The sequence below is a fragment of the Callithrix jacchus genome, chromosome 1 (assembly GCF_049354715.1).
Source record: "Callithrix jacchus isolate 240 chromosome 1, calJac240_pri, whole genome shotgun sequence".
Lineage (NCBI taxonomy): Eukaryota > Metazoa > Chordata > Mammalia > Primates > Cebidae > Callithrix > Callithrix jacchus.
In genome coordinates this window covers 92,244,591-92,388,769 of record NC_133502.1, presented here as the reverse complement: position 1 = coordinate 92,388,769, position 144,179 = coordinate 92,244,591, and the positions used below count along the sequence as shown (strand labels likewise).

Below are 144,179 nucleotides of genomic sequence, written 5' to 3'. Positions count from 1 at the left end.
CCAAGCCTCCCAAAGCCCTGGGATTACAGGCATGAGTCACTGTGCCTGACCTTCTTAGAATTCTTTAAAAATAAGTCCTGGCCGGGAGGCTGAGGCAGGAGAATTGCCTGAACCCAGGAGGCGGAGGTTGCGGTGAGCCGAGATCGTGCCATTGCACTCCAGCCTGGGTAACAAGAGCGAAACTCCGACTCAAAAAAAAAAAAAAAAAAAAATAAGTCCTGGCTCATGCCTGTAATTCCAGCACTCTGAGAGGCCAACGCAAGTGGATCACCTGAAGTCAGGAGTTCAAGACCAAACTGGTTAACACAGTGAAACTCTATCTTTAATAAAAATACAAGAATTAGCCAAGTGTGGTGGCATACGCCTGTAATGCCAGCTACTCGGGAGGCTGAGACAGGAGAATTGCTTGAACCCAGGAGGCAGAGGTTGCGGTGAGCCTAGATGGTGGCACTGCACTCCAGCCGGGGCCAGAGCGAAAGTCTGTCTCAAAAGAAAAAAAAAAAGAATAAGAATAAGTACTGCACTTTCTCATCCTGTGACCTTGGTTGCTCCTTTTGCTGGGAAGTCTCTATTGCCACAGCTGCTTGCCTGGCTTCTGGTCCCTCATCCTTTCAGGTCCTTGCTGAAATCTCACTTTCCCACAAAGGGCTACCTTGACCATGACTTACACCCCCACATTCTCCTATACTCTTGCTACTTTTTCTTTTTATATTATATAGCTTATTCGTTGTGTTTATTTTTTCTTACCTGCCTTTCTTTGTAATTTCTATGAGGGCAGGGATCTTTATCTGTTTTGTTCACTTATGTATCCCAAGTCCTTAGAAGAATACTTGGTATGTCATTAAATACTGATTGAATGAATGAATGAACAAGTGAAGGCATTTCAGACCTGGCCTGAAAACAGTTCAAGACATTCTTTGCCAGGGGCTAAGCAAATGGCAAAACCATCAATCTCTGGGGATTTATTGAGAAGAGCATCGATCTTGTTGGACTGGATGGAATGGCTCTCTGACTTCAATCACAGTCTGAAAACCTCCCGTTTCCCTAAGTCCCATTACTTTTTCAATTTTATAGCCTCAGATTCAGGTTTACTCAGGCAAAGAGAATCAAAGAACTGTGGATAAAGCCCAGATGATTCAGATAATAAACGTATCTTTGCTTCAATTTTGTGACATATGGGCAAATAGCTATTAAGGAGTTTTCCCCTTTCTTTCATTACTTGTCTCTAGTTTGGTTTAATGATTACCTAGTGATTCCGCAGTTTATGACCTTTCTTTTTAACTCTTGTAGTTTCTGACCTTCTTATAGTGCATTCATTTTTGGTATTGAAGATTTACTAATTCTCTTCTTTCCCCTTTTTTACCTAATTGCAATGTAAATGCTTCCAGTTTTTATAGGATGCAATATATAGCTCTTTATGTATAACATAATAATTATACAATAATATTAATTATAAAATCATTTAAATCTAATGAGTATGTACTATCTGCCAAGTTCTGATTTAGGAGCTTCAGACATATTTTCATTAATCTTCAGTCCTGCCTTACAGCAGAGATTTTGAACTTAGAAAATTTACTTTGTTATTTTCAGCAAGTATGTCTTCTTTTTTGGCTGGCCCCATCAGAATCCCGAGACATGTTTGGTGACAGATCCCTGAATCCCGATTCCAGAAACCCTACAGACAGTCAGCATTTTAACTTACTTCCAAAGTAAAACCTATAGGCCCTCAAGTTTGAGAACCCCTGGATGAGTATTGAGGTAGACTGTATCTTAGAATACACTGAGAAGGGAATGATACAATGTGCCGGTAGCACATTGTAGGTAGCTTTTTACCTATTCCAGTTGAAGTTAACTCTCTTTCTGAAAGCTATATTTTGCTTCTCCTGCCCCTGTAGTATTTGACATATGTGTTATCACTTACAAAAACAATGTTTATCTTGAAGTTTCTAGCCAGAAGATATTGGTCAAGGAGACTTTTGTTCTTTCACAGGCCACATTATGTCTTTAACTTATTCCTTTGACTCTATGTCAAATTAATTTTGTAAGAAATAAGGGACTAGGCTGGGTGCAGTGACTCATGTCTGTAATCCCAGCACTTTGGGAGGCCTAGGCAGGCGGATAACCTGAGGTTGGGAGTTTGAGACCACCTTGACCAACATGGAGAAACCCAATCTCTACTAAAAATACAAAACTAGACAGGCACGGTGGCTCATGCCTGCAATCCCAGCCACTCGGGAGGCAGAGGCAGGAGAATTGCTTGAACCTGGTGAACTGAGGTCATGCCATTGCATTCCAGCCTAAGCAACAAGAGCGAAACACTGGCTCAAAAAAAAAAAAAAAAAGAAAAGAAATAAGAGACTAACTCATTTGGTCAGTGCATCTGGGGACAAAAGGTAAAGCAGGTGTCTGAAAAAGTAAAGTATAAAAATATGCATCAAGAAATGGACTAGCTTTTCCAAATATTTTTACTTATTTAAATAAAAAACCCAGTATAACTCAAAAGTCAGGCAAGTAAAATTTCATGGAGCCATATCACCATAGTCAAATCAGGAAGTGAAGCAATTGTCTAGATAAAGAATTAGCAAACTCTGACCCACAAGTCAAATCCTTCCGACTACCTATTTTCATAAATAAAGTTTTATTGAAACACAGCCATGTACATTATCTATGGATAGAATGAATGATGATATTTCTTGGTTGGACTCTCCACAAAAGAAATTAATTCAGAATCCAAAGTCATGGGAAATGTTAAGCAATTGTTAACCTGTAACCCCACCCCCAGAACTACTCCATGGGCCATAAAACATGTATTCACCTACTCTGCAGGGAGAGAGAAGACAGGCTTTTTATGGAGAGACAATCATTTCAAAGCAGAGGACATGCTCACCAGGGTGTGAAGAAGACCATTCACTGATATGTGGAGAAAGATGTTATAATTTATGATTTTACATTGATATGTAAAGAGAAGAAATTAAGCTTTACTAATATTTATCACACAGACTGGCAGTAGTCTCTGAACCCAACCCCAAAGAATTGGTTATAGAGTTCTTTCTTGCAGGATTTCACTGTGTTAACACATACTGAAGTTTGCACATACCTGGTTAAGTGGATTTAGAGATTTCATTACTGACTGCACAAAGTAGACAAATATAAAAGATCCCTGCAGAATTGTCTAAGATTGAAGATAACTAATGCACTGCTTGATAATGAAAAAAAGTGGCAAAGTTGACAGTTCCCTCAATCCTATGGAACTAGTTCTTGAGCAGCCAAAGAAGAGGCAAAAGATGAATTTAGACATTCTAATGAATTTTGAGATGATCAAGAGAATTATGAAATATGGATTTACTTCCTCTATCATTGTAGACTTTACCTTAGTTGAATACTGTGTCAACTTTAAATAAAAACTTTTGCATAATTGGAGGATTACATTAAAATATAAGCACCATGATTTAGTAGGCAAGATAATGAGGTCCTTTTATTGAGATGGAATCTTGCTCTGTCGCCCAGGCTAGAGTTTAGTGGTGTGATCTTGGCTCACTGCAACCTCCGCCTCCCGGGTTTAAGTGATTCTCCTGCCTCAGCCCCTCGAGTAGCTGGGATTACAGGTGCCTGCACCTGGCTAATTTTTGTATTTTCAGTAGAGTTGAGATTTCCATCTTGGCCAGGCTGATTTCCAACTCCTGACCTTGTGATCCACCTGCCTTGGTCTTCTCCCAAAGTGCTGGGTTTACAGGCCTTAGCCACTGCACCTGGCCAATGAGGTCCTTTTTTTTTTTTTTTTTTTTAAATCACATCCTTGTATCATTAGGAATTAACTGTTTTGTTATGACTATCATTAAAATTAAGTCCAGAAATAATAAACATAATGTCAAACTGAATCACAAACATTTAAAAACATAATTAAGTATATTAAATCACATTGTTTACACATTTTAGTAGTCTTAATGATTTTTAAAAGTGAAAACAGAAAGATGTCTTTGTAAATTAATAAGATAGAAGTAAAACAAACCACTAGGTTATCTTGATTTCATCTTTTAAAAATGTCTATTTTGGAACAGAAAACTTTATACCACATGTTCTCACTTATAAATGGGAGTTAAATGATAAAAACTCATGAACACAAAGAAGGAAATAACAGACACTGGGGTTTACTTGAGTGTGGAGGGTGGGAGGAGCAGAAAAGATAACTATTGGATAGTGAGTTTAATACCTGGGTGATGAAATAATATGTACAACAAACCCCCATGATTGGTGTTTATATATGTAACAAACCTTCACATGTACCCCGAAACCTGAAATAAAAATTTAAAAATTGTCTATTTTGTATATTTTTATCTGTATTATATGCTAGTATAATAGTACATGCAAATACTATCGTATAATAGTACATACATATATATAGTATGTATGGTACATGTGTGTATACATATATATATATATATATATATATATATATATATATATATATACAAATTGAAAGCATATACTTAAATTTTGTTTTACTCATAGGTGCATAGGTCAAACAATTTAGAAGCCACTGATTTAAAAGATGATGTATGGATTCAACCTTCCTGCTGGGATATCTTGGATTTATTGCTGTCTGACCTTTTCTTTGAATGAACTCCCATTGACCTGCTGAAGCCCTGGGCAGAGTGACACAAATCACCATAACTTCTCTACGTGTACCTCTGTACCAGTGCATATTTTATATTGCCACATGCTTGCTTGTATATTTACATTTTCAACATTCGTGTTGTTTATCCTTATTACTGGCTATTTAAATACTAAAGCTATTATTGATTAAACTTGTTTTGTTCAGTACCTTCCATAGCCAGCTACCTAACACACACACTTGCTACTCTCTGCTTTTGTTCTGGGGAAATCATTGTATGATTACAGAGCTCACTGATTTTTATTGATTCTTACATATATAATGGGTGCACTTTGCAGATGCTGGGTATGTTTGGAGATGGCACAGTTTTCCTGGTGTAAAGGGAGGATTGATTTTAATGATACTGACTTTGTTTACATTATGTCAGAGCAATAAGTGAATTCTTTTCAGAAAAAATTCTGCCCCAACAATGTAAATGTATTTGGTATTTGCCTAGTTTCATACCATGAGTTGTGCTAAATGAGATGCCTCCTCTATGTCTTTTCTGGCCAAAAGAGATAGATAATTTAACGTCTCAAAGGTCACATTCCTTCAAGATTTTTCCTGTCTGGGAACAAACATAGCCTCTAACAGTACCACTGGCATTGGACAAAGCTCTCTTTAATCCTTCTTCACTGCATCATAGGATTTTTTCATTAGATCAAGTTCACATCTAATTCTAGTAGTTCTCTTTTTTTCTGTCAATTTTAGCATACTGCAGAAGTTCTGCCTTTTGTATTTGTCCATTGAGAAAACCTCAGAAGTTGATGTCTGCTACTAGACTGACCAGAAAGTCTGGTCTCTCACTAGCTTCCTCCTGGATTCAGGAAGCCAATCTCAAGTGCAAACCTCACAGCTTATCCGGAGTTTGGCAGATGTCAAAATGCCTCCATTCCCTCCCAGTCCAACCCTTATCCCCAGCAGCAATCTGGTGACAGTTTTAATTAAAATTCATGAAAACAGACTGGCACTTCAGACATGGATGGAAACAATTTGTGGGGGAGGCAAAAAATAGCAGGGGTATACTTCTCATGTTTACTCTCTATCATCCTGTTAGGATTTCATTTTTGAGTGAAACCAGTTTGAATTGCACATATGCTCATTTTGAATATTTTAAGGAGGAATTCACAATAACTGCCTCTGATGTGGACTGAGCTATGTTATCACGACTAAAGAAGTTTATTTCTTTAAGATAAATTTTAATTATGGCAGCTTCATATTGAAAATGAATAGCTTGGGGGAATTTAGAATGAAAAAATAGAGAAAAATTAACTTTGAGATGTACAAGAGTTGGAACAGTTTTATAAATGAGAAATAATTAACTGGTATTGTAGTAAAGTGTTTTTGCATAAGGATGAAGAAGATGTGAGTCTTAAATGTGTATAACTAGTATAACATGTGTATGACACTCATACTAGCCAGTAAATTCCAGACAGGAAAAAGCAGTTACACACCTACATTTTCTATTTATATTTCCTTTACCTAAAACAGTCATTTATTTATGCTTACAATGTGCCAGGCATGTATTGGGCCCTTTATGCGAATCATCTTAGTGGTTCTTAATATATTTTTTCACTATCAGAAATATGCTACACTCTCATTAGAAGTAGGAGCTCCTAAACAGTGGTGTAGTGACCCATCCTTCTTGGTTTGGAGGGAGCAGGTTGGGAGGAAATGTGAGAATCTCTGGGTTGGATAATCTAGAATTTAAACCTAAACCTGGCTTCAGAGCCTATGTTCTAAGCCACTATACATTAATAGCTACCAGCCTTTTCATCTTTCACGGCCCAAAGTATCTACCAGGAATATTCAATGAATATGAGTTGAGTTAAATTGTGACTATTTAGCAGTCATAATAAAAAAAGGGTAGAATGAATGGGTTCCAGGAATGTGATAGACATGCAAGTATTCTCTATCTGATCCCTTTCTCTACCTACAAATGTTTGATCCTTCTGTTTTGCTCAAGAGGCCCAGCACTGTGGATCTGGCTGGTTAACTCTGTGGAAGGTGGGGACAGGTACATAAAATTGGGAAGAGATAGAGGAACTAAAAGCAATGAATGGGTTGCTGCCTTGAGTAAGAAATTCCAGTCCCAGCTGAAACTCTTACCTTAATGTGGAACTTGAAATAGATGTGATCAAAAGAGTTTTGAAGAGCGAGGAAACATGAGAACAAGATGGTGCCTGTCTGATTAAGGGGAAGGGGAGTTCACAGATATGCTTCTGGTAGAGACTTGCATTGTCTGGTGGTGTCTTCACTAAAAGACTGGATATGAAAGAAAGAGCAAACTCTTTCCCATGCAACAAGATTCAAGTCAAGTTTAGGAAATTCCTGCCTGGGTTAAGCCTTCACTATGCTGTGTTGACACAGCTCATTGTTAATATCTCAGATGCAAAATTTAACTGACTTCATTATGTTAAGTACCTACTCCAAGGTAGGTGGGCCTCAGTAGTTTGTCTATTTCTCCTTATTAAGACTGACTGAATAAATAATTGATGAAAAAATGCCAACGTACTTGTGAAACCCCAACTATAAACATTACGGTTTATATAACAAGTATGTGTGCTTAGTGTGTTAGAAGCCAAAAAAGAAAGAAAAAAGCCACAACTATAGAAAAAGTAGGAAGTGTTTTGCACTCTGTGATGAACAGCATACTATTTCTTACTTTCAGATTAAAATGGAAATGGCTCTAGGCTCTATCTGCAGAATTAAAGAATTCCATGATCACACTCCTGCTTTCCCAATCCCTTCTACTAGGTTATTTGGATTCCTAGGGGCTTGTGCACCAGAACACAGTGTACCAGGTTCCACTCTCAAGTGACTAGGACCCTGGTGAATCCCTATTCATTGCTGCTTTCACTGTCTGGGCTCTGCTGGGGTCAACAATTTCCTACTGTATCTCTGGCCCTGTGGCATCAGCGATTAGCAACACACAGTTGCTGTCAACTTACACAGTTTGCTGCTGAGTGGTATGGACTTTGAAGGAGAGTGGCATAAAAGGATAATACAACTTGCTCTCTGATAGTTTAGAACCCTCAGCACAGCCATGCTCCTCTATTGTTGTTCACCAAAACTAAAGCCCATCCAGGCCTCTCCCTGTCTCAGAAAGGACAATCATGATTCCTTTTTTGAATTCTAGAATTCCCTCAAGGTCTGGGATTCTTTCTTTCTTCATCCTTCTAAAATAGGAATGGTACCCTCTGTTCTTTCTTCCCAGAGTGAAACTTAAAGGACCATTAAAAAGGCTCTAGAAACACAAGACTGTCCACCGCCCTTTCCTGGGGCTGAGAGTAGAATGGCTTTTATTCCTTCTTAACAAGTGGTCCACTCCACAAATAGGAGACTTTTTAGTATGTAATAAAAATTCCAGTACAAGTTGAATTATCACCTGCAGGTCACTTTGGTATATCAAAGATGCATAGAGTAAGAATTTGTGCTATTGTTAATGTGCTCTTTTGCAAAGTGTCGAGTTTCCTTTCTAGTTATGACCTAAACATAAAGAAAACCTATGTCATAAGGTTTAACTTTTATACATTTTTTTTTAGCTAGTCTTAAAAAATGTTCTGGTAGAGAGTCCAGAGAGGAAACATTGCCAAGTTTGCTGCCAAAGACCTCACAGAGAGAAAACTGAAGAAGCCAAACTCACAGGGCTTTACAGCCTCCTGATATCCTGTCACTGCAATGGTTTGGCAGTAATTTCTCAGGACCAGTGTGGAGGGGCGGAAGGTAGAGAAATCTCTCCATAGGGTTATACTTGGCTATGATTGCTCCTAACATTTTATGTCTTGAACTCAATAAGATTGCTTGTCATATTAACAGGCATAACTGCTTATCAAAGCATATCCATAGTGCTGGAGAATCTAGGCCAGCTGATCTGTTATACACTGTGTCCAGAACTCTCCTGGGAATTATTTAGGTAATGATGGCAAGACTGTGCTACTGAGTCATTGACCCCCCTCTCATGATGGGTTGGTTCCTCCTTTGGAAGCACATCCTTGGGTCCTTTCCCTGTCCACTGATCTCAGTTGAGACCATTTAAAATGGTGAAACTCATTAGAGTTGGGGATTGAGAATTTTATTTTCCTGGAGACTCCTTGGTTTCTAGACAAATGTGTTCATTCTCTTGTTAGCATCCTTTGAGATGAATACACAAAGATGATAGGGGTGTGGGGTACACTGTCAAGCCACAAACATAACCTGCTCTGTAATAATACCTTCCTACATTGTTATCTTGCTATGACGTGGTATGATTCAAGTCTTAAACTTAACACTTTTTAAGTAGTTTCACTGTATTAAAGGCATCATCCTCAACTGAAACTCGCTAAAGCATATATACATCACGTGGACTAGCTGAACATAAAGCTCTTAATCTGAAGTTGATCTATTTAGTAAACTTATAGCTCAGAATTTGACCTCATCACCTCAGGAAATCAGGGATAAAATCTGTCTCTATATTGTTTTAGGTACTTTTTTAAACAATCAAGCTTTTCTAAATTTGATCTGGGTATCAGAGATGTTACTTGTTTATCAAGAAAAAACAAAATACTTTCCTATTTTTAAAAACTTCTCTGTGTGTATGTTTTCTTTCTTTCTTTCTTATTTTTATTTTTATTTTTTTTACCTTTCACATTGTTCTTTTTTAAACCTTGCTTTGGAAGGAACCAAGTGTGAAACCATGGGTGTGGGCCTCCACATGCCAAAGCCTTAAGTAATTCACTTACAGTGTGTTTACTGCTCAGTTGAGGCCTCTGAATTCCACTCAGTACAGGTGGTAGTGTGTGCTGAGTACATGTGATCGGCACTGAACAGCTAAGAGGTTCAATCTTGGGTTAGGGAGGGAGGGAGAGATAATATAAACAGCCTAGAAACCTGTTTAGATCATGACAGGTGGCTGTTGATTAGGACAGGCACATAACTCACCTGGGTGCCTTGGTGGAAATGTCATGCCTTATTTTAGAAGGAAATTAGATTCAGTGACAAAAGATACAACTCTAAGGAACAAATAACATTCTAATAACATATTTAAGTGTGTGTCACTTACCAAGAAGATCAGTTTTCGAATTTGCTTTTGACAAAGATTAAAATAAAAATAAAACATGATGCTGAAATGATGGATCTGTGAAGAGAAATTTGTTAAAAACATAGAAAAACTGATGGGAGATACTTTTTCCCCTACAATTCTATGAAGTGCTAGTTATTTAAAAAGATAATTTTATAATAACTTATAAAATTTGATCAAGTAAAGGCAAATCCATAGAGAGGTAAACAGATCAGTTATGACCTGGGGCTGGGATGGTAGAAAAGGTTGATTGTAAACTGGCACAGATATTTTTTGAGGTGATGAACATGTTATAAAACTGGATTGTGGAGCCAGATGCAATGGCTCACACCTGTAATCCCAGCACTTTGAGGCCGAGGTGGATGGATCACCTGAGGTCAGGAGTTTGAGACCAGCCTGGCCAACATGGTAAAACTCCATTTCTACTAAAAATACAAAAAATCAGCCAGGCATGGTGACACACAACTTTAATCCCAGCTATTTGGGAAGCTTAGACAGGAGAATCTCTTGAAACCAGGAGGTGGAGGTTGCAGTGAGCTGAGATTGCACCACTGCATTCCAGCCTGGGTGACAGAGGAAAACTCCTTCAAAAAAAAAAAAAAAAAAAGAAAGAAAGAGAGAGAAAGAAAGAAAGAAAGAATAGAATTGGGGTTGCTATGGATGGAAGGAAGTGAGGGAGAAATGGGGAGTTATTTAATTGGTATACAGTTTCAGGTTTGCAATATGAATAGCCTTCTGGAGATGGGTGTTGGTGATGTTTGTATGTACTTTACAGCACTGAACTGTACACTTAAAAATGGTGAAGATGGGAAATTTTATGATATATGCATTTTACCACAGTTAATAATTTTTAAAAAGTTAAAAAAAAATTAACCAGGTGTGCTTGTCTGTTCTAAAAATGGAAACATCAATTTTATCTACTCTGATCTCTGGAATATATAAATCATTAATAAATAATTGTGGCCTCTTTCCCTGCCACTGAGTCACATGGAGGTGGAGGCTCGCCCGTAATTCACTGCCGTGGCTGTGGATTGCTAGAGGTGTAATGGATGTTAATACTCCTTTGCAAGAGGTGTTGAAGACGGCTCTCATCCATGGTGGCCTAGCATGAGGAATTCATGAAGCTGCCAAAGCATTAGATACCTGCCAAGCCCATTTTTGTCTGCTTGTATCCAAGTGTGATGAGTCTAAGCATGTCAAGTTCATGGAGGCCCTTTGTGCTGAACACCAAATTAACCTAATTAAGGTTGATGACAACAAGAAACTAGTGGAATGGGTAGGCCTCTGTAAAATTGAGAGGGGGAAGCCCCTTAAGGTGTTTGGTTGCAGTTGTGCAGTAGTTAAGGACTATGACAAGGAGTCTCAGGCCAAGGATGTCATTGAAGAGTCCTTTAAATGCAGAAATGAACACATAAAACTTTGGCTCTCTGTCTTTTTTTTTCTCTCTCTCACACACACACTCACACACACACACACATACACAAATAGTTGTGTCTATAAATGCAACCATAGTTGTGTTGATAAATTCTGATTTTGTCTTTGCTATTCCTTTGGGTAGTTCATCTATTTTTATAGAATTAAAGCTTGCCTTTGTGTGGATAATCTCACCTAGACTAGTTTTACCAATTCTGGTCACGCAGTTCTAACTTCTTGCATGGTGGTTCCACTGGAACATTACCAAATCACCCCAGGCTCATCATGGCTAAATGAAAACGCATGTTCTTTGTCTGTAACCAGTGTCTGCCTCTTGAATTTCCTGTGTCTTTTAGTGGTTATTGTCATTCTCTTAGTTATTATAGCTTAGATTGGTAGAATCATTTTGGATCCTGTTTATTTCTCAGTGACAATCATTTTTTTTTTTGCCTTAATTCTTTTCTATTCCTAAACATACTATACAACATTGAAGGTAAATTTAACTTTTAAAACATTCAAGCCATCCACAGCTAACCCCTAAATTTTCCAAAGTAATCTCCTACTATAATCAAGATCAGTTTCCTTCTTTTCCCAGTGTGGACTACTTAATGTCTGCATTTTTATTTTCCAGTGTTCTTTAACCTCTTCTTTCCAAAAATAATGGTCTTTTTTTTCTCTTTCCACTTAATCCAATGATCTCTTCTTCTTCTTTTTTTTTTTTTTTTTTTTTTGAGATGGAGTTTCGCTCTTGTTACCCAGGCTGGAGTGCAATGGCGTGATCTCGGCTCACCGCAAGCTCTGCCTCCTGGGTTCAGGCAATTCTCCTGCCTCAGCCTCCTGAGTAGATGGGATTACAGGCACGCAGCACCATGCCCAGCTAATTTTTTGTATCTTTAGTAGAGACGGGATTTCACCATGTTGACCAGGATGGTCTCGATCTCTTGACCTCGTGATCCACCTGCCTCTCTTCTTATCAAGCTTCCTTCTTCAGAAACCTTCCCTGGTTACTGCAGCCTGTAGCCATCTTAATCTCTGAATGGCTGCCTTGAGACTTACTATCTCCTTTGAGTTACACAGTGGCCCTTTCAACTGTCAGTGTCAGACAGGCATAACAAAAGCAGACCCAGGATGGTCAGGGTAGGGGATGAGGATGGATTAGGATGAGGGGTGTAAAGATGGGGGTGTCAGATGATAGGAGAGTGTTGACAGAAGGCTAAGAGCTGAGAGGGGTTTGTGGCCAAGGTTAGATTGTGATTTTGCTCAATAGAAGACAAAAATGTGAATGAATGCTTCATGAAAGTCAGTCTGTGGGAAAGCCTGAAGAACGATGGAAATAAATATTGAGTTAAAACAAAGTATCCCAACTTTCAATAAGATTTCTAGTCACTGTGCCTTGAGTAGTGTAGTCTCAGGCCACAGGGCAGATTAGGAGACACAGTAGAGGTGTGGCATTTGGTACACGGTTCCTAATCCCAGCTCTGCCACTTACTATCTGTGCAATCTTAGGCAAATTACTTGAACTCTCTGAGCCCATTGTTTTCATCTCTAAAATAAGGATAACAAAACCAAGATTATAAAGTCATTGTGATGATGAGATAAAATAAAATAATGTAGATAAAGTCCCTAGCAGATGCTCAGTAATGATAGCTATCGAATCTTTACTTGGGCTGAGAATAATTACTCTGTAGCTATGAATGAAAACTATATTTCTTATGATACATAGAGAAAATATTATCACTACATCACTGTGTAAATAAAGCGTAGTGTTCATGAATGTCAGCCCACAGCTTAAGTATGTAAGAAATATTGCATTCCTTTCTTCCTTTTTTCCTTCCTATCTTCCCCTCTACATTTCTCTTTCTATTTAATTTTGACTCCAATACAGACTATTGGGAGTTTCAATCTCAATGATTCTTGGGATTCTCCACCTCCTTCAGTATCATGCCAAGGGTGCAGAACCTCTAAGGCACTAGGCAAATCCCACTACTCACTGGTCTCTGTCTACATCAAGTCCTGCTGAGATGCCCACCATGCCTAGCACTCCTTTAGATATTTTCCACAAATGGGCACCAGGGATCTTTGATCAATCTAGGAATACTGGGTCTCAGTCTAATGTCTTAGGAAACCACATAGAAATAGGGAAGGAAGGGCCGGGCGCGGTGGCTCAAGCCTGTAACCCCAGCACTTTGGGAGGCCGAGGCGGGTGGATCACGAGGTCAAGAGATCGAGACCATCCCAGTCAACATGGTGAAACCCCGTCTCTACTAAAAATACAAAAAATTAGCTGGGTGTGGTGGCGCGTGCCTGTAATCCCGGCTACTCGGGAGGCTGAGGCAGGAAAATTGCCTGAACCCAGGAGGTGGAGGTTGCAGTGAGCCAAGATAACGCCATTGCACTCCAGCCTGGGTAACAAGAGCGAAACTCCATCTCAAAAAAAAAAAAAAAAGAAAAGAAAAAAAAAAAAGAAATAGGGAAGGAAGAAGGACAGGAGAAAGAAATGAAGGAAAGAAAGAAGCCATTGTCTCAACTGGGTTTGTTGATTAGGCACTAGATTAACAGATGAAGAAAGCCATGCATTCTAGGTAGAAATGAAAATCTCTGGAGGAAAAACTAGAGTGGAAAAAGAACAGAAAGAAAAAGGCCCTGGAAAAGTATGAAGCCCAAACTATTGTAGAGATTTCTCATTTGCAATTTGAAAGATTTCTTCGGGTAGATGAGACATGCAATGTGTAAAGGGTATTTCCAGTTGACTCAAAGAAAGAGAACTTATGGGTCATGTGAAGCAGGAAGAACATAAGTGATTTCATGGTTTGTTCTTACTCTAACTTATTACCTGACTTCATCTTCGTGGGCCCAAGTTTCTTCATCTGTAAAATGTAGAAGTTCTAAACACAAACTCTTAAAAATATATGTATTTGTATAGAATCATGTAAATTGAGAAAGCTATGGTTTTCAGAGTCATGACTATGAAAGAAAAATGAAATCAGAGGCAAAATAATCTCTTCTTCCTCCAGGTGCCATTCCTCTGACTCTATCTCTTTTCTAGCAGGTATAACTTTCAGTTCTGATTTACGGCCTTTTACTGGCAAGTCTTATCTTTTTGTTTACTGCCAGACTTTAAATTCTTTAAGGAACGAATTCAGCTACCCAGACACATCTTCCTTCTCTCTTCCTTCTCTTTTCCCTCCCTGCTCGTACAGATTCTCCTTGAACCGAGTAAGCACAATTATTGTATAAGCAAATGGAAATGACCAGCTTTAAAAACTTAAGAATTTCCTCTGAAGGTTATTTATTGACTTCTCTTGGAAAGTTGTTTCTGTGGCTTACATCCTGACAAACTGAAAGCTGCTTTTGTCCTAAAATATTTACTGTTAAATGTTCACCACTGTGCTTAATGCTTTAGAGTAATTTTCTCTTTTAATCTCACAACAACCCTGAAGAGGTCTGAATGTCCTTCTCAAGTTAGGCAAACAAAGGCTGAGGGAGGTTATGGCATTTGCTAAAGATCATTCAGCTACTAAGGAGCAGAAGCAGGACATGATTCAAAGTCTTTCAGATTCCAAAGTCTACCTCCATATAATAGAGGTGTGGTCCCAATTCCTTAAATACAGCTATTATTAACTACTTCACAACTGGTAAGGCTAACTGACTTGCGGAAATGCATAGAATAATAACAATGGTAAATATGCAAACACAACAGCCTCTCCCCACATCACTCTGAACAGAATCTTTGATTTTTAGCAGTTATTTTGTGATATAACTTATACCATTGAAGTCTAACCTTCAGTTTGTAATCATGGTGCTTACACAGGGTCATCAGGAGTTTGCAATCACAATTACTCTGCTCTTAAGCAATAGAAGTTTTCAGTTAGAGAAAAAGAAATACATTTTAAAGATAAACATTTAGAAAAGAAACTGATGGCCCATCCCATTAGAACGATTCAAACTGGCAATAATAGCCCTTTCCTTTTAGCTTATTCTGAATAAGCAAGTATTTTAGTGTGCATTCCATAATGACTCCCAATTCTCATAACACTGAAAAAAAAAACCTTTCAACAAACTCCAGAGGAAAATTAAGTCTGCTGTTTGTGAGGCAGGGAACAACTTACCAACGTCACACACTGACTGTCCAACTCCGTAATAAACACTTCAGGGAATGGCTCTTATACGTATATGACACATTCTTAATCCACGATGAATGTGTATTTGAACAGTAGATGTATCTTTCTTTCTAAAGAACATTTTCTGTAGATATGTATGTCTAATTAAACATCAGAACAGAATCTACTTGCCTGTTTTCAGAAGTCCTTGTTTACCTTGAGTATTCTCTTTTCATAACCTGGTTTACTAATGGTTTTTTTGATTGAAAACTTCTTTTGGTTTGACAGTTTTTTAATGTATGACATAAAAGTTTTAATATAACATATAATATGGATGCCAACTCATCTACTCTTTTTCTCGTTTATACCTTTTTAAAAAAAATTTGAGACAGAGTCTCACTCTTATTGCCCAGGCTGGGGTGAAGTGGCATGACCTCAGCTCACTGCAACCTCCGTCTCCTGGATTCAAGCAATTCTCCTGGCTCAGTCTCCTGAATAGCTGGGATTACAGGTGCCTGTCACCATGCCAGGCTAATTTTTGTATTATTAGTAGAGATGGGGGGGTTTCACCACATTGGCCGGGCTGGTCTCGAACTCCTGAGCTCAGGTCATCTGCCTGCCTTGGCCTCCCAAAGTGCTAGGCTTGCAGGCATAAGCCACCACGCCTGGCCTATACCTTTAACATAAATAAATAAATAACTAGGTTGGCCAGGTGCTGTGGCTCATGCCTATAATCCTAACAGTTTGGGAGGCTGAGGTGAATGGGTCACCTGAGGTCAGGAGTTCGAGACCAGCCTGGCCAACATAGTGAAACCCCATTTCTACTAATAATACAAAAATTAGCCAGGGGTGGTAACAGGTTCCTGTAATCCCAGCTACATAGGAGGCTGAGGCAAAAGAATCACTTGAACCCAGGAGGCGGAGGTTGTAGTGAGCCGAGATCTTGCCACTGCCCCCCCAGCCTGGGTGACAGAACAAGACTCCATCTCAAAAAACAAAATAAAATAAAATAAATAACTGGATTGGCTGTGGTGGCTTATACCTGTAATCCCAGCACTTTGGGAGGCCAAGGCAGGAGGATTGCTTGAGCTCAGCCATTTGAGACCAGCCTGGGCAATATAGCAAGACACCGTCTCTACTAAAACTTAAAAAAAAAGTAGCTGTGTTTGGTGGTACCTGCCTATAGTTCCAGCTACTTATGAGGATGAGGCAGGAAAATCACTTGAGCCCGGGAGATTGTGGCTGCAGTGAGCTATGATTACACACCCTGCCAACTGTTTGCTGCTGAGTAACTGCTTACCTCATACAGGTGAGGAAAATGACCTCTCTGCGTGTCATTTCTGGCTTGATTACTCAACCTCTCTGACTCTAGCAATTATGAAGAATAAACAGAATTTTGGATGAAACAACATTAATTATTCACTTTTTGGTGAAATATGTAGGTGTTTGGGTATATGTATGATTTTTGGTCTTTAAATAGAATTTTCTCTATTGGATTTTATATTTTAGTAAATGAAAGAAAATCTCCTTAAAAACGTATGTCCTTTATCTTTATTACCATGAGTTTCTACAAATTGTAATAAAATCTTTTTACTGGAAAATATCTATAACATAGTAAATTGATAAAGAAATGAGAGAAGTATTTCAAGCCACTTCCCAGGATGATTAAAGTTTGACAAATTCAACTCCCAGAATCCATCATTTTTGAGGCTGATAATTGTTTGTGCATGGGTGGGTATGCACACATGTCTGTGTTCATGTGTGTCTATGTGTACAGAGATGATACTAAAAGCCGCGGATGACAAATTGGTGCTTCTCGCAGATGTGTTTTGACCTTGTAGCATAGTGTTCTGCAGAATCAAATTTGTTGCAAACATTTATAAGTCAGCAAACAACAACAAGAAAGCAGATTTCTGTAATCTCTTAGAAATGAGAATATGTGGCAAAATGAGACCTATAAACTCTCAATGCAAAGATTGGCTGGAGTGAAGGAGAGACTGCAGAAGTAACCAGTGCTCATAATTTCCAATTATCTTATTCCTCCTCATCACTATGCATTACCTACCTGGCCCCTGTAGATGTTTGAGTTTGAGGCCCTTGCTTAGAAGAAAACTCTGTGGGACTTCTTTCTAATGTGGTTGATGACTCACTGATTTTGTGGATAGTGACTCACAGTAGAGATGTGTTGGAGGTGTCTCAGGACAGATTACCAGCCAGGTGTAAAAGAAGTCTGCCTCTTAAGGAGCTCTAATAGCCGTACTCCTTCAGGCTCATGTGGATGAAGCATCATATTGGAAGAAGCCAAGAACAGCTTCACAAATTTTGCGGGGATGTGCCAAACTTCCATACTCCTTGGAAGTAGCTTGAAATTGTACAGCTGTCTTAACTTTCACTCACCAATATACTGTTTTGTTATTTGACTATAAAAGTGTTTTATTATAATTTCTAGAAACTCACTGTATGTAGGCACAAAAAGGACATAGATTTTAAAATAAGGTTTGCATTTATTTCTACAAAGTCCGTGGCCTCTATTGAGAATACAGCCTTTGCTTTCTTTCCTATCCTTTCTTCTGGGAGGGAAGTTTCTGACTGTGAATGTTGTCCTCAGAAGTCTCTCATTTATTAATACAAGGGCATATGTATCTGTAAAAGTGTAAACCAGCAGGCTTGGCTTGGCTTTCAAGGAGCAAAACTAAGAGTAGTTCTGGCAATTGTCCTGGTAATTACCTTGATAAAAACAGCAGACCTATTTCTGTTCCATGATGGATATTCTGGCTTTAAATTAGTTCAATTATTACAATGCCCGAATTAATTAACCAGGTAATTCTGCAACCTGGGAAAAGTCTCCTGCACGATGTAGTGGTTATCTTTTGCTTATGCCTCTATTGCTATGTAGCTTTTAGGTGGATTAATTTTAGAAAGTTCAGCTCACAAGGTTCCTTTTCCTTTACTGACAGTCCTGTAAACTTGACTTTTGATCTGTAATGGATGTCACCATTTCAAAGAACTGTAATCCTGTGTTTGGTACACTCCTCCTGCCCTCAGGACAGTATCTGTGTGAGAGAGGGGAAGCCAGGGACCCAGAAATGGGCTGCAGGGAGGTGAGCTAGAATGGCAATAAATGGTACAAGGAAGGGCATTGTCTCTAATGATGACCCTCAGCTTTCCTGCTGCTCTCTTCCCAGGTTTGGTTTCTAAGTATCTGGGCTTTGAAGGATGGGGGTGGAGGGACTGAAAGAAGACTTTTAGGAGGAACCAGTCCCACGAGCAGATACTGTTGCTCTAACTGTGCCTAAGGAGAAATTTCTGGCCTTGAGTCATGATCCCAAACAGGAAATGCTTCTGAGTTCCTCCAAACAAGGTATGTGGATGAGGGGGTGGAGTTTAGCACACAAATATCCAGCTGCCAGCCTTTCATGTTTACCAGGGATCAAGAATAGGTAATTTAAGGTCAAAGATATATCCTTTCTTCTCACTCTAAGGAACAAATAGTGTTGTCTTACACTCTAGGTAAAATGCTGACTTGAACTCCAGAGATATATTTGCTTCAGAGTTTTTCTTTAATGCCACTCAAGCACACTCTATACCTGTTATGGGCTTCAAAGAATTACATGAATGAAGTGGCTTAGACTTAACTTGTGTTCATGTTTCATCAGTTTGCTAGAGGAACGTTTAAAGCCAAAACACTGGGGAATTGTGTGGGCAGGAGAGGGGAAAACAACTTGTTCCCCCCACTACCACCCCCCTCACTACCCCCACCACCCCCGCAGCGAGGTGCAACTAATATTTGAGTATACATTAGTGTTTGAGTAGATTTGGAGAAAAACAAAAAACAGGGCTGAAAGGGGTTTAAGAGGTCATGTCCAACTGTCTTCCTGAGGATGCATGAATCACCAGCCCACTCCGATTCATTCTCTCTGAACTACTTCATCTCTTTTTTTTCAGGTTTTTGCTACTTCAGGAAACCATAGTTGTTGGCTGATAGAAAAATTACAGCAGCATTATACAATAAGAGCTGTTTCTGCTCTCTTGTCACTAAAGTATGAACAATATCTAGTATGTAATAGACTGCACTGTAAGAAAACTCTGTTCTTAGCCAACTAAGGAATTTCCAAAAACAAGACCTCTATCTGTGATTTTTGAACTGAGAACCATCAGGGCAGTTTCTTGCATATCTAGGAATAGCAATAATGTTGCCCTGGGTAATAGACTTGGAAACACAGTAAAACACTTTCTGTACATTATCATTTCCATTAATTTGAGCAAGTGTTGATCAGCCTAAATTATTTACGTGAGCACTGGGAGCTGCCTCCCTATGTACAAGGCAATCTGTTAAAGATTTGCTATCATGCTAGCGAATGGGGGAGAATAGAGTAATACATTTTATGAGTCATAAAGTTTTAGGAGCATTAGTCCTCATGTTTGCATTTGGAAATGAACTCTCTGAGAAATGTACTGTAAAAGAAAAACAAAACAGGACATGGAAAACCAGATTCACTAATGGCAAAATCAAAATAATGGAAAAAAAGGAACCCCTGGCAATATGCCAAATATGATGATCACACTGGAGATCAGCCATGATCCTTTAAGGTAGGGGGGAATCTGAACTCTGGAAGGATCAGCTGGCCCGTGTTATAATCTGATTTCTAACAGAATGTGTCTCTTTGCCATAGCTTTTCAGAGGGGGCATGTGAAAGTCAGTAGAGAAGAGGAAGAACAGAGTTAATGTGGTTTTCCTACACTTACCAGAGTCATTGCATTTTTCTATAGTGGCTACTTGTCTACAGGCAAGATCTAGCTTCCAGGGATAACCAGGGATAACCTGATAGCAAATAAGTGATGGTAGGAACAATTTTTAGTCTAACTGCTTCACAGACACTATTGTATTTAATGCTTGCAGTAAACTTGTGCACTATCATTAACCCCATTCTACAATTGGAGAAACTGAGGCACAGTAGAGGTAAGTGCCATGCCCAAGATCACACAGCTAGCATGTAGAAGAGTCAAGAATCAAACCCAGGCAATACAGTTCTAGGCATTTTACTCTAAATCATTGTGCTAAACAATTCTGAAAGATTTTGTTTTGCATTTTACAAAGTCATCTGAAATTCACCTGCATTGGATTTCTCCAGGGTGCTTCCTAAAATGAAATTTCCCAGCCCAGTGCATCAGATATCAGAACATCTGGAAGCTGGACATAGTCAGAAGATTAACAACTCTCTTTTGTACACTAAAGTTTGAGAATAAGTGTTCTAGGGAATGTGGGAGGGAGATAGAAATTCCTTTTGGTTTTCATGTCCAAAAAGGATGCCTTGCAAAACTGGATTTTATATGTAAGTTTATGTCATCTGCAAATAGAGATAGTTTTCCTTTCTTTCCAATCTAAATGCCTTTTATTTCTTTTTCTTGCATAAATGCCCTGGCTAGACCATCCAGTACATTGTAGAAATGATGAGAGTGAACATCCTTATCTTGTTCCTGGCTCTCCAGATTTTGAAGGGAAAAAATTAAATGGATTTTTCTTAATATACTGAGAATTCACTGTTGAAGATCATAGTTTGGTGTCTGCCATTTCTAACCTGGATTCCACCAGAAGCTGCCTATACACCAGAAATACCAAATATCCTTCTAATTCATTCACAGACTGGAAGTGTGGTCTTCCCATCAGGACACAGGGCAGAAAAGCCAGGCATACATAGATTCTTATAGACCACTAATGAATATGAATGAAAGTCATCAGGTCTTGCCCTCCAAACTCAGGGTAAGGACTAGGTATGCAAATGATCTCTCCCAGTGGAGATTTGATGAAGTTAAATGATGAACATTTTCAAATTACACATGTCTAAGTCCCATAGAACTGGTGTTAAGCCAGCACATCTGGGGGCTATGCATTTTTAAAAGTCCTGGGCATTATAATTCTCTCTCTAGTTGATACAGTTTGTATATCTATACCATCCAAATCTCAAATTGAAATGTAATCACCAGCATGGGAGGTGGGACCTGGTGGGAGGTGATCAGATCATGCAGCAGATTTCTCATGAATGGTTTAGCTAGCAATATCCCCTTGGTATTGTCCTCATGATAGTGAGTGAATTCTCACAAGATCTGGTTGTTTAAAAGTGTCTGGCACCTTGCTCTCTCCCTCTCTTGCTCCTGCTTTCGCCATGCAATGTGTCTGCTCCCTCTTCGTCTTCTGCCATGATTGGAAGCTTCCTGAGGCCTCCCCAGAAACAGATGTCACTATTCTTCCTGTACAGCCTGCCAAACCATGAGCCAATTAAACTTCTTTTCTTATAAATTGCCCAGTTTTAGGTATTTCTCTCTAGCAATACAAGAACAATGGCCTAGCACACCAGTTAAGAAACACTGCAGTGTAGAAGCCAAGCTTTAGAGAAAATCTAATGTTTCCTGAATCCTGTCAAGGTTCCCCACAAACTCTCATATAGATGAAGAAATAAAAGGCCATAGCTGCCTAAATTCCCCCCAAATTAAATGGTGTAAATCAACCATCAATAATGTTCATGGAATCTGTGAATCAGGAATTCAAAATTTGGAGTGGGTCAGCACCATGATGTCTGGAACTTCAGATGGAAAACTTGAAGCCTGGGCTGAGATTATCTGAAGGCTCACTCTTTAATAGCTAGTGGTTGATGCTGGTTGTTGGCTGAGACCTTAGCTAGGGATGTTGGTCAAAACACTTATATGTGGCCTCTCCATGGGTCTTGAGCTTCCTCACATTATGGCATCTGTGTTCCAAAAGCAAGAATCCCAACTAGGCAGAAGCAATATCATCTTGTCTGACTTATCCTTAAAAATTATGCAGCATCACTTCTGTTGTATTTTGCTCATTAGAAGCAAGTCACTAATGTGGGCCATACTCAAAGAAGGAGAATTAGACTGCATCATTTATGGGGAAAGTATCAAAGAATTTATAGACATATTTAAAAATCACCACCGGTGCTGTGCAAAGAAAACAATATGATAATAACATCTAACGTTTATGGAGTACTTATGTGTCAGATATCCTCCTAAACACTTTCTGTAAATTACCCTAGTCCTCCTACACTCTATAAGATAGGTGATATGATAATCGATGTTATAGATAAGGAATGTTTAATTGTGTAACTTGCTATCTCAGAGCATATTCTAAAGCACAACTTGCTAGAAAGTAATGGTCATGCAATTAAAACTCAGTCATTTGGGCTTTAGAAATATTTTCTTACTACTGTATGCTGTATTAGAACTGAAGAGATGTGGAAGTACTGATTTGGGGAGAAATCTGTTATGTATGACATAGTTTCCATGCTCAAAGCCCCATTCTAAGGAAAGATGACACTCAACTTTACGTCTCTCTGTCCTATTCTGTTTGACCGGGGATAGACACCTCCTTGAAAAAGTTATCATCTGTAATAACCCTGAGATCTGATTGGACAGCTCTGTAGCACTACTATAGAGTTGCTACATGAATCCATCAGATCCTCCCTCCGGGAACTTGAATGTAACCAAGTCAACCCTTGGAAGATGAACGTAAGGTAGAAGACACACAGAAAATAAGCCAGAAAACATCCACAGAAAGCAGACACTCTGGCAAGCAGGAATTAAGAAACAGAGAAAAGGAAAGTAGAGAGATTCGAATGCATATGAACAATAGCAATAAAACCAAGGCAGAGAGTAGCTAGTGCCCATAACAGCAAAGGACTGAAGCAGTCAGACAGGTAGCTATATTCAAGGAATATGGGCCAGAGCAAAAGAAGTAGATTGGGTATAAATTCACCTTATGTGACTGCAGTGTTTAGTGCTTGGTGAGGTTTGGTCAAGTTACCGCTGACATCTGCTACTGCTGTGTATCCTTAAAATCACTCCTTATTATCTGAGGTAATCATGAGCTTCTCTTTTATTCCTTATGACTTAAAATACCCTCACCCACCGACTGTGCTATTAATGAGTTGTGTGGTGCGGGATAGGTCACTTCCTTTGTCTACCTTGGTTTTCTTGGTGACATGATGAGGGTTGGACCAGGCAATGTCTAAGTTCACTTCCAGCTCCAGTGCATAATACTGTGAACTTAACATAAAAGCATTTGGTCACAGTTCTATTGCAAAATCATAAAAATGTCCCCGCCTTCTTTATCTCCAGCCCCTTCTCCAGCCACAGAGTGCTTTAAACTTGAGACTTGTCTCATAAGGAATCCAAACGCAGTGCCAATGTGCAAATTAGCTGTGCGGCGTCCCAGCAGCACCCCAGGCAGGCTTGCCCAGGCTCATGCAATGCTTTCCCTCAGGCTAGCAGGGGAGTGTGTGCTCTGGCCCCATCTTCTCTCCTTTCTCAAGAGACTTTTTTTTCTTCCCCCCAGGCTAGAGAGTGATGAAAATAAACTATGGGAAGTTACAAACATGTTGATGGGAATTGAGGTAGAATGCAGAAATGTTGCTGGGTTTGGTGTGGTCAGAGGTGACTACATCACTGTGCAGGAAGGATATCTGGAAGGGAAGATTTTTACAGGTTCTACTTAAAATTTCATTTCTGGCAGGGCACAGTGGCTCATGCCTGTAATCCTAGCATTTTGGCAGACCAAGGCAGGCAGATCACTTGAGGTCAGGAGTTTGAAACCAGCCTGGCCAACGTGGTGAAACCCTGTCTCTACTAAAAATACAAACATTATCCAGGACTGGTGGCATTCCTGTGGTCCTAGTTACTTGGGAGGCTGAGGCGGGAGACTTGCTTGAATCTGGGAGGCAGAGGTTGCAGTGAGCTGAGATTGTGCTACTGCACTCCAGCCTGGGCAACAGAGTGAGACCCTGTTTCAGTAATAATAAACTTCCTCCCAAGAAGGATTTATAAGAGAATAGTCCAGCATTTGCATTTGTAAGACAGGGATAAGAAGACAAGGGCCCACAGGACTCGTGTTATTCTGCCCTCTCACACACTTTCATCTGTTCCTTCCCTGCATGAGTTTGGGTTTAAAGGAAACCATAGGCAGAGCTCCAGGCAGAATATTTGGAGACCTGGAAATGGTCTTGGCTGTGAGACCAGCTTATTGTGTGACTGTAGGCAAAAACTTGTTGGGGTTTTCAGTTTTTCCACTTGTGTATTAAAGATGATATTGTCTGTTTCTTCTTATGTCAATAGGATTCTATGCCAGTTAATGAGACATTGGACTCTGGTGTCCTCTGTTTCTCAGTCAATCCCTTGCATTAAGCCAAATGTTCAGAGAAGGATGCAGATTAACTGTTTCAGGCCTTCAGGGAATTGCTTTAGGTATCAAGAGTGCATTGAACTAAATAGCATTCTGGCATGGTAGGCTCAGTGCAGTACCAGAATGCACTGAATGGTATGAATAGTACACGAGAGGCTTGAGAGTTAATGGGCCTGCCTCTGGTAGGGCTGATTGGATGCCAAGACATGACATAAGATACAAGAAGGAGAGGGCTAAAAAGTCTTTACATGGGGGAAAAATTTAGTGATCCATTAGTAACAACTGTACTGTACTTTCTTTCTTCTTACCCTGCCCCTTTCCCAATCTCTCTCTCTCTCTCTCTCTCTCTCTCACACACACACACACACACACACACACACACACACACACACACCCTGATATCATGCTTCTGACCAGACTGGGAAAACTAAACTGAGCTTAGTGGCTGAAAATGTGCCTTGAGTTCTTGGAAAAAAAAATGCACATTACCCTGGACTGCCCCTTTGTATTCATTGGATGGGGGATTTTTTCCCCCTCCTTTTTTTCTCCTTCTATTCATGGAAGCACCATTACTAACCTGAAAGTTATGGTTGATTTAATTCAAACCTGGGATCCAAGGAATAAATACCCCTCTGTGAGTCTACTAAGAAACTTCGAGTAACATGTAATAAAACTCTCCTGATTGCTCATTAACCAGAATATAATGTCAAAATTTCTAAGCTTGAAATTCAAGGAAATTCCCTGTCTGATTTGAACCTAAGTTTTCTACCACTAGAATGGAAGCTTCTTAGGAGCACTGACTGCTCATGTTGTTCATTATGGCATTTAGTGTCTGTCATTTTGACGCTGAGGAGGCTGTGAGCCCAAGGGCAGTCTGATGCCCTGGTGTATTTGAGAACTTTTCTGTTAATATGCCGGAATAGCTGCAGCCCCTTTCTCTATGTCCATTTGGGTTTTTTTTTTTTTTTTCTGTGTCCTCCTCCTTTGTGCTCACTCTACTATTATCCTCACCCCCTAAATTGGCTGAATAATGATTGTTTGTTTTTTTGGGGGTGCTCATGTTCATGGAATTCATTGATCTTACCATGTTCCCCCAACATCCTGAAGCAGCTGGATTGACAGAACAGTGGAATGGCCTTTTTAAGTCATAATTACAATGCCAACTAGGTGACAATACTTTGCAGGGCTGGGCAAAGTTCTCTAGAAGGCCATGTATGCTCTGAATTAGCATCCAATATATGGTACTGTTTCTCCCACAGCCAGGATTCACAGGTCCAGGAATCAAGGGGTGGAAATGGAAGTGGCACCACTCAACCTCACTGATATTGACCCACTAGCAAAATTTTTGCTACCTGTTCACACAACATTACGTTCTGCTGGCCTAGGGGTCTTAGTTCCAGAGGGAGGAATGCTACCACCAGGAGACACAACACTATTCCAATAAACTGGAAGTTAACTACAACAGCCCAATCCAGGCAGAACTACAAATGACCCAGACCCCCTCAGGAATGAAGGCTCAGGCCACTCCACCAGGAAAAAAGCCACTCTCTGCTGAGGTGCTTGCTGAAGACAAAGGGAATCCAGAATGGGTAGTAGAAGAAGGTAGTCATCAATACCAGCTACATCTACGTGACCAGCTGCAGAAATGAGGACTGCAACTGTCATTAGTATTTCCTCCTTCTTTTGTTAAAAACATGTTTGTGCATGTAAACACTTGTACTAAGAAAATGTCTTCATTTTATTTCCTTTTCCTTTATCATGTGACAAAAGACTTATTGACTTCATGTCAGGATTCAAGTATTGTCAACTTTCTGCAGGAGTACTTTGGGTTGGGGATTGGTACGTTTCTGGTTGTACGAAGGATAGTTTTATTATGTTAGGCGTAATTATGAGCTTGCTAATTATTGTCTTTATTTGAAGATTATATATGATCTCAGGATATGTGTATGGGTTCAAGTTGAAGAGGAGTGGACTTGGGATGGTTAATACTAAGTGTCAACTTGATTGGATTGAAAGATACAAAGTATTGATACTTGGTGTGTCTGTGAGGGTGTTGCCAAGAAAGATTAACATTTGAGTCAGTGGGCTGTGGAAGGCGGATCCACCCTTAATCTGGTGGGCACAATCTAATCAGTTGCTAGTGAATATACGGCAGGCCGAAAAATATGAAAAGGAGAGACTGGCCTAGCCTCCCACCCTACATCTTTCTCCCACGCTGGATGCTTCCTACCCTCGAACATTGGACTCCAAGTTCTTCAGTTTGGGGACTTGTAGTGGCTCTCCTTGCTCCTCAGCTTGCAGACAGCCTATTGTGGGACCTTGTGATCATGTAAATTAATACTTAATAAACTCCCCTTTATATATATATATCTATATTTGTATCCTGTTAGTTCTAAGAGAAACCTAATACAGTTAACCATTTTTATTATTTAGCAAAACAATAAAAAATTGATATTCTTTGTTTTGTCTTTCCTTCCCATTCTTCCTTTCCCGAAAAACTATTGGTCCATGAGATTCAAAATATTCAGATCTATTCAACTAAATTTTATGGTTTCTGAGAGCATGACCCATGCTTTAATGTTTCTTTTAAGCATATAATATTATTTAAACAGCTGCTCAAATGTTCTGATAAAGTACTTGTTTCATTTTACAGTCCCAGTTTCTTCTAAGCTTGTTGGTATATCTGCATGGCTAAATACAATATGCCTCTACGGTGACATGAACAACATATTTATGCATGTATATTACTTAATACCATTTGGCAAGTGTTAATTAAATCGCAACTCTCTCAATATTTAAAATTTCTATTGTAAATTGGTTTTTCAAGATATTTTCTTTAACAAATGATCAAGAGTAATGGTATAAGAATAACAACAAAAATGCAAACTGGGGAAAAATCCCCCCTGAGGCTCAGACAATCTGCTGTCTTTTGGTATAATTCACTTAGGGATAAGAAGATCTTAGGAAAATGCATGATACAGAATAGACAACAAACACTCGGCAAATACTCTGGTTGAGTTTAATTAGCAGTGATCTTCATGATACTAAAGCAATTGTTTTTTAAACATCTCTGTCCCTGACAATTAGCCATGGTGAAAGCGACAGTAACTGTCTAAAAGGTAAGCACTGTGGCTTCAAGGCAACATAGCAAAAGCTAAGAAAGGTGCTTTCATCACCATTTAGGCTGCCCTAGATAAAAGTATGGGAGTGTGGAAGTGGAAAGGGAGAAATAAAGGAATCAGATTTGTAAGCATAGAAAAGCACCTTTGGAGAGAAGGAGGATATTTCTTTCTCCTTTTTCACTTGTATAATCCTCAGTTTTTTGCTTTTTGTTTCTTTTTTTTTTTTTTTTTTTTTTGAGATGGAGTCTCGCTCTGTCACTGGGCTGGAGTAGAGTGGTGTGCTCTCGGCTCTCTGCAACCTCTGCCTCCCAGGTTCAAGTGATTCTCCTGCCTCACCCTCCTGAGTAGCTGAGATTACAGGTGCCCGAGACCATACCTGGCTAATTTTTGTATTTTTAGTAGAGATGGGATTTTACCATGTTGGCCGGGCTGGTCTTGAACTCTTGACCTCAGGTGATCTGCCTGCCTCAGCCTCCCAGACTGCTGGGATTATAGACGTGAGCCACCGGCCTGTTTTTGTTTTGTTTGTTCGTTTGTTTTAAGTGCCTGTTTTCTATACAAAATCTACATCCGATACTCCTTTAGGCTGTGCTTTTTCAAGGCTGAAGTAAAGGAGTAATCCTAATTTTTTTCACAGATTTCAATTTCAGCCACTATAGGAATCACAGGATGGGCAGATTAGAAATTTTTGAGAACTAGGCCAGGTGGGGTGGCTCATGCCTGTAATCCCAGCACTTTGGGAGGCCAAGGTGGGCGGATCACCTGAGGTCAGGAGTTTGAGATTAGCCTGGTCAACATGGTGAAAACCTGTCTCTACTAAAAATATGAAAATTAGCCAGGCATGGTGGCAGATGCCTGTAGTCCCAGCTACTAGGGAGGCTGAGGCAGAATTGCTTGAACCTGGGAGGTGGAGATTGCAGAGCCAAGATCATGCCATTGCAATCCAGCCTGGGCAACAAGAGTGAGACATTGTCTCAAAAAAAAAAAAAAAAAAAAAAAGGAAAAGAAAAGAAAAAACAAAAAAGAAATTTATGAGGAATAATCCAAATGGCAAAATCTTCAGAGTAATTATTATTTGAAACACAGAGCTTTTTCTTTTATATTTTCCTTATATGAATTTTAAATTTCTTGAGTAAAATAGTGAAAGTGTGGGGAAAATGGGGACATTATTTTTTACATTTTATTAGGGTAGCAGAGAGGCACAGGTGCATAGCATAATTATTCTATCTACTCTCAATTTCATTGCCAAGTAGGGCCAGTTGGTGCTTCTAAGGATTCCTTTTGACTGACAGATCACAGAAACTTAACCACTGAGGCATGAGGCATGATAGGGCAACTGCTCTTGTTTCCAAAATTTGAAGGAAGTCCTAAAATTTGAAGGGGAGCAGCTGAATTAACAGTACTAGGGAGGTACAAAAGTTCCTGATGAAAGTGTAAAGGATCCTCTTCAGCTGATATATGCTACAGGCTGAGAGGTTCTTTTTGCCTGCTTCCCAGAAATGCCAATGCACTGAGAATGGCAGGTATTGCAGCAAAGACAGTTTAATAATTGCAGGGCCAGCCAAGTGGAAGAACAGGAGGTATTTTTCAAATCTGCTTCCCTGAGAATTCAGAAGCTAGGGTTTTTGTTTTTGTTTGTTTTGAGGCGAGTCTAGCTCTGTCTCCTAGGCTGTAGTACAGTGTTATGATCTTGGCTCACTGCAACCTCTGCCTCCTGGGTTCAAGCGATTCTCCTTCATGAGTCTACTGTGTAGCTGGGATTACAGGCACCTGCCACCATGCCTGGCTAGTTTTAAAATTTTTTTTTAGTAGAGACATAGTTTCACCATGTTGGCCAGGCTGGTCTTGAACCTCAAGTGATCTGCCTGACTTGGCCTCCCAAAGTGCTGGGATTACAGGTGTGAGTCACCATGCCCAGCTGAAGCTAGGGTATTTTTTTTTTTGAGACGGTGTTTCACTTTTGTTGCCTAGGCTGGTGAGCCATGGTGTGACCTTGGCTCACTGCAACCTCTGCCTCCTGAGTTCAAGTGATTCTCCTGCCTCAGCTTCCTGAGTAGCTAGGATTACAGGCACCCGCCACTATGCCTGGCTAATTTTGTATTTTTAGTACAGACAGGGTTTCTCTATGGTGGTCAGGCTGGTCTCGAACTCCTGCCTGCCTCGGCCTCTCAAAGTGCTGGAATTACCTAAAGGCATGAGCCACTGCACCCAGAGAGGCTAGAGTTTTTTAAGGGTACTTTGGCAAGCAGGGGCTTGGGAAACGGAAACAACCGTCTGGGGATAAAATCACAGGGGTGTCTAAAACTGTCTTTGTATAACTGAGTTAGTTCCAAAGAAGGGGTCTGAGGACCAGATGGCATCTCTTGGTCTACCAAAATGCTAAATTTGAAAATATCTCAAAGACCAGTTCTTTAGGTTTTACAATATTGATATTATCTACAGGAATAGTTGGGGAAATTATAAATCTTACAACCCCTGTTTACGTGACTCTGGAGTGGTAAGCAACTAATAGAAAAGCAAGCTAAGCAATGGCAGTTCATTGCTTAACCATGCCTATTCTTTAGAAAAGTTCAAGTCCTTCCCATAATTCTATACTTGGCTTATAAATGCAGCTTCAATCTGTGAACAAGGAGATGGTCAGTTTCTTTTACCTCTAAGTTTAAGTTTAACTGAATTTATCTCATAGGCTTCAGTGCTAGAATAAGGAAAAAAAAAAAAAAGAGAGAGAGAGAGAGAGACCAAAACAATAGCAACAAAAAGACTAGTCTGTGAGGTTACAAACAAGATGCAGTCAGTCATAGAAGCAAGATGGAGTCAGTCACATTAGATCTCTCTCATTACTTATAATTCTTCAAAGATGGTTTCACTTCAACTTCAGGACCTGCATCATGATCCATAAACATTATTATTCTATCAATAGCCTTTACCTTTATTTCATATTAAAAATAAGGAAGTGGAGGCCAAGCACGGTGGCTCACGCCTGCAATCCCAGCACTTTGGGAGGTCGAGGCAGGCGGATCATGAGTTTGAGTTTGAGACTAGCCTGACCAATATGGTGAAACCCTGCCTCTACTAAAAATAACAAAAATTAGCCAGGCGTGGTCACGGGTGCCTGTAATCCCAGCTACTCGGGAGGCAGAGTCAGGAGAATCCTTGAACCTGGGAGGCGGAAGTTGCAGTGAGCTGAGACTGTGTCATTGCACTCCAACCTGGGTGACAGAGCAAGACTTTGTCTCAAGAAAAAAAAAGAGAAAGTTGAAAAAGCCAATTATGGCAACTTTGGCAATAGTTCAGTATGAAAGCTACTTTTCAGGAAGAAAAAATAACTCTGCTTCATACCAGAATTACTCTAGTTTATGTAGTGCACAATGTATGGAGTTTGATCAAAGGCATCTTTGCGTATGCTTCTACCTCCCTTAATTTTGTATTAGTTGGGGTTGGGAAGGCAATCTTCACCTGACCTTGAGTGAATATCTGGGCTATTTCCATGTCTTTTCTGTTTAGTAAGGCAAAAAGCAGTCCTACAATCATTTTAAGTCATAGACACAGTCCTAATTCAGTCTTAACACTGTCCAGCTCCAAGCAAGGTCAGAACTCCAAATACAACTTGATATCAAATCTCCCTGCCTAGCTATGTCCTGTTTTAGTCTGAAGCCTGCAGTAGAAGAAGTGAATTGGTTTCTTCTTCCTTCTTCTCACTTCCTGCTCACCACTTTCCTAGGCTCAAAAGCAGGGCTGGGAGAGAGGAGAGATAAAGAGATAGGACCATTGTCACTTGTGATGTGACTTTGGCTCTCTGGCCTGGCAGATGGTTAGAGAGAGCCGCCCTTAGAGATCCTGGATGCAGGGACATGTAAGAAAAATGGACTCTCTCCTAGGTGGTAGTTTCAGAGAATTTTCCCTTGCTGGACTTCTCCCATAGTTCATTTTTACCTCCATGGATTCATCTGTAAAACAGGTGTTCACTAGTATCCATACTCAGGGGCTATCTAGGATAGAAACCCAGCTTCTTTCTTTTTTTTCTTTTCTTTTTTTTTTGAGACAGAGTCTCGCTCTGTCACCAGGCCGGAGTGCAGTGGCGCGATCTCTGTTCACTGCAATATCCACCTCCTGGGTTGAGGTGATTCTCCTGCCTCAGCCTCCTGAGGCACTGGGACTACAGGTGTGCACCACCATGCCCAGCTAATTTTTGTATTTTTAGTAAAGACGGGTTTTCACCATGTTGGTCAGGATGGTCTCCATCTCTTGACCTTGTGATCTGCCCACTTTGGCATCCCAAAGTGCTGGGATTACAGGTTTGCGCCACCGCACCCGGCCAAAACTCAGCCTCTTTCTACTGAGGTCACCTCACACCTCCATGTGACCTGAATTGATGGGACACAGGAGTAACAGAGGCCAATCTATCTCTCAGGTAGCTCACTCTAGTCAACAGGAAACATCCCATATCTCTTGTGCAGGCAAATGTGGAGTAATGCAATCCCAATACACTAGCTTCGCCTTAGATCCACAACCAAAGTGATTGCTCAGGCCATCTCTTACTTCCAGATTTCCCCAGGTGGACCATCCACTCTCTACCTTAGAGGCCTCTTGTGGGAGTCAGACAACAGTCCTGTGTTCTCCCAACTATAGGAAACATATTTGAAATTATACTCACCTCTACAGGCTTGAGATGAGAAAAATATGGGAGACATGACAGGTGGGGATTGGCAACTTTGACCATGCCAGTGCCTCTCTCCTCTTAATTCTGATTAAAAGAAAATATATCATTTGTCTGCTTGAGGAGCCCAACTGGCATGCAACAGGGTCTCAGGCGTCATTTCTCTATAAAACTGCAATATTTTCTTTGTATTTGGGCAGGGTGTGTCTCATGCTTACTTTTTTGACTATAATATTAGCATCCTAAGAACAAAGGCAGGAAGAATCCAATTCTACCATCTTGTTGGGAATGTTTTACAGTTCACGAGGTTTACAATCCCATTGTTTCGGTTGTTTCTCACTGTATCATGAAATAAGTCCCAACAAACAGATTTGCCATTGCCCCCTTTTTCTTTTCACGGTGAGTTTGAAAAGGTTAAATGACATGCCCATATTCAGATAGCTTTCATGGAAACCATGTATTTGACTTTTGAATTCCTTAAAGGACCTTGGTATATTCATATTTGTATCCATAGCACTTAGCACATAGTAGGCAATGAATGACATTCATTTATGTAGTCAATGCATCCCGGACTCCTAATGCTGAGGCAAGCTTTTTTCACTGTACACAAATTTGCTCCCAGAAAACTGGTCTTGACTTCTGACCTTCACGGCAACACAACCACTGTAATCCCCTTACATTCCAGGCCTATTTCAATTTAAGGCTAATCCTGGATCCATGGATTTGGCTCTGAGTAAATCAAAGATGTCCAAAGCAGATTAGCTCTGTGAGGGTTATTATGGTCCATGCTACCCTTAGTTTGTAACAATCAACATTTACTGAGTGCCTTTTATGTGACAGGCACTGTGTGAACTATGAGAGAGAAATATAATAAGACAAATTTTCATGTTTTATAACCCACCCCAGAGAATACCTGAAAAGAAAACTGTGGAATTATAAATATGTGAAGTTCCAGATAGTTTTATCTGGGGCTTTTTAAAACTTATACTTTAAGTTCTGAGATACATGTGCAGGTTTGTTACATATACACATGCCATGGTGGTTTGCTGCACCCATTAACCCATCATCTACATTAGGTCCTTCTCCTAATGCTGTCCCTCCTCTAGCCCTCTACCCCCCCAACAGGCCCTGTGATATTCCCCTCCCTGTGTCCATATCTGGGGATTTTATGAGATATGTTAATGCCTGCATGGTAAACCTGCATGCCTATAGGGTCTGGCAGGTAACAGACATGACTAAACCGGATCAACTCAAGATTGTGGTGAACTAGAGAACTTCTGTCCTATTTACGCTTAGCAAGAGGTACTCAGCTCTAGCTGAAGTGAGCATAGGAATTTAGAAATTCTGGCTCTTCTAATTATTCCCCCCAAAGCTGGAGTGCAATGGTGCGGCCTCGGATCACTGTAACCTCCACCTCCTGGGTTCAAGCGATTCTCCTGCCTCAGCCGAATAGCTGGGATTACAGGTGCACACCACCATGCTTGGCTCATTTTTATATTTTTAGTAGAGATGGGGTTTTACCTTGTTGGCCAGCCTGATCTTGAGCTCGTGACCTCAAGTGATCCACCTGCCTCAGCCTCCCAAAGCGCTGGGACTACAGGTATGAGCCACTGAACCCAGCCAGAAATCTGGATTTATTTAAATGTAAATTTTCTCTATCTGAAAACACGGTGGGCCAAATAATATATCTGTGTGTTTCCAGGATCAACCTTTACTCTAGAGTGATTCTGAAACTATTTTTCTCTCTTCATTCCACCCCTGCCTTCTCTTTCCTTGGGATGTGGCTTGGGACTGAATATGCTGGAGCTAAGGAAGGGAGATTAGAGAATGCTGTTCAGCCTCATTCCCTTCATTGATCTTTATCAAAAGAAGAGGTGATTTCACAATCCTCAGAGAATAGAGAGAACTTGTATTTAGAACTATGTTTAGCTTGGCCGGGCGAGGTTGTTCACACCTGTAATCCCAGCACTTTGGGAGGCTGAGGCAGGTGGATCACCTGAGGTCAGGAGTTCCAGACCAGCCTGGCCAACATGTCGAAACTCTGTCTCTATTAAAAATACAAAATATTCACTGGGCATGGTGGCGGATGCCTGTAATCCCAGCTACTTAGGAGGCTGAGGCAGGAAGAATCTCTTGAACCTGGGAGGTGGAGGTTGCAGTGAGCTGAAATGGCACCACTGCACTCCAACCTGGGCAACAGAGTGAGACTCCGTCACAAAAAAATTAAAATAATAAAAAATAAAAGAACTATGTTTAGCTTTTATACAATTGAAGAATAAAATTTTTCCTTTAAGCAAACCTGCAAAGGACTTTACACCACAGTCATATGTTTACCATATTGGTATATCCATTAAGTACATGCAAATCTGAAGGTAATTTCTGAGTGAGCAATTGCTACCTGGTTGTCATGCTAATGACTATTAAATAATGTTGAAATTGAAAGGCACAGAGGTTGCAGTGAGCCAAGATCACACCACTGCACTCCAGCCTGGGTGAAAGAGCAGGACTCTCTCAAAAAAAAGAAAGGAGTCATTGTCCCTCTGTTTTAGTTTCCCCTTCCCACATTGATGTTATAGATGTCAGTGGCTCTGTACTTGTATTTACTACTGCAGATTGTGTGATTCTTCTACTTGCTTGTTTTAGAGCTAAATTGGGTCTGGATGCAAGTATTTAGTACCTTTGAGTATTACAAACTGTGTTTAATCTTTTAGCTTGCTTTGGGGGAAGGGAAGTTTTTCTTTTTTTTTGTTTTGTTTTGTTTTTTGAGGCGGGGTCTCGCTCTGTGATTCTCCTGCCTCAGCCTCCCAAGTAACTGGGACTATAGCTGTGCACTACCACACCCTGCTAATTTGGGAAGTTTTAATTTTCTACTTGGTATTAGGTGAGAAGGCATACATTTTCTGGAACACTGAGCAATAATTAATATTGTGTGTGTGTGTGAGATTAAATTATTTGAGCTATAGCTTCAAGATTCCAAGACATTTTGATATCAAATATTAACAATAAACAAATTGCAAGCCAGGTTTTAGTGACATTTTGGTTATTGCCTGTTCAAATTAATTTGATATATATGACAGTTTAAGTCGCTTATGTAGTATTAATACACACACATGCATACACATATCTTTTCATGATGAAATTTTAAAATAGCACTCCAAAAGATCAACATTAACTGGCTAATGCAGTCCATACATTGTAAAGGAATGAAGCTTTCATTAACTGCTTGCATTTACACTTCAGTTGGTACTGAGAGGTTTTAATTTCTGACCTAGATACTTCAAGAAGCTTGCTTCTGGGGAAAATAATAGGTAATTAGACAACAACCACAGCCCTTGTCCTAATTAAAACTCCTTAATGTTTCATTTTCATATCCATTGTCTTGAAATTGTATCACTAGGTTAAGAAAATGGTTTTCTGGGTTAAATCAGAATTTAATTGCATAGTTAGGAAATGCCTGGCATAAATTCATTGTATTTCACATCAACCAAAATATTTTGGATTTCATTGCAACCCTAAAAAATTGGGGTCCCAAAGGTTTCAGTTTGGCTTTCAAGAAGCACAGGGTAATAGCCAATCTCATTTCTTCCCTTAAATTAAAAGAGAAATCTGTTCTTTACTTGTGTTTCTCAAAGGACATAAACAAGGATCCAAATCCTAACCATTATATCCTTTTCTCCCCTTTCCCCAATACTTCCACACTTTCTTAGGCACAGCTGTCCCCTACCTTATATCCCAAGCCTTCCCTCCTCTAAGCCTGTATGGTTTCTACTTTCTCTTTCCACATCCCTCTCTCAGAGCTCTTTGTGAGTCACTTTAACCCTTTTCATATGATATTTCCCCCCTCTTTTTGTGTCACTATGAGGGATGAAAGGGAGAGGAGAGTGGGCCTTGGAATTACAGAATGGTGCCCTTAGGGGGATTATGTAACTATTTCAACTTTCATAATTTTTATCTTGTTGCCTGTGGCATTAAAGAGTTTTAAATCTGGCCTGCTTCAATGATATTGATTAAAATACAAAGTAATTGGTGCATAACTGTTCATAACTGAATGTTCTGGAGACAGTAAGGTTGGGCATTTTATCATGAACATGGTGTCATTCCTGGAAGTGGTGTCAGTACTATCAAGCTACTCCATGCTGTGCCCGTTAGGGTAATGAGGCCGTTCAGGCTTTGTGTCTCCATATTTTTTTCAACCTTTACGAATGGTGACAGAAGGATTTATCAGTGACGATTAGGGTGGTGCCCAGCATTCAAACTGCTCCACAATCTGGCACTAGCTTCAGTTTCCTGCCTTGTCTCTGCCATGTTTCACATCCCAGTACATTATTTATTTCTCTATTAATAGAGAAAAGTGCCTTGAATTATGGATATTCATGTACATACCCCGTCTGCCTTAATGGATGAGCAGCTCTGCAGTGCTTTACACATAGTGTAGGCTGAATAAATGACTGTCGGATTTACTTGAACTGCTTACTGCGTCATAGACTCTCAGTCTTTCAGGTACATTGTGAGTTTGTTTTGTTCCATTGCTGGCAGGGTAGCTGAACTTGATACATATATTTGAATGAGAAATATAGCAGCAGTACAGCTAATATCATTAGAATTTGGGGAATCTTCTTTCTACTAAACTCAGCAAATATTTCCTGAACACAGATGATGTAAAAGACACTGAAGAAAAGAATGACTCAGCCATTGGCCAAGCACGGTGTCTCACGCCTGTAATCCCAGCACTTTGGGAGACCGAGGCGGATGGATCACCTGAAGTCAGGAGTTTGAGACCAGCCTGGACAACATGGTGAAACTCTGTCTCTATTAAAAAAAAAAAAAGACTCAGTCATCATCTTTGGGAGTCGTATTGTCTTTGTATAATTAATTTGCATGGAATATAAAATGAAACTGAGAAAAGCCATCATTTGCTGGCCTGTTTATGTCTATGAGTATAAATTCCTATGGGCTGGGCTTGGTGGCTCACGCCTGTAATCCCAGTACTTTGGGAGGCAGAGGCAGGCAGATCATAAGGTCAGGAGTTTAAGACCAGCCAGGCTAATACAGTGAAACCCAGTTTCTACTAAAAACACAAAAATTAGCCGGACGTGGTGGCACATGCGTGTAGTCTCAGCTACTCGGGAGGCTAAGGCAGAAGAATTGCTTCAACCTGGGAGGTGGAGGCTGCAGTGAGCCAAGATCATGCCACTGCACTCCAGCCTTGGTGACAGAGCAAGAATTCATCTCAAAAAAAAAAAAAAAAATCCATATGTATATGTGGAGTATTTTCCACTCATTCATCACTTAGTCCTTCATTGGCAATGTTGGGGCTCAGGGATTCAGGGGAGCCCTCAGCTTCCTTGAGAGGACGTTTCTCTAGGTTCTTGGTCTATCACTCTCCCAAGAATGAGAGAGGAGACCACGGTGCAGAGCGCTCATGAAATAAATAGCAGACCCAAAAGTGTTGCAGTAAAGTGATTTATTTAGGTACAGAGAGAAAAAGGAGAAGGAGAGAGAAAGAAACAGCTAGCTCTCACACTGAATGAGAGAAAGAAAAGCTGCTCCTCACATTGAGTTTGATGGGTTCCCAGAGGAAGAAAACCAGAGAATTAAAACTCCGCTCACACTGAGTGAGAGAATCCAGAAAGATGGAATCCAGGAGAGGAAAGACAGCTTCCATGAGGGTGGAAGGGGACCCCAGAGGAGAAATCCAGAAGGGGAAAGAGAGCTCCCACTATGTGGAAGCTGATTCCAAAGAGCTGGAAATCTGGCATGGGTGAAGGAGCAGGGGAATTTATCCTGGGAGAAATTCCCACCTCCCCAAGTTCCTCTGGCCAGTGAAAGGAGTTCCTTTAAGCTTCCACTGGGGTGATTGACTCTTAGTTTCTTCCTTTAAATCTCCTGGATGGAGAGAGATGGGAGTGGGGCATGGCACTGGGAAAGTCTTGACCTAAAAACTATGCCTCCATGTGGACCCAGAAAGAGAACACATTCCCTGAGCAATGTTACTCAATTGTTGTCTGGGGATTACCATAAAATTGTAAACAAAAGTATAAAATTAATGCTTGGAAGAGGAATAAAAGGTAAACATTCCTTAGATTCTTACTGTTGAGGAAAACCAGGCCAGCCACTCGAGTGGTGAACCCTTATTACATCAAACCAAAACTGCTGCTGAGTTTTTTGCCCCAGAATGTTTGAGCTCTGTAGCCAGGAAAACTCACTTACTGGTAACCACTGACAGATTGAAACTCCTCTCGGGTAGATTCTCTTAGTTTTTCCATCTTCCTGGCCTAACTTCTTTATATTCCTTGACCCAAATTTCTGTATTCTGAAATATGCTCCAATGGTGATCTAAATTGTGTTTCATGAACGAATACACATTTTGCATAATACAGTGGTTACAGTAGGTAGTACTGTAGCTATCGTAGTAGTATAGTAAGGTAGTAGTGTAGTAACGTGGCAGTGGAAGTACAGTAAAATAGCAATAAAGATGCAGTTAGTAGCAGTGTGGTATGGTAGTGTTACAGGATAATAGCAATGGGGTAGGTAGGTAGCAGCGGAAGTGTATTAAGAACAGAAAAATGGGAATTAAAAAAATAAAAAAACAACCCCCCCCAAAAAAAACCCTACAAAAAAAAAAAACAGAAAAAAAAATTAAAAATTAAAAAAAGAAAAATGGAGAGGTCTGGGCAGCCCAGCGCCCGCCATGACGTCACCTTCCCGCTCCAGAGGACGGCCCTGCCCTGCTTGGCCCCCGCTCCGTCTCGTCCTGCGTAGCTGCGCGCGGCGCTCTGGGAGGTCGACGAGGCGCTTGAGTTGCGGGTGTTGCTGCTGTGGGCGCCGGCGCCGGCGCTGGCGACCGCCCCGGGAGGAAAACCAATTCTGTGTTCACGGAGGACCACAGCCCAGTTCTGCCCCAGGCGAAACACGGCCTGGAGCTTCCAGGCAGGACAGCCATTCAGCACGCAGACCGTGCCAAGGAAAAGGAGGAACCCCTACACTTAATCTTCAGCAGCTCAGACAGCGTGCAGGGTTCTACTTCCAAACATGAGTTCCAGGCCGAGACAAAGAAGCTTTTGGACATCGTTGCCCGGTGCTTGCACTCAAAAAAGGGTGTTTATATGGGAGCTGATCTCCAGTGCCAGCCATGCCTTGGAAAAACCGCGTCACAAACTGGTGTCTGACGGCCGAGCACTGCCAGAAATGGAAATTCACTTGCAGACGGATGCCGAGAAAGGCACCATCACCATCCAGGGTACTGGCATCGGGATGACACAGGAAGAGCTGGTGTCCAACCTGGGGACGATCGCCAGAACGGGGTCAAAGGCTTTCTTAGATGCTCTGCAGAACCAGGCTCAGGCCAGCAGCGAGATCATCGGCCAGTTTGGAGGGGGTTTCTACTCGGCCTTCATGGTGGCTGACAGAGTGGAGGTCTATTCCCGCTTGGCATCTCCGGGGTGCCCGGGTTACCAGTGGCTTTCAGACGGCTCCGGAGTGTTTGAAATTGCGGAGTTTTCAGGAGTTAGAACTGGGACAAAAATCATCATCCACCTGAAATCCGACTGCAGGGAGTTTGCCAGTGAGGCCCAGGTGCGAGATGTGGTGACGAAGTACAGCAACTTTGTCAGCTTCCCCTTGTACCTGAACGGAAGGCGGATGAACACCTTGCAGGCCATCTGGATGATGGACCCTAAGGACATCGGCGAGTGGCAGCATGAAGAGTTCTACCATTACATTGTGCAGGCTTACAAGAAGCCCTGCTACGCCGTGTTACACCCTGCACTATAGGACAGTCGCGCCGCTCAACATCTGCAGCGTCTTCTACGTGCCGGCCGGGAAACCGTCTGTGTTTGACGTGAGCCGGAAGGTGGGTTCCAACATCGCACTGTACAGCCTCAAAGTCCTCATCGAGACCAAGGCCACAGACATTCTGCCCAAGTGGCTGTGCTTCATCCGAGCTGTGGTGGACAGTGAGGACATTCCCCTGAACCTCAGCCGGGAGCTGCTGCAGGAGAGTGCACTCATCAGGAAACTCCGGGATGTTTTACAGCAGAGGCTGATCAAATTTCTCGTTGACCAGAGTAATAAAGACGCTGAAAAATATGCAAAGTTTCTTGAAGATTACGGCCTGTTCATGCGGGAGGGCATTGTGACCACGGCCGAGCAGGAGGTCAAGGAGGACATAGCAAAGCTGTTGCGCTACGAGTCCTCCGCACTGCCGGCCGGGCAGCTAACCAGCCTCTTGGAATACGCCAACCGCATGCGGGTTGGCACCCGCAACACCTATTACCTGTGTGCCCCCAACCGGCACCTGGCAGAGCACTCACCCTACTACGAGGCCATGAAGCAGAAAGACACAGAGGTTTTCTTCTATGAGCAGTGATGAGCTCACCCTGCTACACCTTTGTGAGTTTGACAAGAAGCTGATCTCAGTGGAGACAGACATCATTGTGGATCACTACAAGGAGGAGAGGTTTAAGGATGGGTCCCCAGCTGCCGAGCGCCTGTCAGAGAAGGAGACGGAGGACCTCATGGCCTGGGTGAGAAACGTGCTGGGGTCGCATGTCACCAACGTGAAGGTGACCCTCCGACTGAACACCCACCCCGCCATGGTCACCGTGCTGCAGATGGGGGCCTCCGGACACTTCTGCACATGTAGCAGCTGGCCGAGACCCAGGAGGAGCTAGCACAGCTCCTGCAGCCCACGCTGGAGATCAACCCCAGGCATGCACTCATGAAGCTGAATCAGCTGCAAGCGAGCGAGCCTGGCCTGGCCCAGCTGCTGGTGGATCAGATATACGAGAATGCCGTGATAGCCGCTGGGCTCGTTGATGACCCCAGGGCCATGGTGGGCCGCCTGAATGAGCTGCTTGTCAAGGCCCTGGAGGGAAACTGACAACCAGAGGCCTCTGCCCAGGCAGGGGAAGAAGGATTGATACCACAGATGACAGCCCCACCTCCTTGAGCTTTATTTACCTAAATTAAAAGGTATTTCTTAAAAAAAAAAAAAAAAAAGAAAAAGGAAAATGGGCTGGTCACGATGGTTCATGTCTGTAATCCCAGACGAGGCAAGTGGATTGCTTGAGGTCAGGAGTTCGACACCAGCCTGGCCAACATGGCAAAACTCCATCTCTACTAAAAATATAAAAATTAGCCAGGTATGGTGAGGGGCACCTGTAATCCCAGCTACTCGTGAGACTGAGGCAGGAGAATTGCTTGAACCCAGAAGGTGGAGGTTACTGAGATCACGCCACTGCACTCCAGCCTGGGTGACAGATGAGACTTTGTCTCAAAAAAAAAAAAAAAAAAAAAAAATATATATATATATATATATATATATATATATATATATATAAATGTAGGCTGGGAGCGGTGGCTCAAGCCTGTAATCCCAGCACTTTGGGAGGCTGAGGCAGGTGGATCACGAGGTCAAGAGATCGAGACCATCCTGGTCAACATGGTGAAACCTCGTCTCTACTAAAAATACAAAAAAATTAGCTGGGCGTGGTGGCATGTGCCTGTAATCCCAGCTACTCAGGAGGCTGAGGCAGGAGAATTGCCTGAACCCAGGAGGCGGAGGTTGCGGTGAGCCTAGATTGCGCCATTGCACTCCGGCCTGGGTAACAAGAGAGAAACTCAGTCTCAAAAAAAAAAAGGTAGCACTATAGTAGTTGTGTGGTATGGTAGTAGTAGTGTGATAAGGTAGTAATAGTATTGAAAGCGTAATAAGGGAGTATTAGTTTCCCCCTCCCCTCCCCTCCCCCTCCCCCCTCCACTACCCACCCCCGCTCCCCCCCACCCCCCCGTTGCCCATCAATCTCAGCCTCCCAGGTTCAAGCAATTCTGCCTCAGCCTCCCAAGAAGCTGGGATTACAGGCACGTGCCACCATGCCTGGCTAAGTTTCTGTATTTTTAGTAGAGATGGGGTTTCGCCATGTTGGTCAGGGTGCTCTTGAACTCCTGACCTCAAGTGTTCCACCCACCTTGGCTTCCCAAACTGCTGGGATTACAGGCGTGAGCCGCTGCACCTGGCCAATAATGCCTTTCTTATTAAATGATACTTTGAAGAGGCTGCTTTAATCTTTCTCCCTATGATACATATAAAGAAAGTAAGACTCAGGGAGGTTAAATAACTCATCCAAGAACATCCAGCTAGCAAGTGGCAGAACCAGGTTTAGGACCCAGATCTGTCTGACTCCACAGCTAGACATCTTTATTATTCTGTTATTTTAATGCCTTCTTACAGAGAGGAGGAAACTGAGGCTCAGAGAAGCAAAGGACATTATTTATCATCTCCCAGCTATGTCAGACTTGATGCTAACTAAGCATCGTCTGACTTCATCCCAGGAGCTCTTCATAAATCTACTCCCTTAACAGAGTACTCATAAACTTTTTTTTTTTTTTTTTTTTTTTTAGTACAAACTTAGGGCTCTTTATTCAGGCAGTAAAGTAAGGAACAGCAAAGTGGGAGGGCTACACCATCACCATGGCAACAGAAAGCCTCAAAAACATAGAGTCCCTCGACTTCTGTCGGGTAGACTCTTTCTAGCTGAGGAGAAACACATTTTAACTGGTTGAGAACAAGACCAGGCAGCCTGGCCACACTGTGGAAGGATGGCTGGGTGCGCGGCCTCTGGTCAGTCCTGGAAGTGCTTGGTGAGGGCTTCCAGCAGCTCCTGCTTCTTCAGCCCATATGCCCAGCAAGCCTCTTTCAGCATGGGCACAGTGAACTTGCCCAGTGTGCCCTTGCTGATGTGGGTTTTCAGCTCTTCTTCTGAATACTCCACCTTGGGCCTTTTGCTTCCAGAACCTTCATTATCGTGTTTTCTCTTGGTAACTTTCCCTTCAGGATTGTAATCTTGTGGGTAAACAAGCTCCTTAAATTCATCCACCAGGGAACCCAGTCTTTTATTCATTGCTTCAACCTTGGGCAATGTCAGGTCCACTGCTTGTTCAGGCTCCATCAAATCCAAGGCCAAGACCTCCAGGTTCCTGAAGTGTTGCTGCAGCACGGGGTTCTCAAAACTGTCACTTCTGTATGTGAAGCGGAGCTTCTCAACAATAGCCTTCATCTTGTCCACCTGCTCTGGAGTTGCCATGATCTTTTCAGTAAAGGGCATCTTCCTTTTATCATCAGCAAATGGTAAAAAGACCAGCTGAAAGCCTGGAGGAGTGACCTGAATTTTCTGGTTGTCCAACTCCTCATCCTGTGGCACCAAAGCCACAAAATAAGGGGGGATGTTCCTCTGGGGTGTATATATGCACAATGCTGTGACCTCCTTCTCCAGACACTTGATGAGCAGAGCACTGAACAGGGTTGAGCTCCCAATCACCAGAGACTCCTCTGGGTACACGAAGAGGGAGGGTCTCAGATAATGGTGCTTCTTCAACATTATCACGGGCTTGAAGCCCATGAGCATCAAACCTGGATCATCAAATCATTTTAGCTCTTCTGTTTCCTCTTTCTCCAGTATAATCTGACGACTTCCATAGATCTGTGACCTCTTGGTATCGCTAGGCAGAAGCAAACTGCCTGTACTTGTATTAAATGTCCGGGTCTTAGTTTTCACTGGTTCATTTGTTTCCCGATAGAGCTTTATTAGAGGAGGCTTGAGAGCCTTCTGGACCAGATTATAAATGCCGACAGAGATCACTATATCTTTGTTGAGCTTCAGCTTTAACCTGCTAAGTGCTTGCTTCCTGGTCTCCTTGGCACGAACCTTCCGCAACAGGTCTTCTAGCTTGCTGGATTCCTCAAAGTGAACCCTGAGGTCCTCATCCTCTGCTATGCTGATAATATCTCTGTAGAACAACGATATGTCAAAACCCCCAGGTTTCTTCAGGTGCATCAAGTCAAGGAAGATGCCTGTATCTTGGAGATCACCGGCTTTCGTCCTGGCCCGGCTGGCTTTGGCACTGTCATTGCCGTGGGGGTTGTCTTCATTGGTGAAAAGCATGATCCTCTTATGACTCATCTTGAACTGGACATCACTAAAGAGGTTGGCACAGACCCACAGCACGTCACTGAGTGAGTAGTCAGATCTGTGGCCCATCAGCTCTTGGAAGCGTTTTTGTCCCTGCTGCCCCTTAAACTGGTCAAGCTCTAGAATTCGTTTTGCAGCTGGATTATCCAACTCCTGTAAGACGTAAATATTTTTAAAATTCACTGAATTTTTGTCTTTCTCAGTACCATAGAACACCACTGCCAAGAGATCTCGATCACTGCTTATGATCTTACTGATGTACACGCTTTGGATACACTGGATGCTCATGTCAAAAGGAGTCAACTCATCTTCACTTTGAGATTCAAACATAGCCCTGGAGGCATCAACCAAAAAAATCAAACTATCTCTTCCTGAATATTTGTAGTCTCCACTTGCTTCAAGGTTCTCCTCTTCCTGTTCTTCTGCTTCTTCATCGCCCTCAGTTTTATAATAGGACTCCCACCCTGACATGTTGGCTACTGCTCACTCTGGCGCAGGGAAGCGACCAACTTGGACCCTCATAAACTTTTTGATGTTATTTCTGACTACAAAATGGTCACATCCCTTCTTGCTGACAGCAAAATTAGACTTCAAGTATAGAAATACTACTCTTGTCAATAAAAATCAAGAGGTTGATTTTTTCTCCAGACAGGGAAAACTGGGACAAGTGATTGGGAAGTACGCATTGCACCTGTTATGGCTGCAGCTTTTGCTTTGCTGATTATAACGTTGAGGTGAGTCCTTTTGGTTTTGGTCAGACTTCATGTTATGAATGAGGCCTTGTCTGCTGTGTTCACCCTCTCATCATCATAGGGATATAGTTTTCTTAGGCTACTAGCACCCGCCTATCCCTTCTTTTTTTTTTTTTTTTAACCTGGAGTCTCACTGTGCAGTGGCATGATCTCTACCTCAGCTCACTGCAGGCTCTGCCTCCTGGGTTCAAGCAATTCTCATGCCTCAACCTTCTGAGTAGCTGGGACCACAGGTGCATGCCACCAAGCCCAGCTAATTTTTATAGTTTTAGTAGAGACATGGTTAAACCATGTTGGCCAGCTTGGTCTCGAACTCTTGACCTCAAGTGATCTGCTGGCCTTGGCTTCCCAAAGTTCTGGGATTATAGGCATGAGCCACTATACCTGGCCTATCCCATATTAATTTATCCAGATGGAATAGTTCTTCTGTTTGCTTCACTCTGTACACAGCATGTGTACCACCATGTTTATGTATCCTAAAACCTGAGCAGAAACCTCCATTAAAAATATTAAATATTGCCAGGCGTGGTGGCTCATGCCTGTAAACCCAGCACTATGGGAGGCTGTTCAGGAGATCAAGACCATTCTGGCTAACAGGGTGAAACTCCATTAGCCAGGTGTGGTGGTATGTGCCTGTAGTCCTAGCTACTTGGGAGGCTGAGGCGGGAGAATCGCTTGAACATAGGAGGTGAAGGTTGCAGTGAGTCTGGGAGACAGAGCAGGACTCTGTCTCAAAAAAAAAAAAAAAAGATTAAATATTTCATCCCTCGCTTTTGTCAATACCTTGGTAAACATGAATTCAGTTCAGACCCATGAGTCGGAGAGGAGAGCCAGTCTCCCTACTTCTCCGAGTGATTGTTTCTCTAATGCCAATCATCAGTGTGATAATAATATTTACTTTAAAATTGAGCTCTGATTTTGCGTAACAGTTTTTAGAAATTATATAATTAAGCCTGCAGTCATTACTGATAGTTATTTAATTATTCCCTCCCTCTGAAGCAACTTGTGTCTTTCTTGGAACTTGGAGATAACAAATTAGCATCAAATATATACCTGAGGTTTTGAGAATATGCCTGCTAAGTCCATGAATGAATAACATAGTTTGTTTTTGACAAATATGCCTAGACCTCTTTTCTGCCCTTGGGTTCTCGACATAGGAGGTTGCCTAGAGCCCTCTTTTAAATGTTCTTCCTTTGAAATACAATGGTAGACAACAACTTGTTGTTACGTTCCTATGCACATAGAAGTATTTGGTAAATTGACATATTTCTCAAGTGTGAGATTGTGAGTAAAATGCCCAGTTACACATGATCTGTGGCCACTTGGCATCAGCTGGGATCAGATGTCCTGAGGTGGCCTTGTGGGGGCCTGTGTGCAAGAGTGGGGGAAAGGGTGAGATGGGAGAAGCTGGGAAGCATCTTTCATCTTGTGATCCTAGTGTGTGAGTGATCAAGGAAGAGGTGGAGTAGCCTGAATCATGTGGGTATGGGCTAATCTATGAGTGGAGCAAAAAGCCAAAGAGGGAACCCAAGATTTGATGTAGCACCTCAAAAGCTCAACAGGGCAACGTGTACTTGTGAGGAAATCAGAGGGGGACAAGAGCTCCATCTTTTACGTACAGAAAAAAACAAAAGGGAGGAGAAGTAGATCTTCAACTGAGGAAGAGCTGTGTGCTGAAAAGTCCCCTCTCACCTCCTGCTGCCACAGCACCTCCTTGCCAGCACCTCTGCAAACCCTCTCTGGACATGTTTTCTTTTTGTTTGTTTGTTTAAGAGATGGAGTCTCGCTCTGTCACCCAGGCTGGAGTGCAAAGGCACAATCTTGGCTCACTGCAACCTCCACCTCCCGGGTTCAAGTGATTCTCCTGCCTCAGCCTCCTGAATAGCTGGTACTACAGGTGCATGCCACCATGCCCAGCTAATGTTTGTATTTTTAGTAGAGACAGAATTTCACCCTGTTGGCCAGGATGATCTCGATCTCTTGACCTCATGATCTGCCCGCCTTGGCCTCCCAAAGTGCTGGGATCACAGGCATGAGCCACCATGCCGGGTCTCTCTGGACATGTTTTAAAGTGATATTGAATAAACTGGCATTACTGAGTTGATGTATGATTAATCAAATAGCTTAGCATTAATAAACTTGGTTCTATTCCCTGGGTGCTTACTGAATGAAAGATACTTAGCGTTTGTCTTGCTGGTGTGTTTTGTTTTTGCTTGTATAGTGATTTTGGGTTTTGAGTTATAGGCTCTCCTTTGATGCTGCACATAGTCAGAAATCAACCCTGCTTCTGACTTTATCAGTGAGTCTGTTAAGCTTATCAACTCTACCAATGTGCCTTTTCACTGGGTCCCCATAAAACTCTGCACATCCTCATCATAACCTGAACATATTATTTTAAAGTCATTTGTTTACTTATTTATTTCCTACTCTGGACTGCATTCTTTGAAAGTAGAAATGCTATTACTGTATCCTCTAGTTTCAAGCACAGGGCATGGCAGTAATTACTATTTCATAAATGTTTGTTGACTATAAATTGGATCTAAGTATAAATGAGGAAATCTTAACAATCTAGGAATTTTATTTAGTTTTGAGTGCTCAAAATTTTTCTCATGGCTGGGTGTGGTGGCTCATGCCTGTAATCCCAGCATTTTGGGAGGCTGAGGCAGGCATATCACGGGGTCAGGAGTTTGAGAACAACCTGGCCAACATGGTGAAACCCCATCTCTACAAAAAATATAAAAATTAGCTGGGTGTGGTGGCACATGCCTGTAGTCCCAGCTACTTGGGAGGCTGAGGCAGGAAAATCGCTTGAACCTGGGAGGGGGAAGTTGCAATGAGCTGAGATTATGCCACTGCATACCAGCCTGGGCAACAGAGTGAGACTTCATCTCAAAAAAAAAATTTTTTTTTTCTCATATCAGGAATCTCTCCAGCCCAGGAAGTAACATTAGAAGACATGGATATTTTTATGAGTTTGAACTCAAAGAGACTGAGTCCCATAAAATACATCAACATTTGCAGAAGTACTGCCAACTCTCTCTCTCTCTTAAGACACTGCTATACCTGAAATCTGTAGGAAATTAATACATTCTGAGGGAAATGTGCCCTGAAGTATCCCCTAAAAGTATAGGTTAATGAATGCGAAGGATAACTTCTGCTTTATTCATCTCCCTTGCTGTATCATACAGCTGTATGTTTCTTTTTTTTATTTTTTTTTTGAGACACGGTCTGGCTCTTGCCCAGGCTGGAGTGTAGTGGCCCCATCTTGGTTCAGTATAACCTCCATGTCTTGTGTTCAAGCTATCCTTTCATCTTAGCCTCCCAAGTAGCTGGGACTACAGGTGCTTGCCACCATGGCCAGCTAATTTTTTTATATATATTTTTTGTCGAGATGGGGTTTTGCCATGCTACTTGCTGGTTTCAAACTCCTGAGCTCAAGTGAGCCACCCGCCTTGGGCTCCCAAAGTGCTGTAATTGCAGGCATGAGCCACCATGCCTGGCCTTATATTTCTTGATATATGTATATTTATAATTGTAATGCTCCCTCCCATTATTATGTGAAGAGTGTTATGATGATATATTAGTTTTCTAGGGTTGTCGTAACAAAGTACCATAAATAAGGTGGCTTAAACAACAGAAATTTAGTGTCCTCACATTTCTGGAGGCTAAAACTCAAAATCAAGGTATTGGACGGTTGGTTTCTTCTGAGGACTGTGATGAAAAAAATCTGTCACAGGCCTCCTGTAGATGGTCGTTTCTCTCTGTGATTTTTCACATTGTCTTACTTCTGTGTGTGTGTGTGTGTGTCTTTGAGCCCAAACTTCCCCCTTTTATAAGGATACCAGTAATATTGGATTAGGGCCTTACCCTAGTGACCTCACTTTAACTTGATTACCTCTGTAAAGACCCTGTCACCAAATAAGGTCACATTCTGAATTACTAGGGGTTAGAACTTCAATATGTGAATTTTGAGGAGACAAAATTCAACCCATACTCAGTTTGTCCATAACTTACATACATTAAGGTAGAATCACAAGAGATCCTGTACATGGAAAAAAAGTGCATGAAGTAATAGCAGTTTAGCTGATCTTTTGAGGAAGTAGTGAGTGAGCATTCAGTGAAGGAGTTCCATTGTGTTATATAGAGGCATATGCATGGAAAAAATCTGTGGGGGCAGCACAAGGGGATGGGTGATCCTAGTTATGTGAGGAGGTTTGGCCACCCAGGAACTTTCAGTCCAGTCTTAGGCATATTCCTCACTTTGATTTGGGATTCCACACATCCCTCAATCTCATATCATTTGGTTGATGCTGCATAATTTCCTCAATCCCAAACTTAAGGTGTGAACATGTGGCCACCGCTAAGCCAGTTGTGTTCTCTTTCTCTGAATAACAAGTGAAGTGACTTGTGGACAAAACAGCCATAATGTGTGATGGTCATTTATTCCAGTAGCAGCATCCTGAAAAGAAGGTCAGGTAACTCCAATGGCCTTCAATTCTGCCTTGTTCTGGTTCTCAGTTTAGTTCTCTATCCTGCCTGTAAATTCTGTATACTTTCTGACATCTTCATAACAAAATTCTTACACTTTTTTTTTTTTTTGAGATGGAGTTTAGCTCTTGTCACCCAGGCTGGAGTGCAGGGGCACTTTTTCAGTTCACTGCAGCCTCTGTCTCCCTGGTTCAAGGAATTCTCCTGTCTTAGCCTCCTGAGTAGCTGGGATTACAGGTGCAAGCCACCATGCCCAGATAATTTTTGTATTTTTAGCAGAGATGGGGTTTTGCCATGTTGGCCAGGCTGCTGTGAAACTGCTGACCTTGAGTGATCCACCCACCTCAGCCTCCCAAAGTGCTGGGATTATAGACATGAGCCACTGCGCCCAGCCAACAAAACCCCTTTTGCTTAGCTAGGGCTGATTCCTGATGCTTTGGGTGGAAAAAAATCTTAATTGCTATAGTGTTTTCTGAGGGATAATACTTGGTCTCTTTTAGATTTACAGACATTGTCTATACGTGTTTATGGGCCTTGTCATAAAAATACATAGTAATAAATAGATTCCCCAAATAGGCCCTTTTAAGATTTCTTTTGGAAAATATATGTATATTTTCTACTTTCCAAATAGAATACACACACACACACGCATATGTATACTTAAGATATATTATGTAATATATAAATATATGTTAAATATATTTTATATGTAATGTATATTTTCTACTTTTATATGTATATTTATATTTTATATATTTTATATTTTCTACTTTTTAATATGTATTATATTTTCTACTTTCTAAAATAGAATATATGCATATATATACACATACACACCTGTATACTTAAGATATATTATGTAATCTATAAATATGTAAAATATATTTTATATGTAATATATTATAAATATTTAAATATATAATGTAGTCTTTTTATTTTTTTTAATCTTAAATTAAAGCAAACATATTTGACTGAGAATTGTTTCATAGAAAAATAATGAAGGAAGGGCATGCAATGCTAGCAAATAACACAGAAAAGCATACACGCCTATTTCTAGTTTTCTCCACCCTTATACACACACACACATACACATACACACACAGAAAGAGGTTCATTATCAAGTTATAGTGATTGATAAGTTAAAGACTCAGTTTAATGCTTTGGTTAGAAACAGAATTGTAATAGATTTTCCCAAATGATGTCTAAAGCAAGAAAAGACACCGAATGATTCAGGTAGATTTGAATTGCAAACATAACTTTTATTATGTGAATCTACCAAAGAATAATTGTGTCTATGTGCAAATTAGGATCAACAATGGAATTTTGTTCAGAGTTCTGTTGAGATCCATATTGACTAGTCAGCTTAAATGAAAAACTATGGTGCCTTACAAGTGTCTGTCAAGTGCTTAACAACAAATAATTACTGAATTTTTATTATCTGCAATGACAGAAAAGCAAATAGGAACTGGGTGTATGTAGGCTTAAAAAAACATATGAAATCTGAAAATATTTGTGGAATTATCAACATTTTTATTGATGCTTAAGCACTAGTACTATCAATAAAGTTAAGAGTTTTTATCTTGACTCTGACAGGTCTGAAGCATAGAATCTAAGAACAATTTCTTGGACTACTAACTTTTCCTGCTTTGAGTATTAATTGATACTTAAATTTTAGTTGTGAGATATGTATGATATTTTATGTAAGGGCTTATGTGCAGTCTTTATACAGATTTAAATGGGTACTTCTATCCAGGGCAACAGGCAACCTATCTAGAGAATTCTCAGATGGGCGTGGCAGCTCACGCCTGTAATCCCAGCACTTTGGGAGGCGGAGGTGGGTGGATCACCTGAGGTAGGGGCCTTGAGACCAGCCCAAGCAACATGGAGAAACCTTGTCTCTACCAAAAAATACAAAAAATTAGCCAGGCATGGTGGCAGATGCCTGTAGTCCCAGCTACGTGGCAGGCAGAGGCAGGAGAATCATTTGCACCCAGGAGGTGGAGGTTGCGGTAAGCCGAGATTGCCCCATTGCACTCCAGCCCATGCAACAAGAGCCAAACTCAGTTTCAAAAAAAAAGAAGGTAATTCTCTAAATTTTCTCTTCTATTTTACTTATTGTTATCTGATGTATGTTTCATGAGGGAAACATAAATGCTGAATATGTTGAAAACATGCTAGATGGAAAGTCACAAAACAACTAGTTGGAAAGAGGCAAAGTAGTATGGTCAAAGTAGGCAAACCAGCCCCTCCACTTACTAGCTGATTGTAGGCATCATCTGGCCCTGTGTGGCACAATTTTCTCCATTGTCTAACAGGAATAGTAGCAATTTTTTCTTTATCTTTCTCATTGGGTTGTGCAAGTCTCAAATAAGAGAATACTGTAATCTCTGAAGTACTACACAAATGTGAGTCACTACAGTTAAATGACGTCACAGGTTAGATTAATTATAATGGAGGGTTTTCAAAGCTGTTACTGTTACTCTGTAAAAGTCTGAGTAGACAGCATTCACATATTTTTATCATTCAGATGGGTGTGGGAGGGAGGTGGGACAGTGGAGCTAGAGGAGGGTCCAAGTTGAATATATGAAATTTATAACACAATAAAATGCAGTGAACTGAAGGACTTGGAACAAACTGACCGCATTTTTTTTTTTTATCCTCTTCATGATCTGCTTGCAATACATTTTCCTAAATTATCCCCAAAGCAAGAAGAGACACAGAATAATCCAGGTAGATTTTTAAAATAAGCTCTAAAAAATAAGAAATGCATTAATGGTTTGTCCCTGAAACGGAAATTAAATAAAACAATCAAAATATATCTTCCACTGACTAAAATAGAGAGAATTAAACCATTTTATAATTGCAACTTTCACTGTAATCTTAGCTGATAAGTAGGTTTGGAGAGAAACTAAACTAAGAGGTATCGCTCTCCTTCCACTCCTCCAACAAGAACAGAAAGTCTGAGTCATAAAATAGAGGCCTTAGCCACTAGTTAGAATTTCAGATTTGTCATTTCTGTGGAGCCATTTTAAGAACTGATATATTTTATAAAAACCCTAGACATTTAACGCCTGATGTTTTTGAGGAATATATATGTGTGCATACTTATGGATTCTTACATGGGTTGAGTCTGTGTATTTGGTGGTTCATGCTCTTCAAACATTTCAATCTTAAGCAAATTCACCCCCATAACATATTCTGGTCTCATTAAGGCAAAGTCACTGGATAAATTATTTTTGTTTTTCTGTGTCTTGGCTCAGTGCTCAAATTTTCCACTTAATTAGTCAGTGGCTGGATTTTATTTATCTGGCAAGAAAAAGTCCAACATCACAAACATTTAGTTTCTCTCTCTCTCTCTGTCTCTTTCTTTTTCTCTTTCTCTCTTTCCTGTTTCACTCTGTTGCCGAGGCTGGAGTGCAGTGGTGCGATCTCAACTCACTGCAGCCTCTGCCTGCCCTTGAGTTCAAGTGATTCTCCTGCCTCAGCCTCCCGAGTAAGTGGGACCACAGGTGCGTGCCACCATGCCTGGCTAATTTTTTAAATTTTAGTAGAGAAGAGGTTTCACCATGTTAGCCAGGCTGATCTTGAACTCCTGACCTCAGGTGATCCGTCCACCTCTGCCTCCCAAAGTATTGGGATTACAGGCTTGAGCCACTGAGCCAAGTTTACTTTTCACTTTTGTGCTGTCAAGTCCAGCTACTATGCTAAGGTGCCTAAGTTGGGTGAACTTCCAACATAATCACCTGCTCATACAAGCCCTCCGGCATAAACATTTAAACCTGGGTGGTAGCCCTGTATCACCAGTCTGCAAAGACACTGCCAATGTTATACTTTATTTTCCATGATTAGAATTTTTCACTTTGAATATTGTCCAGAGTTTGGGGACTGGGATATTTATGCAGATTGGGCCACCTCCATCCCAGGGAAAGCCTCTGATTATCAGGATATGGGCAGATTTACTCATCTCCTGGAAAAAAGCCAAAGGCCTATGCTCTTCTCTTAGGATGTTGGGTGAATATTTGCTCTACCTTGTTCTTTAACTTAAACAAACAAACAAACAAAAAATCCCTCAACTGCTCAACCCCCAACAACTGTAATATTTGAAAGCATTTAGAGCAGAAAGATAAAGACACATGTACTTTGAGCAAAGGCCTTCTATTGCTTTTGTGTGTCATTTTGATCTGACCCATAATGTCAAAGCTAAGCACACAAAATAAATGGTTTAGTAAATTCAATCACTGTGGATACCCAAACTGTATAATGAATAATATTTTAGATACATTTGCTAGAAAATTGCTTTAGTGCTTTTTTCCATTTGGCCATCTGAAATATCTGAACTTTATCCCAATACTTTGTCCAAAGAGGAGCTATTATAACATTGCAAGACCAGATAATTCAAAGCAGGCCAGATAATTAAAAAAAAACAACTCTTTCTGGCTGGATGTGGTGGCTCATGCCTATGATTCCAGCACTTTGGAAGGCCAAGGCGGGCATATCACTTGAGGCCAGCAGTTTGAGACCAGCCTGACCATCATGGCAAAACTCCATCTCTACTAAAAATACCAGAAAAAAAAAAAAGTGCTGGGCCTGGTGTAATACGCCTATAATCCCAGCTACTCGGGAGGCTGAGGCATGAAAATTGCTTGAATTTAGAAGGCAGAAGCTGCAGTGAGCCAAGATCATGCCACTGCACTCCAGCCTGGGTGACAGAGCAAGACACTGTCTCAAAAAAAAGGAAAGAAAACCCAAACCAAAAAACAAAACCCATAAATAAATTAAATAAAAATTAAAAAATTCTAATTTGGTAACTGCATACACTTTACTATTTTCACTCTATTGACTTATAAAAGTTCAGCAGACTATGTTTATCTACAATGAAATCTCATTGACATAATCAGGATTAAAATTAGCTCTTGAATTGAAAACCTCAGCTTAAAGTCGGTTACATCACAGCTAATATTTACATGTGGCACAATAGGAAAACTGCTCAAACCAGAGCCATCTGTGAAAAAGAGGTTCCTGTAACAACTATAACAATAATATTTGCCAATGTCAAAAGAAAAGAATTATGTTTCACAAGATAGAGAAAACCAAATGCACATGGTTTCATGACTTTCTCATCATTTAATTCTACAGTGAATGTCTAATTCAAATTCTGGCCTTCTTAATGGGAATAATCTTTAGCAAAGCTACAAATGCTAATAATTAAAATATTTCTTACAATGGTAATTGCTGTTGTGAAAGGAGTTACCTCTGATTTAAGGCTGAATTTTGGATAGTTTGGTGGCATAGAGTTATATGACACTCCACTTCCTTAGAAGTTTATCTTTGTAATTACTGATCTTAAGAGGATATTGAGAAACTTCCTGAAAGAAAAAAATGAACAACTTAAGGGTAGCTCAGAATTGGGGTTCAGATGTACACAGGTATGTCTGGTGGATTTAGGGCTGGTGTGTGTATGTTTTGGAGGTGGGAGTGCAAGTTAACCAATTTTTGTTGTTTTTTTTTTGAGATGGAGTCTTGCTCTGTCACCAGGCTAGAGTGCAGTGGTGCCATCTCAGCTCACTGCAACCTCTGCCTCCCAAATTCAAGCAATTCTCCTGCCTCAGCCTCCCAAGTAGCTGGGACTACAGGCATGTGCCACCACGCCCAGCTAATTTTTGTATTTTTAGTAGAGGCAGGGTTTCACCATGTTGGCCAGGATGGTCTGGATCTCTTGAACTCATGATCTGCCCGCCTTGGCCTCCCAAAGTGCTGGCATTACAGGTGTGCACCCCTGAGGCCGGCCACAAGCTGACCAGTTTTATGAAGTCTTGGAGGGAGTACCTGGTAACAGAATTCACAGTGAAGACAATGTGCTGCTGGACAAGTCAGACTCCAGTACAGGCCAAAGGACAGAGGGTCTGTGAGAGTGAAAGAAATATTAAAGCATGGCAGCTAATAGTTGAAATCAGCCCTGATAAATTCACTCTGTATATCACCTGAAGAAGAAAGAAAAAAATGTGATTTTCACTCTCTTTGCAACCCTAAGTCCTAGGCCCCTGATGTTGTTTTTTGCATTCTTCCCACTGCTGTCCATGGTTTCTGAGAATTCCCAAGGAGAGCATAACACACAGAGCAGATTATTTCACTTGTCTCTCTCTCTGAGCATTATTGGCTGGAAACAATCTTGGGAGGGTAAAACCAAAACAAAACAAGCAAAAAATAAAACAAAACCTAGGTATGAGCATGGTCTGCATAGTTCTGGCACTGTTAACAGCAGCACCAACGTAGGTGCCAGTGTGTGATGACCAGGAATGGTTTGTAAGACATTCCTTAGTGATTCTGCCATACTGGGCAACTCGGGGAAGAAGAAACAGTCTGAAAGGACCTGGAATCCTTCAAGAGCAAGTCCAAATTTATTTTTATTAAAAAAAATTTTTTTTCTAGATAGAATCTCACTCTGTCGCCTAGGGTGAAGTGCAGTGTCACCATCTCGGCTCACCGCAACCTCCGCCTCCCTGGTTCTAGCAATTCTCTTGCCTCAGTCTCCTGAGTAGCTGGGACTACTGGTGTGTGCCACCATGCCTGGCTAATTTCTTCTGTATTTTTAGTAGAGATTGTGTTTCAGTATCTCTCGAACTCCTAACTTCAGGTGATCTGCCCGCCTTGAACTCCCAAAGTGCTGGGATTATAGGCGTAAGCCACTGTGCCCAGCCACAAGTCTAAATTTAACTGAAAATTTGACATTATTTGTATCCACAAACTAATAAAGTTAATAGACATTTGGGTGAATATTCATCATCATTTTATTGGTAGTTTTGTGATAACCTTTGTGGGACAGATCTTGATTCATGATGACAGAAATATAACTTTAGCTCACGCCTTCATTTCAACTTATGCAATAGTGGTTGTATTCAAACATACACGCACACAGGTATTTACTAATTTTAAAATTTTGTAAAGCTTTACTTCTTAAGAATTGAGCTGCCTGGGTGTGGTGGCTCATGCCTATAATTCCAGCACTTTGGAAAGCCGAGGCAGGTGGATCATTTCAGGTCAGGAGTTTGAGATCAGCCCTGCCAACATGGTGAAATGCTGTCATTACTAAAAATACAAAAGTTAGCCGGGTGTGGTGGCAGGCACCTGTAATCCCAGCTACTCAAGAGGTTGAGGCATAAGAATTGCTTGAACCTGGGAGACAGAGGTTGCAGTGAGTCAAGAATAATGCCACTGCACTCCAGCCCTGGCAATAAGGTGAAACTCAGTCTCAAAAAAAAAAAAAAGGTGAGCCTAACTGTTTCCACAGATTGTGTTCTTTTGCTAGTGGTTATAATGCTGTACAATGAAGCCAGTTGAGTGTACCCAATAGAAAAGCAGAAAGATTTGATATGAGAGAAAGTGGAATGAAGGGAAAAGATAATAGATATTGTAGGGAGATCATTTTAAAAATAAAAATGACAACTATTGAAATACTTAGATGATTTTCAAATGTACATTTTGTGTCTACATAAAATTCAACAACATCAATACAACAGGTAACATTTATCAAACTTCTATGATATGTCTCAAACTGCGCTAGAGCCTGAGATACAAAGATAACTGAGTCACTGACTCTGGCATGATGAATTCTCCAACTGAAAAGGGAATAACTGGGTAATAAGTGCAATAAATAGTGTAAAAGCAATACTGTCTGACACAGAAGAAAGAGTGTAACAGCTTTTGGGAAAGTGGTTCGACATGTCTTCACAGAAGGCTCCTTCATCTATATACCAGACAGGAAGAAAACTGTTCAGGGCTGGGTGCAGTGGCTCACACCTGTAATCCCAGAACTTTGGGAGGCCAAGGCAGGAGGATCACCTGAGATCAGGAGTTGGAGACCATCCTGGCCAACATGGTGACACCGTGTCTCTACTAAAAATGCAAAAATTAGCTGGGTGTGGTGGCAGGCACCTGTAATCCCAGTTACTCAGGAGGCTGAGGCAGGAGAATCGCTGAACCCAGGAGGCATAGATTGCAGAGAATGCCACAGCACTCCAGCCTGGGTGACAGAGCAAGACTCTGTCTCAAAAACAAAAACAAAACAAACAAACAGAAAAACCCCCAAAAAGCAAAAAACAAAAAACAATGAGGAAGCATAAACCAGATTTTTAGTTGCTGGATGAAAGTCCTTGCAGTTTTTCTCATGGTGTATTAGGAGAACCATTACATACTAAAAAGCTAATATGACAAAAATTCAGGGAGTATTTTGGAGAATACTGAAGAATGAAGTTGGAAAGGTGAATTCCATTCAAGTCATTGAGACCTATGGTAAGGGATTGAATTTTATCTTGCAGGTGATGAGAAACCATTGAGATGTTTTAAGTAAAGAGCAACATTTTTAGAGTTATGAGCTAAAAAAAAAAAAAAAAAAGCACTACCAGGCATCCATATAGATGACCTTCTTTTCCTACCTCTGTCCCATTTCTTTGTGGAACCCTTTCTAAATGCACATTCACATGCTGCCTAATCATCTTTTCTAAAATTTGTACTCAGCTTAGCCCTTTAATAGTATAGGTATTGATTGTTCAATAATAGATTTCATTTCATGAGTCCATTCTTTTATGATATTGTTGTAATGATTTTTGTCAAGATAAAAATGTTTTGAAATTGAGAAACTGTGTATAGGTTCTTTGTTTGTTTGTTTTGAGATGAAGTCTTGCTCTGTTGCCCAGGCTGAAGCAGTGGTGTGATTTCAGCTCACTGCAAACTGTGCCTCCCTGGTTCAAGTGATTCTCCTGCCTCAGCCTCCCAAGTAGCTGGGACTGCAGGTGCATACCGCCACGCCTGGCTAATTTTTGTATTTTTAGTAGAGATGGGGTTCTGCCATGTTGGCCAGGCTGGTCTCAGACTCCTGACCTCAAGTGATCCGCCCACCTCAGCCTTACAACGTGCTGGAATTACAAGTGTGAGCCACCATGCCTGGCCTAGGTTCTTTAAGTTCACTTTATTAATAAACATTGCAGAAAATGGCTTGTCAGTAGAATCAAGTGCTGCAGTATTTATGATGATAAAATGTGATCTCTTTAAACTTTCAAATATAGTGAAGATTATTTAAAAGGAGAGAGTTTTAGAGTTTTTCACTGTAGGAAGAAGATTCTAGGTTTGAATGAGTTAACTGTGACATGTGGGAATCCACAGCCCATTTTCGTTTTTCATATATTTTTAAACATACTAAATGCAGAAAACAATGTTAAAGACTATGTTTTTGAGGAAGACATAGCTTGCTTTAAATTTAAAACACCAAGTAGCAGAAATAAATGGGTACTTGAAGTAAATTAGCCTAGAATCACAAATAATCACAAATTCTTACCCTATTTCAAAATGTTTGTGATTAAGAGAGAAATAAGCTTATGAAATGTGTTTTCATGGGTTATTGTTTTTATACTGACTACAGTTTGAATAATTATTTAGGAATTTCTGCCAATATTGTGAAAAAAATTAAGGCTTCAAAATATCTGTTGTGCAGTGCCTACTTATAGTGCACATTCAGTAAACATTTAGTTGAATTATGACAGTTCTCACTGTGATAAATTGGTTTCTTAAGCTGGATGCTTTTATTTAATACAATTTTTGTGTGACCTTTGAAACTTTTGGATAATGGAGAAGTAGTGTGGAGGGTTACTGCTGTTTACTAGTGTAAAGAAGAAATCCATATTTTCTTTCCTTTTCTTTTTGTTTGAGATGGAGTTTTGCTCTTGTTGCCCAGGCTGGAGTGAGATGGTGCAATCTGGGCTCACCACAACCTCAGCCTTCCGGATCCAAGCAATTCTCCTGCTTTAGCCTCCCGAGTAGCTGGGATTACAAACATGTGTCACCATGCCCCGCTAACTTTTTGTAATTTTAGTATAAACAGGGTTTCTCCATGTTGGTCAGGCTGGTCTTGAACTCCCGACCTCAGGTGATCCACCCGCCTTGGCCTCCCAAAGTGCTGGGACTTCAGGCATGAGCCACCACGCCCAGCCGAAATTCATATTTTCTTAACAGACTCTACAAATGCTATTCATGTCCATAATTAGACTCCCTGAATGCTTCTAGATCTCACTGGATCTCACAATCAGTTCCATAGACATTTACCTAGCACCTATGACACTGGTTTTATTGTTCTGATGTGTGGGTTTCAGTTGCTTAATATGTGTGTCCAGAGGGTTCCATTATTTCAGGGCAGAGCTCATGTTTTTCTTACCCTCCTCTTTCCTTTTATCCTTTTATCGCTGTGCCATCTTTTAACAAAGCATAGGATACGGAATTCCAATTCCATATCAGCAAATTGCAAATCACTTTTATTGAGAACACTTAGAAAAAAAGAAGTGGGGGTTAGGAAAAGAGATGTAAGAAAAGGTGGCCCAGCTTGGTGCCTAAGAGCTCTGGCTCAGGTGTCAAAGTGGGTTCCAATCCTCTCCTGATCACTCCTTAACTGTGTGACCTTGGGCACGGTACTAAACTTCTACTAACCTCCATTTCCTCATCCATAAAACGAGGATGACACTAATAACTATCTTATAAGGTGGTTTTAAGTTTTAAATGACATAATGCATAGGCCAGGCACAGTGCCTCACACCTGTAATCCCAGCACTTTGGAAGGCTGAGGTGGGCAGATCATGAGGTCAGGAGTTCGAGACCAGCCTCACCAACATGGTGAAACTCCATCCCTACTAAAAATACAAAACTTAGCTGGGCATAGTGGCATGCACCTGTAGTCCCAACTACTCAGGAGGCTGAAGCAGAAGAATCACTTGAACCCAGGAGGTGGAGGTTGCAGTGAGCTGAGATCACGGCACTGTACTCCAGCCTGGGCGACAGACTGAGACTCTATCTCTAAATAAATAAATAAATGGAGTAATGCTTACAAAACTTAGCACATGGTTATCACAAGATAGATGTTATGATTGGTATATAAATATGAATAAGCAAGGAGGTTTTTGCAGTAAAACACCGGAAGAGGTAAAGAGATCTGAGGAAGCAACTACTGCCTTGGTATTACAGTTTTTCCTTTATTAAAATGAGAACTCAGATGTGCTTTAGATGTCCTTTCGCCAGAATAATTTCTGGAAAGATCCCAAGATATATTAACATGTATACTACAGAAAAGGTTTGAAAAATAGCTCCTCTGTTGTGCAAAGAAGGCCGGCATCCAGAGAACCTTTCATACATTCACTTTTAAATTCCTGTGTCCCTAAAACCGTGGTGCAAACAGAAATGACAGGACTTAGAGCTCTAAGTTATAAAAATCAGAAAGGACCAGACACATTTAAACAATGCCTCAGCATGCAAGCCATTTGTGATAAAGCAAATTAATTTCTAATTTTCTTATTGTAACTTAGGGGAAGTGGTCTTTTGAAAAGTTCATATTAAGCAAGAAATGAAAACAGGAAATGGATTTTGTAGTCTTCAGTCTTACTAATCTAAGATGCCAAATGGCACTGACAATTTCATGGTCTGACTTTGTTTTAGTGATGGCAAAAATAAAAAACAGACCGGGTGAGGTGGCTTGCGCCTGTAATCCCAGCACTTTGGGAAGCTAAGGCAGATGGATTAATTTGAGGTCAGGAGTTCAAGATCATCCTAGTCAACATGGTGAAACCCTGTCTCTACCAAAAATACAAAAATTAGCCAGGTGGTAGTGGCGTGCACCTGTAATCCCAGCTACTCATGAGGCTGAGGCAGGAGAATCAGTTGAACCTGGGAGGCAGAGGTTGCAGTGAGCCCAGATCACACCACTGCATTCTAATCTGGGTGGCAGACTGAGACCCTGTCCCCTCACAAAAAGAAAATTAAATTAAAAAATGAAAAACAATTGGGAGGCCAAGGTGGGCGGATCACCCGAGGTCAGGAATTCTAGACCAGCCTGGCCAACAAGGTGAAACCCCGTCTCTACAAAAATACAAAAATTACCTGGGTATGATGGAGGATGCCTATAATCCCAGCTACTCAGGAGGCTGAGGCAGGAGAATCACTTGAACCTAAGAGGCAAAGCCTGCAGTGACCTGTGACTCCGGCACTGCACAGCCTGGGTGACGGGCTCTGTCTCAAAAAAAGAAAAAGTAAAAGTAAAAACAAATGAAAATCAAAGAACAACAACAACAAAAAGCCAAAAAATAAAAATGCCTGTGAGAGATTTTTTAGAGTCACTCATTATTAGCTCCCAGTAGAAATATTTCTTTAATCAAGTCTCAGTTTCCTGCTCTTTTATTGCATTCTTTTGTGAAGAATGCCTAAAGAAATTAATTCTTGTCCTTTGGTATGGGAGAGGACCATACTATGCTTTCTGTTGAAGGCACTACTGTATGTTTGAGTACATTTCTCAATTAGCAGGTGTGAGTGTCTCTGCCAATAGACATACTACATGTATTTTCAGTGATCACTTGAAAAATACATCGTAAGCTAATAATTGCTGACATTAACAAACAGCAGGTATGAAGAGGCTGTTCACAAAAAGTACATGTAGTTCCCTGTGTTTTATTTAATCTGTTTGAAATGAAGTTTAGCATATCTATAGCTAAACTTTCATGCACACAGCATGAAACATGTCACACATTGTGAATTTAACATTGTGTATAACATATTCATAAAAATTATATATCTTCAAAGTTAAAAGTTTCAAGATGCACAAAAATGGTTAACTTTCTGTGAGAACTCTGAGAAATCACAGAAGATATGAAAATGAGGGGCTGGAGGAAGAAGTAAAGAACTTAGAAGGCCAGGTTGGGCGCGGTGGCTTACGCCTGTAATCCCAGCACTTTGGGAGTGGGGCGGATCACCTGAGGTGAGGAGTTGGACATCCGCCTGGCCAACATGGAGAAACCTCATCTCTACCAAAAATACAAAATTAGCCGGGCGTGGTGGCACATGCCTGTAATCCCAACTACTTGGGAGGCTGAGGCAGGAGAATTGCTTGATTCCCTGGGAGGCGGAGGTTGTGGTGAACCAAGATTGTGCCATTGCACTCCAGACTGGGAAACAAGAATGAAACTCTGTCTCAAGAAAAAACAAAAACAAAAAAAGAACCTAGAAGGCCAAAATGGAATTCTAAGATGACATGGATCTAAAACATAGAAAAGAGAAAGGACTGATGGAAAAAAGGAATGGAAAAAAATAGGAATTATTAAACAGAAGCGTTAGATTCAAGTAACCCCAAAGCAATCACCAAAGTAGATGTTAACAGCGTTTCAATACATGTTATGACTATGAGAAGTGTATTTCTAAATATTAGGCCCTTATGTTTTAACATACCAGCAAACACAATACTTCGTTTCTAATTCAACAAATTTTTAAGAATGTTATGTTAGTTGTGACATATTTCCAATAAATAATTATGTTCCCCAAGGACACTGGGTACAATAAAGTGGGTCTGACAATTAACTTACCTTTGAAAACTGACTCCTTTGTTAGTTACAGGAATAGACTGGAACATGATTCTCCTTTCCTGCTTAGAGAATCCATGAGTTGTGTTTTCTTTATGAATACTGGAAATTCTTTCTTTTAGCCAAATGAAGGTTAGTGCATTTCTTAGGCGAGGAGTTACCAGGCTGATAATCTTGAGGCAGTGGTTCTCAAAGTATCCTCAGAAGACCTGTAGTAGCACCAGAAGCACTAGAGGACTTCTTGGAAACACCAGTTTATCTAGGCAGGGTATGGTGGCTCATGCCTGTAATCCTGGCACTTTGAGAGGCTGGACTCCTGAGGTCAGGGGTTTAAGACCAGCCTGGCCAATATGGTGAAACCCCATCCCTACTAAAAACACAAAAATTAGCTGCTGGGTGTGGTGGTTCACACTTATAATCCCAGCGCTTTGTGAGACCAAGGCTGGTGGATTACCTGAGGTCAGGAGTTCAAGACCAGCCTGGACAACATTATGAAACCCCATCTCTACTAAAAATACAAAAATTAGCTGGGTGTGGTGGCGCATGCCTGTAATTTCAGCTATTCAGGAAGCAGAGACAGGAGAACTGCTTGAACCTGGGAGGCAGAGGTTACAGTGAGCCAATATTGTGCCACTGCACTCTAGCATGGGCGACAGAGCAAGACTCTGTCTCAAAAAAAAAAAATTAGGTGTAGTAGTGGGTACCTGTAATCCCAGCTACTTGGAAGGCTGATGCAGGAGAATTGACTGAACCCGGGAGGCAGAGGTTGCAGTGAGCCGAAATCATACCATTGCACTCCAGCCTGGGTGACAAGAGAGAAAACTGTGATTGAAAAAAAAAAAAAGGCTGGGTGTGGTGGGTTACCCCTGTAATCCCAGCACTTTTGTAGGCTGAGGCAGGCTGATCACCTGAGTTGAGGAGTTTGAGACGAGCCTGGCAAACATGTTGAAACCCCATCTCTATGAAAACACGAAAATTAGCTGGGCATGATGGCATGCACCTGAAATCCCAGTAAATCAGGATGCTGAGGCAGGAGAATAGTTTGAACCTGGGAGGCAGAGGTTGCAGTGAGCTGAGATTGCGCCATTGCACTCCAGCCTGGGTGACAGAGCAAGACTCCATCTCAAAAACAAAACAAGAAACACCAGTTTTCTGATTCCACTAAAGACCTACTGTCTCAAAAACTATGAGGGCAGAACCCAGCAATCCGTGCTTTCACAAGCCCTTCAGGAGTTGCTGAAATTTAAGAATCATTGTCCTAAAAGGTGGCCCTCATAATCAGGTAAGGAAAGACAACATTATTACCTATATGTGTGGTGTGTTAACAGGCTTTATGAAACACATGTGAAGACCTAAATCAAACACCTTCTCTATGAGATATTCCCTGATCACATTAATGAAATAAAACTGTATTTCCTTTACTTTTCTACTGCTACAGCTATCTCCCCCATTAGGATAGTCCCAGTTTCTTATTTATCTTAGTTTGTCTTGCAGTGAACAGCATGTCACCCAGTAATTGATAGGTTTAAATGTTAAAATAAAATGGGATGACTTCCTAAAATAAACAAATGTGGGACAATTTATTGCACTCTGTTCAAATTCCCATTTTGAAGTGGAATTCAAACAAACATGACAGTAAAGGGGGACAGTGAGCCCAGATATAAGATAAAAGGAGAAAGGGAAGAAATACAGAGAATTCGATAGGAGGAAGTGTCAAAGACTGCTGAGTGTAAGCCACCTTTACCTCTGAATATTGGTTTTCCTTTGAATTGTGGTATGTGCTCAAATTGCTTATTAGTTATATCATAGAGCTGTGGGAAGATTCTTTCAATTAAAATTTCAAATGTAACATTAAAATAGTTTGGATTCCTTCCTACTGAGCACTGGGCACCATCTGTGGAGCTGGTGGAACAGGGCTGAATAGGGTCCTACTTTAAAGGAACTCAGCCTAGTGTCATTTCTCAACCTCAGCACTGTTGGCCTTTGGGGCCCAATAATCATTTTCTGTGAGGGGCTGTCCTGTGCATTGTAGGATGTTTAGCAGCATCCCTGGCTTCTACTCAGTAGATGCCAGTATCAATCCCCTCCTAGAAGTGACAATTAAAAATGTCTCCAGGCTTTGCCAAATGGGTTCCCTGAGGAGCAAAATTGTCTCCAATTGAAACCCACTGGGGTAGTGGGAGAAACAGATAAAAAGATAGACGTTTTTCATACACATGCCATGATACCATAGGGCTGGCAGGTGCGCAGGAAGGAGTGTCTCACAAAGACTGGTGGGGGGTGGGGATGCAGGGAGGCGGAAAATTAGGAAATAAGATGGGCTGAGTCACAGTTAGCCTGTGGGAAAAATGAAGGAGAAGAGATAAGGAAGAAGAGGAAGGAGGGAGGAAGAGTGAGGAGTAATAGGGACTTATATTTGACCTTGAACAACATGGAGGTTAGGGATGCCGACCCCTGTATAGTCAAAAATCTGAGCTTCTGCACCCCAGCCTGGGTGACAGAGCAAGAGTCTGTCTCAAAAAAAAAAAAAAAAAAAATCTGAGCTTAACTTTTGACTACCCTCAAACTTTCCTAAAAGCCTACTGTTGACCAGATGCTTTACTGATAACATAAACAGTCTATTAACACATATTTTGTATGTTTTATGTATTATACACGGCATTCTTACAATAAAGTAAGCTAGAGACAAGGAAATGTTACTAAGAAAATTGTAAGGAAGAGAAACTCTATTTACTGTTCATTAAGGTGAAGTAGATCATCATAAAAGTCTTTATCCTTGTCATCTTCACATTGAGTAGGCTGAAGGAGGAGGGGGAGAGAGAGAAGAGATTGGCCTTGGTGTTTTAGGGGTGGTGGGGGTGGAAGAGGTGCAGGAGGTGGAAGGGAGGCAGGAAAGGCAGACATACTCTGTGTCACTTCCATTGAAAGAAATCTGCATATGAGTGGACCCAGGCAGTTGAAACCCAACTTGTTCAGAGTCAGCTGTACTTGTTCCAGGCTAAGAACAGAGAATCAAAAAAAATGCACAGAGGCCTGAAACAGCGTATTATGTTAAAAGAACTCAAAGCCCATAAATGCTTTGCTACTGAAGCATAAAGTGAGAAAGGGGGATCATGGGCTCTGAAATTGCAGCCACAAGTCTACGGAACACATTTTTCATAGCCCAAGGTCAGTCTTCTATTACCCTTTGCAGTGAGGTTATCATCATCTATTTTTCACTCGTCAGTGCTAGGGAACCCATTAAATACTTGCCACTATACTTGGTCCCAACAGTTAATAGACTGTAGCATCTTTTATTTCTTCACCTGGCCTGAAATCAGTTGAGTTTCTGCAGAATCTTAGGTATGTGGTTTTTTTTTATTTCTGGTTTAGATTGGGGCACTTAAAAAAATGCATACTTCTTGAAAAGAGAGAAAAAATAGCATGTAGTAATTTGTGCCTTTATTCTGCCCAAACATCTCAAAAAGGAAAAAATAAATTTAAGGGTAAATATTGTCATCAATTTATCTGAGCTCTTTTGACTTCCTGTGAGCCTGAAAAGAAAGGATCAGTGTGTTTTTAATATCTAGCATAATGCTTGATATGTAGAAGGTGTTTGAGCAATATTTATTAGATAAATGTTCACTTTTGTCATCAGTAATACTGACAACAACTTAATAGAAGCTAGTAATACATGATAAACTTCTCAAGGATGTGATCTCATTTGATCCCTATAACAACCCGATGAGCTAAGTGAGGAACAGTTAACTCTAATACATGTTATATCTTATCCTTGACCCAGTATTACCCCCATCCTGCCTTCCTTTCCCTGCAATGAAAGAAAACATGGTATACCCAGAATGTTGTATCCCATATAAGTGCTTATTCTTATGGTAGATAAGAAGATGGAAAAGATAGGTATGTATTTTCAATTTTTTTTAAGTCTTAGAATTATAAAACAATAAAGGAGTGGGGAGGGAGAGAAGCCTTAAGGGACCAACTTCTTGATTTTACAGGTAAGAAAACTGAGGTTACATAGCCACTTAGTGCAGAGCCAGGATTATAAACCAGATCTCTGGACTCCTATGTGGTGGTGGACACATGAGGATATACTAATTATTGTCCTTACCTGAAAATTCCACATATCTCTAAGGAGCAGATCACCACACACGTGCACGGCCCAAGCCTGGATTGTGGAGGTTTTCCTTGTAGAATGTGTCTTCAGTAGATAGATATGGTCCACAAGAAGGCCGGCTTCAAGGATGTAAGAAAGCACACATTCAAAACAAATAAATGTATGCCTATTCTTTTAGACCAGTAACTAACAATGATATCCAGGTGTCCAAATATAATAGCTTATCTGTTTTTTCTTTCCAGAAAAGGAAACAAGGTCTTAGAGAGGTTAAATTTTGCATAGGATTTTGTTAGCCAAGTCAGCATCTGTTTGCATCTTAAAAATGAGTCATACCTATTCCTTCTAAGTAGGACAGGAGGGCAGCTGGAATTTCCCAGCTCACTCCTTGCCACTGCTTCCTGCCTCTGCTGCTCTTTGTCCTCCACAGCACACTTCATCGGCTAAAACGTGAACCAGATACTACATTACCTCAGGGCAGTTGTAAGTACTGAGTCAGATGCCTCAGGCTTGTGTGATGGGAAGTTTAGGGTGAGACCCATGTCTTACTTTAACAACAGTATGAATAATTTAATCTCTTTTGAGATTTCATTACTCAATATTCCACCCAGAAAGAAACACAGATGACACTCAGCCTATCAAAGGCCATCTGGGACTGACAAACTCAGAGCTTATTATAGATGACAAAGCTCAGCGGATGGGTCGTCACTGAAAGAAAGAGAAACATTTTGAACTGTTGCGTTTCTCTCCTTGCTCACATGAAAAAAAAAAAATTCTTGGCTGGCCACGGTGGCTCATGCCTGTAATCCCAGCATTTGGGAGACCTACATGGGTAGATCCCTTGAGGTCAGAAGTTCAAGACCAACCTGGCCAACATGGTGAAACCCTGTCTCTACTAAAAATACAAAAATTAGCTGGGCGTGATGGCTTGCACCTGTAATTTCAGTTACTTGGGAGGCTGAGGCAGGAGAATTGCTTGAACCTGGGAGGTGGAGGTTGCAGTGAGCTGAGTCTGTGGCACTGTACTCCAACCTGGGCAACAGCTTGAGACTCTGTCTCAAAAAAAAATCCTTAACCGCAGACTAAGTAAGCATTGTTGTACAGAGTGTCGTCCGCTAATCTTGCTTGTTCCTGAACCTTGAAAGAACCAGGGCCTTGCTTCGGGGGTTAGAGGTGTGGGGTGTAAGTGTGTGTGTCCTCTAGAAGAAGACAGCACTGAGAAAAGAAGGAGAGGATCTTGGAAATTTGTTCATTTCCTACTGCAGTTAGCCTTGTCTGGGGCTCTCACTTTAGCACTTAAAATTACATACTCCCTTGCACAGCTGTTATTTTTTCTCTTCATGTGTACAACTTAAATTACCCGATGGCCTTGCTTTGAGGATATTCATCCTGTCTTATTGATCCGCTCACTGTGTAGAACAATGGAGAACACAGTAAAAAACCCTCAACAGATACGACTTACACTAAATTAACTCTGTGAATTCAACGTTTTCAGATGGTACTTAATCACGTAAGCCTGGATCTCTAAAACTTCATCTGCCATGGGAAAAATCAAAGCTTGTAAAATGATTAAATTTGTAAAGGAATTAAACTCTAGGATTCACTCATTTTATAATTGGTATTTTCACTCTAAGAGCTTTTCTTTTCCTCTCTGGTGCTTAAAAACAAAGTAAAACCAGACAAAACAAGATTAACTCAATTAAAACCCCTGTGACTTAAAAAAAATAGCCAAGAATAATGAGCAAGTGTCTAGTTAGACCAATAGATGTCCTTAACATCTGTGAGCTGGGGACACAAATGAACATGAAGGGCAAAGAAGAGCACCACCCCCTGCTTCTTTTCCTGCTCCTGCTCTTGCAGAGGGTCAGGCTTGGGACCACATATGGTCAGCTCTCAACACTTGAGTCCACCAAGCAACCCGTGAGGAACTCTTGTTTCTAGAATTGTGCACACCATGCAGTGTGGTCCACTCACAGAAACACAGAACAGTTGCTGGCTGGGCCAGAGGTCCATTCAGGCCTTGGAATCAGTCTCAATGCCATTTAGGCATGAATCCAGGGTCCTGGGTACCAGATGCATGGTGTAGGTAGGCAGTGTTCTGTACTAGGTGAGCATCAGGTTCCATTGGTCATGTTCCCCTTGTCCAGTAGGATGCTGGCTTTGCGGGGTGTGGCTAGCCTCGAGCTCTCTACAAGGCAGGACTGAGGGCACAGGTCCCAGTTGCTCAGGCCTATGGGTAGTACTGCTTAAAAATCTCCTTGAGAACTAGTTTAAAATACAAATGCCTCCATCTTTTAGTAGTTCATAAGCATGATGATGGGTGTTCACAGGCATGTGTGAGATGTGCCACCCTCCTTATGAGCCAGCACATTACCTGTCTGACCTGAAAACAAAATGCAAATTTCTGGATCCTCCCCTGCCCCACCTGGCACCTCCCCCACAACATCATGATGTATCAGCTCCATAGTAAGGCCCAGGTATCTGCCTGTGTAGTCACTGGTTGATATTCTGGTGTTTCCTGGTTTGGCTCTGCTGATTTGGGGGATGTTTACCAGAAGGAAAGCAGCCTCCTTCCTCTGCTCTCCTCCCTTGCTGTCCTCCCCCATACCCTGGTGACTCACGCTCCTCCTGCTCCTCCTGTTGCTGGCCTGTCTGTTGTTGCCAGCGCTATTGTGCCTTTGCAGACGCCGCCTGCTCCCTGGATGCTAGCACGGATTCTGTTTCCCTGATGCCACTGCCGCTGTTGTTTGTTCAGTCCCTTGCTTACTGTAGGAAAACTTATTGTTCTGATTGCCACTGCTACCAAGTTGTAAATACCAGCCTCACGGCACAAAGGGAAGGGGTTTCTTCTGTGCGTGTTCTGCCTCTGTTGCCTAGACTCTCAGGCTTTGTCGCCAAGTGACAATGGCACTGTGAGACCCTGAACTATGGCCTTGTGGTTCCCACATCTCCTTTGAGTCCTTTTTTCTGTTCTCTGAGATCTGAGAAGGAGTCCATGTCCTTTAGTATTCCTATTTTCTTGCGGTACTTCCCCTCTCCCCCACTCCAGAATTTAGGGCAGCCTTCTACTATTGTTTATTTCCCCATCCCACCAAACTTAGTATGACTTTTGTTACATTTATAAAATAGATTGCTTACAGGGTTAGACAAATACAGTTCACCCTCTGTATCCATGCCTTCAACATCCATGGGTAAAAAAATATTTGGAAAAAAATTGTGTTTGTACTGAACATGTATAGACTTTATTTTCTTGTATATTTCCTAAACTATATTCTATACTAACTATTTACACAGCATTCATATTGTAAGTAGTGTAGTTATGATTTAAAGTATGTGAGAGAATGTACACAGGTTCTATAGAAATACTATGCCAGGCACTTCTCCAAGCAGCCATCCCGAGCAGAGCCAGCCAGCATGACCGAGCGCCGCGTCCCCTTCTCGCTCCTGCGGAGCCCCAGCTGGGACCCCTTCCGCGACTGGTACCCTCACAGCCATCTCTTCGACCAGGCCTTCGGGATCCCCTGGCTGCCCGAGGAGTGGTCGCAGTGATTCGGCACCAGCAGCTGGCCGGCCTATGTGCGCCCCCTGCCCCCCGCCGTGGTCGAGGGCCCCGCGGTGGCCGTGCCCGCCTACAGCCGCGCGCTCAGCCGGCAGCTCAGCAGCGGGGTCTCGGACATAGGGCACACGGCGGACCGCTGGCGCGTGTACCTGGACGTCAACCACTTTGCCCCTGAGGAGCTGACGGTCAAGACCAAGGATGGCGTGGTGGAGATCACCGGCAAGCACGAGGAGCGGCAGGATGAGCACGGATTCATCTCCTGCTGCTTCACCCGGAAATACTCGCTGCCCCCTGGTGTGGACCCCACCCAGGTCTCCTCCTCCCTGTCCCCTGAGGGCACACTGACCGTGGAAGCCCCCATGCCCAAGCCAGCCACGCAGTCCAACGAGGTCACCATCCCCGTCACCTTCGAGTCGCGGGCTCAGTTTGGGGGCCCAGAAATTGCGAAATCCGACCAGTCTGCAGCCAAGTAAAAACCTTAGCCCGGATGCCCACCCGTGCTGCTGCCACTGGCCATGCTCCCTCCCCACCTGTGTGTTCTTTTGATACGTTTATCTGTTTTTCTCAAATAAAGTTTGAAGCAACTCCCACCCCCCCAAAAAAATACTATGCCATTTTTTTTTTTTTTTAATCAGGGACTGAAGCATCTTTTTAGCTATGACTTTGGTATCTAAGGGGGGTCCTGAAACTCTTCCTCCATGAATACTAAGGGATGACTGTAATTGCTAAATCACTTCCTATTTTTGTGAACTAGTGAAGGATTGGTGGAAAAACATGAAGACTGAAAAAGGCCAAAAATTAAAGAATAATATGCTTCTTCAAGCCAGGTGTAGAGGTGGGCACTTGTAGTCCTAGCTATTTGGAAGGCGGAGATGGGAGGACCACCTAAGCCCAGGAGTTTGAGCTATATAGAGCCCTATGGTTACACCTGTGAATAGTCACTGCGCTCTAGCCTGGGCAACATAGCTAGAACCTGTCCCTAAAAAAGAAAAATTCTGGGCCGGGCGCGGTGGCTCACGCCTATAATCCCAGCACTTTGGGAGGCCGAGGCGGGTGGATCCTGAGGTCAAGAGATCGAGACCATCCTGGTCAACAAGGTGAAACCCTGTCTCTACTAAAAATACAAAAATTAGCCGGTCATGGTGGCGCGCTCGTGTAGTCCCAGCTACTCGGGAGGCTGAAGCAGGAGAATTGCTTGAACCCAGGAGGCGGAGGTTGCAGTGAGCCGAGATCATGCCATTGCACTCCAGCCTGGGTTACAAGAGCGAAACTCTGTCTCAAAAAAAAAAAAAAAAAAAAAAAAAAAAAATTCTGCTGTAATGAACCTGCACACATAAAAGGATGTCTATGTATCTATAGTATGTATATATGTATGTATATAGGAAATGTGTGTATATATGTGTGTGTGTGTGTGTGTGTGTGCATATGGTATTAGTTAAGACAAAAAATCTGCCTTTATATGTCATAAAATAATGTCTTGAGATATCCATTCAAGTGTACTTTCTTGTTTCTCTGTTTTTTTCCTATTTTATTCAGTGGTTTTCATTGCATTTAGGAAAAAATGACACAGCAAAACACTTAGAAGAATCGAATGTTCATCCTTTGAGAATGTGGTCTGTATATAAGAGAAAACATTTAGAATCAAATTATGAGACAATACCAGTTTCCCTCACCTGCAGCTAGATAAAAATTTCTAGGAGGAAGGAGAGAATCACAAAAGATTGAAGACTTGACTCCCTGATAAGGGCTCTGACTGAGTGCTGAGAATAGAGAATAAAAGACACCCTCCCCCTCTCTAATAGGTTTTGTCAGTGAAGGTCAGAAAAGCCTATGAATTCGGGTCTGGGGAGCAAGTTAAAACCCAGAGTTTCTGTATGATGACGTTAAAGTGGGAATAAAGGAATATCATTGTAGTGTATCTGGGCACGTGGGCATGAGGCAGCCTGATTGAGTTCCTGAAATTCCAGGACAGTGTGGGAGCAGCAGAATATTTTATGTGGCTGAGAGCTTGATTGTATGTGTGTTTATTTGTTTGTTTATTTATTTGTTTGCCCAGGCTAGAGTGTAGTGATGCAATCTTGGCTCACTGCAACCTCTACCTCCTGGGTTCAAATAATTCTCATGCCACAGCCTCCCAAGTAGCTGGGATTACATATGTGTGCCACCACGCCTAGCTAATTTTTGTATTTTTAGCAGAAATGGGGTTTTCTCAGTTGCCAAGGCTGGTCTCAAACTCCTGACCTTAAGTGATCCACCCTCCTTGGTCTGTCAAAGTGCTGGGATTATAGGTGTGAGCCACCATGCCTGCCTTCCGTAGTTTATAAGAGAACTCCAGAGCTGAGTTGATCTTGCTTTAAGAAATTAATGATATAGCTGGGATAGTTGGTCCTGTGTGGAACAACAACTGAAAACCAGATGGGAATGAGACTGTGTATGTAGATGCAGCTAGGATACATGATTGTCCACATCTGATGTTTCTTCTTGGATTTTTGAGAACCATCTTGCAACATACATTTCTGCAGCACAATCTGATGATAAATAGGGCATTTCATTAGTTTCAGAGTAATCTCAGCTATTATCTTTTAAAATCGTGCTTCCGCCCCATTACCTATTTCTTTTCTGCTGAAATTCTACTGAAAAGCATGTAAGAGCTTCTTGTCAAGGCACCATGGCTCATGTCTGTAAACCCAGCACTTTGGAAGGCCAAGGCAGGCAGATTGTGAGGTCAAGATGTCAAGACCATCCTGGCCAAATGGTGAAACCCTGTCTCTACTAAAAATACAAAAAATTAGCTGAGTGTGGTGGTGTGTGCCTATAATCTCAGCTACTTGGGAGACTGGGGCAGGAGAATCGTTTGAACCCAGGAGGCAGAGGTTGTAGTGAGCTGAGATGGTGCCACTGCGCTCCAGCCAGGCAACAGAGCCAGACTCAGTCTCAAAAAAAAAAAAAAGAAAAGAAAAAAGAAAAACAAAGAGCATCTCAAGGTTTTTTCTGTGCTTCTTGTTTTCCTATTTGTATTTTTTCATCTTTATGTCCTAGTGTTTCATTCTGGATAACTTTCGTGACCTGTCTCCCAGTTCACTAATTCTCTTTTCAGCTATGTCTAGTATTATAGTTTGTTTATTGAATTCTTAATTTTAGGTATCAAATTTTCAGCTTTAGGATATCTAATTTACCATTTGTTTTCTACTATAATTTTTAAGATTGACCTTTATCTCTTTAAACATAGCAAGCACAGTTTTTTATATATTTATCTAATAATTCCAGTATTGGGAGCCTCTGGAGTCTGTTTCCTTTTTCTTTTTTTAATTTACATTAAGTGTCTAGTCTGCATATGTGCCTGGTTTCTTTTGATTGTGTGCTAGACATTGTTTGTGGCAAATGGTTTTTCAAACACAATGTGTACAAATCATATGAAGCCTAGAATGATATTTTGACCACCAAAAAAGATTTTAAATTACTTTAGTAACATGCCTAGGGATACTATTAACTCAGGATGTTAATCCAAGTTCCAAATTTGATATTTTCCAGGCCAGCTGGACCAACTGTCCATGTTAAATGATTTATTTCCTAAAGCAATATCAGTTCAGCTCTGCAGCTCTCTGATATACCATGGAGCTCTTAGCCACATAAAATATTCTGCTGCTCTCACACTGCCCTGTAGCTCATAAAAGAAATAGTTTACTTCCATATTACTCCTACATCCAGGATGTAGCTCTTTGAGCTACCAGTCCAAAGTGAAGAATAATTTATCAACTTCCTACCTTGTCTACCTCTAGGCACTGATTTTTGTTTTCCTTCTTGGTCACCCATCTTCAACTGGAAAATGCCCTCAGTTAAAAAATGCCCCAAGTGCCAAGCTTCCCTATTTGGATTCCAATTTTTTCCTGTATCTGGAACTGGTAATTCATTAGAATCTTGCTAGCCCTTTGATGCTTTTAAGATTTTCATTTTATTTATTTATTTGAAGTGGAGTCTTGCTCTGTTGCCCAGGCTGGAGTGCAGTGATATGATTTCAGCTCACTGCAACCTCCATCTCCTGGGTTTAAGTGATATTCCTGCCTCAGCCTCCCAAGTAGCTGGGACTAATAAGCATGTACTAGCACACTGGGCTAATTTTGTATTTTTAGTAGAGTTTCACCATGTTGGTCAGGCTGGTCCTGAACTTCTGACCTCACATGATCTGCTTGCTTCAGCCTCTCAAAGTGTTGGGATTACAGGCGTGAGCCACCACACTTGGCCAGATTTTCATCTTTTAAAATTTCATCGCCTATAATCCCAGCACTTTGGGAGGTTGAGATGGGTGGATTGCAAGGTCAAGAGATTGAGGCTATTTTGGCCAACATGTTGAAACCCCGTGGTACAAAAAATACAAAAATTAGCTGGGTGTGGTGGCACGTACCTGTAGTCACAGCTACTTGGGAAGCTGACGCAGGAGAATTGCTTGAACCTGGGAGGTGGAGGTTGCAGTGAGCCAACATTGAGCCATTTCATTTCAGCCTAGGCAACAAGAGTGAAACTCTGTCTCAAAAAAAAAAAAAAAAAGGCCAGGTGCTGTGGCTCATGCCTGTAATCTCAGCACTTTGGGAGGCTGAGGCGGGTGGATCACCTGAGGTCAGGAGTTCGAGACTAGCCTGGCCCACATGGTGAAACCCTGTCACTACACAAAATACAAAATTAGCCAGGCATGGTGGCTTGTGCTGTTGTCCCAGCTACCTGGAGGCTGAGGCAGGAAAATCACTGGAACCCAGGAGATGGAGGTTGCAGTGAGCAGAGATCATGTCACTACACTCCAGCCTGGGCAACAAAGTGAGACTATGTCTCAAAAAAAAAAAAAATTCATCTAGCTTTCAGCTTTCTTAGCCTTCTTTTGTGGAATGATTAGTTCACATTACCCAGTCTGTCAGCACCAGAAGCAAAATATTTTTTTTTTTTCAGATGGAGTCTTGCTCTGTCTCCTAGGCTTGAGTGCAGTGGCGAGATCTCAGTTCACTGCAAGCTTTGCCTTCTGGGCTCAGAGGGTTTTCCTGCCTCAGCATCCAAAGTTGCTGGGATTACAGGTGCCCACCACTACAACCCAGCTAATTTTTATATTTTTAGTAAAGATGGGGCTTTAGCATGTTGGTCAGGCTGGTCTTGAACTCCTCACCTCAGGTGATTCACCCTTTTTGGCCTGCATAAGTGTTGGGTTTACAGGTGTGAGCCAGTGCACCCAGCCTGAAGTTTTAGTTAAAATGCTTCACCGGGCCAGGCAAGGTGCCTTATGGCTGTAATCCCTGTACTTTGGGAGGCCGAGGTGGGTGGAACATGAGGTCAGTCTACCCAACATGGTGAAACTCCATCTCTACTAAAAATACAAAAATTAGCCAGACATGGTGGCGCATGCCTGTAATCCCAGCTACTCAGGAGGCGAAGACAGGAGAATGACTTCAACCTGGGAGGTGGAGGTTGCAGTGAGCTGAGATCACTCCACTGCACTCCAGCCTGGGTGAAAGAGAGCGACTCTGTATAAAAAAAACAAAAAACAAAAAACAAAAACAAAAAAAAAGCTTTACCGGAATTAAAGCCAAGTCATTTTGAAGTCTGATCATGACTGTGGAAGAACTGGTGAGGTAGGATGAGATAGATTCTCAGATGCTACACTGATTTGGGGCTGTGACGATTTTGGACCATAGACTATGATGAGGCTTCAAAAAGAGTGCAATATTGTATTTTAATTTATTTGGGTAGATTCAAATTAATCTTCAGAAAGACAAAATGCAAATGTAGTCTTGTTAGAGCTTGTTGATGAGACTAAATTTTCCAAGTGCTTGAGGGATGCCTAACAAGGGAAAGGCAAAGCAAACTATTTTTAATGACCTTATGGCTCTGAATTCTGAAAGGGAGTCAGTCCACCAGGCTCAGGCTACTTGGAGTAGAGGATCCTGTTTCAGTGACAAACTGGCTCTTCCCATAATCTGCCATAAAATGATGGATTAGCATACATGTGGGAACTGGGGCTAAGGGAGAAGGAGGTGCTGTGCTTTGCCGAAGAAGCTACATTCTATGGTAAGGCATGAGTCTTCCCTAGCATTGGAGGGGAAATACTTATGAGACAGCAGCCAGGATCAGCTTAAGTGCCCTCTCTTCATGCTTTGCCTATGGAAAGCTGAGCAAAACTCCTTTTTGTGGAGTATACTCATCCAGAGAACCCTCACACCTTATAATGCATAAAGTGGTAAAGCCTTGGAGATCTGAAGAAACCCAAGGTAAGATCCCTGGCTCTAGAAGAAACTCTGGGCAGTTGGCATGATTTACTTGTATCTGCTTCAATGACTGGGGGATAAATTGAAGGAAAAGAGGGCATGATCAAGTAATCCACTTGTGTGAGATGTTGCTTTAAGCAGAGAGTGCTGCTTCCCTGCCTGATTTTCCCCTGACCATACTCTCCCAGAGGTGTCTCCCAGCAACCACCAGAGTTGTGGTTAAGTACACCTGCCAATCCAATAAATCTAAGGGAGACGTAGTACACACAGCCTTGTACAACTTGTCATGTGAGTTACCATTCTGGAGAGACAAACTCAGGTTGGAAACTTATTTGAGATAGCTTATGAAAACAAAGATAATTTATGATAAGTTTACAAGTACTCTCATAACAATCTAAGGCAGTAAAACAGCTAAGCATCAGAACAAACTGGACCAAAGACTTAAAATACCTTTAAATGTTTAAGGACCAAAGCTCCTTCGTGTATTTGTTTCATGTGTTTCTCTCTCTCCCTCCATCTCTCTTTCTTTCTCTCTGTGGACTAGCTTTTTCTTTTCTTTCTTTCTTTTTTTTTTTATTTTTCCACCACACCCAGCCTATAAAGTTATATATGTAATTACACAGAAATTATAGAATAATAGTGGTTCTAAGTCATCCAGAAAGAAAAAACCAAAATTCTCATATATATATGGGTATCTGGTCAGACTTTTTCTGTCTCTACATGTTGTATGCCATCATATATTTGCAAGTGTATAGAAAAATGCTTGGAAAAATATATGCCAAACTGCTAATAGTGACTTTCTCTGAAGAATAAATTGGAGGGTTCAAATGTTTTATTTTTCATTGTATTCACTTCTCCAAGTCTGTTGCTTTTTAGAGATGAAGGAAGTTCATATCAGAATGTTGAATAAGTGTCACATGATGCAGGTATTCAAACCTATCTTCAGTGTTGACTTTTCTCATGAACTCCTATTATGCATTTACAATTAACTGCCTGCTACCATGTCCACTGGCACGTTTTGCTATTACTTCAAACTCATGCCTAAAATAAAATTCATTATCAGAATAATATTCAAATAATATTAGTTCCAGTTCATGGTTTTCCTATTTTTGTTAAAAGCACTAGCTTTCCACTTGTTACTTAAGCTTGAAGCATTGGAGTCATCTTATACCCTTCCCTCCTCATCAGAAATAAAAATTAAGTTCGGGATTTTCTTCTTTTTTTCTTTCTTTTTTTTTTTTTTCTTTTATGGATTGGAGGTTTCAGTGGGACGGGAGAATCACAAGGAATCAGGTGTTCAGAGGAATGTATTGAGTAGAGGTGAGGAACTCGGATGTTGAAAAGTAAAAAAAGGAGAGAAGGAGAGGAAGAAAGAGGAAGAAAAAGAGGGAGAGAGAACAGGAATATTGCTTCATTCTAAAAATGGGTATTAATAATGGGACTAGCTTTTTCTACTTTTCATATGCAAATTTAAAAAAAATACAATTTCTGGCCAGGTACTATGACTCACCCTTGTAATCCCAGCACTTTGGAAGGTCAAGGCAGGTGGATCACTTGAGGCCAGGACTTCAAGACCAGCCTGGCCATCATGGTGAAATCCCATCTCTACTGCAAATACAAAAATTAGCCAGTTTTAGTGGTACATGCTTGTAATCTCAGCTACTTGGGAAGCTGACGCAGGAGAATCACTTAAACCTGGGAGGTGGAAGTTGCAGTGAACTGAGATTGTGTCACTGCACTCCAGCCTGGGTGACAGAGGGAGACTCTGTATCTAAATACATACATACATACATACATACATACAATTTCTAAAATTTCTCAACATTGCATGTCAGCAATTTAGAGAGGGACAGCTATCTCTTGTTCTCTTTTCCAATTCTGAAATACAGGGTCAGATGCTTTCCCTGTTTCAACTGACTATGGTTGCGGGGTAGGGACATGAAACAGAAATATCACATTAGGATCTAACCTTGAACTATGTAGATGGACAGCATTTCACAGAAAAAGTGGTGGGGAGGTGGAGGCTGGTGCTGAACAGACATTCTAAAAGGGTTCCACCAAAGAAAGCTATTTGTTATATTTATGAACATCCTAGAAAATTCATTCAACTGTGTCCATGAAGAAATTATGATTGATTGGTTAAGAGCCAACACACATGTAGATTATATAACTTCTTAAATTTGTATTTGGTATCTGAATTTATGTATTATTTTGGTGTATATAGAAAAATCCCAGATATTTCAAAGGCCATTATTAGAAAAATGTTAATGAAAAGGTTAATGGAATCCTATATATTTAGTTCCTGTGAGAATGTCCAGTTTAACTTTCTTACTCTAGTGGTGAAGAAACAGAACTGAAATCACAAGATTATAAAGATATTTTAAAGATGCATTTAGGTTTTCATTCTAAATGCTGAAAAAAGACATCCCGGTAAATAGTCGTAAAGAAATTAAGAAGTCTGAAACCCAGTAATGTAGTTGGCAGCCTATTACAAAGATTTAGAGTATTCTAAAATAAAGCGAAAGAAAAAGGCTATTATTAATTTTTTTATACCAGAGTGGAAATAGTTTATTTTCATTATCACTCCTGTTACTTCAAATATATCTATTATCTAAGTTGATCCTTGCAAAGAGTCCTGATTCTTACACCAAGGCAGTTGATTCATGGATATCTTAGAGGAAAAAAAAAAAAAAAAAAAACTAGTTGGGTGTGTTACAGCTATATGAATCACCTAGAATGCTGCTTAAAGCTATATTTATCATGGTTAAAGGAATGTTTTTAGGGGAAACTATGAATCTACCTAAAGCTACCCAGTTCACTTCTGTTCCAAGGGACTCATCTTTTCAGCATTTTGTTTAGCATGTTACAAAGGTACTCCATGTCTTCTAAACTAAGCACTACAGGAAGAATCTCTCCCAGAAAGAAATCCTTGAAAGTTTGGATTTCTCCTGAAAACTTGTATTTCTATCATTGTTTTAACTACCTTCTTGAATCCTTTTGATCCCGACCTACATGTCCTCTCTCCTTGGTTGCATTTAAATTTAACTGCAGATAACCTTGCTCTTTTCCCTCTAATCCAACCTGTAAACCATATGGGGATGGAGTGGGGGGATATGTGATTTGTCAATTTTGTTCCCTCACTTCGTCCTCAAGAACTTTCAGTGGCTTCATGTTATCTTTGAGATTAAATTGCAGTCACTCGTTCTGAGCTTTGGTGTTCTACAGTCTGACATATCTAGTTAGCTTTGTGTTCTAGTCTGTTTGTGTTGCTATAAAGGAAGACCTGAGACTAGATAATTTAATAAGAAACAAGGTTTATTTGGCTCACAATTTTGCTTGCTGGAATATTGGGCATCTGGTAAAAGCCTTAGACTGCTTACCCATAGGCAGAAGGGTAAGGGGAGCTTTCATATGCAGAAATCCAGCAAGGGACGCAACAAGGGAAGTGTGGGGAGGGGCCAGGCTCTTTTTAACAACCACCTCTCAAGGGAACTAATATGATGAGAACTCACTGAGTCTTTCAGCAGGGAGGGAATTAATCTGTTTATCAATGATTCTCCCCCATGACCCAAATACCTCCCATTAGGCCCCACCTCCAACACTGGGATGAAATTTCAACATGAAGTTTGGAGAGAGGACAAGCATCCAAACTGTAGCATTCTGTCTTTGCCCCCATACAACTTATGTTCTTCTCACATTCAAATACAATCCATATCTTCCTAATAGTCCCTAAAAGTCTTAACCTGAGGCCAGGCATGGTGGCTCACACCTGTAATCCCAGCACTTTGGGAGGCTGAGGCAGTGGATTATCTGAAGTTGGGAGTTTGAGACCAGCCTGACTAACATGGAGAAACCATGTCTCTACTAAAAATACAAAAATTTAGCTAGGCATGGTGGTTCATGCCTGTAATCCCAGCTACTCAGGAGATTGAGGCAGGAGAATAGCTTGAACTTGGGAGGCAGAGGTTGCAGTGAGACAAGATTGTGTCATTGCACTCCAGGCTGGGCAACAAGAGTGAAACTCCATCTAAAAAAAAGAAGTCTTAACTTGTTCCAGCATAAACTCAAAAGTCCAAAAGTCCGAAATATCATCTGAGACTCAAGGCAACTTCCTTACAGCTGTGAACCTGTACAATAAAAAATAAGTTATATTCTTCCATGATGCAATGGTTGTGCAGGCATTGGGTAAACATTCGCATTTCCCAAAGGGAGTAACTGGCCAAAAGAAAATGGTAACAGGTCCCATATAAGTCTGAAACCCAGCAGGGCAGACAGTAATTCTTAAAACCGCAAAATAATTTCCTTCAACTTCTTATCCCACATCCTGGGCCTAGTGGTGTGAAGGCTGGATCCTAAGGCCTTAGGCAGCCTCACTCTGTGGCTTTGCTGGGTGTAGCCCAAGTGACTGCTCTCACAGATTGGAGTCCAATTCCTGTGCCTTTTTCAGGCTGCAGTTGCATGTTGCTGGTGGCTCTATAATTGTGGTGTCTGGAGGGTGGTAGCCCTGCTCCCATAGCTCCAATAAATATTGCCCAAGTAGAGGCTGTCCATGGTGGTGGATCTGCCCCTCTGGCAGATTTCTGCCTGCCTTCCCAGGCTTTCCAATAAATCCTCTGAAATCTAGGTGGAAGCTGCCAAGCCTCCAGCACTCTTGCATTATGGCCACCTGCAGACTTCACATCATGAAGCCACCAAAGCTTACCACTTACACACACCTGAGCAGTGACTCAAGCAGCACCTGGGGCTATTTGAGCCATGTCTGGAGCCCGAGTGGCCAGACTCAGATAGCAGCATCCTGGGGCAGCACAGGGCAGTGGCGCCCCAGGCTTGTCCTGCAAAATTATTTTGTCCTCCTAGGCTTCTGGGCTTGTGATGGGTGGGGCAGCCTCAAAGGTGTCTGAAATGCCTTTGGGGCCTTTTTCTCAATGTCTTGGCTATTAGAACCTAGCTCCTATTTAGTCATGCTAATATCTCTCTAGGAAGTGGTTGTTTGGCTGCACCCTTGAACTCCTCTCCTTAAAAATACTCCTTCTTCCTCTACCACATGGACAGGCTGCAAATTTTCCACATTTTTATGCGCTACTTGGTTTTTAGTTACTTATAGCTTTAGATTATTCCTTTGCTGCCATATCTAATTTACAATCAGATTTACAATTAAAAGTGGTGTACACCAAAAAGTATCTGAGACAGGTCTCAACCAATGTAAAGGTTTATTTTCCCATGGTTAAGGACCATGGCCCACCACACTGTCTCAGGAGGTCCTGAGAACATGTGTCCAAGGTGGTTTTATGTACAGCTTGATTTTATATATTTTAGAGAGACAGAAGTTACAGACAAAAATATAAATCAATACATGCAAAGTATACATTGGTTTGGCCCAGAAAGGCAAGACATCTCCAAATGTGGGCTTCCAGGTCATAGGTATTATATTCAAAGATTTCCTGATTGGCAATTGGTTGAAAGAGTTAAGCTCTGCCTGAAGAGTTGAGGTCAGCTTGAGTTAAGATAAAGAGGTTGGCTGGGCACTGTGGCTCATGCCTGTAATCCCAGCACTTTAGGAGGCTGAGGTGGACAGATTGCTTGAACCCAGAAGTTCAGAATCAACATGGGCAACATGGTGAGACCCTGTCTTTCCAAAAAATTAGCTGGGCATGGTGGAGCACACCTGTAGTCCTTGCTACCCAGGAGGCTGGGGCAGTAGGATTACTTGAGCCCAGGAGGCAGAGGTTGCAGTGAGCCGAGATTGCACTACTGCATTCCAGCCTTGGTGACAGAGCCAGACCTTGTCTCAAAAAAAAAAAAGAGAAGATTGTGGAAGTTAAGGTTCTTGTCATGTGGATGAAGCTTCCAGATAGTGGGCTTCAGAGTAAGTACATGATGAATGTCTTTTATTAGAACTTAAAAGGTGTCAGACTCTGGAAGAGACTTGGTAAGGGAAAAAGATTCTCTACAAAACACTAATTTCCCCCACAAGAGATAACATTGCAGGGCCTTTTCAGAATGTCAAAGAAATATATTTTGGGATAAAATACTTTTATTTCATTTTATTTTATGTTTGAGATGGAGTCTTGCCCTGTCGTTCAGGCTGGAGTGCAGCCTAACCCTAACCCTAACCCTAATCTTGGCTCATTGCACCCTCTGTCTCCCCTGAGTTCAAGCAATTCTCCTGCCTCAGCCTCCCAAGTAGCTAGGATTACAGGTGCCTGCCACTACACCCAGCCAATTTTTTGTAATTTTAGTAGAGACAGGGTTTCACCATGTTGGCCAAGCTGGTCCCAAACTCCTGACCTAAAGTGATCTGCCTGCCTTGGCCTCCCAAAGTGCTGGGATTACAGGCGTGAAGCACCGTGCCCAGCTGATAAAATACGTTTATGTCCTTTAGGTCTTGCTATCCATCATGTGATGCTATATCAGAGTCAGGTTCAAATTTGGTGTCTTATGGTTTATATGACTTTTGTCAGTCATATAATCTCTGTTTTAATGTTAGTGCTGGTCATTTGTGTCTAAATTCCGAAGTGGGAGGGTGTAATTAGGCATGTTGGACATCCTGTCATCCTGTTATTATGTCATGAAATAGTTTTTCAGGTTTCCTAGAGATCTCCTTAACCAACAGGCCCATTCAGTTGGTTGGAGAGGCTTAGAATTTTAGTTTTGGTTTTCAGCAGCCACACCACTTCTTGAATGCTGTGTTGCTTGGAATTTCTTTTGCCAGCTGGGCATGGTGATTCATGGTTGTGAGAGGCAGGGACTTTGGGAGGCTGAGACAGGCAGATCACTTGGACTCAGGAGTTTGAGAGCAGCCTAGGCAACATGGTGAAACTCCATCTCTACAAAACATACAAAAAAAAAAAAAAATTAGCCAGGCGTGGTGGCATGTGCTTGTAGTCCCAGCTACTCGGGAGGCTGAGGTGGGAAAATGACCTGAGCCCAGGAGATGGAGGTTGCAATGAGCTGTAATTGTGCTGCTATACTCCAGCCTGGGTGACCGAGCAAGACCCTTTCTCAAAAAAACAACAACAAAAAAATTCTTCCTCCAGATATCCTTGGTCATCACTCTTAACTGTAGCTTTCTACAAATCCCTAGGACATAGACACAACACAGCCAAGTTTTTTGCTAAAGCATAACATGAAGCCCTTTGCTCCAGTTCCCAGTAAGTTTCTCATTTCCTTCTGAGACTCCAGTATTGGCTTTACTGTCTATATTTCCATCAGCATTTCAGTCAAAACCACCTAACCAATCTCTAAGAAGTTCCAACTTTCCCTCATCTGCCTATCTTCTTCTTAGCCCTCCAGGTTCTAACCTCTGTCCAATGCCCTGTTCCAAAGTTGCTTCCACATTTTCAGGTGTCTCTACAGCAACACTTCACTACTTGGTACCAGTATTCTGACTTTGTGCATTTTGCATTGCTTTAAAAGAATACCTGAAAATGGATTATTTACAAAGAAAGAGGTTTATTTGGCTTTTGGTTCTACAATCTTGTACAAGAAGCTTACAAGAAGCCTGACACCTGAATTTGCTTCTGGTGAAGGAAAGAAAGCTTCCACTCATGATGGAAAGTGAAGGGGAGCCTCCATGTGCAGAGATCACATGGCAAAAGAGGAAGGGTGAGAGGAGGGGAAGGTACCACACTCTTTTTAACAGATGTGCATGCATTTGAGGGAATTAACAGAATGAGAAATCACTCACTCCCACCCCTGCCAGGCAGAGCATTAATCTATTCATGAGGGATCATAAGAAGAGGTGGAATTAAAAGAAAATGCAACACACACCTCTCATTAGGCCCCACCTCCAACACTGGGATCATATTTCTTTTTCTTTTTTTTTTGAGATGGAATATTGCTCTGTCGCCAGGCTGAGTGCTGAGATCTCAGCTCACTATAACCTCCACCTTCTGGGTTCAAGTGATTCTCCTGCCTCAGCTTCCCCAAGTAGCTGGGACTACAGGCACATGCCACTATGCTCAACTAATTTTTGTGTTTTTAGTAGAGACAGGGTTTCACCATGTTGGCCAGAATGGTCTTGTTCTCTTGACCTCATGATCCTCCCACCTTGGCCTCCCAAAGTGCTGGGATTACAGGCATGAGCCACCTCTCCCAGCTGGGATCAAATTTCAACGTGAAGTTTGAAAGGGCAAACATCCAAACTATAGCACCTTGCTTGTTTTTTTTTTTTTTTTGAGATGGAGTTTCGCTCTTGTTACCCAGGCTGGAGTGCAATGGTGTGATCTCGGCTCACCGCAACTTCTGCCTCCTGGGTTCAGGCAATTCTCCTGCCTCAGCCTCCTGAGTAGCTGGGATTACAGGCACGTGCCACCATGCCCAGCTAATTTTTTGTATTTTTAGTAGAGACGGGGTTTCACCAGGTTGACCAAGATGGTCTCGATCTTTTGACCTCGTGATCCACCCGCCTTGGCCTCCCAAAGTGCTGGGATTACAGGCTTGAGCCACTGCGCCCGGCCAGCACCTTGCTTCTTGTTGTTTTTTAATATTTATCCTTTATCCCAGGAAGTGGGGGGGTAAGAAGATGAGTTCTTGGTGCTCTAAGCAATCATGTTCAGCCTCTACTATCAAATTTGATTCCATTTATTCTTCTGTTGAGGCTTGCATGACTTCCTTAAGATACAATGGCAGAGATAGCCACATGGGTAGTGAAATCAGGGGCAGACAGACCAGCTTTCTGCCAGGAATTTGCCTTGGGGAAATACCTGATCTTTGACTTTTCTCGTTCTATGACTTTTTTTTTTCTTTTAATTCCACCTCTTCTCCAAACCTGGCACTATTTCTTTCCAATCTTTATCCTTGTCCTTACTATTTTGAAGTTGGCTCTTAAGCCTGTTTATGTTTGCAGTCTGTCTCTGCATTGCCTTGTTGGTAGTTAGTTGTTTTTGTCCTTAGTCATGATTCCCAGAACTTTGCTGTGGTCATTTCGATGCTCCTCCCTTTGACTGTTAGAAACCACGAGAGCTCAGGCAAGTGGCCACATGCTGCAGCTGAACTTGAAACTTAGCACGACAACATGCTGGCTGTGTGACTAAGGCAAGTTAAATGATCACTCTGTGTCTTGATTTTCTTGTCTATACAATGGAGCTAGAATAGTACCTCCTCATAGGGATGTTGAGACGTTTCAGTGAGTTAATACAGATATAATGATTAGTTATTATTCTCACCTTAGCCATTCTGCCTCCATTAAATCCAATCATCAATACTACCGATCTTTTTTTTTTTTTTGATATGACCAGGTCCTGAGCTGAATTGGTTTTTCTCAGGTCAAATTTAAATCTATCCTCCTCTCCTTTTTCTCAATGCCAAATTGTTCTTCAGTTTCCATCTCTAGCCCCATACTCTTTGATTTCTCTTGCCCACATGGATGGTTACCTTCTCCGAAATGGCATGCCCTTACTGTGCTAGCCACCTATTTTGATGTCAAAATTTTACACCAACCAGTGTTATCACTTAATCAATTCTTACATCTATGTCTTAATTTCTCCAACCAAATTTAAGACTTGGTGCCAAGAATCAAATCTTGTACTTTTGAGTGATTCAAACCCTACAAAACAGTAGATACTGAATAAGTGTTTATCTGAATGAATTGTTCGAATAACCGCAATTCTCTTAAAGAGCCTAGAAGTTTTCCAGGTGGTCTTGTGGGTATTGGCTTTAGAAGAGGAAGCTTGATAGATGAAAATTTCCAGATCAACAGCATTTCATGTATTTCTCAGAAACAAGGTATGACTAGACTGAAAGATCTGAAGTCAGGAAGAACCTTCTTGGCATCAGTCTATGCCCTTAGCAAGAAGTGAGGTCATAGGCTCTATTAGCATACATAGTGAAAAACTGAAAGAGGATGTAAGAGGATTATTTAAAAAACAAAACAAAATAGAACAAAAAAAACCTGGGTGAGGTATTTTCAATACTAGAGCCAAAGAATCTCCCATAAGAGGCTGGGTGTGGTGGCTCACATCTGTATTCCCAGCACTTAGGGAGGCCGAAGTGTGTGGATCACTTCAGGCCAGAAGTTTGAAACTAGCCTAGCCCACTTAGTGAAACCCCATCTCTACTGACTATATGATTTTTTAAAAATTAGCTGGGTGTGATGGCACATGCTCGTAATCGTAGCTGCTCCTGAGGCTGAGGTGGGAAAATCACTTGAACCTGGGAGGCGAAGGTTGCCGTGAGTTGACCTTGCGCCACCGCACTCCAGCCTGGGGGAAAAAAAAGAATTCTGATCCAGGCACTGACTCATTCACCTAGTCATCTTTACTCTTCAGGCCTCAGCCTTCTAATGTGTAAAATGGAAATATGCACTAGACCTTCACTTGGTTTTCTTTATGCAATATATTTTTTTTTAAAAATGAAAGTGTCATGTTATATTTTATCTTTAGGTTTACATTTAATCTTGTGAGGTTACCTTTGAGCCTTGACACAAGGATTATTCTCATTAAACTAGTTTCTCTCCCATCTCAACCAGTGACATTACCATCAACTAATTGTTTAAGCCAGAAATTTGGAACTTTTCCTTGATTCCTCCTTCTCTTGTTCACGTCTTCCATTTACTTCATGAGCAAATCCTGTCTATTCATCCTTAAATATAGTTCCCAAATCTATCTCCTACATCTCAGGTCTATGTACTTCTTCTCATCTCTCCTGCTACTAGGCTATACAGAGCTACAACCACTTCCCTTATAGATTATTGGAATAACCTTCCTTTGGTCTTCATATTTTCACTCTGACTCCCTGACTCGCTTCTGATCAATTTTCAGCAATGCACCCAGGATTTTCTTTTAAAAATATAAGTTGGGGCCAAGCATGTTGGCTCACACCCGTAATCCGAGCACTTTGGGAGGCTGAGGTGGGTGGATCATCTGCAAGACCATCCTGGCCAACATGGCAAAACTCCGTCTTTACTAAAAATACAAAAATTAGCTGGGCATGGTGGCAGGTGTCTGTAATCCCAGCTACTCGGGAGGCTAAGGCAGGAGAACCACTTGAACCTGGAAGGTGGAGATTGCAGTGAGCTGAGATCACACCATTGCATTCCAGCCTGGGCCACAGACTTTTTTTTTCAATTTTTAAATTTTTAAAGAGAATGGTCTCTCTATGTTGCCCAGACTGGTCTCTAATTTGTGGGCTCAAGAGATCCTCTCATCTTAGCCTCCCAAGTACCTGGGACTACAGATATGCGCTACCACACCCAGTGACTTTCCTCCTTAGAATGCTTCAATGTTTTCTTTTTGTGCTTAATATAAAGTTTAAATTCATGTCCAGAGCTTATAGGATGTCATATGACTAGGCCTCTCAAGGTATAACCCCAGATACTCTCCACTCACTCAAGCCATGTTTGTCTCCTCTTAATTCTTCAAACACACCACATTCTTTCCTAACTCAGGGTCTTTGAGCTTGCTGCTTCTTCCAGGTGGAATTATCTTAGCCCTGCCCTTTCTTGTTGTTTTTTAACTTCTTTTTTTATTTCAATAGGTTTTGGGGAAACAGGTGGTTTTTGGTTACATGAATAAGTTCTTTAGTGGTGATTCCTGAGAGTTTGGTGCACCCATCACCTGAACGGCGTGCACTGTACCCAATGTCTAGCTTTTTATCCTCCCCCAGCTCTTTCCGCAGAGTCCCCAAAGCTCATTGTATCATTTTTATGCCTTTGCATCATTATAGCTTAGCTCCCACTTATGAGTGAGAATATACGATGTTTGGTTTTTCATTCCTGAGTATGTATATATGTGTGTGTGTGTGTGTGTGTGTGTGTGTGTGTGTGTGTGTGTATATATATATATATATATATATCACATTTCTTTATCCACTCATTCATTAATGGGCATTTGTAGCCCTGCCCTTTGAATGGCTGGCTTCTTCTTATGCTTCAGAATTGATACTTTGCAATTATATTAATTTTTTTTAAAAAAAAACCTTTAATATATGTATTGGTCTGTCACAATAATATGTAACAATATATTTTTTCTTTTTTTTTTAGCACAATTGCAGGGAAACGCTTTTTTTTTTAGAGGTGAGGAACTAGGATGTTGAAAAGTAAAAAAAGGAGAGAAGGAGAGGAAGAAAGAGGAAGAAAAAGAGGGAGAGAGAACAGGAATATTGCTTCATTCTAAAAATGGGTATTAATAATGGCCGATCAATATTTTGTGTATTCAAAATGGAGAACTCTATAAATATTTATTGAGTTTACTTGTTCCGGATCTGAGTTGAAGTCCTGGATATCCTTATTAATTTTCTGTCTCGTTGAGTCTAAATCTTGTTATGGGTCTTAGGTATCTGGGTATTAAGATCTCTTATTGTTGCGTTGATCCTTTTACCACTGTATCTTTGTTGCTTTGAAATCTATTTGAAATTCGTCTGAAAGTATGAAAAGGAATGAGCAAAGTCTCCAAGAAATATGGGACTATGTGAAAAGACCCAATCTACGTTTGATTGGTGTACCTGAATGTGATGGAGAGAATGAATCCAAGCTGGAAAATACTTTTCAGGATATTATCCAGGAAAATTTTCCCAATCTAGCAAAGCACGACACTATTCAACCCCAGGTAATACAGAGAACACCACAAAGATATTCCTCAAGAAGAGCAACCCCAAGGCACATAATTGTTAGATTCACCAGGATTGAAACGAAGGAGAAAATACTAAGGGCAGCCAGAGAGAAAGGCCAGGTTACCCATAAAGGGAAGCCTATTAGACTTACAGCAGATCTCTCAGCGAAAACCCTACAAGCCAGAAGAGAGTGGGGGCCAATATTCAACATATTTAAAAAACAGAACTTTCAGCCTGGAATCTCATATCCTGCCAAACTAAGCTTCACAATTGAAGGAAAAATAAAATCTTTTATGAACAAGCAAGTACTCAGAGATTTTATTACCACCAGGCTGGCTTTACAAGAACTTCTGAAAGAAGCATTATACATAGAAAGGAACAACCAGTATGAGCCTTTCTAAAAATATACCAAAAAGTAAAGAGCATCAACATAAAGAAGAATTTACATCAACGAATGGATAAAATAGCCAGTTAACATCAAATGGCAGTAACCCTAAATTTAAATTGACTAAATCCCCCAATCAAAAGATACAGCCAAAACCTAACAGTATATCCAAGGATACACAAAGACTCAAAACAAAGGGTTGGAGAAAAATTTACCAACCAAATGGAGAGCAAAAATAAATAAATAAACAAAAAGCAGGAGTTGCAATTCTCACATTTGTAACAATATTATGGTTTCTGTTTTTATGACTTAACTTTGGCAAACTGGTCAATGATTTCATTAAAACTAATCTTTTTTTTTTTTTTGAATAATCAGGTTCAATAGACAGTTTAACCAGACTTGTCAACTTTTTTTTTTTATTGTTGTTGTTTTGTTTTTGAGACACGGTCTCACTCTGTTGCCTAGGCTGGAGTGCAGTGGTTCAATCTTGGCTCACTGCAACCTCTGCCTCCAGGGTTCAAGAGATTCTTATGCCTCAGCCTCCCAAGTAGCTGGGATTAGAGGGATATGCCACCAGGCCTAGCTAATTTTTGAATTTTTAGTACAGATGGGATTTTACCATGTTGGCCAGGCTTGTCTCGAACTCCTGACCTCAAGTGACCCTTCTGTCTTGACCTCCCAGAGTGCTAGGATTATAGGAGTGAGCCACCTTGCCTGGCCCAGATTTGTCAACTGTTTACACTCATAGTTAAAAAAAACTTTCTTATTTTTTACTAATTTTAGGTTTGGAAGATGTCTTTCATGTGAAACTACAGATACACAAGTAAATAAAAAAATCTTTTTTTTTTTTTTGAGATGGAGTCTCACTCCGTCACCTAGGCTGGAGTGTAATGGTGCCATCTCAGCTCACTGCAACCTCTGCCTCCCAGGTTCAAGTGATTCTCCTGACTCAGCCTCCCAAGTAGTTGGGCTTATAGGCACCTACCACCACACCCAGGTAATTTTGTATTTATAGTAGAGAGAGGGTTTTGCCATGTTGATCAGGCTGGTCTTGAACTCCTGACCTCAAGTTATCTGCCTGCCTTGACCTCCCAAGTTGTTGGGATTACAGGCGTGAGCCACCACACCCAGCCTCCATTAAAAAAAACGTAAACAGAAGGATGTGATTAGTGAAATAAAAATCCTATTATACAGTAATTTTCACAAATTGTAAAATTGACAATCCCTTCACTTCTTTCAGGTCAGTTATAGTGGCTTTCAAATGTCATCACTCAAAAAATTTTCATTAAAATATCTTCACTAGAAAATTAATAATAAATTGATGTTATAGGCTGGGCACAGTGGCTCACACCTGTAATCCCACCACTTTGGGAGGCCGAGGCGGATGGATCACCTGAGGTAAGGAGTTCAAGACCAGTATGGCTAACATGGTGACATCCCGTCTCTATTTAAAAAAAAATGAAAAAAATTAGCCAGGCCTGGTGGTGCACATCTGTAATCCCATCTACTCGGGAAGCTGAGGCAAGAGAATTGGTTGAACCTGGAAGGTGGAAGTTGTAGTGAGTTGAGATCGTGCCACTGTACTCCAGCCTGGGCAACAGAGTGAGACTCCATCTCAAAAAATTAAAATAAATAAATAAATAATGTTACATTTGGAAAAACTTCTGAAATTTTCTTCTTCTGCAGCAAGCTAGAGAAAACCACTGAATGTTTGAAAACATTGACATCGTTTAATGCTTTGCTTTAGAGAAGGTACCCAGTTCTTGATTAAAGTGATTGAGAGATTCAAATATTGTCCTTCTGTTTTCTTCAAGTAATGTCAGATCAGCATATTTTGTTGTTGCTGCTGGTTGTTTTCTTCAAAATTTGCTTTGTAAAAGATGTAAATGGCCATTTTCTTATATTTGTGATTAAATATTTATTGGCCTTTCTACCAGTTCTGTGCACTGATCTTCAAGAAAAAATTTTAAAACCGGCACACAAAATTTTAAAGACTGCACATTTTTCAAAGCTGATTCTGTCTCTTTGGAAGTTTGTGTCTGATTAAGTTTATCTAAGACTTTACCCCAGGAAAAAAGTTAACCCAGAAAAGATAAATAGCCTCAGCAGGGAGAAAAATCTACTGATTTTCTTGTGTCTACATTTTCTTCTAGATAGTATAATACTTCAAAGATTGGGCTTCGTTCCTTAAAATTTGTCTTTACTGTGTACATAGCTTCAAAATGAATACTCTGTTGTGTGTGGGGAAGCCTTTTCATTGTTATACTTACAATCTTCAGCATGGTCCATCAGTGAATCTTTTTAAAATTGATAAAAAGGCCAGGGGCAATGGTTCATGCCTGTAATCTCAGCACTTTGGGAGGTCGAGGTCACTGGATCACCCGAAGTCAGGCATTTGAGACCAGCCTGGCCAACATGGTGAAACCCTATCTCTACTAAAAATATAAAAATCTGGCTGGGCATGGTGGCTAATGCCTGTAATCCCAGCACTTTGGGAGGCTGAGGCGGGTGGAACACGAGGTTAGGAGTTCAAGACCAGCCTGACCCACATGGTGAAACCCCATCTCTACTAAAAACACAAAAAATTAGCCAGATGTGGTGGTACATGCCTGTAGTCCCAGCTGCTCAGGAGGGTAAGGCAGGAGAATGGCTTAAACTCGGGAGGCAGAAGTTGCAGTGAGCCAAGATTGCGCCATTGTACTCCAGTCTGGGCGACAAGAGCAAAACTCTGTCTCAAAAATAAAGAAATAAATAAAAATAAATAAAAAAGCTGGGTGTGGTGGTGCACGCCTGTAATCCCAGCTACTCTGGAGGCAGGCCGTGCCTGAACTTGGGAGGTAGAGGTTGCAGTGAGCTGAGATTGTGTCACTGCACTCCAGCCTGGCCAAAAAGAGCAAGACTGTCTAAAAAAAAAAAAAAAATTGATGAAGAGATGAAACAAAAATTTTACAGGTTCCCCTCCATCCCCCTAAAAAAACCATACATGAATAAACAATTCCAAAACAGTGAAGTTTGGAGAAAGATTGATTTGCACAAGCACAAATGAGGATTTCGGATAAATTTCTTTGATTTTTACCCAAACAGTCTTGGGGCCATAGTTTCAACATTGTCATGTTGTTGGCCATGATAGAGATTCGTGTCCAGTGTATCACAACTCAGTTATATGGTGTCTACTATGTGAATTCAGGAGTATTTATCCTAGAAATAGAAACCCAGGAGTGACTCCTTTCTTTCAAATTTGCTGTTCTCAAAATGAACATAACCGAGCACTCTACATTTGCTCAGGGTGTAAAACACTGGGAAGACTAAGTGCTCTGAAAAAGAACCAAAGACTTAGAGATGCAAACAGAGCCTGAAATGAACAGAAATCATTCTGCAGCCCCATGAACCAAATCTAAAAACAAATGTATATAGCTAAGTGTATTTGGGATGCTTTGACAGAATATCAATAAACTGGAATGCTTCACGTAAACATTTATTTCTCACATTTCTGGAGGCTGGGAAGTCTAAGATCTGGTATTTGCTGAGGTTCCTCTTCCTGGTTTGCAGATGGCCATCTTCTTGTTCTGTCCTCACATGGCTGAGAGCTGAGAGCTGACCATCTCTCGTGTCTGTTATTAGAAGAACATTACTCCTATTTATGAGGCCTCTTCCTTCATAACCAAAAGGCCTCATTTCCAAATACCATCACTTGGAGATTTAGCCTTCAAAATAGGAATTTTGAGGCTACACAAACATTCAATCCATAGCACTGAGTCTGTATGTGTTGGGAACTGATGGCATAAATAGGAATTCTTCAAATTAACTTCCATGTAGAATACAGTATTTATTAAAGGATAAGTAATAAAAATGTGTTAATTGATAGTATTCTTAAAAGTCTACAGTAATTGCAATTGTTTAGAATTTAGACCAACAAAGGATGTCTTTTTTTCCCCCGGAAAATGTATTTTTTATCACTGACATTGTTTAGAATTGCCAGTGCATGGCAAAAAGCAGACGTGGCTGGGTAAGGTGGTTCATGCCTGTAATCCCAGAACTTTGAAAGTCCGAGGCAGGAAGATTGCTTGAGCCCAGGAGTTGGAGACCAACCTGGGCAGCATAGTGAGATCCCGTCTCAAAAAAAAAAAAATCAAAATAAAACACTCATTTTTGTCAATTTTATTACTGCTTTTAATTTTTCAAAAGACAATGTGTTGCTCCAGCTCTGGGTACACACATGCGCATGAGAGCAATCTTTCCTAGTTTTAATCCCCGTGTTGGTTCTCATTTATTTAATCATAGTAATCAAATTCTCTTTATCTCCCATAAAACACTTGTAACACTTTGCAAGTATATGTTTATTTGTGTGTTTATGTGAAGTGTCTGTCTCTTCCACAAGACTGTAGTTTGTACCATCATGAGAGAAGAAACGACAGCCCCTCTATCCACCTATATTTCCAGTGCCTTGCACAGTGGCTGGCACAGAGTGGGCAGGAAATAAGGATTTGTGGAATAAACAAGTGAAGACAAATTTTAGAATAGTTTATAAGAAACAATAGATACTCAGAGATCAATATTTCAAATTCATAACTTTATTTACAAATCTCTCTTCTGGGTTTTATTATTTACTGCATGTGCTTGCAAGATCTGTTATTGTACACTCAAATATTCACATCAAAGGTAGTCATCAGACATTATATTTTATTAAATAATTAAATGGTGTTTTCTGTTCTTTATTCATTATTTTTTTTTCTTTTTTGTGAGTGAGAGTGGAGAGAGTGGAGTTTCACTATGTTGCCCAGGCCAGTCTTGAACTCCAGGGTTCAAGTGGATCCTCCTGCTTTGGCTTCCCAAAGTGCTGGGATTACAGGCATGAACCACCATACCCAACTGTGATTTCTGTTCTTCAGTAAGTTGATTCTTTTTTTTTTTTTTCAGCCGGAGTCTTACTCTGTCACCCAGGCTGGAGTGCAGTGGCACAATCTCTGCTCACTGTAACTTCTGCCTCCCAGGTTCAAGTAATTTTCTTGCTTCAGCCACCCAAGTAGCTGGGATTACAGGCACATACCTCCACACCAGAATATGTGTGTGTGTGTGTGTGTGTGTGTGTGTGTGTGTGTGTATGTGTGTGTGTGTGTGTGTTTGAGACAAAGTCTCACTCTGTTGCCCAAGCTAGATTGCAGTGGCCTGATCTCAGCTCACTGCAACCCCTACCTCCTGGGTAAAAGCAATTCTCCTGCCTCAACCTCGTGAGTAGCTGGGACTGAGGCACGTACCACGATGCCCTGCTAATTTTTTTTTTTTTTAAGTAGAGACGGGGTTTCTCAGGCTGGTCTCAAACTCCTGACCTTAGGTGATCTGCCTGCCTCAGCCTCCCAAAGTGCTAGGATTACACACGTGAGCCACCACACCTGGCCCAATTTTTGTGTTTTTAGTAGAGATGGGGTTTCACCATGTTGGCCAGGCCAGTCTCGAACTCCGGACCACAGGTGATCCACCTGCCTCGGCCTCCCAAAATGTTGGGATTACAGATGTGAGCCACCTCACCTAGCCCATATTACATTTTAAATGCAGGTAGAATATCAACCTGAATTCACTAAGATAATGCAGTACAATTCACCCTGATAACCTGACCCAAAGGTGAAGCATGACCTTTCTGTAATTTGAGGATTTTAAAATATGGTTGCTCCAGGACAGGCGTGGCATGAAGTCTTTAATCCTAGTACTTTAGGAAACCGAGGCAGGAGGATCACTTGAGGTCAGGAGTTGGAGACCAGCCTGGCCAACATGGTGAAATCCTGTATCTACTAAAAAACAAAAATTAGCTGGGTGTGTTCAGGCATACACTTGTAATCCCAGCTATTTGGGAGGCTGAGACAGAACTGCTTCAGTGAACTTGGGAGGCAAAGGTTGCACTGAGTCCAGATCATGCCACTGCACTCCAGCCTAGGTGACAGAGCAAGACTCCATCTAATCCATCTAAAAAAAAAAAAAAAAAAGTATGTTTGTTCTAGTCCTGGGAAATTGAAATAGGACATAATAAGGATGGTGGGTGTGGTACACAGAATAATTACCTCTTCCCTCTCCCAAGATGTTCAGGTCCTGTTCCTCATCCTATTCCCTGGAACCCATGGCTAGAGTATCTTATGTGGCAAAAAGAATTTTGCAGATGGAACTAAATTTAGAATTTTGAGTTAGGGAGATTATGCTGGATTATCTGTGTGTGTTTAATGTAATCACAAGGGTCCCTAGAAAGGAAGGAGAGAGGCAGAAAAGCCAAAGAAGGAGATGGAATGATGGTAGCTGAGATCAGTCAGATTTAAAGATGCAATATTGTTTCCTATAAATACTGTGAAAAAAATACTATATCATTGCTGGCTTTGAAGATGGAGAAAAGGGCTGAGAGAAAAGGAGTGCAAGTGACCTTAAATTGGAAAAGACAAGAAAATTGATGGCCCTGTAGAGGTGACAGAAGAAGGGTGGTCCTGCTGACACCTTGATTTTAGTCCAATGAGATTGATTTTCAACTTCTGACTTCTAAAACTGTAAGATAATGAAGTAGTGTTATTGTAAACCACGATATTTGTGGTAATTTGTTACAGCAATAGGAAACTTACATAGTAGGTCCTGGGACCCATCTGGCTTAGTCATTTATCTAAAAAGATCTCATGGGGAAAACAAAACAAAACACCACTATGCTGTGAGCTTGGGCCTGGTAAGGACACTATGAGCCCATGATTCAGCATGTGACTGGGAAATCACCTTCTCCCTGTTGAGTTAACAGAATTGTGGAAGCAGATGGTGTGGTGGATTCAGCCTCCTCTATTGCTTTCTCAATCAGACCTTTGAGGAGAGCTTGGCTGAAGTGGTCCAAGCTTACTTACCCCTTGTAGCCATTGTTTTGAGCCATCTCAAACGTAAGTAGCTCTTGAATTGAGTCCTTCCTAAAGACAGACTAAAGTGCTGGTCTCCCAGACCTGTAGATGTGCCCTTATTTAGAAATAGAATTTTTACAGATGTAATCAAATTAAAATGAGGTCCTGCTAGACTAGGGTGGGCCCCAGTCCAATATGGCCGGCATCCTTATAAGAAGAGGAGAAGAGACATAGACACATAGGGAAAAGGCCTTGTAATGATGACAGAGATTGGAGTGATGTATTTACAAGCCAAGGAATGTCAAATATTGTCAGCAATATCAGAATCTAAGAAAAAGGCATGGCACAGATTGTCTCTTAGAGGCTCTTAGAGAGTATGGCCCTGCTGTCACCTTAATTTCAGATGTCGAGCATCCAGAAATGTGAGAGAACAGTTTTGTGTTGTTTTAAGACAGCTGCCGTGTGGTAATTTGTTACAGTAGCTCTTAAACTGACACAGTGTCTCATGTCTTCTGCCAGGGGGAATTGATCATACTGGTAGCAGGGGTCCTGGTCCATAATAACTCAAATTTCTGCCTAGGAAGAGGAGACCAAAAGGTCCCAGGGATCTTGGCCTATTTATTTGGGAGCCTGTTCCACGAAACAAAGAAACTCCTAAAGATGAGCTGCTACAAGGATTCTGTGCTTTGGACAGAATTGCACCTGTCTCTTCCCCAAACTATCACTTCTTGACTAGGAAAGGCCCAAGCTTTAAAGGAATTCCACCACCACCACCACCACCACCCCACCCCAGAAGGGACTTGTAAGCATTAAACACCTCTGGAAAACTAAGAGGGAGGGCAGATAGATGAGCCTGGAGACCTACTGACCTTTTGAACTTTTTATTGCCTGAAGTGGGGGTGGCGTGGGCTGCGAACACTGTTGTATTTGGGTGGTGCATCGCAGATGCTTATTTGCACCTTGGACTTTGGCAGGACATTCTGGTTACAGCACAACTTTGCTAACATGGATCACAAGATACTTGGAAAAGTAATGTTTGCATTAATCAAATTAGTATTAGCTAAATTTTAATTAAAGAACCAGAGAGGCTGGGTGCAGTGGGTCACGCCTATAATCCCAGCACTTTGGGAGGATGAGGCAGGTGGATCACAAGGTCAGAAGATCGAGACCATACTGGCCAACATGGTGAAACCACATCTCTACTAAAAAAAAAAAAAAAAAAATTAGCTGGGCGTGGGGGCTCTTACCTGTAGTCCCAGCTCCTTGGGAGGCTGAGGCAGGAGAATTGCTTGAACCCAGGTGGCAGAGGTTGCAGTGAGCCAAGATCACTGCACTCCAGCCTGGTGACAGGGCTAGACTCCTTCTCAAAAAAAAAAAAAAAAAACAGAGAATACTTCAGAGGCAATGAGAAGATAGTTACATGGGATTACTTGCTATTTGTAAAACCAACCAACCACTTGTGTTGTTTGTCCCAAGGTATAATAATAACTAGATGTTTGCCTATTGTGATTGTTTCTGTTTGGATTTAGATGGCTAAATCCATATTTTAATATGATAAATAGATTATCATATTATCTATTGATATGATATCAATATTGATATATCTATCAATAGATAATATTGATTATCATATTATCTATTGATAATCTATTTATCATATTAAAAGAGGGATGAAGTTCAAAGATTTCAATACTCTTTACCTTCTTTCTATATAGAATAGTTATTTTAAATGTCCATATTAAATATTCATATACACACATGATTCATAGCATTACCTAGAATGGACTTTGTAGCATTCAGTTCTGTATATTTTTAAATGTAAGTATAAAGATCAAAGATAGAAAGTATATTCACATATCAGTTTCCATGTTGGCTTTTTTTTCCATTTTAACTATCTCCAGATGAAGAAAACTGAACGTAAAGTTAAATATCTCCTTAACTTTTACTCTATTTTAAAAAGAGACCGAGCTATTTGTGAAATAATCCAGCTGTAGCTGCTCTACTCTTCTCTACTGTTACATTTTAGAAGAACAAAGAGGAATAAAACAAAGCATGAAACAGAAGAGAAAGCAGAATTATACTGTAGTAATATGCTCATATTTTATAAGAACTTGCCTGTACTTTTAGTGATATGTTTTTCCCCCTAGCTTGTACATTTTAGAGGCTTATTTTAAATTTATCTCTGCTGTATTAACAGGTGAGAAGTGTACTATTCAATGTGCAAAAACTACTATGGCTATCATCATCTAGAATCTTGTCTTAAAAGTAATTGGATTTCTGGGGTCCTAGACACATAATGATTAGAGATCATGCCACCTGTTCTATATGGAGCCATCTTAATTTATGCTTTCTCAATTTATCCTTTCAAGGCATTGTTTCTTGAAAGTGTCTAAGTACTGGTGTCTCCCTATGATTATTATATTTGAAAACACATTCAGTTTTCCAATCAACTGAGTTTTATGCCTGACTATTCCTTTTAACTATACCAATGAAAATTCTTTAGTAAATTCACTCACAACTGCTCCACTTTCTCAAACAGAGCACAAAGCATCTAACTTGATATTTTTTCATGATTCACAGCATACACACTCTTGACTTCTGATTCTTTGAAATCTTGATATTTTATAAGCATTAGTGCTTTTTTCTGCCCCGCCGTGAGAAGCACTGATGGATTTATTATATTGGGTGTTGTGTTCTGTTTGGTCTCTAGCTTTACTTAGCTGTAATCATTTATTGCTGAATAATTAAGGGCAACTCTTTCCCACTGAAATACTTTTCAAGTTAAAATTTTTCTCTTAAATTTTTGCCCCGGGCTACTTCTAGATCCAGTGTTGTTCCAGCTTACTGAGCATTCCAGGGGGTTAAAGTCCAAGTTAGCCAAGGTTTTAAAATGTTGACCATGTGGACCTGAATTCTTCCCAGTTACATATTTGCATATTTTTAACAGGAGTGCTTACTTCTCATCAAAAGACAGAAAGCTGGTAATACTAGGGCAAAACTGTGTGTTTTTTCTTGGTGAGATCGTGATCTTAGCATTTTATTTTCTCTTCCTGATTTCTAGCTTGACCTTTGTATTTTAGAGGAAGGTAATCGAATAACAGCACACTGAGAAGCAGTGGGATATGACAGAACAGTTTCTGAGGTGGAAGTCTGGAAAGCTGGTTTCAACCATTTATTCACAAGCTTGAAGGACTTTGGTATCTGACTTTGTGGATGCTACTTTCTCGTCTGTAAATAAGGGGGTTGGATCATGTGATTTCTTACTTTCTAACATTCCGTATTCTATAAAGACACTTAAAGGCTCTAGTGATTAAAGAATGTAGAAAATTCCTGAAACTTACACAACTCCTTTATTCCTAAATTTTTTGAATTCTGAAATCATTATCATTATTATTATTTTTTGAGATGGAATCTCACTCTGCTGCTCATGCCAAAGTGTGATGGTGCAATCTCTGCTGCCTGGGTTCAAGCGATTCTCCTGCCTGCCTCAGCCTTCTGAGTAGCTGGGATTACAGGCATGTGGCACCACGCCTGGCTAATTTTTGTATTCTTAGTAGAGAAAGGGTTTCACCATGTTGGCCAGGGCGTCTCAAACTACTGACCTCAAGTGATCCACATGCCTCGGCCTCCCAAAGTTCTAGGATCACAGGCATGAGCCACAGCTGGCCTGAATTCTGAGTTTTGATTCTGTTTTCTTTATTGAGACAGAATTTCGCTCTTGTTTCCCAGGCTGGAGTGCAGTGGTGTGATCTTGGCTCACTGCAACCTCCGCATCCTGAGTTCAAACGATTCTCTTGCCTCAGCCTCCCTAGTAGCTGAAGTTACAGGCATGTGCCACTATGCCAAGCTAATTGTTGTTGTGTTTTTAGTAGAGACGGGGTTTCACCATGTTGGACAGGGTGATCTTGAACTCCTGACCTCAAGTGATCCACCTGCCTCCCAAAGTGCTGGGATTACAGGTATGAACCACTGAGCCTGGCCTGAATTTTGAGTTTTGAGTCTTTTGGTAAATGCCTTAAGCAACTGGATTTTCCTTGATTTATGAGCAGTGCACTTAGGTTGACTCTCCTTGTAATTATCCATAAAAATCATATGAACAAATCGAAATGTCAGAAATCAGTATCTTCATTCGTCATGTGTATAAATGGTTTTTTTTTCTTTTTGCTATTCTGCACTTATTGGTAAGATATTTATAATTGTTTTTTATGGATATTAAAATACTCATAGTTTTTTTTTTTTTTTTTTTTTGAGATGGAGTTTCGCTTTTGTCACCCAGGCTGGAGTGCAGGGACGTGATCTAGGCTCATTGCAACCTCTGCCTCCCGGGTTCAAGCGATTCTCCTGCCTTAGCCTTCCTGTTATCTGGGACTACACACCCAGCTAATTTTTTGTATTTCTAGTAGAGACGGGGTTTCACGGTTGGTATCCATCTGCCAATTTCGTGATCCATCCACCTGCCCCTCCCAAAGTGCTGGGATTACAGGTGTGAGCCACCATGCCCTGCCAATACTCACAGATTTTTTTGAGATATTGTCTCATTTGTTTCCACCACTCCCAGATGATGTGGATGGTAGGAGTAATTCCACGCAAATAAGTGAAATCCTCTTAGTAACTGCTTCCTTGGGTCCTCTCGGCTTTGAGCTTAATTCTTTAACTCTTAGATGATGTTATCCAGGTAAACCAATCCATGAGTAAGGAAAAAAAAAAAAGGCAGGATTATTTAGTAACATATTAAATTGGGAAATTTTATTATGAAATTCAGGTGACTCACTCAGAGTCAGATAGGGTATAGATGATTAAATAAATGTCACCAAATGAATAATTTGGTACTTTGGATATGACTCTGCTATATTATGTAGTACAATAAAGGTAGAGCAGGGGGTAGAAAGTATATTAGAGTAGGAGGGGTGAGGATTATTGAAAAAAAAGATGGCAAGAATTTTAAATTGTATTTGCAAAACTGTTCTGTAGGGTTTTCATTCATTCAAAAATATATTTTGGGGCCAGTCACAGTGGCTCACACCTCAAATTCCAGCACTTCAGGAGGCTGAGGCGGGTGGATCACTTAAGGTCAAGAGTTCGAGAGCAACCTGGCTAACATGGTGAAACTCCATCCCTACGAAAAAATACAAAAAAAATTAGCTGTGCATGCTGGCACACACCTGTACTCCCAGCTCCTCAGGAGGTTGAGGCAGGAGAATCACTTTAACCTGGGAGGTGGAGGTTGCAGTAAGCTGAGATAGCATCACTGCACTCCAGCCTGGGTGACAGATTGAGACTCTGTCTCAAACAAACAACAACAAAAACCCAAAAGTATATTTTGGGCACCAGCAATGAAGACAACAGACATGTTCTGGTGGGGGATAGGGAAAGAAAGATGATAAAAAGTAAACAAATAAACAAGATTGTTCAGTTTGAGATAACAATAAATACTATAAAGTCCATGACGCTGGGTAATGTGATCCAGAGTGACTTAGGTGCAGGCAGAAGTTATTATGCTAATAAGATAGATCCCTCCCTGATGAGCTGAGTTTTGAGATGAAGCCTAACTGACAAAAAGGAGCCAGTCTCAGGAACATAGAAGAACATTTCATGCAGATCAAAGGGCAAATGCAAAAAAGTTTGGAATGTTTGAGAATAACCATAAGGCCACTGTGATGGAGCAGAGTGAGTGGGGGTCTTTTAAGACATGAGGACTTGTAGGCTGTGGCTAGGAATTCATATTTTAAGTGCAATGGAAAGCTAGGGGAGGATTTAATGCCGAGGGCTGGCAATATCCGATATATATATCTATATATATGTTTTGAGACCGAGTTTTGATCTTGTTGCCCAGGCTGGAGTGCAATGGCGTCATCTCAGCTCACCATAACTTCCATCTCCTGGGTTCAAGTGATTCTCCTGCCTCAGCTTCTCAAGTAGCTAGGATTACAGGCATGTGCTACCATGTCCAGCTAATTTTGCTTTTTTAGTAGAGATGAGGTTTCTCCATGTTGGTCAGGCTGATCCTCCCAAATCCAGCCCTGATTTACATCTTAAAATGATAAGAGCTTAATGAAGAATGGATTATGGATTGTACAACAGCTAGAGCAGAAGCAAGAAGGCTTCTGGAAGGTGATTCCCTTAGCCCTGATGAAAGATGATGGGAGTTTAGCAGGACGCGGTGGATCACGCCAGTAATCCCAGCACTTTGAGAGGCTGAGGCTGGCAGATCACCTAAGGTCAGGAGTTCGAGACCATTCTGGTCAACATGGTGAACCCATCTCTAGTAAAAATACAAAAATTTGTTGGGTGTGGTGGTGTGCACCTGTAATCCCAGCTACTCAGGAGGCTGAGGCGGGAGTATTGCTTGAACCTGGAGGCAATGGTTGCAGTGAGCCGAGATCGTGCCACTGCACTCCAGTCTGGGCAATAGAGCAAGATTCTGTCTCAAAAAAAAAAAAAGAAAAGAAAAGACGATGGGAGTTTGAAATTGAATGGAAGCAAAGGCTTTCCAGGAGAGGTGATCAAGAAAAAATGTAGGGCTGATATTTAGATGAATGGATCATGGCAAATAATTAAAAAAGAAAGAGCTACTCTAAATAACTGGGTTACAGTCCAATGATGACAGAATCAGAGGGACATGGGATTGTAAGAGATAAGCATTTCTAGGAATTCATTGAATTCCCCTAAGCAGAGCAAGTGTAAGTTGAGAAAACCAGATTTCCTTTTAGTTAAAAGGAACCTTTTACTGTGCAACTGGTCGCTATTGGCCAAGGAAGAGCATAAAAATCAGGGAAGAATCCCATTTCACACTAGGAATGGCATAGGGTTGAAATTCAAGGGACAGAGACAAAAGACTGCTGTGATTATGACCCACATATGTGATAGTCAAGTATGAAGTATAAAAACTGCACAAAGAGAAGAGTGGAAATATCAGTAGATCAGAAGCTAGGCAGGTCAAACCCCTAATCCACCTGGTGACCTTCTGCAAGTCATCTTTCTTTTAGCCTTCTCACTTGTGAATTTTTTTTTTTTGAGACAGAGTTTTGCTCTTGTCGTCCAGGCTGGAGTGCAACGGCACAATCTCAGCTCACAGCAATCTTCGCCTCCTGGGTTCAAGTGATTCTCCTGCCTCAGCCTCCTGAGTAGCTGGGATTACAGGTGCCCACCACCACACCCAGCTAATTTTGTATTTTTAGTAAAGGTGGGGTTTTACCATGTTGGCCAGGCTGGTCTCGAACTCCTGACCTCAGGTAATCCACCTACCTCAGCTTCCCAAAGTCTTGGCATTACAGGCGTGAGCCACCATGCCTGGCTTACTTGTAAAATTAAAGCTTCAACTGTTACTCCCTAGGAACTTCTCACAATTTGCATTCATAAATCTCAAATAGACACTCCTGCTTCCTGAAAGCATACTCTCTAAAACAGTGGTTTTCAGCTGGATGTAGTGGCTCACGCCTGTAATCTCAGCACTTTGGAAGGCTGAGGTGGGCGGATCACTTGAGGTCAGTAGTTCAAGACCAGCCTGGCCAACATTGTGAAACCCTGTCTCTACCAAAAAAAAAAAAATAATAAAAAAATAAAAAATTAGCTGAGTGTGGTGATGCGTACCTGTAATCCCAGCTACTTGGGAGGCTGAGGCAGAATCGCTTGAACCCAGGAGGCAGAGGTTGCAGTGAGCTGTGATCCTGTCACTGTACTCCAGCCTGGGAGACAGAGTAAGACTCTGTCTTGGGGAAAAAAAATAAAAAACACTGGTTTTCAAGCAGGGGAATTTTACCTCCAAGGGGACATTTGACAATGGCTGAAGACATTTTTGGTCACCACAACTGGGGGTGGGGAGTGAAGTGCTATTGGCATCTAGTAGATAGAGGCCAGGGATGCTGCTGAGCATTCTGCAGTGCACAGGACAGCCGCTGCCACAACACTGAATAGTCGACAATGTCAGTTGCGTTAAGGTTGAAAATTCTGGTCTAAAAGAAATGACAGCACAGGTGCCTTGGCTCATGCCTATCATTCCAGCACTTTGGGAGGCTGAGGTGAGCAGCCTTGAGGCCAGTAGTTTGAGACCAGCCTGGCCAACATGCTGAAATGTCTTCTCCACTAAAAATTACAAGAATTATCTGGGTGTGGTGGCTTACACCTGTGATCCCAGCTACTCAGAAGGCTGAGGCAGGAGAATCACTTGAACCCAGGAGGCAAAGATTGCAGTGAGCTGAGATCACGCCACTGCGTTCCAGCCTGCGTGAGAGTGAGACTTTGTCTAGAAAAAAAAGAAAGAAAAGAAATGACACAAGTGTTCACAATGATTACTTCTGGATGGGATTATGATGATTGTTTCACTACTGTTATAAAAAAGCTTTCTGTTCTTTCCAAATGTTTAATGTTGAGCACTTATTTTACAATCATTAAACAAAGAAATGACAAGTCTTAAAAAAAAACTCGTAAGAAATGAAAGGCAAACACTTCCACCACTAAACCCATGTCTCTCAGATCTAGGTTGTGAGTCAGCTGATACCAGACTTCAGAGGCAGCATGCCTCAAGGACTTTGCATTGTGACTGGGGCCTGCAGTGGGAGGAGGGCCCTTCGAGTCAGCCTCTTTGATCTGGGATGCTGCAGGAGATCTTAGCAAACATTCGAGATTCTCACTGAGTCATTTGCCTATGGCACTGATTTGCTCACTCAGGTCTTCCGGTGTTTTGGAGTGAGGGAGGCTAAAGAGGAAAAACAGCTGTTCAGTTTCTCATTCATGGGTATTGTCATTGAGCAAGACCTGGAGCCCAGGTGGGTGCCCTTCATTCTGTGGCCTCCACAGCTGGGCCAGTGTGATATCAGATTATATTCACAGAAAGAGGCTTCCCTGGCACTAGAAGGGCAGCCAGGAATAAAATAAAAATGGTTCTTCAGTGAAGAGAACTGTCCAAATTGAAGACATAGGAAACATTTCTCATTTGCCTGTGTATTTAGTGAAAATTTCCCTCTCTCTCTTTCTCTCTCCATAAATGAAGACATAGAAAAATCTATTTAAAAATTAAATTAAAATGCAACATTTTTACATAAGCAAAATTCCCAATCACTCTCCTTAGTTTACCTCAGCCCAACCAAATGTAAGTTAAATCTCTTGCCTTTCCCATGGGACAATAGCACCTTGGTGGCCCAGCTCAGTAGCTAAGCATAAAGTTATGAGTTTGTTAAATAATTTTGATTACATTGTTTTTGAGATTACAGGGTCAGAGGGAAATTTTGCCCTGAATTTTCTGGATGCATTGCCTTAATTGTGCACTGCCTTGTTCAAATTTGGCAAGTGCTGAGAAGCCCTCACCCAGTGGGTAGAGCTGGACTTCAACTCATACAGCAGAATAGAATTCCAGGCTCAGTGATTCTAATCTGTTACCACTTGTCATCTTTTTTTCTTTTCTGCATCTAGCTTTTCATTTTTTAATTGTATTAAGGTTAAAGTACTGAAAAAGGAATAAAAGGCAGAGATCAGAAAAAAAACTTTATAAATTCTCTAGTTTCTTTTGAAAATAGGAAAAATTAAATTTAATTGAAAAGTATAAATAATTTTTTAAATTTTATTTATTTATTTACTATTGTACTTTAGGTTCCGGGGTACATGTGCAGATCATGCAGGATTGTTGCATAGGTACACACATGGCAATGTGGTTTGCTGCCTCCATCCTCCTGTCACCTACATCTGGCATTTCTCCCCATGTTATCCCTCCCCAACCTCCCCACCCCCCTGCTGTCCCTCCCTTGGCACCCCCCAACAGACCCCAGTGTGTGATGCTCCATTCCCTGTGTCCATGTGTTCTCATTGTTCCACACCCACCTATGAGCGAGAACATGAGGTGTTTGATTTTCTGTTTTTGTGTCAGTGCCATCTTCTACTGGAAAAGGGCAGATACCTTCACTGATCTCTGTTTCTATTTCATCTTTTGAAAATTTGGGACGATAATGGTTATCTGGCTTACCTGCTTGTCAGGAGGAGTTATTTTAAAGTACTTTACAAATATCAAAATGTACAATTAAATTGCAGAGTCAGATGCAGCAACACCTGTATCCTTTGGGGAATCTATCACAATCCACACCCCTCCCAAGCCAGCTTTTCTGGTACTACTCTGGAAAATTGTCCTTGTAATATATATATATATATCACATTATATATATTGTGATTACATATATTATATAAACTTGTGGGATGTGCTTATAAAGTTAAACTTTTTATACTTTTTTTTTTTTTTTTTGAGACGGCGTTTCACTGTTGTTACCCAGACTGGAGTGCAATGGCACGATCTCAGCTCACTGCATCCTCCACCTCCTGGGTTAAGCAATTCTCCTGCCTCAGCTTCCCGAGTAGCTGGGACCACAGGTGCGCATCACCATGCCCAGCTAATTTTTGTGTTTTTTTTTTTAGTAGAGACGGGGTTTCACCTTGTTGACCAGGATGGTCTCGATCTCTTGACCTCGTGATCCACCCGCCTTGGCCTCCCAAAGTGCTGGGATTATAGGCGTGAGCCACTGCGCCCGGCCAACTTTTTATACTGTTTAAGTGGCTTACAAGCTGTCTGACAAAAGAAAAACAAAAACAAAAAAGTTAGATTTTTATTTTTAAAAAGTTGTGTAATTCCTTTTTCAACACTTCTTTTTTGTTATAAGAAATGCAATTAAAAGCATACCTTCCTTTCTCTTTCTTTCCTCTTTCTTTCTTTCTTTCTTTCTTTCTTTCTTTCTTTCTTTCTTTCTTTCTTTCTTTCAAGACAGAGTCTCTCTCTGTAGTCAGTCTGGAGTTCAGTGGTGAGATCTCAGCTCACTGCAACCACTGCATCCCGGGTTCGAGCGATTCTCCTGCTTCAGTCTCCCAAATAGGTGAGACTACAGGTTCACACCACCACGCCCAACTAATTTTTGTGTTTTTAGTAGAGACGGGGTCTCATCTTTTGGCCATGATGGTCTCTATCTCTTGACCTTGTGATCCTCCCACCTCAGCCTCCCAAATCCCAGCCTCATGCCTGGGATTACAGTGGTGAGTCACCACACCCGGCCAAAAGCATTCTTTTCTTTCCAAATAGAAGACCCTACTCTGCCTTGTAAGAATTCTCGTTTGAAGGGCTGGGTGTGGTGGCTCACGCCTGTAATCCCAACACTTTGGGATGCTGAGGTGGGTAGATCATGAGGTCAGGAGTTTGAGACCAGCCTGGCCAAGATGGTGAAACCCCGTCTCTACTAAAAATACAATAATTAGTCCAGCGCAGCAGCGGCAGGTGCCTGTAATCCCAGCTACTTGGGAGTCTGAGGCAGGAGAATCGCTTGTACCCGGGAGGCAGAGGTTGCAGTGAACCTAGAAAGAGCCACTGCACTCCAGCCTGGGTGACAGAGCAAGACTCTGTCTCTAAAAAAAAAAAAAAAAAAAAAAAGGAAAAAAGAATTCTTGTTTGAAAGATAGAAGGACAAATGATGTCACACAGCTTCTCTGATACCATATTGAACTCGGATGAACACATTTTGATGTAAGAAATGAGCCTGGAAGATTTTTCTTTTTTCTTTTTTTTTAAAAATGGAGTCTCCCTCTGTCACCCAGGCTGGAGTGCTACGGGTGTGATCTCAACTCACTGCAGCCTCCGTCTCCCGGGTTTAAGCAATTCTCCTGCCTTAGTCTCCCTAGTATCTGGGATTACAGGCCTGCTCCCTCATGCCCCACTAATTTTTTGTATTTTTAGTAAAGTCGAAGTTTCACCATATTGATCAGGCTGGTCTTGAACTCCATACCTCTGGTGATCCACCTGCCTCGGCCTCCCAAAGTGCTGGGATTATAGGCATGAGCCACTGTGCATGACCTGGAAGATTTTTCTTCTGTAACTGTTTCATGTGGACTTCATACAGATTTGAGGCACTACAATGAAAATGAATAAATTTCCTTTAGAGGAAAATATTTCTGTTATAAAGAGCAAGCTGGAATAGACAGTAGAATGAGAGAGAATTTTTCACAACAAGAACTCATACCAGGAACTTTGTAAGGCCGCTCTTTGCCCATATTTCCTGATACATTCTCTAATGACCACTTATTTCCTGATACCTCCTGTAATGACCCGGCCATATTCTGAGTTCCTACAGCCCTCAGTGTTTCTCATCCAAGCTGTAGCAGTGGAGTAACACATGACACTGCTCAGGAAGAGAGAATTCAGAAAGAAAAGAGCAGGTCCTAGAAAAGGAACAAACTTGTGGGATGTGTAGAGAAAGAATCTGCAAAGTAAGTAAGAAAACCCAGAAAAATGTGATATCATGGTGGTCACAAAAAAAAGAGTGGTTACAGTTTTGAAAGTCAAATCACCCACCATGATTGTGCCATCTAAATAGAAACACAGAAACAACAACAACAAAAATGGCTAAAAAAAAGAAGGTCAACAAGTAGGTCAAATGCTTTGGATATAAGAAGTGTCCAGATGGATTTAGCAGATAGAAAGTCACTGATGCTGGGTGCAAAACCAGACCTCAATGTATTTAGGAGTTTGTTATTTTGGACAACTGAAAGCTTTCATTTGGCTGAGGAATATCAACTCATTCTTAAATAGGTATGTTAGAAAGGGGCTCTGGGCCCGATATCTCCTTGATTACAAGGAAAATGAGTAATAGTTGTGTCTGATAACCATGACATATCACCCCTATATTTGCTTCTAGCTTTTAGCAGCTCAAAACATCATTGAAAACACTAATTATCCCAACATCCTCAACAGGGAAGTGTTAAAACCTGCCTTGTGCAACTGTCAAACAATGATAACTAGATAAAAACAATTATGTCATGAGTCGTCGTTATTGTTGTTTACTTCTCAAGAGGGAGATTATACAAGTATCTGATTGCTGAAGCAATGTTTGGATGTACCATGAAATTCTACATGCCTATACAGTATAAACACCTCTGGCTATTATCTTATTTAATTTTTATCAGATAAAAGTTAATCCCCTCCTGTATCTTTATATATCTTGAAATTGCCTCATCCACCTGAACTTTGCCGTAATTTACTCTCAATTTGTGAGTGTCTGTAATGGAGTTGTCATTTTCTTTATCTGTCTGCTTAATCAGGTTTTGCAACCTCAGCTAAACTTCATTTTACCACCCAAGCAAACTTCATAATTATTTTACTTTTCTGAGGACATCGGATTTCTGTAGGGGTATCTATTGAGAGATAGATAGGTGTCCAGAAATCCGAAGTCCTCAGAAAAGTAAAACAATTATTATGATTTGATTTTCCTAGCATGTATTTCCCATTCTATAACACAGTGGCAAGAGCAGGAGTATGTTTTTGGACAATTAACAAGAGAGAAAAAATAACTTAGCTACATTTAAGTTTCTATTGTTTTTCTCTGATCCATATAGTAGATGTTCACAGAATTGTAAGAACCAAAACTATGCAAGTTAATCTGTCAATTTTAGAAGTTTATAGCTGTGACGGGGAAGGGTGATAACATGAAGTTGGCATTTTGGTTTCACTATGAGCCATAGTAATAAATACATTAACAATGTCAACAAGTAACAGTAGACAGCATTTAATAAGGGCTTGCTCCAAGCCAGGCACTGTTTTCAGCTCAAGTCTTACAGCCTCATGAAGCAGGTTCTGTCCCATCTTAGAGCAAGTTGAGCTGAGGATCCTTGAGGGTAAGGTCTCTTGCCAAAGGCCAGCAGAGGTAGTGAGTTCAGAACTGGGATTTAAATCCAGACTGTCCTATTTCTGTTCCACTATTCTGCCTCAACTTCTTCTCTACAGTTTACGCACACGTTTGAATACTGAAAATTTGGGTCACAGAGTTGAAAATGTTTCTTTTTCTAAGTCCCAAATAGGAGTGGGGTGGTGTGACTCATGCCCGTAATCCCTACTACTTGGAAAGCTGAGAGGGGAGGATCGTTTGAGCTCAGGCGTTTGAAGTTACAGTCAGCTATGATCCTGCCACTGCACTCCAGCCTGGGCAACAGAACGAGATCCTATCTCTGGAAAAAGAAACTCAAAATGTTAACAACAGGGCCCAAACAAGTCAACAGTAATTACAACATGATCATTGCTACTGCCTAACAACATCTCGCAGTGCTAGCAAGCATACATAGTTACCATTCTATCCACTTGGTTGCCTATAATATTGACTCATTAAGTAGGACTACTTCCTGCTCTGACTATTTCCTCATGTATAGTCTTCTGATTTAAAAAAACACTTTTTTTTTTGAGGGTCACTGGATTTACTTTACCTCATTCTTTTCAAATTCCTTTGTGCATAAAACATCCTGTACTCATTTCTATGATCTGTTCAAACTGCTGCTGCACAGATATGGAAACAGTGCTCTCACATAACTTATGTAATTTACATGTTATATATTTAGCAGTACACCTTTGTGCTATGTTATATTGTTCAAGAACCAGTCTGTTTTTCTGATGGCTAGAAGTCTAAGTGAAAAGATTATACATGAAAATAATTCACATTGATTATCACTAGGAGAAAGTTAAACAATTTAGTTTGATTCATAAGCATCTGCATCTGATTGTGTCAGACATCGTATTGGAAACTGGGGATACAAGGAAGATAAAATCTGATCTTTCAGAGTTCCCTAGTTATCCGATATATATATACAATTACTATTTGTCAATTAAAATAAAAAAAAATTAAAAAGGAGTTTCCAAGTAAGAAAAATCATAATGAAATGGCATAATTGGTATAATAACAGTTAATTAGCTATAGTATTAAAATACAGAGGAAGATCAAACTAAGTTTTTGGGGATTATTAAAGAAAATTTAAATTAGCTGGGTATGGTAGTGGGTGCCTGTAATCCTAGCTACTCAGGGGACTGAGGCAGGAGAATTGCTTAAACTCAGGTGGTGAAGGTTGCAGTGAGCTGAGATCACTGGGCAACAGAGCGAGACTCTGTCTCAAATAAAATAAAATAAAATGAAAATTAAAGAAGATTTGATAGATATGTGGCATTTAAGCTGTTTTTCAGATTAAGAAGAAAGTTGCCAGGTAGCCAATGGGGATTCAAATATAAGATTTACAAACAAAGAGTATAGCGTGAACAAATGTGTGGAGGTACAAGAAAAATGTTTTTGAGGGGAGAATAGCAAGTCCTCTGGGGGTGGCCAGAGTTTGAGTTGTATGGTCATGATGGTGGGTAGATATGAAGGAAGATTGGGAAGTGAATTGATATCAGATTGAGAAAACTCTTCCAGACCACATGAAAAATTTTGCCATATTTAGGCAACAGGGAGCCCCAGAAAGCGTTCAGCCATGGCCAGCTTTATATTTCACTATGGTAATTTGGCTTCATAAGAAGCATGGGTTGGAGGTTGATAAGAGCAGACTCCAAGGGGCCAGTTCATTAAACTTAACTGCCAATAATGCAAGAGACAATGAAAGCCAGAATTAACACAGTGGCCATGGATGCTAGAGGCATTTCTAGGATTTTTGTAGAGGACTTAAGAGATCATTTGGGAGGAGAGGAAGGCAGAAGATGAGGCGAAAAAAGGAGCTGATGTCTTTGATGACTGATGGCGCTTTTGATAAGATGGAGAATAAATTGGAGCAAGAATAAATTGGCTGGGCATGGTGGCTCATGCATGTAATCCCAGCACTTTGAGAGGCCAAGATGGGTGGATAACCTGAGGCCAGGAGTTCGAGACCAGCCTGGCCAATATGGTGAAACCCCATCTCTACTAAAAATACCAAAAATTAGCTGGGCGTGGAGGTGGGTACCTGTAATCCCTGCTATTCAGGAAGGTGAGGCCAGAGAATTGCTTGAACCCCGAAGGTGGAGGCTGCCAGTGAGCAGACATCACACCATTGCACTGCAGCCTGAACAACAAGAGCAAAACTCAGTTAAAAAAAAAAAGAAAAGAAAAGAATAAATTGAGGGAGGGGAGGAGATATAGAATTCCTATTGTAATGTATTGAGTTTGAGATTCCAGCTTGGACTTATGGCACTCTTGAGTTGTTTCCAAGGTGATCATATCACTGTCATGATGATATCTTTAATCACACATATCACTTGTGGGTAAAGTAGAAACTACAAGAATTTTACACACCAATCCTTTCCTTTGCCATCTAGACAAATTGTATTTTTACCAATGCCATTTTTTGTTGTTATTTTGTAAGTTCTGCTTAAACCTGCCCCTCTATTTTTCTAATTATGGTAACCTAGGAAAAACATTAACTTATATTCATAAAATTGGCTACGATGTGGTTCTAATGATAGATAATAGCTTAGAATCATGACGCAGCAATATTTTATCCTGAGAGCAAACAAACTTTATCCTGAACACATGTGTCCTTTTGCCTTATTCATCTGATGTTACTTGAAATTTTTATTTTTCCACTTTGAATAGTAGATTCTGCCAATGGTTTTAAAAGCTTTTCTCTTTTTAGGGGAGGAAGAAAATAGCTTTTCTCCGTTTTGTCTGATAACTGAGGAGTGAAGGTTTAATCGGTGAGAAAAATATACACACTACAAACCTCAGAATGTTCCCACTGCTTTTAATGTTTGATGTGCCTGACAGATTACCCTTTCAAAACAGGATAATAGGATAGGTGGTGTTGGAAAAAACCTTTTCCATCCAAGACCAAACCACATGGACATTGAAAAGAACTAGTATTTGCCTAGAGATTTAGTGGGGGCACGTCCTTAGGGTACAGATTCCATAGTGAAAGGCTCTTCACCACTTCCACACACTCCAGCTCTCTCCAAAAGGTATAATGGAAAAAATGCTGAGCAAGAATCAGGAAATTGGCATCTGATCCTGACTGTGCCACTTTGTGGGACTGGGCAGATCTTACCTCACTCTGCTTTAGCACCTTCATTTGCAAAAATTTATGATTACCTCAGATGATTTCTGTTTTAGCCAAAAATAAATAGTTTTTATATAACTGCTACATATTAGCCACTTACGTATGTAATTTTGCGCTTAACATAAAATGTATTATAAAAAAAAAAACTTCAACCTATGTTAACCATCCCTGTACTGATGAGGAAACTAAGACTCAGAGAACAGAAGTGATTTACTCAGTATTGGGCAGTTAGTGAGGATTTTTGAGCCAAGGTCTTACTTTAACCAGTGCCCTTTGCATAATATTGTACTGCTGCTAAACACTTTCTATTACTTGACTAGATGAACACAACATATAGATGCATCTGAAACAATAAAACAATAAATATTTTTTCTTACCTTGGGCAGAAACATTGAATAAAAATGAGAAACATTGACTAAAAATTTAATCAAGCCTTAAGGACAAATAATCTCACAGTTTGAAATAGGAGATTGGATATCTTGAAAGGGATTATGAAGAGGTGTTTTAACTCAGCAACAGGCTTTTTCTTATTCCTGGTAGGAATGAAGAAGCACAAATTGAAATCAAAAGAAGGAGCAAATAAAACACTGACTCTATTGTGTAAGAAAGGTGACTCGAAAATTGAGGCAGTTAGAAAAACATTTGTTTTTTTTTTAATCTTATAGGCTGTATATCTTTGAGAATTAATATTTGTCCTTTGGAGGGTGTGTGTGCATGTGTGTATTTTGGAGCTTTAGTGTGTGTTTTAGTCCATTTTCATACTGCTATGAGGAAATACCCGAGACTGGGTAATTTATAAAGAAAAAGAGGTTTGATTACTCAGAGTTCCACATGGCTGGGGAGGCCTCACAATCATGGCAGAAGGTGAAGGAGGAGCAAAGGCACATCTTACATGGTGACAGGCAAGCAGTGTGTGTAAGGAACTGACTTTTATAAAACCATCAGATCTCATGAGACTGTTAGCACAAGGATAGCACAGGAAAAACTCACCCCCATGATTCAATTACTTCCCACCAGGTCCCTCCCATGACACATGGAGATTATGGGAGCTGCAATTCAAGATGAGATTTGGGTGGGGACACAGCCAAACCATATCAGTGTGCCTGTGTGTACGCATGTGCACGTGCGTAAATTTTTTTACTGGTGACTGATGGATTATCTATAAAATAAATCAAAATCAAAGAGAAGAGACAGGGTCTCACTCTGTCTCCTAGGCTGGAATACAGTGGCATGATCATAGCTCATTGCAGCCTCTAATTCTTGGGGTCAAGTGATCTTCCCTTCTGAGTAGCTGGGATTACAGGCATGTGCCACTATGCCCAACTAATGTTTTGTTTCTTTGTTCGTTTGTTGTGGAGATGGGAGATGGGAATACTGCTATGTTACCCAGGCTGGTCTTGAACTCCTGGCCTTAAGTGATCCTCCGGCCTTGGCTTCCTAAATCACTAGGATCTTAAAAGGGATCAGTTTCCTGGATTGCCTCCCTTTCTCTCCACCATCCTCCATTTGCCATCAACTCTGTAGTGTTAAGAGCTACCCTTGCCTTTTCTACAGAAGCCCTCAAGAAATCACTCCACAGGGACTGTCCTGGGCTTTGGGAATTGTACAGAGTTCGGTGGGTGGGAAGGTGAGGAGGAAAGGCCAATCTTTCAGGTGGGATTGGAGGGGGATGGAATATGGACCACAGAGGTTTAGAGAGCAGGCCCTTTGTAGAAAGGGGGAGACCAAATAATGCTGTGTTGTGAAAGCAGGTGAAACAGGCTGCAAACAGAAGGAGCCCACAGGAGACCCTGCTGTGAACCGCTGAATGTCCTCGGGTCCTCAGACTTTGATAAAAAACCATATTTAGCCTACAGCTTTAGGCCCTTCCTCTTACCCTTATAGACTCTACCACTGATGTGTTCTCCAAATTGATTCTATCCACTTGCCTCTAGTCTACTGCTACTATTTTAGGCTAACCCTTTCCTGGGTTATAGTCTACAGATAGACTCCTGTCTGAGTTCCCAGCGCCAGGTACCCAGTTATTTTCATGTCTTAGCACATTCCACATAATATGTAGCAAGACAGATCTGTCTCAAATTCAAATCAGACCTTGTTGCATCCCAATCCCAACCCCTTTAGTTGCTCTTCTCTTTGGCCTTGAAGTCAAGTTTAAGCTCTTTAGTGTGGGGGCAGAAGTTTCTTTTTATCTTTTCTGCATATGTCTCCTGCCTTAGGCCTCACAATCCTCCACTTACAGACACTGCATCAGCCGTGATGAATGCTTCTCAAATCCTTTAGGTTTTAGGGCTGCCATTTCCCCTGGAACATTTTCCTGACTCCTCATTCCAAGCATATGTCTGTCTTTATGTTCCCAAAGCACCTGGTCGTTGGCTCATGGTAGGGTTTATCACACTCTTGTATTTGTCTGCTTACTTGCCTGTATTCTTCACTCCTTAAATATAGTCTTCTTTGTTCATCATTGTAACTCCTTTCCCCAGAGTGGTCTCAGATAATTATATCCATTTTCCCCCTCTGCAAAAGGAATAAATAGATATATAGCACTAGTATAGATATAGTATTAGTCCATTCTCATGCCACTGTGAAGAAAAACCCAAGACTGGGTAATTTATTTTCTTTGTAAATAAAGAGGTTTAAATGATTACAGTTCTGCATGGCTAGGGAGGGCTCAGGAAACTTACAATTATAGCAGAGGAACCTCTTCACGGGGTGGCAGGAGAGAGAATGAGTACCAGCAGGGGAAATTCCAGATGCTTATACAACTGTCCGATCTCAAGGGATTCACTCACTATCAGGAGAACAGCATGGGGGAAACCACCCACCGTGTTCTGATTACCTCCACCTGGTTCCACCCTTGACATATGGTGATTATGGGGATAAAAATCCAAGGTGAGCTGGGCATGGTGACTCATACCTATAATCCCAGCACTTTGGGAGGCTGAGGTTAGGAGTTTCACATCAGCCAGCCAACATGGTGAAACCCCATCTCTACTAAAAATGCAAAATAGCTGGTGTCGTGGTGCACACCATTAGTCCCAGCTACTTGTGAGGCTAGGGCAGGAGAATTGCCTGAACTCAGGAGGCAGAGGTTGCAGTGAGCTAAGATTGTGCCACTGCACTCAAGCCTGGACAACAGAATGAGACTCCGTCTCAAAAAAAAAAAAAAAAAAAAAATTCCAAGGTGAAATTTGGGTGGAGACACAGAGCCAAACCATATTAAGCACAGTCCTCAAAACAGCCTTCCAGCTGAAGATAGCTAAGGCACTCATGCAATCTTATTTCATCTCAAAGAAATAATTTTACCTTTGAATCATTGTTCATTAATCTAGAGTTTATCCTGAGGCCCTAAAAATTGTTTATCATCTTCTGGGAGATCCTAGTCCTAGATCGTATTTTATTCCACAGATTAAATTTACACTTGGGCCAAATCTCCATCCTTGTGGCCTGTGAGTACTGAACTTGGTACCGATCCGGGAGTCAATGAAAGTGTGGAAAAGGAAGAGGGTGTGGCACTCCTCTTGATGATTTTCTTTGGTATTTCTGGTGGAAAAGGAGAGATTCTTAGGATCCTCCAGATAAACATGGTTTAGCTTTTGTAGTCAGATCCTTTCCCCAAATTTACTGCTTCTCAACCCCCCAAACTGAGCTTCTTTCTTCAACACACTCCCCTGTGCCCTATGGTCAGTCACAAGCTTGACCTATAGAGAACATGTATTTCTTGAGGCAACAAAGGTAGGAAATCCTATTCTAAACATGTTTCTTAACACTTTTGGCTCTGTCTAAATGCTCCATTTTCCAATTAAAATGAAAACAAGATTAGAATTCTTTTCTAGTTGTGCATATAATCAGAACACAATAAAGCAGGAAGATTGCTTCAGGCTCTTCTGTTAGTTGCATTTATTTAACAACTCTTCATGGACACCTGCTATGAGTTAGGCACCAGGCTAAGCACTACAGCTACAAAGATGAAGAGAACCTAGTCTTTTCCTCGAATAAGCTTACACTGTAAGCTTCATAGTTATGGAGTCATGACTGCTTACCTAAAATGTTCTTGACCTACATTCTTAGATATTTTGGGTCTTGAGAAATTTGCTTGTTTATTTTTTTTTATTATTATACTATGTCAATTAGCTCAGTGGAATCCAAGATGTTCTGTTAACCATCTGATCCAAGAAAGTGGACCAAACATTGGTATTTACTCATCGTTCCTCTCCATACTTCTCCGAAATAAAAGTGCAGATGTTCAAAATTAAATGTATCTATAAAGCAAAGGGGACAGAAGGAGACATTGTCAGTAGGGAAGACATGCCAAAAATTTTTTAGAAAATGAAAGGTAAATTGAATAGTAATATGTAGAATTATTAGATATGTGTGGAAAACCAACAGCATGAACAAGATAATCCAAGAAAAAAAAGTTGACCCTTGGAGAAAATGGAAATAATTAGAGACATACAGAACCGAACTATATAAATATACTCATCTCTTGATATCTGTTGGGGATTGATTCCAGGACCTCCCTCAGATACCAAAATTGGGATGCCCAAGGCTCTGATATAAAATAGTATAGTATTTGCATACAACCTACGTGCATCCTACTGTATACTTTAAATCATCGTTAGATTACTTATAATATCTGATACAACGTAAATGCTCTGTAAATAGTTGTTAAATTGTGTTGTTTAGGGATTAATGAGAAAAAAAGTCTGTACTGTTTGGTACAGATGCAACTTTTTTTTTTTCCAGAATATTTTTAACCTGTGGTTGGCTGGAATCCACAAATGTAGAACCTGGTTACAGAGAGCTGACTGTAATTAAAACCAACAGCTTCTATTTAGTATACTGAGAGAGAATTGGGCAATCATTAAATCCGTAAAATAAGAACAGGATGCAGTGAAAAAAGCTAGACCCTATGACCAAATGGACATATATGTGGATAAGAACTAGGAAAGTTTTCATAAAGGAAGTGTAAACTGAGATAGTTCGTCAAATGAACTGTCTTCCAGGTAGACGGGGCAGGGCATTTTAGGCAGACGAAGCAACAGAAAAAGCACAGAGTGAAGCCCAGGAAACTACAGATAGCTGCAGAGAGATGACGGGGCTGCAGCGTGCATGGAAAGAAGCCAGCCTGGTGAGGTAGGCAGGGGAGCTGCTGGAGGACTACAGCCTGGGAAGCCAGGCTAAAGAAGTGGCATTCTATCTTGTCAGTAATAAGAAACATTGACACATTTTGTGGAGATGGTGAACTGAGGAAGGGATTCACATGGTCAATTGTGCTTCTGGCTGATCACCCTGAGTGCTATCTGCTAGATGGATTCCAAGGGTTAAGCCCTGAGGCGTGAAGAAAAACTGGTCTGCAAGATAACTTAACTAAGATGGTAGCACTGGGATGAGAGAGAGAGAGAGAGAGAGAGAGAGTGAGTGTGTGTGTGTGTGTGTGTATGTGTGTATGTGTGTTGGGTGGGGGGTACAAAGTTATTAAGGTGGTAGGATTGATGGCAACATTCATCTTGACAGAGAATATAGGATGAGGAGCAGATTTCAGAGGAATATAATGAGCCCTTTTTTAGCTCTTTGTGAATGTTCAGAAATGGCAGCTGGTGTTGCATAATTACAAAATTGGGGCTTAGTTAGTTATTGGCTTCTGAGAACATAACTGCAGTTTTTTTTTTCCCTCTGTCCCACACTTTGAAAGGGGGTGGGGCTCAAAGAGTGGGGTGTGTGTGTGTATTGTAAATAATTAAATGCAAATTTCTTACATTTTTTTTTTCTCCTTCACTCCTTTTCAACATTTTGGCTGGTTATTCTGATTACCAAGGTAATCCCGAATTATGGCAAAATATTCAAACAAAACAAATTGTAGAAAGTACAGAACAAAACCCCTGAAATACCTTTTCTGGAGACAACCATCATGAACAGTTTGGTCTACAGAATTATAGATCTTTTAAAGTATATAGTATATTCTTTTTTTTTTCTTTTTGAGACAGAATCTTTCTCTGTTGCCAGGTGCCAGGCTAGGGTACAGTGGCATGATCTTGGCTCACTGCAACCTCCGCCTCCCGGGTTCAAGCAATTCTCTTGTCTCAGCCTCCCGAGTAGCTAGGACTACAGGCACACGCCACCACGCCCAACTAATTTTTGTATTTTTAGTAGAGACAGGGTTTCACCATTTTGGCTAGGATGGTCTCGATCTCTTGACCTCATGATCCACCCTCCTCGGACTCCTAAAGTGCTGGATTGCAGGTGTGAGCCACTGAGCCTGGCCTATAGTATATTCTTTTATGTGGCCACTCATATTTTATAGGATTTGAATAGTATTGCTTTTTAATTCATTTCTTACATTTTAAAATTGAAATATTTCCAATATGCAGAAAAGTAAAGAAAATAACATTAATATCATATACTTACCATGTAGATTTAAGAGAAATAAACACTTTGCCAAATCTCTATTCTTGTAAATAATTTTTCAAATATAGAAAACTACCCAATTATGGTCGGGCATGGTGGCTCAAGCCTGTAACCCCAGCACTTAGGGAGGCTGAGGCGGGAGGATCACATGAGGTCAGGAGTTGGAGGCCAGCCTGGCCAACATGGTGAAATCCCACCTTTACAAAAAATACAAAAATATGCTGAGCATGGTGACAGGTGCCTGTAGTCCTAACTATTTGGGAGGCTGAGGCAGGGAAATCACTTAAACCCAGGAGGTGGAGGTTGCAGTGATCAGAGATGGCACCATTATACTCCAGCCCAGGTGACAGAACAAGACTCCATCTCAGTAAAAGAAAAAAAAGAAAAAAGAAAGAAAGAAAACTACTCAATTACTATTCTCTCTCTCTCTCTCCCCTCCCTCTTTCTCTCTTCTCTCTCTCTCTTTCTCTCTCTCTCTCCCTCTCTCCATATATATATATGGAATATATATATATTCCAAAGGTATACAGTATCTTGAAGCTGGTGTGAATCAACCTCATGTTTTTTTTTTTAAACAGAGTCTGGCTCTGTTGCCAGGCTGGAGTGCAGTGGTGAGATGGCTCACTGCAGCCTCCACCTCCTGGGTTCAAGCAATTCTCCTGCCTCAGCCTCCCAAGTAACTGGGATTACAGGCGCACAACACCACGCCTGGCTAATTTTTGTATTTTTAGTAGAGATGGGGTTTCACCATGTTGGCCAGGCTGGTCTTGGACTCCTGACCTCAGGTGATTCACCTGCTTCAGCCTCCCAAAGTGCTGGGATTACAGGTGTGAGCCACTGCATCCGGCCCTCATGTTTGTTTTAAAAATAATTTTTCTACAACTGTATCTATCCATAAGCAATACAGTATATGGTAATATTTTTATTATTCTATTATTCCTATTAAATGTTTATACTCATAGCATTATACTGGACACATCCTTTTGCAATTTGCTTTTTTAAGATGCAACATTGTATTTTTGAGATTTATCATGTTGCTTTGTGTAGATTGTTTCCTTTTTGTTTTTTTAAGATGGAGTTTTGCTCTTGTTGCCCAGGCTAGAGTGCAAGGGCGTAATCTTGGCTCATCACAACCTCTGCCTCCCGGGTTCAAGTGATTCTCCTGTCTCAGCCTCACGAGTAGCTGGAATTACATGCATGCACCACCACACCTGGCTAATTTTCTATTTTTAGTAGAGATGGGGTTTCTCCATGTTGGTCAGGCTGGTCTTCAATTCTCAACCTCAGGTGATCTGCCTGCCTCTGCCTCCGAAAGTGCTGAGATTTTAGGCACGAGCCACCACCCCTGGCTGATTATTTACTTTTTAATTTATTTTATGATACACAATTTTTCTCTTTATCTCATTTTATTTTTTAATTAATTTTTTTTGAGGCTGGATCTCACTCTGTCACCCAGGCTGAAGTGCAGTGTTGTGATCTTGGCTCACTGCAGCCTCTGCCTCCCAGGTTCAAGCTATTCTCTGGCCTCAGCCTTCCAAGTAGCTGGGACTATAAGGTGCACCGCCACACCTGGCTAATTTTTGTATTTTAGTAGAGACAGCATTTCACCCTGTTGGCTAGGCTGGTCTTGAACTGCTGGCTTCAAGCAATCTGCCTGCCTCAGCCTTCCAAACTTACTTTATTTTTTGGATATTGTTAACAGTACTATAGGCAGTATCTTTGAATCTCTCTTGGCATAAATGTGAAAGACATTCATAGACATGGGACTAAAAGAGGTGCCCATAATCAGCCATGCTGGGCATTGATGTATGGCTTTCCAAAGGAATAATACCTGTGTACATTGCCACTAGCAATTTGTACACGTTCTTGATTCATTTCACTCTTGCCAACACTTACTGTTTTTTAGATTTAAAATTATTGGCCAGGCATGGTGGCTCATGCCTGTAACCTCCTAGCACTTTGGGAGGCTGAGGCAGGTGGATCACCTGAGGTCAGGAGTTTGAGACCAGTCTGGTCAACATGATAAAACCCCGTCTCTACTAAACGTACAAAAATTGGCTGGGCATGGTGGTGGACACCTGTAATACCAGCTATTCAGGAGGAGGCTGAGGCTGGAGAATTGCTTGAATCTTGGAGGTTGAGGCTGCAGTGAGCCAAGGTTGCACCATTGCAATCTAACATGGGGGACAGGGCGAGACTCTGTCTCAAAAATAAAATAAGTAAAATAAAAAAGTTATTGTCAATATTGTTGGTTATGAAATGATATCTCATTATTGTTTAAAGAGGCATTTCCTTTGATAACTAGTGAGGTTGAATTCTTTTTTTCTGGATGTGTATGAGCCATTGGGTTTTTCCTGTTGTGCATTTTCTATTCATATACTTTCACCACATGTTATGTGCGTGGTCATAGCCCTTCAAACTGTTCTTTCTCTCAGATACTTCGCTTTATGGAAATCTCTTTCACATTTATCCTTCAAACCCAGAATTTTAAGTGTCATACCTGTTCTAACATAAAGTTGAGGAAAATGAAGGCTAATTCAGAATAAGGAACTATATAAGCAGATGGACAGCGTGTTCTCGTCTAAACAGGGGTGCTAGGATAAGAGGCGGTAGGATGAATGCACAGCCTCAAAATCCACCACCCACGAAAGGCCTCAGAGTACACGATGACATCAGCATGCTGTGCCAGCATTTCTACCTACCACGATGACCTGGAATGAAGGACAAAAGGGACAACTGTTAAGTCCTGTGCGTAAACCTTGGAAGAGAACATAGCTTGCTTTAAACCATTAAGGATTCCGTACAGGGTGGCTTAGCCAAAAGTGGCTGATATTGTTGTCATTTATGTGGTTTATAATGATTTGAAGTCATTCTCAGAAAAAAAAAAGACTAATTTCATCTCCCTTTAATTAGGATTTCTTTTTCTGCAATATTTTAATGGTATTTATGTCAAATGTTTTCTTTTGAGAACTTTTCCCTTTTTCTGTCTTTTCTTTTTAAAAAAACGTTTATTTTAGGTTCAGGGTACATGTGAAAATTGGTTACACAGGTAAAGTCATGTCAATGGGATTTGATTCATCGCCCAGGGATTAAGCTCAATACTCAATAGTTATCTTTTCTGCTCCTCTCCCTCCTCCTAATTTCCACCCTCAAGTAGACCCCAGGGTCTGTTGTTTCCTTCTTTGTGTTCCTAAGTTGCCATCATTTAGCTCCTACTTATATGTGAGAACACACAGAATTTGGTTTTCTGTTCCTGCATTAGTTTGCTAAGGATAATATCCTCCAGCTCCATCCATGTTCCTGCAAAAGCCATGATCTCATTCCTTTTAATTTACTTTTTGCTATTCTGATTAGACAGTGGCCATGCTCCATGCTCCATATGGATATTCTTTGGAAACAAAGCATATTTGAAATGGTAGGATTGGGTCTAGTAAAAGAGAACAGAAAGAATGGTTAACAGGGTCTCCTCCAGTACAGATGGCTAAAGAACATAAATAGGGAAGTGTGATGAGTGACCTCCATTTAATTGGGTGCCCAAGCTGTTGGCTGCTCCAGCCTGGGTTGCCATCCTGACTGATCCCCTGGCTCAGAAATGGATATGGTGGTATCAGGGATGCAAAACCAATATCCGAATATTGCAGCAGAGACTGCTCCCATTGCAGAAAGCAATCCAGATTCAAGTTAACAACTCAGTTTCAAAAAATCCTTCCTTCCTTATAAAAGGCATTTAACATCACTCTTTCCCCTTGTAATATGGAATTAGCTTTTGGAACTCAACCGGAAAATGTATCAATTCAGAGTGAGATTGAAAAGGCCACCCCTGCTAACCACCGGAGGCTGGGCTGATACAGGGTACCAGGTTAACTTAATTAAGGTCGATAATGATTACTTCCTTGTCACTTTTTACATGCATCCTTGCTCTGCAGTAGGGGTCATAAGAAGTAAGATACATGCAAGGTGAATCTCTAGAAGTCAGTTTCTCCAAGAAGTATTCTCAGACCACACATGTCTACTACAGTCCCCACATATGCTGCCTATCTCCCCATGTTCACCCCCATTGTTGAAATTGCTCCCTCACTGTAACTGTTCACTCATCTGTCTCCACCATAAAGCTCAGGCTCCTATAAAGTCAGGACCAGAGCTGACTGTTTTATTTCCAGGCCTAGTACAGTGCCCCATGTGCTTATGGAATGATTTTAGTGCCTAGAGGTGGGTGTGGTGATGGGAACTGGTGGCCACCTGTTATGAGGCCTGTCTTTCTTTTCGTTATGCTTTCTCTCTCAGCCCCTCCGTGACTGCGTTCACCTCAATCTTTCTACTTACATAGAGACAAACAATAATATGCTATATAAAGGGTGTACTTGTATTATCCCATATGCGTTGTTATTCTACAACAACAGTAGATGAGGTTTTTTGTTTGTCAGTCTGTCTGTTTGTTTTTGAGACAGTCTTGCTCTGTTGTCCAGGCTGGAGTGCAGCAGTGTGATCTTGGCTCACTGCAATTTCTGCCTCCCAGTTTCAAGTGATTCTCCTGCCTCAGCCTTCCTAGCTGGGACTACAGGTACCCGCCACCATGCCCAGCCAATTTTTGTATTTTTAGTAAAAGCAGGGTTTTACCATATTGGCCAGGCTGGTCTCGAACTCCTGACCTTGTGATCTGCCCGCCTTGACCTCCCAAAGTGCTGGGATTATAGGTGTGAGCCACCGAGCACAGCCTGATGAGGTTTAAAGATTAAATGCCATGTTGTAAAATTTATAAATCTCTGGAATGGGAGAATCAGGAACAATGACAACATTCGGGGCTTCCCAGAAGGTAACAACTATGGGGATTTTCGCCGGCATCTGAGAGAAGCACAGCACAGATGGTTTGCCTTTCATTGGTCCATTCTTGCCCAGAAGGTGACACTAACTGAAACAAAGAAGCCTCATACGAGAAGAACATGGGGTCACAGCAGCTTTTGGGGTGGCCCTGGGTCCTTGATCTTGTCTCTCTCTGGCTCATTCTGTATTGCTCATCTTGTTACTTCACAATCCAGGGCTTGTGACATTTTTCTTCTCTGGAGTGGAAATGACAGAGCTGCAGAACACTAGCTTCTGATTGAAACTGGGCTCACACACAAAAAAAGAAAAGGAAAAGAAACTGGGCTCACCCGTATCTTCCCATCAGCTAAATAAGTTTTCAGAAGTACAGAAGAACTCGTTGGGGAAGGGTACCCAGGACAATGACAGTGTTTTTGATGGTAATGTCTGCAGAAGTAAGGCAGGATTCCTCTGTGCCTGAAAAGATGGCACCACTTGAGTAGATAGCATACTCGTGGCAGAATCTTCATTAAGATGTCAAAGTAAGCTGTAGAAAATAAACTCTAGAAAACAGGTCTAATGCAAGAAAATATATATCCAGTTTTACAGAGCAAGAGCTGTGATCATGGTGACATTCAACAACTGCATTAGTTGGCTAAGAGGGTAAAAATATACTTGATCTCTTAGAGCACATAAATAGCTTGGATACTCTCAGCTTATATGCCAGCTGTGTCATGGTCTTTTCTCTTTTCTAGCCCCTCCTCTTCCTTCCTTCCTTCTTGTCTCTCTCCTCCTCTCTTCCCTTCCCTTTCTCCTTTCTCTTTCTCCTTTCTGACCCTCATTTCTCTTCTCTGTCTTCTGGAACCTTCCCTTTCTCTTCCCCTTTAGGTGCTCAGTGCCTCTTTGATACAACGAACATTTGCGGAGCTCCTTCTTGTGCCAGTGACTGAACAAAGAGCTGGGATGTCAAGATCAATCAGTTGTATTTTCTGCCTAGTGCCAAGGCATGGCTTGATGGGTTTTGATCAGGCCCTCCCTGGACTCCCAGTTCTTACCTCCTGGAACATGCTTTACTCACCAGCCTTGGTGTTCTTATTCTGCAATATGGGTAACTGGAATTTTTTTCAATCTTATGGAAATTATTCTCAGAAACATTTGCTTCTTTTTTTTTTTTTTTTTTTTTTTTGAGACAGAGTTTTGCTCGTGTTGCCCAAGCTGGAGTGCAATGGTGCAAGTTTGGCTTACCGCAACCTCTGCCCCCTCTCCTGGTTCAAGTGATTCTCCTGCCTCAGCCTCCCAAGTAGCTGGGATTACAAGCATGCACCACCATGCTCAGTTAATTTTGTATTTTCATTAGAGATGGGGTTTCACCATGTTGACCAGGCTGGTCTCAAACTCCTGACTTCAGTTGCTCTACCTGCCTCGGCTTCCCAAAGTGCTGGGATTATAGACGTGAGCCATGGAGCCTGGCCCATTTGGTATATATATATATATATATATATATATATATATATATATATATATATTTTTAATGACGCTACAGCATAAAATCTAAGGATAAATAATGTACTTACTGGGCAACTATTGTTTCAAGTCAAATCCCCTGATTACTCCTCCAAAAGTTCTTTTCTTAATAAATCTCCAGCCTTTTCCCCTTCTTGTGAGAACTTCTGGAGCTACCATTGTTCCTGCTCTTGGGTTGCTCACAACCTAGGGGAGTCACAGTGGGATTACTTGCTTTAAAATTCTTTAATCACTCTGCAAGTTGTTAGGAACAGCTGACACATCTGATTTGGAAACTCCCACTTCAGCGGGCTGTTGTGTCTCAGCAAACAGGGGCGGGTGGAGCAAAAAAAAAAAGAAGCCAAAAACTCTCAGGGCACTTACTACGATTGAGTACAAGAGAGACTCATCAGTTAACACAGGTACTGGCAAGTGCACCTCATCATGCCTCCATTTCTAGACAGATCAAAAGCAGTGTGCCTTGTCAATAAATACTGAGTTTCTGCAGCAGCCTGACTGAGATCAGCTAACCTTTAGGCCAACAGTGCAACTCTTCCTTGCTGAAGCTTTTGGCAAAGTGTGTTGAGCTTCACGCCAGGGATTAGGTTAACTCTTGCAAAACTGGTTCACCAGGAACAATGACTCAGTGTTTTTTTTAGTATCTGGCATATTGTGTGGAGCAGCTATAAATATATTTACAAGCTGGAGTTTCAAGGGAGGGTTGTATTAGCTTGCTGAAAAACAAGCCAACTGAGTTACGAGTTTTCACGCAGCCAGCATGCTGTGTTTTTGGCTTTGCCTGTTGTAATTTTTAAAAATTGATTTATTTTCTATTTATATTTATTTATTTTCAGATGGGGTCCTACTCTGTTACCCAGGCTGGAGTGCAGTGGTGCCATCTTGGCTCACTGCAGTCTCTACCTCTCAGGTTCAAGTGATTCTTCTGCTTCAGCTTCCCGAGTAGCTGGGATTACAGGTATGTGCCATCACACCTGGCTAATTTTTGTATTTTTAGTAGAGACAGGGTTTCACTATATTGGCCAGGCTGGTCTTGAACTCCTTACCTCAAGTGATCCACCTATACTGCTGGGATGATAGGCATGAACCACCGCACCCAGCCTGCTGGTTTTAATTTTATTGTTCTCCTCAAGGACTTTGAGCATATTATCTTCTCTTTATTAACTCATCTCCACCCTTTTTTTGTGTGTGTGTGGGTGTGTGCATGTGGGTGTGTATTTTCTGATCTCCCTACAGGGGCCAGAGAGTCTCAAGCAGGTATGTCCATGTTATTAACATACTGTCTGCTTATTAACTAACTGCACCAGTGATGAAAGCCAACTGACAAACAAGGGATGCTCTTATCCCTCCTTTGCAAGCAATGAATCTGAAAGCCAGGAAAAGTTTTCTTTTCAACAGGAAGTGTTTTGGAGTCCAAACAACTCTGCATTTAGACAGTGCAGCTTTTAGTTCCAGATCTTGGCAATGGGGCAGGCAGAGGGAGTGGCAACTACAGACTTTGCCGTAGGGCTGTGTTTTCTATGCAGTGTGTGTGCTCTGAGGAGCTAGTGACAAGAGGGAGGTTACAAAAGCATTTACTGAAAGAAGGATTTCTAATAGAGGAGCTTTTTAAAATATTAAATATGCTAATGTGCCTAGGACATGGTCAACAAAGAATTATAATACATGTCATTATTCATATTTATCAAGGAAACCACGTCACCGGCAGCCCTTCTCTATGTCTGGCATCCTGAGAAACACACTGTCGTGGTGCCTGAGGGTCTGGGGAAAGAAGAATAGAATGAATGGGGCATCTCAGAATCGGGAACTCCCCCAGTCGCAGTTCATTTTGATGTTGGTCAATGGATAAATTTCCAGTCTTTACCATGGCGGTTGGATTGGGGAGAGTAGCTCAAATTGGGAATGGCTTGTTGAAGATCCAGGGCTTCTGAAATTCTCCCAGTTCCTTTTTACTTCTTTATGCTAGCTTGTCTACTTTGAAAAATCAGTGTCATCCGTTTGATTGCAGAGCTGAATCTTTTTACACAGTGAGGGGTTGTAATCACATTATTTATAACCTGCTTGTCCAACTTTTTAGAGGTGCAAGTCATATAAAGTATTGTAACCTAAGCACTTATTCACGCTGGTCCTTTACACACTTCCCTTTCTTTTTTTTTCTTTCCTTTATTTTTTTGTACACTTCCCTTTCTTATCTGCAAGTTTCTTTCTCTGGTTTCTCCTCATTCCATTACCGCCCATGAGTTTAAAACTGTCTTCTCACTTCCCGGCTTCATCTGTTTGGTCTCTGCTCTCCAGGACTCCGCCTTGGAAATCTGACTCACACTTCTATACGTCCCTGGGGCTCAGATTCTCAGCTCTGCCTAGCCTCAGAATCACCCAGCTCCAAGCAAATCCTGTAGACTCTACTCAGTCCTTTGACTCAAGGAAATCTCCACTTCTAAACGGCTCTCCAGTTGATTCTGATGCCAGTCCAGGGCTGAGTACCACTGCCCTAGCTTCTAGACACACAGTCCCCTCTCCTTTTTCATGGAGCCCCTCCTGGGTCATGATTCCATTTCCCCGATTTCTGCACTCAGAAGGGATAAAAATGGAAGTGTATGTCAAGTTGCTACTATGTCCCAGGTGCTTTAAATATGTTATTTTATTTAATCTTCACAACAGTCTTATGAAGTCTGTATTATAATTTTTATTTTAAGAATGAGGAAAGCAATGGCTGGGCACAGTGGCTCATGCCTGTAATCCCAGCACTTTGGGAGGCCAAGGTGGGTAGATCACCTGAGCCCGGGAGTTCAAGACCAGCCTGGGCAACATGGCATAACCCCGTCTCTACAAACAATACAAAAATTAGCCAGTCTCATAACCTGATCTATAACTAAATAAATAGATAAAAATTTAAAAAAATAAATTGATTTAAAAAAGAAAAGAATGAGGAAAATAAGATTTAGAAAGCCCGTATCATCTTCCCAAAGATACACAATTAAGAAATGGTGGCCGAGTATGGTGGCTCATGCCTGTAATCCCAGAACTTTGGAGGGCAAGGCAGGTGGATCATCTGAGGTTGGGAGTTCAAGTCCAGCCTGACCAACATGTAGAAACCCTGTCTCTACTAAAAATACAAAATTAGCTGGATGTGGTGGCGCATGCCTGTAATCCCAGCTACTCGGGAGGCTGAGGCAGGAGAACTGCTTGAACCCAGGAGGGAAAGGTTGTGATGAGCCGAGATAGTGCCATTACACTCCAGCCTGGGTAACAAGAGTTAAACTCTGTCTCAAAAAAGTAAAGAAAGAAAAAAAATTAATGGCTGAGCAAGGGTCCTGACTCAGATCTGTCAGCATCTATAGCTTTTGCTACTTAAAAGAGTATGGTCCCTGGACCAGCAGAATCAACGTGACCAGGGATCTTTGTAAAAATGCACATACGTGGGTGCCATCTAAGACCTACTGAATTAGTTTCTTTGGGTGTAGGGTCCAGGAATATGTATTTTAGCAAGGCCTCCAAATGTTTCTGATGTATCCCGAAGTTTAAGAAGCATGGAGAACCATGTCTTTCACTACTATATAACCTTGTCTTTCTTTGTTTCTTTATTTTGAAGAATTGCCTTATTTCTTTACCAGAAGTCCCACTATCAGCTCACTGTGCAGTCTTACTCATATCTTCCTCAGCCAGCAGTTTTATTACACACACCCTTCTCATTTCCTCGCATTGCTCACGGTATCTGACTGAGTGCAGGAATACAGCCTGGCTTTGGGTTTTGCACTGTCTTGCCTCAGTCTCTTAATTTCTTCCCATGCACATTTAAAGATATTGAAAACACTGATTTCCAAACCCCTTCTTTGAATCTGACAGTGAAGGTGAGTGTGTGTGCACATGCTCGCACGTGCCAGTGCACACACCACCCACACATGTACATACAGAGTTAAATTTGATCATACTTGCTTCATGAATTGATATATACTACAACTGAGAAAACCTTACTGGCATTCTACTTCAAGCTTGAATTCCCAGACAGAAAAACAAACAAGCAAACAAACAACCCCTCCTTACACAAAAATATCTAGTGGCCTTGGAAAATTCCATTGAATGTTAAACGGTATCTCTTCAAAGTGAAGCAGGGTGGGGAGATTTTGAACATGGATCTACTGATAACACTGCACCTCTTCAAAACTAGAATCTTATTCAGGGTTGGATCACGTCCAAGTCAAACCAGAGATGCTCCCATGAGGCCCCATCCTTAGTCAGAGGTTTCAGGGTGACAAAAAACTTCTGCTGACTCTCCTCTGCCTCTCTCTGTATGTGCAGAAAGTCCAGCTTTCACTGTAAAAGTTCGATTACTCTGTAAAACAGTTTGATCCTAACTTCAAAAGAATTTTTATGCTAGCTAGAATACATAAAAATGAATTTATTCCAATATCTTTAGCCCCCATAAACAATGCATAATTATTAGTGAAAGATTAGCATTTTGGAGTTCAAAGTACCTAAAGTTTTCTTGGATGGATAATGCATTGTCCTTAACTAGTGTAAGGGGAAATAGAAGATTGACAAGGAAAACTTAGAGTTCTTTACTCATTTTTCTCTAGTTATGTTTACCTTCCCAGGTTGTTTTATTGATGCCACCTCTTCACAAGGATATTTCATGAATAAATAGCAGGTTGTATCTCTGGCCATCTGTAATGGTCACGATTTTCTTTTTAATGACTTGCTCATGCGATTATATCCTAACTGGAATTGCAGTTAGTATGTTGAGATGCACTGACTCCATTTCTGTCTTTCATTCTTCTTTCTAAACATCTCATTGCATTAGCACTCCTATCCCTGAGGATTGTTCCAGTTTTATTTCTAAAAGAAGATTTACAGTTCCACTGTACAGTGACCTTGCAAGAAGTATCAGCACAGCTCAATTTCAAATTCTGCTCAAATTTCAAGTATATTCTTGGTATATTTTGCTTAGCAGTTTATTGCCTTCTCATCTCTACTGTTTTTACTGAGTAATAGCTCAGAACTCTATAAATAATGGGGAGTGACCTAATAACGGGGAGTGACTCAAAAGTCTGGTTATTTTTATTAGTAAACTATTTTAGGGGTGAACACTTCACATTTTACATTCTCATGCTCCACAGCACTGAAAATAGTCTTTTTTTTTTTTGGTTAGGTTGAAGAGAATATTTTTGAGAGGACTAGCAGAAAACAGAATTAGTAAAACAGTCCTATCAGTTTTCATGTTGAATAACTTTAGAGGGAATGATAGCATCTTTTGTTGTTGTTGTTTTGTTTTGTTTTGAGGAGTTTTACTCTTGTTGCCCAGGCTGGAGTGCAATGGTGCCATCTTGGCTCACCGCAACCTCCACCTCCTGGATTCAAATGATTCACCTGCTTCATCCCAAGTAGCTGGAATGACAGGCATGTGTCACTACGCCTGGCTAATTTTGTATTTTTAGTAGAGACGGGGTTTCTCCCTGTTGGTCAGGCTAGTCTTGAGCTCCCGACCTCAGGTGATCCACCTTCCTTGGCCTCCCAAAGTTCTAAGATTACAGATATGAGCCACTGTACCTGGCTGATAGCATTTTAATACTTAGCAATAAACAGAAAGATTTGTAAATGTTGGCAAACAGCAAGAAAAACACATTTGGAAAATTGTGCTATGCTTTAATACCGTCGCTGTATGTAATTTACTTAGCCACCCCTACCCCCAGCCCCTCAGAATGTTTAAACTGAAATTTAAAGCACAGTTGACCTTGGCTTGGATAGGCAGCCTGTATATTAACTGAGGATTTAGTTAGTATCCAGGGGCAGATCTACTTCTCAAAGTGAGATCTACATATCCCCCTTGGAAGCTTTCAGATAGATTTACTAGCCTTTTAAAATTCTTCTCTTGTTTCTTATTGGCCCTGCCTTCTCTAGCTGTAAGCCAACTTGCTGCATAGAATCCCGTGTTTTTGGATTTCTACATTTTTACCTGAACAAATAGAGGTAAATCAAAACTTAATAATATCCTTAATTTTGAAAAGCTTCAGTGCTTCATGTTAGATTTTTTTTTTTAGGAAAGATAATTTTCATTTATTTATATTTTATTTGTAGTTTAATGATTAAATGTAAGCTGTTCAATTCCTTTTTCAATATCTCACTTGTTAAACCCACACTAAACTTCAGGAATATTGAGTCAATGATCTAAATTTCCATTCAAAATTTCCACAAAGCAGAAGCATAATGTTTTTATTATCATTACAAATAAACAGACAGGGCTGGACGCAGTGGCTCATCCCTATAATCCCAGCACTTTGGGAAGCTGAGGTAGGCATATCCCTTGAGGTAAGGAATTTGAGACCAGCCTGGCCAAAATGATGAAACACTTTCTCTACTAAAAATATAAAAAATTAGCTGGATTGGTGATGTGTGCTTGTAATCCCAGTTATGTGGGAGGCTGAGGCAGGAGAATCGCTTGAACCTGGGAGGCAGAGGTTGCAGTTAGATGAGATTGTGCCACTGCACTCCACCCTGGGCAATAGAGAGAGACTTCATCTCAAAAAGCAAAAACAAAAACAACCCCCCCAAAACAAACCCCAAATAAACAGATAAATGAAAGCAATGAAAATAGGAAAATAATTTCTATACCTACTTCTGGGATGTTGTGCTGTGCTTTGTGTGGGTTCTATTTAGAACACATCTTCTAATCTTTACTATTTGAGAGCAAATAAAATAACCTTACCACATTCATCTCTTTTGCTTTGCCTCTTTCCATATGCTTCTTCCTTAGCAGTTCCCAAAACAAAGAAATTGTGCACCAGAATCCCAACTGAGACACAATAGTTTGGCTACTCAACAACCCCAGTGAGAAATCTTATACAAGAGCTTTTGTTTCAAAACCAAGTGCCAGGAAAATTTTGCTTACTCCAAGCAATGGCATGTTTTCTTTTTCTGGACAGTAAGAACCATGTAATTAAACACATTTTCCTTTGTGTTTTGGCTGTCAGGAAACTCAGAGCCAAACTTGTAGCCCAAGTTTTATGGCTATGTAAGACACTATGCCCCAGATATCTGGACTCTTCCTTTCTCTTTGATAATGATCTTCAGTCTTGGCTTTAGTTTACAAAATATGCCATTATAAAAAGTAACAGTATCTGTAGGCTGTCTGAGATTATTATGGAAAAAAGTAGGGTATAAATAAATAAGTCAATTGTTTGAAAAACAATGTATTTGTATCAGAGATAACTTTGGGAGTGGTCTTCAGGTTTCTAGTCTATTTCACTTTGGTATATATTTTATCTGAGTTTACCATGAGACAGACAAAGGTGTTCCTGGCAGGGGGTTTAACAACGTTAACAGTACTGTCTCTCTAGTGCCTTAGAGACTACAGGAGGAAAAAGAAATACAAATCATGCAAAACAAAATAAAATAAGTATTCAATAGCAACAAAAGCAACTTGATGTAGGGGTACAGGAGAAGGGATAATTCATTCTACAGGGCTTTAAAAGATAAAGAGGTTTTTTGAAGGCAAACAATGGAGAGAAGATCATTCTAAATCAAGGAGGCTGCATGAAGAAAGCATAATGTCACTGTTTTTTTTTTTTTTTTTGAGATGGGTCTGACTCTGTCACCCAAGCCATTGATTCCACACTAACCTCCCAAATAGCTGGGACTATAGGTTCACACATACCATACCCAGCTAATTTCTCTATTTTTTGTGGAAACAGGGTTTTGCCATGTTGCCTAGGCTGGTCTCAAACTATTGAGCTCAAGCGATCTGCCCACCTTGGTCTCCCAAGGTGTTGGGATTACAGGCATGAGCCATCACACCCAGCATAATGTCATTAAATTCAGTGATAAATGGGAATGTCACTACAAAGCATACGTAATAAACAATAGATTATCATTAGTATTGCTCCTTGAGAAAGACAGCTTTATGTAGAGGTAAGGTGAGTAGAATTTTTTTTTTTTTTGAGACGGAGTTTCGCTCTTGTTACCCAGGCTGGAGTGCTATGGCGCAATCTTGGTTCACGGCAACCCCCGCCTCCTGGGATCAGGCAATTCTCCTGCCTCAGCCTCCTGAGTAGTTGGGATTACAGGCACGTGCCACTATGCCCAGCTAATTTTTTGTCTTTTTAGTAGAGACGGGGTTTCACCACGTTGACCAGGATGGTCTCGATCTCTTGACCTCGTGATCCACCCACCTCGGCCTCCCAAAGTGCCGGGATTACAGGCGAGAGCCACCGCGCCCAGCCGTGAGTAGAATTTTTTAAAGGGAACTTCCAGGTAATTTCACACCACTGATCCTTCTCGAATGCATTACAACGTAAAAATGTAGTTCCCCTTTTTTTTCTTTTCTTTCTTTCTTTTTTTTTGAGACAGAGTCTCACTTTGTCACCCAGGCTGGAGTGCAGTAGTGCAATCTCGGCTCACTGCAAACTCTGCTGCCTGGGTTCAAGTGATGTTCCTGCCTCAGCCTCATGAGTAGTTGGGATTACAGGCATGCACCACCACACCTGGCTGAATTTTGTATTTTTAGTAGAGACAAGGTTTTACCATGTTGGCCAGGCTGATCTGAACCCCAGACCTCAAGTGATCTGCCTGCCTTGACCTCCCAAAGTGCTGGGATTACAGGCATGAGCCACCGTGCCCGGCCATTTTTCTTGTTAAAGGGGTATCATTAAGACTTCTCTTATTCCTATCACTCATCATGGGGGCTGTGTCTTAAATGACAACCATAATGAAGAGAGGAAGGAAAGAGGAAAGGAGATGACAATACAAGAAGAAAAGGGAAGGAAAAGCCAATGACAGAGATTAATTGGATTTTCCTACAAAGAAAGGTCATTAGGATAAAAAGCATATAGAATTTTGCAAGATAAAGAGTTTCTCTGGATGGGAGTTGACCAAAATAAGAGAAAGGTGAAGAGACTATAACGTATGGAGGCTTCTCCTGGGAAAAGTTGTCAATGGAGAAGTTAGTGGGTCATGTAGTGATGCTGTGGGGATAGACTTGGTGCTGAGATGAGGAGCCATTGCCATTCAGCCATCAAGCATAATGATGTGTGTTGTGTAGGAACAGGGCAGTGAGTGTGGAGTGGATGGGGCGTAGATGGAGAAGTGGGTGGATTCATCATGCACCATGAGGCTTGCCAGTATTGATGTCAGACTTCCTCCGACCGTACCACCGCCCTGGACCATTTGACTTTGGTAGCTATTTTACAGCAGCAAGAAGAGCTGCATGAGCAGAACCTGGGGGATATTTCACAAACAGCAACTGCAGCCAGTTCTCCTGGATGTGTGCTTTTGGAAACAGTTTACACAAGGGCTGATTTCAACATGCACTAATATATACAGTTTAGCTGGCATTTTATGTGGAAACTTTAATAAAATGGTTCTCTGAATTACCATTTGACCCAGCAATCCCATTACTGGGTATATACCCAAAGGATTATAAATCAATCCACTATAAAGACACATGCATACATATGTTTATAGCAGCACTGTTCACAATAGCAAAGACTTGGAACCAACCCATATGGCCATCAATGATAGACTGGATAAAGAAAATGTGGTACATATATACCATGGAATATTATGCAACCATAAAAAAGGATGATTTTATGTCTTTTGCAGGGACATGGATGAAGCCGGAAGCCATCATTCTCAGCAAACTAACACAGGAACAGAAAACCAAACACTGCATGTTCTTACTCATAAGTGGGAGTCAAACAACGAGAACACATGGACACATGGAAGGGATCATCACACACCAGGGCCTGTTGGGTGGTGGGGGCCTAGGGGAGGGACAGCACTGGGAGAAATACCTAATGTAGATGACGAGTTGATGGGTGCAGCAAACAACCGTGGCATGTGTATACCTATGCAACAAACCTGCATATTCTGCACATGTATCCCAGAACTTAAAGTATAATAAAATGGTTCTAATTGGTGCTTAATTTACATAGATTAGAGAGTTCTACAGGCCCACACAGTAGAGCTTGGGGATTTTGTGTTATTTGTTGGAGATGCCAGTTTGATTCAGATAAAGAACCAATTTTAGGGAATCCTGCTGAAGTTTGCCTGACACAAATGAAGGAATTGTCACTTGCATTTCTTTTACTCACTCTTCTAGTGGCTTGAACTAGCTTTCTATCTCTTCCATGAGATTTTGGACAAGATGAATTTCTGTGTCAGCATCTAGTAGGAGAGCTTTGATTTTCTAGTTCTGTCCTATGTGGGTGTTTATGTAGCTCAGATTCCCCCGCAGTTTAGGTCAGAGAAGCTACTAGCCTTGGTGCAAAGTTTTCAAAAATGCTCTTATTCAGAGAGATGAATAAGGAAAAGCTCACTCCCTTACATGTGAAGCTTGCTTAATGAGAAGCGTGAGATGGATCTCATTTGTCACTTATCCTTGTAGTTGGGTACTGTTGTGCAGTCTGTGCACTGTCCAGCTATTTGCAGTGCCCCTGAACAGGATCATCTGGTCATCTTGCTGGGAGAGACTGTGAGTTCCTGCCATGTCAGTTGGTATGCCATGAGAAAACTCAAGCTCTAGGCAGATCATTGCACCTGTCCTACTTTTTCACCTGCTCTTACAATCTTCGTGAGGGTAACTAGAGTCCAAGTAACTAAACGTAATTCAATGTGGTGAATGATATGATTGCTACACAGGTGTTATCTATGAAGGCTTTCAAAATGTAAAGAGGAAACAACTCATTCTTCCTGGTGGTGATGGTTGCATCAATTGGTGGAGTCTATTGCCTCTCTCCCACTACCAAGGGACATTTGGCAAAGTCTGGAGTGTGTCAACTGTAAGGTGGTGGTGCTACTGGCATCTAGTGGGTAGAAGCCAGGGAAGCTGCTAAATATCTTATAATGCACAGGACAGCCCCCCCACAACAAATTATCTGGACCTCGATATCAGTAGTGCTGCCATTGAGAAATCTGGTTATATAACAAATAACTTTAAAAAATCCCAGCTGTTTTACCCAACAAATAATTATTTATTCCTCATGCTGTATGTCCAGCATTGGTTGGGAACATAGCCCTGTTTGTCCTAGTATGTTCAAGAAGTCCGTTGATGAAAGATGCATTTTCATATGGGCTTCTACTGCCACTATGATGGGGGAAGGAAATTTGGTGGATTGTACCCTTAATTTTAAAATCTTAAAGCTTCTGCCCAGAGTTGACATATCTTCTTTCAAATTACATTTTATTAGCCATAATCCATCATATGACCATGCCTGAATTCAGAGGGAGTAAGTGGAGACTACATTTTAATTTTTTTTTTTTTTTGAGACAGAGCCTCACTGTCTTGCCCAGGCTGGAGTGTAGCGGCACCATCTTGGCTCACTGAAACCTCTGCTTCCCAGGTTCAACCAATTCTCCTGCCTTAGCTTCCCAAATAGCTGGGATTACAGGAATACACCACCATGCCTGGCTAGGGTTTTTTGTATTTTTAGTGAAGATGGGGTGTCATCAGGTTGGCCAGGCTGGTCTCAAACTCCTAGCTCAAGTGATCTACCCTCCTCAGCCTCCCAAAATGCTGGGATTACAGGTGTAAGCCATTGTGCTCGGCAAGAGTACATTTTTATCTTGTACCCAGAAAGAGGAGAGAATGAGAATAATCATGAACTACCCTCATGACTATCATGCTGATGGTAATGGTGGTTGTGGGATGGTGTGAGAATTTAAAGAAGGCTTAAGTGTTAAACAACTCAGTGGACCCTGTAAAGAAAAAAAGAGAGAGAAAATTTAAAGAAGGCTTCACTTCTGTCACTTTATTTACTTACTGCTGTATAACAAACTGCTCAAAACTTAGGGGATGAAGAAAACAAAAGTCATTTAATTTGCTTATGAAGTTGCATGAGCATGGCTAGGGCTGTGTAGAAACAGCTCCTCTCTATGCCATGGGGCATCATCTGGGACAGCTCAAAAACTGGGAGTGACTCAAAGGCTGGGGGCTGTAATCAACTGAATGCTTGCTCACTCCCATGCCCTCATGTTAGGCAGTGGATGCTGGCCATAGACAGAGACCTCAGCTGTGACTGTCAGCTTGACCACCCACTCCCAGCCTCTACATGGGGCTACTTGGCTCCCTTACAGCATGGTGGCTGGGTTCCAAGGCAGAAAGTAAATGCTGCCAGTTTCTTAAAGTCTGTCTGCAAACTGGTACAGAATTCTTTCTACCATATTCTATTCATCAAGGAGTTATAGAGGCCAACTTTAAGGGAAGAAAAATAGACCCCATGTTTCAATAGCAAGAAGGTCAAAAAATGTGGGGGCCAGATAACTGCTTCCCAGGCAGGTGACAGGACAGAAAAGCAGGATTTCTTTAGGTGGAGTTTGGGGAATGAGCATTTTGCATGAGTCAAGGCATGGAAACATCAGAGCTGAATTCGTATAAATTCTCTAGCTGGCCTCATAGCTGCTACTCCTAGTGCTGACATCAACTTATAAACTTGCTAGAGGCTCAGTGTGGGGAAACAAAACCTCATGAAATGTTTTGATCCAATTAGAAAGTGTCTATTGAATGAATACATTGTATTTCACAAATGTGAACTATTAATACGATCTGGGTTTGTTCTGATTTAATTGTCTAAAATTATACTTAATTCATTCTCTTGCCAACAAATGAAATTATTGAAAAATTAGAAATATCACCACCAATTTTCTCCTGTTAAATGTATATTTTTTTAATGAAAGCTTAGTTTATCTTGGTTTGAGATTTAGTACACTGTGACATTCACTCTGTACTAAATTGGATTCATTTGCCTTTGAACCTCATGGTTCAGTTTAGACTTCAAAGCATGTGGGACTTGACCTGAGACACGTTTTCAACAATCAGGTGTAGTTTATAAGGTTACAGGTTGAGGAATAGCATAAATGGGTCATCCTTTTTCTGATTTTGAGGGGAGAAAGACTACTAATACCCATGTATGTTCTGTCTTTCTTGAGTCAATTCTAACAGCATTGGCTGTATATTATAACGCCATACAATTTTACAGCCAAGAACAACTTTAAAGGTCATTTAGGTGGAACTTCTTCATTTTGCAGATGAGGAAACTGAGAATCAGAGACAAAGTGACCTCATGGCATTACAACTTACTATATCAAAAGAGGAAGCGAAGCTGGTGCAAATTGAGTGACCCACTGATGAACTGCAAGGTACCCTCTTTCCCCTGTGTTAGGGCTGAGGGAGAAGCAGCTTCTTAGCTTCTGCCATGCTGACTTCTCTTGTGATCTCTGTCCCAGCCCTTGGCTTCATCTCCTCCTTGTCCCCAGGCCCACACCATTCCATCTGCCTCCTGATTATTCACTGACAGCTGCCTTTCCCCTCGCCCTTTGTTCTCAGTTAAAAAAAAAAAAAAAAAAAAAAAAAAACAGGGAGAAGCTTGGATTCAAATGATAGCATTTGAATTCAGCTCATGAAAAATTCTATAACAAGTGTATTTGACCGTTTGATCTCTGGCTTCTCCCACACACTTGCCCTTTATACTCTGACAGCCATAAGCTTCATTTCCTTGAAGCAGATTGCAATTTCAATGGAAAGGAAATAATTGTGTAGCTTTCAAGCTGAGTTCAGTTCTAAAAAGGACTGAGTGAAGCTCAATTCTGGGCTACTGTAGAATCTTAGTCACTGAATCAGGCAGTAAAAGATCTCTTTCCAGGCTTCATGGTTATGATCTTGAAAAACACCGCACCTAGGTTCAAATTCCAGCCATACCATTTCCTACCTGTGTGATTTTGGCAAATATGCTTAAAACTCTCTAGACTCAGTTTCCTTCTTTTTTTTTTTTTTTTGATGGAGTCTGGCTCTGTTTCTAGGTTGGAGTGCAGTGGCATGATCTTGGCTCACTGCAACCTCCACCTCCCGGGTTCAAGCAATTCTCCTGCCTCAGCCTCCCAAGTAGCTGAGATTATAGGCATGTGCCACCAGGCTCAGCTAATTTTTGCTTTTTTTTTTTTTTTTGTAGAGACAGGGTTTCACCCTGTTGGCCAGGATGGTTTTGATCTCTTGACCTCCCAAAATGCTGGGATTACAGGTGTGAGCCACCATGCCCAGACTCAGTTTCCTTTTCTATAAAATGGGAACACTAATTCTCACCTTGAAAGGTTGTTCAGTCATTCAACACATATTTGTTGGGTGCCTCCTGTGTGTCAAACTGTTTCAGTCCACAGTCCAGTGAGGAAGACAGACATGAATCCAAGTGTCACCGAAAAGATGTAACATTGCACCTGTGGTGAGTCATAAAGGAGAGGTATATGAGAAAGTGTGTGAGCGTATACAATAGGCAAGGTCATTATAGAATTTGTTGTTGCAAACGGGACATTTTTAAAAGTGAAAGAGGGTGCTGTTAATTATGCTGGAACAACAAGCATAAGTCGGGACTTCCTGGGTAATATTTCTTCCCTACCCCAGTTTTACCCACCCTTACAGTAAGAGGGAAGGTTGGGAAAGGCTTCCCTGGGGAAGGGAAGAAGAAACTGAGATCTACGGAGTGAGTGAGGATCCCTAGGCAAAAAGAGGAAGAGTGAGTATTTTAGGCCGAGAGAGCAAACAGCAGTGCAAGATGCTAAGGCAGGGCGGGGCACGGAGCCTGCAGAGGGCAGAGGGAAGATCAGTGTGATGAAGATGGAGGCATGTGTGGCTTTGAACATAGGGCCCTTGCTTACTGGTTTGCCCTGTAGGTGTTAAGAAATGTAGGCTATATCAAAGTGAATTTAAAGTAGAGGTAGCCGGGCATGGTGGCTCATGCTTGTAATCCCGGCATTTTGGGGGGCCGAGGTGGGTGGATCACATGAGGTCAGGAGCTCGAGACCAGTCAGGCCAATATGGTGAAACCCTGTCTCTACTAAAAATACAGAAATTAGCTAGGCCTGGTGGTGGGTGCTTGTAAGCCCAGCTACTCAGGAGACTGAGGTAGGAAAATCATTTGAACCCAGGAGGCAGAGGTTGCAGTGAACTGAGATTGCACCATTGTACTCCAGCTTGGGTGACACAGTCAGACTCTGTCTCAAAAAAAAAAAAAAAAAAAAAAAAGGCCAGACGTGGTGGCTCATGCCTGTAATCCCAGCACTTTGAGAGGCTAAGGTGGGCGGATCACTTGAGGTGAGGAATTTGAGACCAGATTGGACAACATGGTGAAACCCCATCTCTACTAAAAATACAAAGAAATTAGCTGGCATGGTGGTGCATGCCTGTAATCCCAGTTACTCGAGAGGCTGAAGCATGAGAGTCGTGCTTTAACCTGGGAGGTGGAGGTTGCAGTGAGATGAGATCGCACCACTGCACTCCAGCCTGGGTAACAGAGCGAGACTCTGTCTCAATAAATAAGTAAGTAAGTAAGTAAGTAAGAGGAATTGCAAGACCAGACTTGCGGCTTTAAAGACCAGTCTGGCTGCAAGGTAGAATGGAATAGCATTGAGTAGTAGTTCTGGCCTTGGCCTTCCAAAGGCAACTTTTAAACAATATCAAAGCCTGGGTGTCACCCACAGAAATCCTGATTTAATTAGTTTAGGTTGGCTCCCTAGGTTATAAAGTGTGCCAGGATTGAGATTCACTGTAGAAGAGGTGTGAATATGGGAAAGAATAATTGACAAGGCCATGGCAGTAGCCCAGGTAAGAAGTGATGGAATAGGTTCATGGCAGTAGGTTTCTAATGCAGTGGTTCTCAGACTGCAGTGGATTTCAGAATCCCCTGGAAGCTTATTTATTTATTAGAGATAGTCTCACACTGTTGCCCAGGCTAGAGTTCAGTGTTACAATCATAGCTCACTGCAGCCTTAATCAGCTTTCATCTCCTAGGCTCATGCAGTCCTGCCACTTCAGCTTCCTGAGTAGCTGGGAGCTATAGGCATGCACCACCATGGCTATTTTTTGTTCGTTTGTTTTTTTAATAGATACAGGATCTCTGTTGCTCAGGCTTGTCTCAAATTCCTGGGATAAAGCAATCCTCTCTCCTTGGCCTCCCAAAGTGCTGGGATTATAGGTGTGAGCCACTGCACCTGGCCATGGAAACATTTCTTTTTTTGAGATGGAGTCTCCCTCTGTTGCCCAGGCTGGTGTGCAGTGGCACTGTCTCAGCTCACTGCCACCTCCATCTCCCAGGTTCAAGCGATTCTCCTGCCTCAACCTCCTGAGTAGCCAGGATTACAGGCCCACGCCACCAAGTCCAGCTAATTTTTTGTATTTTTAGTAGAGACAGGGTTTCACCATGTTGGCCAACCTGGTCTTGAACTCCTGACCTCGTGATCCGCCCTTGATTTAGTAGTTTTGGGTGGGGCCTGAGAATTTGCATTTCTGATAAATTACCTAGAGGTGCTAGTTGCTAGTTTAGAGATCACACTTGGCATCTACTGAGTAGTAGTCAGGGATGCTGCTGAATATCAAACAGCCTTTTTGCTAATCACTGATCGAGGAAAAAAAGCATCAGATGTGGTGGATAACACATCAACAAGATTTGGTAGTAGATTGTCTATGGTGCTAGGGCTAAAGGACAACTCCAGGATTCTTACCGTTTTCTGAATTTTTCAACTAAATGACGAGTGGCACTATTCATTGACATTCAGGAGACAGTCATTCAGACCTGCAGATGGTGAAATTAAAGTTGCACATGTATTTGAGGCTTACGTTTGAAATAACTAAGTGGATATATCAAGCAGGGACACACGTGGAACTTGGGAGGGAAAATCATTACAGGTATAATCTTGGGGATCATTAAACCCAGGGACTTATCAATGGCATCAGTCAGTTCTCTTTTCTTTTACTCTTATGTTTGGTGTCAGAACTCTGACCTCTTTTTCTTGGTCCTACCCAGGGGTCGTGATCTTTCAGCCTCAGCACCTTGCTGCGAGCTCTCCTTGGGAGGCTGCCTCTCCCTCCTCCTTCAGCTTTTACCTCCTGCTCCTCCTTTGGGTCATGTGCGGCATTAGCAAGCAGGCACGTGTGTTTCCTTCTGAAGCACAAATAAGAGCTACGATTATGTATCGTGGGATTATTTGCTAAATGGCCATCTATCCTGCCAGATTCTAAGTTGCCTGCAGTGACTGGAGAACCCACTGTTGCATCCCCACGGATCAGCTCAATGTCTTAGACTTATTGAACCGTCAAAGACAACTGTTAAATGTCCAGTGGGTCAGTTAGGGAGATGGTGGTTGTTAAAACTGTGATGAGTTCTTAGGAAGAGGGAGAAGCAGTTACCTTTGTGAAACAGTTGCTGATATTTATTTAGTAATGATATTTAATTTCTTGGGACAGTGGGTGTGTGAACCAGCAACAGCGCCATCTGGTGGAAGCAAGCGATGCAACAACTATTATCTTGAGGTCTAGGTTCAGGGTTGTTAAAATGGTATTGCTCTGGGAGAAAAGATTCATTTTTTTAAGGTTAAAAATATGGGTAAAATTTGTTAGAAAGAAGATAGAATTTCTTTTGAGACACTTAGTTGGAAAATTTGGATAATTATTGGAATTAGTGTTCAGTTTTCAAAGAAGAGAGAAACTTTCAAGTCACTGTAATTAAGAGTTTATTGAAAGAGCACATGGTATGAGGAAGTGAGAGATCTCCACCCAAAACCAGCATCTCAGAAAACAGAAACAGGCAACAATCTGGTGGAATGTGGTGGCTCATACCTACAATCCCAGCACTTTGGGAGGCCATAGTGGAAGGATCGTTTGAAGCTAGGAGTTTAAGAACAGCCTGGGCAACATAGCGAGACCCCCATTTCTATGAAAAAAAAAAAAAAAAGGAAAAGAAAAGTAAAAATGGAAACAGGGAAAAGCCTAGGCTTCTTGGAAACTGGTGGGTATTTTGGGACTGACTGGCCAACCAGGATACTGCTTGTCTCTGGCTGGTTGTGTTGCAGCCTCGTTGGTGGCAGGTGCAGACGCTCAGTCAGTCACTTTCTCCTTTGTTGCTCTTCCATCAAGGGTCTCCTTCTCCTGCCCAGGCACTGTGTTACTAATACAGTGATGGGAGAGGCAGGGGCTGCATCTACGACAGCAGGGAGGCATGAGAGTACACTCATCATTTTGCTGTTTGTTTCTAAATTCTATTGTTGGGGAGAAAGATACATTCTTCCATACCCTCTTGGGATCTTCACCTGGGTCTAAGAATTAAATCACTATGAGACAGGTTAACAGGAGAAAAATATACGAGTTTTATTGATTTTTACATGTACATGGAGACCCTCAGGAG

General features: G+C 41.2%; 1 long non-coding RNA gene and 4 pseudogenes across 4 annotated transcripts; 4 read left to right on the top strand and 1 right to left on the bottom strand.

Annotated features, from left to right (window-relative positions):
• Window positions 1-38,976: 38,976 nt before the first annotated feature.
• Window positions 38,977-41,453, top strand: LOC144581757 (heat shock protein 75 kDa, mitochondrial pseudogene; annotated as a pseudogene).
• Window positions 41,454-42,577: 1,124 nt separating this feature from the next.
• On the bottom strand, window positions 42,578-44,684 carry LOC100414813 (X-ray repair cross-complementing protein 6 pseudogene; annotated as a pseudogene). Its single transcript, XR_013532926.1, has one exon. The product of XR_013532926.1 is annotated as an X-ray repair cross-complementing protein 6 pseudogene (transcript).
• Window positions 44,685-69,189: 24,505 nt separating this feature from the next.
• On the top strand, window positions 69,190-69,284 carry LOC118148491 (small nucleolar RNA U13; annotated as a pseudogene).
• A 1,017-nt stretch (window positions 69,285-70,301) lies between these two features.
• LOC100407852 (heat shock protein beta-1 pseudogene) lies at window positions 70,302-71,024 on the top strand (annotated as a pseudogene).
• Window positions 71,025-76,439: 5,415 nt separating this feature from the next.
• Window positions 76,440-143,772, top strand: LOC144581755 (uncharacterized). Of its 3 annotated transcripts, none has more exons than XR_013532920.1 (3): window positions 76,440-76,707; window positions 126,858-126,979; window positions 135,616-135,942. It is a non-coding gene; the product is annotated as an uncharacterized LOC144581755 (long non-coding RNA). The 3 variants fall into 3 exon arrangements; XR_013532921.1 differs by lacking the exon at window positions 76,440-76,707 and adding an exon at window positions 96,392-96,534 and having other exon boundaries at window positions 135,616-143,772; XR_013532912.1 differs by lacking the exon at window positions 76,440-76,707 and adding an exon at window positions 126,281-126,425.
• Window positions 143,773-144,179: the final 407 nt, after the last annotated feature.